General features: G+C 43.0%; 1 protein-coding gene across 1 annotated transcript; it reads left to right on the top strand.

Annotated features, from left to right (window-relative positions):
- The first annotated feature begins 52,311 nt into the window (after positions 1–52,311).
- LOC126353427 (glutamate receptor ionotropic, NMDA 3B-like) lies at positions 52,312–99,315 on the top strand. The gene is made up of 6 exons (XM_050002763.1): positions 52,312–52,578; positions 55,924–56,015; positions 78,613–78,783; positions 85,065–85,294; positions 91,292–91,512; positions 98,879–99,315. The coding sequence occupies exons 2-6, from the start codon at positions 55,996–55,998 to the stop codon at positions 99,227–99,229; spliced, it is 993 nt and encodes a 330-aa protein (XP_049858720.1). The 5' UTR covers positions 52,312–52,578; positions 55,924–55,995; the 3' UTR covers positions 99,230–99,315.
- Positions 99,316–144,179: the final 44,864 nt, after the last annotated feature.

A 144,179-nucleotide genomic window follows, 5' to 3' on the forward strand; every position in this document is an offset into this window, starting at 1 on the left:
CATTATTTAACTTTCCGTTGCCATATACGCTGGAAGTCGTGTAGGTGCCTAATAATGTATTGAGGTACATTTGCTGGTTGTCGCTCACTTCCACGGTTAGCCTCCCCCCGCGCTGTGCACAGGGAGCGTGCCATGCGGGTGACGGCGGTTGCTGCGGTGGCGGCGGCGGCGGCGGCGGCGGCGGCGCTGGTGTGCGTGGCCGGCCTGCAGCCCTCCGAGATGGCCGACCAGCTGCTGCTGCGCCGCGTTGTTCGCCTCATAATCAGCATCAGGGACCACTACCACACCGCCTGCGTCTTCCTTGCCTACGGACGAGCAGGTACTGCTGCAGCCGGAAACCTCATCCAATACTGATCATGTCACCACATTTATCCCTTGTCAGGCCTTCTACAATATTTTGCAGAACATGGACGATGGGTCCAATATCTTTAGTCTGTTGGCTCTCAGAAGAGCCTTTCTCGATGATAGCATTCTTCTTTTTCTTGTTTTGTCGCTGTGTGTGGCCGTAAGAGATCAATGATCTAGTTCGGCCGCCATTTGTGTAGACTTCCTGCCGTCCTGCTATCGCAGTCGGCATACGACACTGTGTGGCTCCAGGGTCTTATGCTTAAGTTCAAGAGACACATACATAGTTTAAAACTGGCAACCTTAATGAACAACATGCTGACGAACAGGTCTTTCAAAGTGAGCATCGGCCACAACACCAGCAGATCGTATAAAATAAAAACTGGCCTTCCTCAAGGATCTGTGTTGGCTCCAACCCTTTTTAATTTGTATATTGGCGACTTGCCAAATACAGCCAGCAGGAAATTTTACTACGCCGATGATTTGGCACTAGTTGTACAAACTAAAACACTTGGGGAAGGAGCGAACGTACTCACAGAAGATCTGGAGTCCTTGAATTCCTACTATAAAAAATGGCGACTCTGCCCTAAACCAACCAAGACTGAGGTGTGTGCTTTCCACTTTAACAATAAAATGGCCCACCAGGAACTGAATGTGAACTTCTGTGAACAAAGAGTCTAACACAACTTCAACCCCAAATACCTTGGCATAACACTGGACAGCTCCCTGACTTACAAAAAACATCTAGAGAATGTAAGCCAAAAGCTAAAGAGTCGCAACAACATCCTGAGAAAATTGGCTGGCTCGACTTGGGGAGCTCAAGCATCCACCTTACGTACTGCCGCAATAGCCCTGGTATATCCTGTTGCGGAATATTGCTCTGCTGTCTGGCATTCGAGCACTCATACTAAGAAAATCGACCTACAATTGAACGAGTGTATGAGGATTATAATGGGTACTATGAAATCCACCCCAGTCCCTTGGCTGCATACTCTAAGCAATATCCCACCTCCACAATTGAGAAGGCAAGAAGCAGCAGCAAGAAAGTGGTCAAAAATTCATGACTCAGATTACCCACAGAATCTACTAATCCATGATGATTTGAACGAAATACCATCGACTCGCTTGAAGTCACGGAAGCCTATATGGGTCAATACACAAGAACATCAACCTGACATCAAAGAGCAATGGCTGCACTTTTGGAATGATTCTGGAATTAATAAACAAAGTATCCAAGATCCTACTCTGGAATTACCGGGCTTTGACCTAAAGAGATGTACCTGGACTAAATTAAACCGTATCAGAACGGGCCATGCGGGATGCAATGCATATAAGTACAAGTGAGGTGTATGCGACTCACCAGCCTGTGACTGTGGAGCACCAGAACAGAACGTCCGCCATATTATTGAGGAATGCCCCTTAAGAAGTTACGCCGGAGCTGTCTTTGAAGTTATGTATGTGAAACCCTCTGATTTGGATTGACTGTGCAATCTAGATATTGAGCTTTAAATATATGAATGAGTTTCTAGTTAGGCTTGCCAAGCTTTTAATGTGAGGTTATTTTGTCTTGAATGTATGTATTTTATCCTTTTGTACTATTGCTTTTTTTTACACATGTACTATTTACACATTGTTTTGTTTTATACATTTCGTTTACATATTATTGTAATTATATAAAATATTGTCGCTGTATTGCCATACGCAAAATAAATAAATAAATAAATGTTGCCACTATGTCTACCATAGACCAGCAGCTGGGTTATCATGTCACGAACAACGTGAGTAGTCTAAAATAAAGAAAAATGTTGAAGAAAACATATAACACAATAATTTCTGGGACCACAAAACAACAAGAAACTGTTAATTGTATGCACGGACGGGAAAAAAATCGCAACACCAAGAAAGGGTTATGCAACATAAACGAAACTTGGTAGGAGCGTTTCTTCATCTGAAAGATGATGACTATTCAGATTTCACGTCAGTCACGAAAGGGAGGCGCTAAATAGCACCACTATGGGGACACAAATCGGGTTTAAATTAAATATGCGCTATAACGGTCGTATACTTAATTACCTTTGAGATTGGACGTGGTGAGTTGATGTCAGTCAAGAATCTTAAAAGACGCCATTATCAACACCTCGCTGAGTTTGAACGAGGTCGTGTAACGAGGCTACGAGCACCTGGGTGTTCCTTGTGCGACGTTGCAGAAGGACCTGGCACGCGTGTAGCCACAGCATAAGACTGCTGGCACCTCTTGTCACGACAATGTATGGTCGCAAGAAGACCGGGCTCCGGACGGCCACGTGGCACTGCCGAGGGGGCACACAATTGTGTCCGGTGTATGCCTCTGGAGCATCATTCTGCATTTGAAGCAGGAACCTGAGCAACAGTGCACACCACAAGGATACAACGAACTGTTACAAATCCGTTACCTGAAGGACAGCTCAGAGCCAGACGTCCTGCAGCGTGCATTCCACTGACCCCAAACCACTGTCATTTGCGACGTCAGTGGGTGTCAAACGAGAGCTCATTTGAGGGCAAGGTAGTGGTCTGTTGTGTTTTCTGATGAAAGCTATTTCTGCCTCGGTCTCAGTGACGACCTTGTGTTGGTTAGGATTCCAGCTGAGGCCCTGTAACCAACCTGTCTGCGTGCTAGGCACACTGGACTTGCGCCTAGGGCTATCGTCTGGGTGCGATTTCGTATGACAGCAGGGTCCTCTCGTGGTTATCCCACATAACTGGCCTGCAAATCTGTACGTCAGTCTGGTGTTTCGACCTGTTGTGCAGCCATTGGTTACAATCGGCTCTAAGCACTATAGGACATCTGAGGTCATCTGTCTCCTGCCGGCCGGCGTGGCCGAGCGGATCTGGGCGCTACAGTCTGGAACCGTCCGACCGCTACGGTCACAGGTTCGGATCCTGCCTCGGGCATGGATCTGTGTGATGTCCTTAGGTTAGTTAGGTTTAAGTAGTTCTAAGTTCTAGGGTATTGATGGCCTCAGACGTTAAATCCCATAGTGCTCAGAGCCATTTGAACCATTTGAACCGATCTGTCCCCTTGGCTTAGAACTGCTTAAACCTAACTAACCTAAGGACATCACACACATCCATGCCCGAAGCAGGATTCGAACCTGCGACCGCAGCAGTAGTGCGGTTCCGGACTGAAGTGGGTGCTGTGCTCCCATTCATGAACAGCATTCCAGGTTTCTTTCCAACAGGATAGCGCTGGGCCACAAGCCACTGTTGTAACGCAAAATGCTCTACAGAGCGCCGACATGTTCTCTTGGACTGCTGAAAGACCAGATTTGTCTCTAGTCGTGTACATATGGGTCATCATGGGACGACAACTCCAGCGTCATCCACAAACAGCATTAATCATCCTTCTACTGACCGACCAAGTGCAACAAACATAGAACTCCATTCCACAAAATGACATCCGCCGCCTGTGAAACACAATGCATGCACGTTTGCATGCTTGCATTCAACATTTCTGCTGTTTCATCGGCGATTAACGTACCAGAATTTCATATTTGCAATGCTTTAACTCACACTTACATTAACTGGTGAGCTTGCAAAGTCAATCACTTAAATATATTACCTAGACAAAAGTATTCCCGAAATTTCATTGCTCTACATTAGTTATTTTTTGGTGTTGCGATTATTTTTCTTTCTGAGTATATATACAAGCTGTCCTAGAAATGTTGCGACAGACTTCGAGAGATTGTCGAGGATATCTTGAGGAAAAAATCGAGGATAGAAGCCCATGTCCGGGAACGTTATTCAACAATGCTACATAGTGTCGAAAATATGGGTGCCAGCACCTGCCACTAGCCCACCCCTTTGGCAGAAAACGTGACTTTGTAAGGTGATGGACTGCAGGTGGAACATCTCGCAATGTTGTTATTCAGTGATTGCGACGGATTGCCACACTCTGTAGCGTCTTTGAATGGCGTTTCCGGTAACGAGTTCCTATACTCGATTTGTTCCTCAAGATAGGCGAGTGCCAGTGAAGAACATGGAGCTAGCCACTGCGTAGAAACGCCTTGTATCCTATGGATGCGATGCTCTATTGACTCAGTGGGTGACGGTATTGGACACGAGTTTCCATCCACGGTTTATTTTTCTCCTGGGACCCTCTAAAATCTCCAATGTTTTTCGGTATCAGGAGGAAAATAAACTTCATATGGAAACGCATGTCAGAAGCGGTCATCCACCAAGCCAATTTTGCATTGCCTTCATAGTCCAGGTCTGTCTACGCAGCAGATACCTCCACGTTCTTCACTGGTGACCGAGGCAATCAGTTGCGACCACTGAATAACAAACAACATAGGAAGACGTTCCGCCTAATCCGTCAGTGTACAACGTTTGCTACAGAAGGGGTGGCCTAGTGGCAGGCGCCAGCGCCTATAAATTCCACGCTCTGTAGGGTCGTTGGATGGCTTTTCCGGACACAGGTCCCTATCCTCGATTTGTTCCTCAAGACACCCTCTTCAACTCCTCGAGGTTTGTCGCATCATTTCTGGTCCACCTGGTATACACAAAACGTGTGATTTCATGCTCTCCCGGTTTGTGATTATTTTGAAATTGTATCGGGTATTCAGCTGGATGGCGTCATCAAAATTGCGTGATATTTCGGCAAACTGATACGTTGCCATCTTCATGCGGTCCTGATCACTGTCCCACCACCGCGGATCTTAAAGGAACTGAGTCTACACTCTGGGGATTCAGGATTTCACAACATATTCATGTTTTGCCTCCCATTCTTCTGCTGATGACTTTGGGCTTCACTTTGTGGGTCTTCAGGTTGATCCTTGCTGTAGTTCAGAAGTGGTGCTATGCAGCAAGTTGATGTGGCCACCTCTTTGTGGTGCTGTGCTGCAGTTTCTAGCCCAGAGTCCGAGTGCTACTGTTTTTGATCTTATCCTCTCGTAGAAGAAGCAAGCTATCTCTCGGAAGTGTCGCCGAAGACGCGGGATTTCCGCAGAGTCGTGTAGTGGAATGGCTGGGAAGTCGCGCAGTAGGTGCAGAACCTTGCGTAGTGCGCGATTATGCAGAGTTGAAGGGTCTGTATGTGCATGTCGGCGGCCTGGTCCCAGACGATGGTGACGTATTCCAGGACAGGATGGAGCAGCGCCTTGCACAGTATTATGCCTAGTAGAGGCGGAGGGTTTGAGTCAGCATTTAGTGAGGGATACAGCTTGCTTCTTGCTTTCTTATTCACTTCTCAGACATGCGCGCACCACGTGAGTCGGCGATTTGAGGTGGCGCCGCGATACCGCGCCGTAGGTTTCCAGGGAACAAGGTTGTGTTTGATGTAGAAAGGCAGAGCCGGTTTAAATCCCAAGCGACAGAAGCTGAGACGGGTGCCAGAGGTGACCCTACTGCAAAATTTGTGCACTGGTTTAAACACTCATTTTCTAAGCTCACTAGATGTGGATTAATTTCTAAAGATGTGACCAAGAACCAAAGAAACAACAACTACTGTATAAAAATGAGGGAAGGAGGGGGAGGGGCACCAAACGACTTGTCGCTTATGTGGAAAAATGTTCTCTAACGGGCCCCGTTGATGGCCGGCAGGTCTTCGGAGACGTTGCGCCGGGTGATCAGTAGAAACTGGTCAATATAGAGATGGGGCCCCTCCACGCCCGCACCAACGTGGTGACCAAACCAAAAGATCTACTGTCACCTCCGTCAACATGTTAGTTATCTAGTAAGTGGATAACAGGATGCTGGGCTGTGATGTTATCCGTGCGTGTGGATAAGACTACGCATTAACACGGTCCATCAGGTGATAGATAGTGGACGAAACGCGAGTGAGAGTAGCCATATGAAGAGCACAGAGAAAAAAGTGCCAAGGCTCATGCCATGGGAAAAAAACCTCTGCGACAGTGGGATGGGTAGTAAGTGCAGTAGTGGCTTACTAGGTGCGATAGTTCATGCAAGGTTGGATTTATTAGCATGAGTGTCATGCATCATTATCGTGGCAAGCGATGGCGATGTATCCCAGATGCTGCATCCGCTACATTCCTGGAACAATCAAGATCGTTATATAGTAGTGGGAGATCGGCCATAGATCATCTCACTGTGTGGAACTTGTCTGCATGCAGTGTACGGTACGGCTTCCCTGCGTGGTGCCAGTATTTCGGCAGTGTATTCCAGCTGTATATCCAGTAATGGCGTCTGATTAACAGGGGCTCACCTGTACCGTTGTGTTTGCGTGTGCTAGGCCATAGATATTAGGTCCTTACAAGTATGTCATTTGGTCTTTTATGTTTCCATCTATGGTTGTGGTCGTAGTTCCCCAGATTCAGGATAAACGGGTTCTGCGAATGTCTTGAGTTTCTGTACAGTCTTGTGGTGAGTTTGTGGATTACCTCCGTGAGAGTCTCAAGTCGGTATTCCCGGTGAAGGTCTGCGATGCGTGTGTATGGTGGAGCATTGCTTATGTTTTTGAGTACTTTGTTTTGTATGAGCTGTAGACGGCGCAGGCGCAACTGGTCTTAGCGCCGTTGAACTGCAGACGCCATTTGAGGGCCCAGATCTTGAGGGCTATTTGCAGTCGATGGTGAAGGCTAAAGGCATTCATATTTCGGCTGTAGATCGACCTATCGTGAATAAATAGCGCTAGATATACGCTATCTGCTTACGTGTGTCGGTGCTGTAATGCATGTCCAGGATGGGTCCTAAAACTCAGCCCTGTAGCTCCTCAGCTCGGATGCGACAATCGATGGAATGCCAGATTCTGTCCTCAAGTGGAAGATCCTATTTTCTAGGTGTGATCTGCTGAGGTATGCATGTGGCACTGGTAACCACTGTTCAAGAAGCTTGAACAGGGGCTGTCGTATCACATATAAGTGTGACACAAAAGCGTGTAGTATGTCTAGAAACACTGCACCAACGAATTCACGGGCTCCTTGGCATCGAAGGTCTCTTCAACCATTTGCAATAGTTGGTCTTAGGAAGAAATACCTTTAGGAACAAGGAACATAATGTGGTTCAACACGATGGGTGTCCGGCACATCTTTGAGTGTGCCTGGTGAAAGCCGATCTGCTCCTCAGGTAATGAGGCGTCTGTGACGACGTAAAGTTATAGCATCGTGAGTTAGTATTGGTTAAAAACAGTCTTGGTTGCAATTTTTTTTATTTTTCAGCGACGGGTTTCGCCTTATTTAGGCATCTTTAGGTTATCTAAATAGAAAACAGAGAACAAATACATCTATTTAAGAATTGCGATCGCGTTTTACAGACTTGGTTAACCTATAAGTATGTATAAACAGATCACCTATTGAAATTAAACAGATCATTTGCTCTTTCCTATGTGCATTCACCGCGATGTCACCAAACACGGAAGTGACCATCATGATGCCCGACCAGAGTGGCCGAGCGGTTCTAGGCGCTACAGCCTGGGAGCAATTTGAACCATTTTGAACCATCATTATGCTGTAAACAGAACCTGGATTCATCCGAAAACATGATGTTTTGCCATTCGTGCATCCAGGTTCGTCGTTGAGTACACCATCGCAAGTGCTCCTGTCTGCGATGCAGCGTTAAGGGTAACTGCAGCCATGGTCTCCGAGCTGATAGTCCATGCTGCTGCGAACGTCGTCGAACTGTTCCTGCAGATGGTTGTTGTCTTGCAAACGTCCCCATCTGCTGACTCAGGGATCGAGACGTGGGTGCACGATCCGTTACAGCCATGCTGTTGGGATCCAGCACGGTGTTCCGTATTGCCCTCCTGAACCCACCGATTCCATATTCTGCTAACACTCATTGGATCTCGACCAACGCGAGCAGCAATGTCGCGATACGATAAACCGCAATCGCGATAGGCTACAATCCGACCTCTATCAAAGTCGGAAACGTGATGGTACGCATTTCTCCACCTTAGACGAGGCATTACAACAACGTTTCATCAGGCAACGCCGGTCAACTGCTGTTTGTGTATGATAAATCGGTTGGAAACTTTCCTCGTGTCAGCACGTTGTAGGTGTCGCCACCGGCGCCAACCTTGTGTGAATCCTCTGAAAAGCAAATCATTTGCATATCAGAGCATCTTCTTCCTGTCGGTTAAATTTCGCGTCAGTAGCGCGTCATCTTCGTGGTGTAGAAATTTTAATGGCCAGTAGTGTACATTAAGAGGTCACGTCATTACTGGTGTGAAGGTAGTTCTTCGTGGTATGGACGCAGCTCTTCTATTGGTGTGGCGTGAACAGGCCTTCCTACAAACTTCTGTTATGCGGGAGAAAGAAAAGAAACCTGCTGCGAGGGTGTCAGTGCGGGAAAATGTATATAGGTCTTTGCTGTGGAGGGAAGATGTGCAGAGCACTCATCACATGGATAAAGAACAACCAACAAACTCAGCTGTCGCTACGAGCTGCGTCTCCATGGGTCATAGCATGAATTATGACAGCACCAAGTTGTGAAAACAAACTGGGACTGCGTTTTAAAAGAATCTGTAAAGATCTGATTACTTAATGAGCTTACAAATAAAGACATAAATTTTCAGCTTACAAGGGGAAGGCCTCAGACACGATCAACCGATTCGTCACGTATGTGGCAGGTTACTTATGTACAACGGAAAATGAAATATTCTAATATATTTTGGCTCAACACTGATTTGGAGCAAGTGACGAAAAATGTTAAGTGATATGGTTAAACGTTTGATATTTTCTATACCCTGAGGACCAAACTAATCATTTGTTCGTTATAACCAGCAGAGAACGTAACATTTCCCAGCTGCTGTGATGGAATACTGCGCCGCACACGAATGCATTATATTTGTATGTTACCACCTGTGACAAGGCGTCGGTTTTCTTCCTTATGCGATGAAGTGGGTCGAGTGCTCGTGTTCGAAGCACACTTATTCGGAATTATTAATCCTCCTATTCCTACCATTTCCGAAACTGAAAAAATACAAATGAAAAGAAATGAAAGCACTTGGGAACTGAACACAGGCTATCCTCTTCTGAGTCAAATACCTTGGTCGCTCAGCCAGTGGCGCCTTCATAGCACAGCGTTTACCATATGAGTACACAAGTGCCCGTCAAAAAAGTTTCTTTCTTCAATTTCTAGGAAAATATGCGTTTGTGGACCCAATGTATCACGATGGAAATCTGCTCACTTTTCTATTGTTATCTATAGATCTTGTCAATTTAGAGTCAACTGCGTGTCATGAACTTTAGAGTTGATTTTCTCAACATCGGGGTGGTGTCGGGCAAAAATATTTTTTTAGTTTTTCATTTTAGGTTGTACACCAGCGACCTGCCAAATAGGAGCCAAATTTGATGGTGCTCCGTAAGCAAGGCTTGCGACCAATACTGAGCATGCTGAATGCGCAACTGTAGTCTGTGGGAAGACCCACTCACACCACAGAAACTGAAACGCTGGGCTCACTAATACACAGAACCACTTTCACTCCAGCAGTGACTTGAGTTCATGGGCGTCAGCACATAGTCTGAGGACTGCTGATTAGGTCCCACAAGTGCACTGCCGCCACCACCTCGTCAGTGGAGCTGTGCTTGGGCATCACGGTCTGTGATCAACAATAGGAGGGATGGGAGTGGTGTATGTCAGCCAGCACAAGATAATCAGCCATCAGGAGAGCCTGATAATAGTGATAAGTTAGTCTGCCGAAATTTTGCACCATTTGGTCGAAGCCATGGAGTGATTAACAGAGAACATTTCAAAATGTGTCTGCATAACCAACTCCATTTACTCTAATAAACCAAACGATAAAAATATTATCAAAATGCGTTTCTAGAATCAAGCTAGTTCATTGTTGACTGGAGAATATAAAATAAATAACAATATTAGTAAATAATATACAATAATTTACTTTACAGTACAAATCGGTATTAATTTCTTTACTTGCTGTCTCTCTCGTATTTTCCCATCTGTGACATCAGATGCATTGTGGTTCGCTCACACTGCCACATTACAACTAATTCTCCCTTTTTTCTACTTCGCAAAACTCACTCGTCACTATTTACCACAGGATATTATACGGAAGAAGTAGATGGTGCAGAACAATAGATGAGAAATTGCAGCCGCTTGAGATATGCCTCACTTGCTACTCATGTACAGGCCACAAGGTGACAGACCTTACAGGAAAACTACTTTATTCACTACCAAAATAATTTTTATTACACTCATCTCAACGAACAAGCCATACTGTGAGTCCCATTGCGCAAAATACTCTCCAAAAATGTTGGTAAATTATCCACATTATCTTTCGGTGCAGCCTCCAACAACTGTCTCACAAATATTGGTAAAATCATAGTATTGTTATCCAATTGGCAGTTCAAATGTTTTCCTTTGTTGGTCCACATCTAGCCGAATGATTTTATACTCTGCTTACTACAACCCTTACAGAATGCAATGATATTTACGGTATTAGCAACTGAAGTGGATTATTGTTCTAAAACTATGTTCCTGAGTTGCGGATGCTCAGCTGATCAAACATTTTGTAGCATTCAATGAGTGCAATTTGCGCCTTCCTGTGGGCCAATACGAATGTAATTCGGTAACGCTCCTTCAAGAATATATACGCAAAACATTTTAGTGCCTCTGACGTGCCAGTGGCTTCCATTCCTCGTAATAGAGCATCTCCCTCTAGATGGCTCTGTATGCCGGATCGAGACTCGAACTCGGGACCTTTGCCTTTCGTGGGTAAGTGCTCTACCATCTGAGCTACCCAAGCACGACTCACGCCCCGTCCTCACAGCTTTATTTCTGCCAGTACCTCGTCTCTTTCTTTCAAAATTTCACAGAAGCTCTCCTGCGAACCTTGCACAACTAGCAACACTTGGCCACTAAAGGCAAAGGTCCCGAGTTCGAGTCTCGGTCCGACGTACAGTTTTAATTTGACAGGAAATTTCATATCAGCGCATACTCCTCTGCAGAGTGAAAATCTCATTCTGGAAACATCCCCCAGGCCGTGGCTAAGCCATGTCTCCGCAATATCCTTTCTTTCAGGAGTGCTAGTTCTGCAAGGTTCGCAGGAGTGCTTCTGTAAAGTTTGGAAGAAAGTAGGAGACAAGGTACTGGCAGAAGTAAAGCTGTGAGGACGGGCCGTAAGTTCCATTGCGTTATTATTAAATGTTATGTGTGTACGAAGTTGTGCTATTGTTCATTCACTTTACCTTGCGTCGTTTCTCTTTTTTCTGTGTCAATCACTATATGTTTTGTTAATTATATTTGTCGTCTTCTGAAAGCTTGAGGGGAGGGCGGGGGGGGGGACGATCGTTGCTCTGACTGAGCCGCCCATGGACGCCAGAGGGTATGCGGTGGTCCGGGGTCAGCCAATGCAACAGCCGAGGCTGCCCCTCGCGTGGCAACGAGCGGCGCTTTCCATGAGGGTGCGCGCCACTCGGGTGTGTGTGTGACACCCGTCCCCACAATCACAGCTCTAGATGCACATGCCATAGCAAGCTCTTGTCGTGTCATCTCTGTAACATTGGAATAACATAAAAAAATTAAGCACAACGCTCAAGATTTTTAAAATATATGCTGTAAACAAACAATGATAATTAAGTACATCAGCATTCCAGAATAATAATTATATGCTTTACCGATGATGGTCACCTTTTACACTCTGGGGCCCGGATTGAGTTGTTCGGTCAGTCTTTCTGGTAGTTCTCCCATCCAGTCAAATATCTCCATCTCCTGTCCCAGGAGGGAGATATCACACCGCATTTAGGCAGCCACCATCACACGCTCCCAATCACGCATCTCACCCTCGCCGGAGTTTTTGTTGTTCTGGAGTCATAGCTCCATTTTACGGAAGTCGTCTGCAACAAGATTTGATTATTAGAAACAATAACAAAATATATTTACTGATTTTGTCTACCGCGAGATATAGATTATACATAACTACGAAAAAAATTAATAAATATGTAAAAGTTCATACCAGCTGGAAGTGATCATCATTTGCGACGCATAGCCCTGCCAGAATCTTATTTTCCTCTTGAGCTGTAGCAATATCTACAACAATGAATAATATATACCTCACACAACTGTATACGATGATAAACAAAGTAAGCAGCAATATATTACAACTGTACTTACTTTCTTGCTGCATTTCAGATTCCAGCAGCAGCTCAATGTCCATCAACTGCTGCTCTAATGCTGCAACAGCGAGATCAAAAGTTTTATAAACACTTGTTATGATCTGAATACAAGAGCTGTTTTCTGGACATGAAAATTATCACACAGAATTTGGAGATGTATTTACACGATGGCAGCACAAGCTCTTCCACTTGCTGGGGACGTTCAGCTTCCAGCTGCTGCTGCTCTAATGCTAGAATAACAGTAGAAATGTTATAAGCATTTGTTACGATTTGAATACTTTACGAGATGCTTTCTGAACATATAAACTGTCACACACAGAATTTGGAGATGTACTTACATGATGGTAGCACAACCTCTTCCACTTGCTGGATTCTTTCAGCTCCCAGCTGGCCTTCTAGTTCTATCAACATTTCTGCAATGAATGCTGTAATAGTAAGAAAAAATAACTTTTATAACAACTTAATACAGAAATGTATCATAATCTCGAAAAATCTGAATACTTTGCTGTGGGATGTAACTGTACCAATTTGAAATCATAACTTTTTTTATGAACACTTACATAGCAATTGATCCAAGTTTGGCTGTTGTTTCCCACCACCTCTACCGCTGGTATCACTGCTGGCTGACCGTTTCATGTTGCAGGAATCACACTGACACAACGAAGCAATGTCAAAGACTGATGATGAGTGTGGTGGGGGTTGGGCTTTATATTGCTTCAGATTCCACCCTCTATTTTGTAGAGAACCAATAACAACTTAGACTGCCATACCATAAAATTATAGCTTGCCTTCTTTTTTTCTTCAAGCAGACTTGGCGCAGCTGTTTGAGGAAAATGTTACATCTGTGGGGGAGGAAAGAAAGATCTGAGACAAACATCCTTTGTTTGCCGCCAAGTGGCTGGAATATTGAATGTAGTTGCTAGCCTTAGAAAAACACTCTTTGTTCATTCTGAAGGAAACAGATAGCTTGATGTTTCTGGCATCACCTGCACCCTCCGAAATACAAGTTATTGTTACTCAGGTTATAGCTGTGGTGTGAGGGCGCTAACCTCGCTTTCTTTTTCCTCATCAAGCAGACTTGGTGCAGGCAGTTGCTGCAGGAGACAAAAAATTCTGTGAAACAAGTAGAGGCCCCTAACTGAAATCATCCTTTGTTTGTCAGCAAGTGGATGGAAAAATGTACACATCTGCTATCTTTAAGAAAACACCCTTTTTTCATTCTGAGACAGACTGATAGCCTGGCACGACCAATGCCAGCTGCATCACTCGAAATATATGTTGCTGTTTTCCTTAAGAAAGAGCTGTGGGGGATGACGCTAACCATCGAAGAGAGATCTATTGTTTACGGTAATGACCAACGAAGCACACCTCGAGAGTGACATTGTACATTCTTCTGCCGATTTACAGCTGCTGGCTGCCAGCCCTCCCCTCCCCCCCCCCCCTCCCCCCTCCTCTGTAGCATGGAAGTCGAGGGCTGGGGGACTGTTAGGGAGGTAGACAAGTGGTCATCAGTAGACCCCCAGACTCATAGCCAAGCAGCACATGTGTCGCGGTTGTGCCATTTGGCTCCTGGAGAGTTAAGAGTTCATGTGGTATGGCGCCTTACATGTCAAAAGGCCCGCAGCAGCCAGGAGGTGGGAGTAACCACATCCGGCAGTGTCAGGTGAGGCGCCTCATGAAAGCAGACTGGTTGGGGATGGCCCAGGAAGGTAAGGTTAGGCAACTGTTGCTACTTGATGTGGGGTGGAGCGGTAGGGGTCTCGTGGCGCGGAAGGTACAATGACAAAGTCCCTACATTAGGCAAACAGTTGTAATTCAAAAGCCCGGCAGAGCACCGTAGAGGCTCTTAATGACTTTGCCATGTCACTGTATGAAGTGATGAAGCGATCGGAAGTTAAACAAGAGCATCCCCGTCCTATGAACGGCAAATTATGTCCTTCTCAGGGCACAATTCCCATCATCTGAATTTTTTTGTGAATTTTACCACTCATTCCCGTTTTATACACAATTTACACCAACAATTTCCGTTAATTTTACGTCCTCTGAATTGAAAATTTAATTACACAGCGAAAATTGGGGATTGCCGCGAAAATTCGATATTCACGCCAAAATTCGAAATTGCCGCCAACAGGGTAGGTTGGGACAGGAGGTGGGGAAGGATGGAGAGAGGGGAGGGATGCTGCGGGCCCACATACAGGCCGAGAAAAACACATGATGTCATCTAGGGGGTGGGGGTGGTCGTGGGGGTGGGCATGGTTGGGGATGGGGGGAATTAGTTGATCAATTTAATTAATTTGCATATCAATTTGATGTCAAATTTGGGGTGGTGCCAGCATCTCCCTACTACTGGTAATGTGTTGTTGTCTTTTTTATTGGTGTTTTAATATTTTTGTGCACTCTCTGTATAAGGAGAGTAAATATTGTCAAATGTTGAGAGACCACTGTGAATGGCATGGAGACGCTGCCTACTCGTATAACAGCATTATCAGCATCTGACAAAGTTTGAAATTTACCTCACTCTATGCCTCCTTTTGGTTGGCTGATCGAATCGTGCAATATCCAGATTTACAGTGGCTTTGGCTGAGAATGAAGTGCGAAGCTGAATTGCAATGGGATCGCAAGGGCAGGCGTATCCATCAATGTTCGGCTGGACTATGTCGCACAAAGCACATCGTAACCCATTCACTTCCGTGCCTGTCATTCGAGGACAAGTAATGGACTCTATGCAACATTCTGTGATAACCTGCACCATTGACTGGAGACTAGCAGCAGACAGACTATGCAGTTACTGTCCCTTGTGTAGACAGGTTTCAGCACCACAACTCAAACGGCTGCATTTGGAGTGCTGCTGTGACTCGGAAGCATGGGCTGCTAACAAAAGTTGTTGCATTGTGTCCAGCGATGAATCACGGTTCTGCGCTATCCTGGACGACCATTGTCAGCGAGTATGTCGGCGACCTGGCCAGAACTTCCATTCTACTAATGTTCTGCAGAGGCACAACGGTGTTATACCAGCGTCATGGTGTGGGTAGCAGTCGGGTTGACTCAAGTTCATGGCTGACAATGATTGAGAGAACACTGACGGGACAACTGTGCGTGGCGGAAATCCTGCGTCCTCAAATGTTACCTCTCATGCGACAGTCTAGAGGTGCTATTTTTGAATAGGACAATGCTTGTGCAGACATGGCACGTATCTCTATGAAGTGGTTGCGTGAATTTGAGGTACTTCTGTGGCGAGGTAGATCCTAGGGTATGCCCTGGAGAGAATGCATGTGGAACCGGCTCGGATGTTAACTCTGTCTCAGAGTCAGTATCCGGTATCCAGGATGCCCGTGTCGAGGATATAAAGTACCAATTGTAAGAGTTCTCGGACGCCTTGCATCAGGGGAGCACACGAGTTTGTGACACCCTTGGTGACTGAATAGGTGTGCGCATACAGGCCAAAAAGGCTGCAATGACATAGGGAAAATTGGGCTCATACTGCCAGGTTATTTTTTAAATCTTACTCGATTTTGTCAACACTGAAGTAACTCAACATACTCTTCCAACCTGCGCAGTTTCAAGTTTCGTTTCCTTCTCCCCTTACAGATGCTTCTCTCTTATTTTTAGGCAGTGTAAGATGAACAACAACCAAAGGAAAACAACTGCAATGATATGTAGTCAAATGAAATTAGTGCTGAGACGATTAGATTAGGAAATGAGACACAGGCAGTAACCAATGAGTTTTCTCTTTGGGAAGCAAAATAATCAACTTTCCCGTTGCAGAAAAGAAAAAGCAAATAAATATCGAACATAAATTTAAAGTGTTGGAAAGCCATTTCTGAAGCTGTCCACAGTGTAACCACAGTCTACCATAGGGCGGGCCAAACTCTGCACACTGTGCCAAAGTGCGGTAGTGCGGCACAGGTGCGCATGCGCACATCTCACCCAGCGGGCAAAGCGGAACAGCAACGTCTATGATTAGTTTTTACTGTAAGTCATAATAATAGATACCTCTTGAACTCTTCGTTTCTTGAGTTACATTCGTAACTGTTTTGCTGTACAACGTACTGTTTTCAATTTTCCAGAATGAAAATTGAGATACATATGCACTGATAGCACATTTTAAAATTGCGTTAAGAATAGCAAGATACGGGAAACCGTTTTCCGAAGGGGAGTTTGTAAAAGACTGTCTGATTGATGCTGCGGAACTTTTAGATCCCACGAATGTTTGCAGATTTACAGAAATCGACCTTTCCAAACAAACAATGACACGACTTGTAAGTGTTATGGCCGGTGCTAGATGGAAGCAACAGATCTTACAAATACATACGAGGTGTTGATAACGCTCTGCGTGTAACAAAAGCTGTCCAGCAAGCGATTAATTATGTCGGTCTTTTTTTGTCATCATCTCAGAGCAGCGCTTGTTGCAACCTACGTCCTCAGTTATTTGCAGGATGTATTGCAATATCTGTCTTCCTCCATAGTTTTTGCCCTCTACAGCTCCTTCCAGTAGCATGAAAGTAATTTCCTCATGTCTTAACAGATGTCCTATCGTCCTGTCCCTTCTCCTTATCAGTGTTTTTGAAATATTCCTTTCCTCTCCGATTTTGCGCAGAACCTCCTCCTTCCTTATCGCATCAGTCCATCTAATTTTCAACATTAGTCTGTAGCGCCACATCTCAAATGCTTCGATTCTCTTCTGTTCTGGTTTTCCCACAGTCTATGTTTCATTTACCATACAATGTTGTACTCGAGTCGTACACTCACAGAAATTTCTTCCTCAAATTAAGGCCGATATTTGATATTAGTAGCCTTCCCTTGGCCAGGAATGCCATTGCTAGTCTGCTTTTGATATCCTCCTTTCACCGTCTGTCATTGGTTATTTTACTGCCTAGGTAGCAGAATTTCTTAACTTCATCTACTTCGTGACCATCAATCCTGATGTTAAGTTTCTCGCTATTCTCATTTCCACTACTTCTCATTACCTTAGTCGATTTACTCTCAATCCATACTCTGTACTAATTAGACTGTTCATTACATTTAGCAGATCATGTAACTCTTCTTCACTTTCGTTCAGGATAGCAATGTCATCAGCGAAACGTATCGTTCATATCCTTTCACCTTGAATTTTAATTCCATTCCTGAACCTTTCTTTTATTTCCATCACTGCTTCCTCGATGTGCAGACTGAACAATGTCTTACACTCATTTTAATACGAGCACTTCGTTCTTGGTCATCCACTTTTATTATTCCCTCTTGGCTCATGTACATATTGTGTATTACCCGTCTCTCCCTACAGCTTACTCTTACGTTTTCCAAGTTCCGAACATCTTGCACAATTTTACAATATCGAACGCTTTTACCAGGTCGACAAATCCTATGATCGTGTCTTGATGTTTCTTTAGAATTGTTTTCATTATTAACCCCCATGTCAGAATTGCATCTCTCGTGGGATTACTTTTCCTTAAAGCCAAACTGATCATCTTCTAGCGCATCCTCGATTTTCTTTCCCATTCTTCTGTATATTATTCTTGTAAGCAACTTGGATGCATGAACTGTTAAGCTGACTGTGCGATAATTATCGCACTTGATAGCTCTTGCTGTCTTCGGAATTGTGTGGATGATGCTTTTTCGAAAGTCAGATGGGACGTAGCCAGACTCATACATTCTACATACCAACGTGAATAGTCGTTTTGTTGCCACTTATCTCAATGATTTTAGAAATTCTGATGGAATGTTATCTATCCCTTCTGTCTTATTTTATATTGAGTCCTCCAAAGCTCTTTCAAATTCTGATTCTAATACTGGATCTATAACTCTTCTAAATCGGCTCCTATTTCTTCTTCTATCACATCAGACAAATCTTCCCCCTCATAGAGGCTTTCAATGTGTTCTTTCCATCTAGCCGCTCTCTCCTTAGCATTTAACAGTGGAATTTCCGTTGCAGTCTTAATGTTATAACCCTTGGTTTTAATGCCACCGACGGTTGTTTTGACTTTCCTGTGTGCTGAGGCTGTCCTTCTGACAATAATTTCTTTTTCGATGTCTTCACATTTTTCCTGCAGCCATTTTGCCTTAGCTTCCCTGCCCTTCCTATTTATTTCATTTCTCAGCGGATTGTATTTCTTTGTTCCTGAGTTTCCGGAACATTTTTGTACTTCCTCCTGTGATCGATCAACTGAAGTATTTCTTGTGTTTCTTCGTAGTTACCTTCTTTGTACCTACCTTTTCCCTCCCAGCTACTGTGATGACCCTTTTTAGAAATGTCCATCCCTCTTCAACTGTACTGCCTACTGCGCTATCCCTTATTGCTATATCTATAGCCTTAGAGAACTTCAACCGAATCTCGTCATTACTTAGTACTTCCGGATCCCACTTCTTTGGGTATTGATTTTCCCGACTAATGTCTTAAAATTCAGCCTACTCTTCATCACCACTATATTGTGGTCTGAGTCTTTATCTGCTTCTGGTTACGCCTTACAATCCAGTATCTAATTTCGGAAGCTCTTTCTGACCATGATGTAATATAGCTGAAATGTTCTCGTATCACCCGGCCTGTTCCAAGCATACCTCCTCCTTTCTTGATTCCTGAACAGAGCATTCACTCATTACTAGCTGACACTTGTTACAGAACTCAATTAGTCTTCCTCCCCTCTCATTCCTTGTCCGAAGCACATATTCTCCTGTAACCTTTTCTTCTACTCCTTCCCTGCATCCTAGTCTTCCATGACTATTAGATTTTCATATACCTTTACATACTGTATTGCCCTTTCAATATCCCCATACACATTCTCTCACTCTTCATCTTCAGTCTGCGACGTCGGCATGTAGACATGAACTATCGTTGTCTACATCTACATCTACATCTACATCCATACTCCGCAAGCCACCTGACGGTGTTGGTCTGCTGTCGATTCTGATAAGAACAACCCTATCACTGAACTGTTCACAGTAACACACTCTGTGCCCTACCTTCCTATTCATAACGAATCCTACTTCCGTTATCCCATTTTCTGCTGCTGTTGGTTTTACCCTATACTCATCTGACCAGAAATCCTTGTCTTCTTTCAACTTCACTTCACTGTCCCCTCTTATATCTAGATTGAGCCTTTGCATTTCCCTTTTCAGATTTTCTAGTTTCCCTTCCACGATCAGGCTTCTGATATTCCTCATCTCGACTCGTAGAACGTTACCCTTTGTTACCCTTTCGTTGATTATTCAATCTTTCTATCATGGTAACCGCCCGCTTGGCAGTACCCTCCCGGAGATCCGAATGGGGGACTATTCCGGCATCTTTTGCCAATGGAGAGATCATCATGACACTTCTTCAATTACAGGCCAATTGTCCTGTGGATACACGTTACGTGTCTATATCCTCATGCCGTTGTTCATTGCTGATTTTCCTGCCTTTCGGGGCAGTTTCCCACCCCTAGGATAATAGAGCGCCCTGAACCTCTGTTCGCTCCTCCGCCCTCTTTGACAACGCCGTTGGCAGAATGATGGGTGACTACTTATGCCGGAAGTCTTCGTCTTGCAATTCTGATAAGTAATCAAAATTTAAGGAGCTGCGGGATTCGAAACCGGGACCGTTTTGATTATGTACCGAAGACTCTGCCCCTAGGCCGCGATCGGTGTAGATCGGAATTGGTTAATCTCAGTGACCACGGATAATGCACCGCCAATGAGAGGCCGTCAAAGAGGCAGCATAGTACCGATGCGTAAAAAGCTAGGACCCATCGAAGATACTTTATGCAGAATCAGTAGCATTAGAAAACATTATATACTCTTTGTGCGTACTGTAAACTATCTGAAAATGCATGGGTTTATGCATCGCCAGTTTTAGCAGTTCTTGAAGGAATTAGGAGAGGAACACGGTGACATACCTTACTATATCGAAGTACTCGGGCTCACTCGAGGTAGAACGCTGAAAAGAGTTTTTGATTTATGTTTGGCCGTAGTACATTTCTTACATGAGAAGGGAAAGAGTGAACTGTAATTAGAAGACGATGGCTCGATATCAGTCCTTGTATTTCTCGTGGACATTACGTCTACATGAACAGCCTCAACTACAGTTTGCAAGGTGAAAATAATTGAATTTCTGACATGGTGAAAAAAAAATGCTTTTGAAAGGAAGCTTGCTTTTTGAGAGAGGCAGTTACTGTATGAAAAGAAAGCACATTTCCGTATCCTTGGTTTCGTCCACGAAAATGCTAGATTTCAAGAATACATGTCAACAAATGTAAAAGTTAAGAAGCAATTTCGAGCACGATTTGTAGATGTTATTAGTGTATCTCCTGTCATTATTGCTTTGCACGGCCGTTTTCAGCATCAGATGAAGATGCTCCGAATCATAACAGATGGAACTGATCGACCTGCAGTGCAATAAACGGCTGAAGGACAAGCTGTTTGCAGTAAGAAGTGCAAAAGAACACGAAGTAAACTTCCCACAACAAGAATTTCCACGCCTGCATCAAGAAGGTGCGAGAGTTACGTCCATATCTCCTTATGTGAAAGATTTTCCTTAATGATGAAAATGAATAAATCAAGGTTTCGATCTAGTATTTGTGATGAAAATCTTCGCAACTGCTTGCGTTTATCATTGTGCTGTGGTTTTTTGCCCGACATTAATTTTATCGTTTCTCATCGCCAATGATAAATAACTTCTGGATTTCTTTCTTTTTCTAATTTAAAATTGTTTTTACTGACTGTGGCTCACCCTGCTACATGTTACATTGTTATCAGAAAAATTTGGTTCTAAACCGGTTGTTCAAGGTATACTTACACTTTAAAAAATTATCCTCTAATTATTGAGTGACATGTCTGATAACCTTGCGATGAAGGATATTTAGGTACCTAACGTGTGCGTAAAACAAGTCCGGCATATTTATGCACCATTTGTTTTTATGTTTTAGAACAGTGATGTTTGTTGATAGGTCAATGGAATAAAGCGATAATGTGTGTGAATTCCTAAGGGACCAAACTGCTTAGGTCATCGGTACCTGGAATTATACACTACTAACTTATACTAAGAACAACACACACACCCATGACCGAGGGAGGACTCGAACCTCCAGTGGGAGGGGCCGCGCAGTCCGTGACGTGACGCCTCAAACCGCGCGGCCACACCGGGTGGCAATAAGGTGATACCTTGCCATGATTTCATTGCATACCGTGGAAAGACAAAGAGAGTGCCCAAGTACAGTTTCTCCCAGCTACTGGGCAAGGGGAAGCGGTGACATCTGTGCTTGGAGACATACACTAAATGAGCGGTGACGGTTCCGCTTCCCTGTTTACGTCTCCGGTAAGTGTGCACACTGTCAACAGGAAGCTGCACATGCGCAGCTGCTCAGCATGCGTGCGGAATTTCTAGTCGACCCTGGTGTAATACATACAGTCACGACGCTCTCTGGTGCTAAAGTTGGCGTTTGTCAGCTGAAGCGGTACTAGCGCTCCAAGCGGTGAGAAAGCAGGCAGTTGCCTGAGTCGTAAGGACATTTGTTTATAATTATTTTCCTACTTAATTAATAGTTGTTATGTTTTGCATTCCATGCATTAGGAAATTACCAAGAGACATAAATTATCGTGAAAGAAATGTAAAAACAGGCAAATCTTACTGATTCGATCACATAAACTACAACTTACTCGTGAACAATACTTTGGAATATCTGTATAATTGCAGCTTATTCCACTGAAAGCAAAAGAATGTAATTACGGATTTCATGCCTAAGAAACATATATTTCTGTTGTTGTCTTTTCATATTATGATAGAGACTTTCCTCGACATGTAAAATTTTTCTAAGGAATCTAGAGATTCGCTTATTCTTACACTTCAATCGACTTTACAATGCAGGATTTTCTTTTGTAAATGTAATTATGTTTGCTTCAGAAACTAATATACTGAAAATTTTTGCCGTTTGTGGTTTAGATGAAGAAAATGTTGTGGAATTGGTGTCTTCTGTGGTGGAAAACATTTTTAGTTCCTTTGACGTTTTATTAAAACATCTGTGTGACCCTCTGTTCAGCTGCAGGTGTGGTGACTTATTTTGTACATTTAATAGTGTACGTATTACTTCCATATAGTCTTCCTACGTTCCACGTTCACTGATTTGGATGAAAGCGTAGCGAATGAAACTTGGCATTGTTAGATAGATATACGATGTCTTCCTGCAAAAGCTCAGGTCTTTCTGGTGTTTACCAGGAAATTTTTGTTATTAACGTAGAACGATATTCTTCAGTAAATATCTGTTTTTTTTTCAATAGAATCGGAAATAAACTGTTCTGTAAGGTGTTGTTTCACACCCCTCAGGTGGCCTTAGGAAACTAATGAATGACAAGAGTGCTGTCATTTTATAGTTGCTGTCGATACTTATTGCACTGCGTACGATTACTATTGTATTAACTGTACTAAAAATTAATGTAAACGATGGTATTTGCAGTCATACGGTATTGCTGCTAGCCGCTTGGCGAGCTGCTATCGCAGTGCCTAACAAAAAAGCACACGGGTTGTCGCAGCTGTTGTCTTAGGTTGTGTTGTAATCTTGTACGAAAGTGGAAGGTGGATGTTAAATAGTTGAGACCGGAAGAGAACAGAAGCTTTGAAAATGTGCTGCTGGCTAAAAAGTTGAGTACTACACTACTGGCCATTAAAATTGCTACACCAATGAGAAATGAAGATGATAAACGGGTATTCATTAGACAAATATATTATACTAGAACTGACGTGTGATCACATTTTCACGCAATTTGTGTGCACAGATCCTGAGAAATCAGTACCCGGAACAGCCACCTCTACACAGCTTGGATGGCGTGTACAGGTACAGCTGCCCATGCAGCTTCTACACGATACCACAGTTCATCAAGAGTAGTGAATGGCGTATTGTGACGAGCCAGTTGCTCGGCCACCATTGACCAGACGTTTTCAGTTGGTGAGAGATCTGCAGAACGTGCTGGATAGGGCAGCAGTCGAACATTTTCTGTATCGAGAAAGACCCATACAGGACCTGCAACATGCGGTTGTGCATTATCCTGCTGAAATGTAGGTTTTCGCAGGAATCAAATGAAGGGTAGAGTCACGGGTCGTAACACATCTGAAATGTAACGTCCACTGTTCAAAGTGCCGTCAGTGCGAACAAGAGGTGAACAAGACGTGTAACCACTGACACCCCATATCATCACGCCAGGTAATACGCCAGTATGGCGATAACGAATACATGCTCCCAATATGCGTTCACCGCGATGTCGCCAAACACGGATGTGACCATCATGATGCTGTAAACAGAACATGGATTCATCAGAAAAAATGACGTTTTTCCATTCGTGCACCCAGGTTTGTCGTTGAATACACCATCGCAAGCGCTCCTGTCTGTGATGCAGCGTCAAGGGTAACCGCATACATGGTCTCCGAGCTGATAGTCCATGCTGCTGCAAACGTCGTCGTCGAACTGTTCGTGCAGATGGTTGTCTTTCAAACATCTCCATTTGTTGTCTCAGGGATCGAGACGTGGCTGCACGATCCGTTTACAACCAAGCGGATAAGGCGGCTGTCATTTCGACTGCTAGTGATACGAGGCCGTTGGGATCCAGCACAGTGTTCCGTATTACCCTCCTGAACCCACCGATTCCATATTCTGCTAACATTCATTGGATATCGACCAACGTGAGCAGCAATGTCACGATACGATAAACTGCAATCGCGATAGACTACAATCCGACCTTTATCAAAGTCGGAAACGTGATGGTACGCATTTCTCCTCCTTACACGAGGCATCACAACAATGTTTCAACAGGCAACTCCGATCAACTGCTGTTTGTGTATGAGAAATCGGTTGGAAGCTTTCCTCACGTCAGCACGTTGTATGTGTCGCCACCGGCGCCAACCTCGTTGAATACTGAAAAGCTAATCATTTACATATCACACCATCTTCTTCCTGTCTGTCAGATTTCGCGTCTGTACCACGTTGTAGGTGTCGCCACCGGCGCCAACCTCGTTGAATGCTGAAAAGCTAATCATTTACATATCACACCATCTTCTTCCTGTCGGTCAGATTTCGCGTCTGTACCATGTCATCTTCGTGGTGTAGCAATTTTAATGGCCAGTAGTGAAGATAAGCAGATCGGATAACTAATGAAGAGATACTGAGTCAGACTGGGAAGAAAAGGTATTTGTCGCAGAATGCTACTAAAAGAAGGAATCAGTTGATAGCACACATCCTGTGGCAATAAAGAACCGTAAATTTGGTAATGAATGGAAGTTTTGTGAGTAAAAAAATATAGATGGAGACTGTAACTTGACTACAGTAAGCAGGTTCAAATGTGTGTAGATAGCAATAGTTAGGCAGAGGTGAAGATGCTTGTACGGGATATACTTGACTGGAGAGCTCCATCAAACCAGCCTTCGGACTGAAAACAACAACAACAACGTTTTATAGCTGCGTGAATGACCGGAACTGATGAAAATGTGTGATATGTGAATTTTTGGCAGGCATGAAGAAGGAGCCGCGCATGTGGCGGCTGCAGAGACTGCTGACGGACGAGGGCCGGCTGCCCGCGGCTGCGGTGCCGCTGGGCGAGTACGCGGCGGGCAACGCGCGGCTGGGCGTCTGCACCAACAACGTGCCGCTCAGCGTGCTCGCGGACACAGGCCGGAGGGCGCGGCGCGCGCTCTGCCAGGTGAGCGGGCGGCGCCCACGAGTCACACAGGCCGTCAACAGTGCGCGCAAAGCGGTGCGTCGTGTACCTTTGTCATGGCCCCCCTGTCCCACAGGGAACACTCTGCTAGTTCTTGACATGATTGTCGCATTGACGTGATGTTAATAGTCAAATCGGTTTTGGACTAAAAATGATTCAAATGGCTCTGAGCACTATGGGACTTAACTTCTGAGGTCATCAGTCCCCTAGAATGTAGAACTACTTAAGCCTAACTAACCTAAGGACATAGCACACACCCATGCCCGAGGCAGGATTCGAACCTGCGACCGTAGCAGGCTCGCGGTTCCAGACTGTAGCGCCTAGAACCGTTCGGCCACCTCAGCTGGCTTTGGGACTGTTGTTGTTGTGGTGGTCTTCAGCCCTGAGACTGGTTTGATGCAGCTCTCCATGCAACTCTATCCTGTGCAAGCTTCTTCATCTCCCAGTACCTACTGCAACCTACATCCTTCTGAATCTGCTTAGTGTATTCATCTCTTGGCCTCCCTCTACGATTTTTACCCTCCACGCTGCCCTCCAATATAAAATTGGTGATCCCTTGATGCCTCAGAACATGTCCTACCAACCGATCCCTTCTTCTGCTCAAGTTGTGCCACAAACTTCTCTTCTCCCCAATCCTATTCAATACTTCCTCATTAGTTATGTGATCCACCCATCTAATCTTCAGCATTCTTCTGTAGCACCACATTTCGAAAGCTTCTATTCTCTTCTTGTCCAAACTATTTATCGTCCATGTTTCACTTCCATACATAGCTACACTCCATACAAATACTTTCACAAAAGACTTCCTGACAATTAAATCTATGCTCGATGTTAACAAATTTCTCTTCTTCAGAAACGCTTTCCTTGCCATTGCCAGTCTATATTTTATATCCTCTCTACTTCGACCATCATCAGTTGTTTTGCTCCCCAAATAGCAAAATTCCTTTACTACTTTAAGTGTCTCATTCCCTAATTTAATTCCCTCGGCATCTCTCGACTTAATTCGACTACATTCCATTATCCTCGTTTTGCTTTTGTTGATGTTCATCTTATACCCTCCTTTCAAGACACTGTCCATTCCGTTCAACTGCTCTTCCAAGTCCTTTGCTGGCTCTGACAGAATTACGATGTCATCGGCAAACCTCAAAGTTTTTATTTCTTCTCCATGGATTTTAATACCTACTCCGAATTTCTCTTTTGTTTCCTTTACTGCTTGCTCAATATACAGACTAAACAGCATCGGGGAGAGACTACAACCCTGTCTCACTCCCTTCCCAACCACTGCTTCCCTTTCATGTCCCTCAACTCTTATAACTGCCATCTGGTTTCTGTACAAATTGTAAATAGCCTTTCGCTCTCTGTATTTTACCCCTGCCATGTTTAGAATTTGAAAGAGACTATTCCAGTCAACGTTGTCAAAAGCTTTCTTTAAGTCTACAAATGCTAGAAACGTAGGTTTGCCCTTCCTTAATCTAGCTTCTAAGATAAGTCGTAGGGTCAGTATTGCCTCACGTGTTCCAACATTTCTATGGAATCCAAACTGATCTTCCCCGAGGTCGGCTTCTACTAGTTTTTCCATTCGTCTGTAGAGAATTAGCGTTACTATTTTGCAGCTGTGGCTTATTAAAATGATAGTTCGGTAATTTTCACATCTGTCTACACCTGTTTTCTTTGGAATTGGAATTATTATATTCTTCTTGAAGTCTGAGGGACTGGCTCTCCCAAGGCCGTCAGTAGTTCCAATGGAATGTTGTCTACTCCCGGGGCCTTGTTTCGACTCAGGTCTTTCAGTGCTCTGTCAAACTTTCAAGCAGTATCGTATCTCCCATTTCATCTTCACCTACATCCTCTTCCATTTCCATAATATTGTCCTCAAGTACATCGCCCTTGTATAGACCCTCTATATACTCCTTCCACCTTTCTGCTTTCCCTTCTTTGCTTAGAACTGGGTTTCCATCTGAGCTCTTGATGTTCGTACAAGTGGTTCTCTTATCTTCAAAGGTCTCTTTAATTTTCCTGCATGCAGTATCTATCTTACCCCTAGTGAGATAAGCCTCTACATCCTTACATTTGTCCTCTAGCCATCCCTGCTTAGCCATTTTGCACTTCCGGTCGATATCATTTTTGAGACGTTTGTATTCCTTTTTGTCTGCTTCATTTACTGCATTTTTATATTTTCTCCTTTCATCAATTAAATTCAATATTTCTTCTGTTACCCAAGGATTTCTACTAGCCCTCGTCTTTTTACCTACTTGATCCTCTGCTGCCATCACTACTTCATCCCTCAAAGCTACCCATTCTTCTTCTACTGTATTTCTCTCCCCCATTCCTGTCAATTATTCCCTTATGCTCTCCCTGAAACTCTGTTCAACCTCTGGTTCCTTCAGTTTATCCAGGTCCCATCTCCATAAATTCGCACCTTTTTGCAGTTTCTTCAGTTTTAATCTACAGGTCATAACCAATAGATTGTGGTCAGAGTCCACATCTGCCCCTGGAAATGTCATACAATTTAAAACCTGGTTCCTAAATCTCTGTCTTACCATTATATAATCTATCTGAAACCTGTCAGTATCTCCAGGCTTCTTCCATGTATACAGCCTTCTTTTATGATTCTTGAACCAAGTGTTAGCTATGATTAAGTTGTGCTCTGTGCAAAATTCTACCAGGCGGCTTCCTATTTCATTTCTTTTCCCCAATCCATATTCACCTACTACGTTTCCTTCTGTGCCTTTTCCTACTACCGAATTCCAGTCACCCATGACTATTAAATTATCATCACCCTTCACTATCTGAATTATTTCTTTTATTTCATCATACATTTCTTCAATTTGGGACTAAGTTATCAAATTAAACTTCATCGTCTTCATCATCCTTTCAGGTATTATGCCCTTCAGCCTGTTCTGGTCTCAATCCACCTTTGCCTCGGTGTTCCTGAGTTTGTCCCTTTCGGAGCAGTAGCTTCGGTCTGTGTGTGAAGTGCTTCGCACTTGTCGACGTTTACTTTAATATGCCACCGTTCCAACCAAGGCTCGGCAGTACTAGCGCCGTCTGTATTCGTGAATTTATGTTAGACTGATCTCCAGTCTTGCGCAAGGATGGCTGTGTCATCCGTGTAGATGCCTAACGTCGTGTTTTGTGTCGCTGGAAAGTCATTAACGTAGAGGTTGAACAAGATGGGTCCCTGAATGTTTCCCTGGGATACTCCAGCTGGGATACCGTTCCGTGTCGATTGTTTGCCCCACAGTGTTGAAACATCTGTTCGTGAGATATGAGTGTATGAGACGTACAAGTCCGTCGGGGAAACCAGCATCGCTTAGTTTGCAAAGAAAAAAAAAAAAAAAAAAAAGCCGGTGTGCCAGAGGCGGTCGAAAGCTTTTTCGATATCCAGGAACACGGCCGCTGTGGCTTTGTTCGTAATGTAGCTGTGTGTTACATGTTCGACTACGCGGAGGAGTTGATGTGTTGTTGACTGGTGGCTCCTAAGGGCGAATTGCTCCGGTTTTAGGGTGTCTTAGGCGATGCTGTGCCTAGAGACGCGTTTTAGTATTACCTTCTAAACAATCTTGCTGAGCGAGCACAGCAGACTGACGGGTCTGTATTTTTGAGGAAGGGAGTGGTCTTTTCCTGCCTTCCTGAACATTAGGACCTTGGCCGCCTTCCAAAAGTCAGGGAAATGTTGGTGTTTTAAGATTGGCATTCGTTACATGTACAAGGTGTTCTACGGCTCTATCCGTGAACTCCTAGTGGACACGGTTTTGAATGCTATCGGGCCCAGGGGCTTTCCTAGCGTTGGTATGCTTGATAGGCCGAGTAATTTCGTTTGTACTAGTACATCTGATTTCGAAGCGCGTGGGCTGGGTTACAAGAAGTGTAACCTCCTGGTCCGTTTCAAGTGTGAATACTGGATCTGAAGGAGCCAGATTCTGCGTGAAGGACGTTGCAAGTGTTGTGGCCATAAGAGCTGTCTTCTCCATTGCGGAGTAAGCTGGGCCATCTGGTCCTTGCAGAGTATGAATGTAATGTTTCTCCCTGGTGAAGTGTCTGGCTACCTTCAACACGCCAGGACGTGTGGTATCTGGCCCTGCGAGTTTCTGCCCCCATTGCTTGTTTCTAAATGTTTTTATTTTCTCTCTTATTAGACCCTGGAGTCTGTTGACGTGCAGTCTTAATGCATGAGCCGTGGTAAAAATTGCTGTTTTGAAGAGCGCCGCAGGGAGTAGGTGTGAAGTAGTCGCCCTCCGTTTCTGGCGGTGGCGCCGCTGTAGCTTTGGTGTCTCCTTCTGGTGGGAAAGGGGAAAGGTTGCCTGTTCTCGTACATTTAAGGGGCGCTATGAGCTCGCCAGTCGGTCAGTCTGGGTCAGTCTCTCCTCCCCAACTTGCTAGTCTGTCTCTCGTCCGCATTTATTAGGCAGTTAGTGTCTGTCTGTCGTTCGGAGTGCTAGTATGTCTGTCGTTCAGATCAACCTTTAAAGCCGGCAAAATGAGAGACTTTTCACTTCGCCAGTAAGAGAACTCAGCGAGTGGTCGCCCGGTCGGGGCTTAGCTCCTGCATCTGAGTCTGCGCGTTAGGCCGCCAGTCTGCTCTAGTTTGCTCAGGCAATGGTCATTGGCGGTTGGATCGATCGGTTGGTCGGTCGCGCACTGAGACACAAGATGACTTGTCCGTTTTGAGCATCGGCGCATGTGAGGTCGCCACGTGAGTTCAGTGCGCCACGACCTATAGCGGGGGTTAGTAACTTCGCGGCCGACACGAGAGTAACAGGCGTCAACCCACGACATGAGTCTGGCCGGTGCGAGCTGCGACGCCGTGAGACGGGAGATCGGCGCGCCTTCCTGCGGCGCGCCTTCCTGCGTCCGTTGAAGCGGCTGGCAGCGGACGGTTCGTGAGAGCGATTTGGGAGTGCTGCGCCAGGTCTTCTCGAGAAGTCGCAGTTTATTAGAAGTTAAGTGATTGTTGATATGTTGTGTGATTTACTCTTGTTAAATTCTACTTGTTTTCTTGTCCAGTCTCTCGTCCCCAGCTTGCTCGTCTGTCTCTCGTCCGCATTTGTCAGGCAGTTAGTGTCTGTCGTTTGGAGCTGCCTCTGTCATTTTTGTCGGATTTGGTGTGTTAACGAATTCATTGCTTGGAATGTAACGGCCTAATTCCTGAAATATGTTTTGATCTTGCCTATCAACTTGAGAGGCGGTGTCTGTGTGCTGTAGAGCATCTTAACTTGTTTGGCCAACGTTGTAGAATTTTATATAAGATTGCATTTTATGGGCTTTTATTTAAATGATCATTTTAGTATATAAAGTTGCCACCATTTCACCGCAAGACTTTTCTTAGAAGTTAAAATCAAGTTGCAACTTCGGTGGCAAAGTTAATATTTTAATTTTTAGTGTTTTGTACCACTTCCATCCCTCCTACGGGGGTGCATAGTTTGTGTGCTTGTGTAGATTGTTACAACTTTTAGTTTAAATAAATCTGATGTGTTGCAGATTTGCACCAGTGTAGTTTTTCAGAGGCTGTTATGTGCGGTCGTAACTATGGCCGTGTCAAAAAGGAGCGGCAAGGTTCTCTGCACGAAAGCTCAAACAGTCAAAACTGGTTTCTTTCTGCCTCTGAATAAATTGTATCTTGATATTTAGAGGGTGCTTTCTGATTATAATTTTAAATCTGTTTCTTTTAAAAAATACTTTAAGGCCCTATTGAAGTGAATAAAATTCCCATTTGTTAAAATGAATTTGGTTATGATTTCATCAGTTACTCCCTGGCAACAGGTTCCACGCTTACATAGTGTGATTAAATGTGTCAATGTTCTGGATGAATCGCTAGTAAATAAAATAAATTCTTAAGAATATTCTTTGAAAATCCCGGTTCAATGATACCCTTGTCTCTGACGAACGCTCTCCAACGAGGATGACGTACTGGGATCTATTACTTAAGAAGTCTTAGAGCTACTCACGTATCTGTGCACCTATTCCGTATGCTCGTATATTCTTTAACAGCGGACAGTGGAGCACCGTGTCAAATGATTTTTTGAAATCTAGAAATATGGTATCTGCCCGTTGTCTTTCATCTATATTTCACAGTATGCCACGTGAGAAAAGGGCAAGCTGAGTTTCGCACGAGCGATGAGTTCTAAAATCATGCTGATCCTAGCACAGGAGCTTTTTGGTCTGAAGGAAATTTATTATGTTCGAACTTTATGTTATCTTGACTTTGAAATGGAAGGTACTCTTCTACCATCGAGCACCTGACACGTGCAAGGGAACTGAGATTCTTTAATGTCCTAACAATTGTCTCCGTCTTGAAACCGGAAATTTGTGTATGTTGGCAACATCTTCTGTTTCAAACTGTTATAAACTTTTAACTGGTTTTCCATACTACTTCTTCTTAATTTGACTTACTTATTGTTAGTGTGCAGTAAAGTCGTAACATAACACAAAGCGTACTGATGCAGTATTGACAAGACTTTTCCAACTGCAACACCTTCGCATTTCGATAGAATATTTTTTCTAGCTACCTGGCGGTGTTGTGCCTTGGAACAGTTTTTCACATTTGGGAAAATAATACTTTTCTGGAGTAATTTTTATAATTTCACAAAAAGACTGCAGGACACACAAAGCGAGTACTATCAGTTGAAATAGAAACATATATTAAACAGGGCTGTCTAGAAGAGAGAATTTGTAAAGTGTTCGAACGTAGAACACTATCCCACACCTTTCTTTCTTTCTGTAGTAGTGAGCACTGGTGTGCCGTAGCCGCTAGACGGGAAACCTTACATTTTATGGCTGATATATAAAGTAAAAATAAGTCTCCTTTTGAGGCCGAATCGCTCTGATCTCCCTTTCATGGTCTTTCCGCAAGATAAAATTAGCAGGAAGCAATATGTTGCTTGACTCTTCTTGAAATGTACGATCACTGAAATGTAATAGTAAACCACAGCATGACACACAGCGTCAAAGTTGCAGGGTCCGCCTCTAGAGTTGCAGCAACAATTTGGTGACGGTTTCGTGTATACTTGAGAAAAGCGCTGCTCATCTTTGGATCTTAGCTGTATCCCCTATCGATCCAACAGGTAGGGTACCGAACTGATTGGGGATAGCCAAGTATCAGTGGAGAGAGTGTTTTGTAAGGTACCTTCTTCGCGGAAAGACTACACATCCTATGAGTTCGTTCCATGAATCTTGTTGTGCTTCCAGTTTTAGTGCGGCAACTGTGTGATCAAATAACATATTTAGTATATTAAGGGAAACAGAAATGTATAGAAACGTGGCCCCCAGTAGCTTATTCTTTCTACAGATATTAGCCAGTAAGATAAAGAATGTAATATATTGAAAGGAAGGCATCAAGAATGTCAAAGATGCAGTTAATTAATCCCAACTCTTCCATTGGTAAACTGAAGAGGAAGCAAAATTATGGAAAGCAGAAAAAGAAAACAATAAGAGGAAGGCCACAACAAAAAAATTTTTCCTTTTGCTTTAAACTAAGACGCTTCAAAAGGTAAAAAGAAAAACCGTTAGAGACAGATGTACATTAAAATTACACTAATGCAACCGCAAAGTCACTAAATTTTTGTTGCGTAGCATGCCATATCATACAAAACAGAAACATGGAATTTATTTGTGCTGGATATTTTGATAAGTACGAAAACTTCCTATTTAGCAATAGGAAAAGTTTACCCGGATGTGGAGAACGTCGCACGTCAACAGTGTGCATAAACAATTAAGATTTCAAACAAATATAAACTTTGAAGACAGATAAATAAAAATTAGCGTGATTAAAGGCTTTACATCTTCTAGCAGCTAGCTTTCACCCAATTTACCCATACCTGGATTTGTGCAATAGTGGGAGCCTGTCTCATCAGGGACAGATTGTCTTAATTGAGCTCTTCACTCTCATCTCGACCATCTTATAAGCAACTACACTATTGGCCATTAAAATTGCAGCACTACGAAGATGAAGTGCTACAAACGTGAAATTTAACCGACAGGAAGAAGATGCTGTGATATGCAAATGATTATCTTTTCAGAGAATTCACACAAGGTTGGCAGCGGTGGCGACACTTACAACGTGCTGACATGAGGAAAGTTTCCAACCGATATCTCATACACAAACGGCAGTTGACCAGCGTTGCCTGATGAAACGTTGTGATGCCTCGTGTAAGGAGGAGAAATGCATACCATCACGTTTCCGACTTTGATAAAGGTCGGATTGTAGCCTATCGCGATTGCGGTTTATCGTATCGCGACATTGCTGCTCGCGTTGGTCGAGATCCAATGACTGTTAGCAAAATATGGAATCGACTGGTTCAGGAGGGTAATACGGAACGCCGTGCTGGATCCCAACTAACAGTCGAGATGACAGGCATCGTATCCGCATACCTGTAACGGATCGTGCAGCCACGTCTCTATCCCTGAGTCAACAGATGGGGACATTTGCAAGACAACAACCATCTGCACGAACAGTTCGACGACGTTTGCAGCAGCATGGACAATCAGCTCGGAGACCATGGCTGCGGTTACTCTTGACGCTGCATCAAAGACAGGAGCGCCTGCGATGGTGTACTCAACAACGAACCTGGGTGCACGAATGGCAAAACGTCATTTTTTCGGATGAATCCAGGTTCTGTTTACAGCTTCATGATGATCGCATCCGTGTTTGGCGACATCGCGGTGAACGCACATTAGAAGCGTGTATTCGTCATCGCCATACTGGCGTATCACCTGGCGTGATGGCATGGGGTGCCATTGGTTACACGTCTCGGTCACCTCTTGTTCGCACTGACGGCACTTTGAACAGCGGACGTTACATTTCAGATGTGTTACTGCCCGTGACTCTACCCTTCACTCGGTCCCTGCGAAACTCTACATTTCAGCAGGATAATGCACGACCGCATGTTGAAGGTCCTGTACGGGCCCTTCTGGATAGAGAAAATGTTCGACTGCGCCCTGGCCAGCACATTCTCCAGATCTCTCACCAATCGAAAACGTCTGGTCAATGGTGGCCGAGCAACTGACTCGTCACAAATACGCCAGTCACTACTCTTGATGAACTGTGGTATCGTGTAGAAGCTGCATGGGCAGCTGTACATGTACATGCCATCCAAAGTCTGTTTGACTCAATGCCCATGCGTATCAAGGCCGTTATTACGGCCAGAGGCGGTTTTTCTGGGTCCTGGTTTCTCAGGATCTATGCACCGAAACTGCGCGAAAATTTAATCATATGTCAGCTTTAGTATAATATATTTGTCCAATGAATACACGTTTATCATCTGCATTTCTTCTTGGTGTAGCAGTTTTAATGGCCAGTAGTGTATTTTGCAGCAGATAATACAAAATTCTGAGGATGTAATAAAGATACACACACTGCTTTTGACGGAGAAGTTCATGGGTGTATTGCCGATTAATGGTGTCCAACGGGCGCAATATTTCGGCGGTCAGACATGTAGCCATCGTCAGGTACGCGGACGAACTGATCTTCTGAGGGCGCGCAGCCGACTAATATCACACACGCCGACTTTAGCGTCTCCGCGACCGCCGACGTGCGGCCGCGCGCGCGGGTCGCCGATGGCGCGGCTCTCTGGGCCAGGTAATATTAGTCGGCCGCGCGCCCTCAAAAGCTCAGTTCGTCCGCGTACCTGACGATGGCTACATGTCTGACCACCGAAATATTGTGCCCGTTTGTACACTATGAACTGGTAGTAGACCTGTGGACTGTTCAATCATGAAATATGCCGGGAGAAACTGAAGAATCAATCACATTGCTCTTATTTATTAAAAAAAAAGCTTTTGCCAATGTCAGTAGACATAAACTTTGGAAAATAATGACGAATCACGGTTATTCAAAACATCAGATAAATGCGATAAAAATTAGTGTCAGAACACATTACTCTAGATGTCAATGGAAAAACAACTGATGAGATACCAACAAACAAAGGAGTATGACAGCACTGCTGTATCTTCCCAACTTCGTTCAAAATTTACGAACATGAACTATTGCATATATGGAAAACAGAATTTAAAAAATATGCATATTTGGACAGGACAACTATTTTAAATAACTTGCTATGTGCCGACGATACAATGATCCTATCTGAGAAAGAAGGGGACTTTCAGAAAAATGTTTGCTTATTGAAACAAATATGTGAAAAATTTCACATGGAGATCTGAACAGAGAAACTAAGACAATGGTCTTCACGGGGAAAGAACATATTAGAACCAAAACAGTGATAGATCAAAAGGCTTTGGAAGAAGTAAGCCACTACAGTTACCTAGGATGTGAGGAGACACATGGCTACAGCAAAGAGTAAGAAGTTCAAATGGCTCTAAGCACTATGGGAGGTCATCAGTCCGCTAGACTTAGAATGACTTAAACCTAACTAACCTAAGGACATCACACACATCCTTGCACGAGGCAGGATTAGAACCTACGACCGTAGCAGCAGCGCGGTTCCAGACTGAAGCGCCTAGCGAAGCTTGGTCGCAGCGGCCGACTGACAAAGACGTGAAACTTAGTATATCCAGCTGGGTATATGGAACAGCCTAGACGAAACTTAAAAATAAAACTAGGAAAGACACTAAAATAAAATTCTATAAAACTGTTGCAGTCCCCTCGCTGTTCTATTGAAGCGAGACCTGAATTATTACCAAAAAGCAAGAAAGCCATATTCAGGCACAGCAAATGAAATTCCCGAGAAGGTTGCGCAGTAGAAAACAGACTAATGAATCAAGGTATTAGAGAGGAACTACAAAATTCTAGTCTGATGATAAAATTCTGGGTTATAGCAGAAAACGGAACGGACAACTTGAAAGAAAGGAGAGTGAGAGACTCCCTTAAAGGCTAGAAATTATAAGCACCAAGACAGAAGAGACAGACGAAGACTCCATCAAGGATAAGTACCGTAAGAGGCAATTATGCGGAATATTGGAAGAGAGGAAGAAGAAGAAAAGATTTTCTCGATTACGGCGCAATCGAATATTTGTTCATGAGTGCGCGACCTTGGTGTACCTTGGAGCATGTTTTCACATTTGGGAAAACCGTAATTCTCCGCAGTAATTTTGGTAAGAAAATACTAGAGGGCTAGCCAGAGGCGAACGTCTGATAAGCGATACAACACGGTGCTCTACACAATACAAACACCTCTGGTTTGCACAGCCTCTGTGGCAGTTTTAATGGCCAGCAATGTAAAATTTACCTACCAAGGCCGTATAGTCCAAGGCCGGTATACCAGTCAGGCCAAACTCCGCGAGCACTGGGGCAATCATTTCCCCGACGCACCAGACTGAAGATACCCGTTTGGTAGAACCCCGTGACTTGCAGCGTAACTGCCTGCTCCACATCCTCGCCCCCAGGTATCGTCAGTTCTTCAGGGCCTTTTGTAAGGGACTGAAGGCGCTATAACCACATGGGGAGGGATCTGGGCTATCGTCAACCGCTCTCTTATTGGTGTCAGTAATGCGTATTGTGTCGAATCACGACCTCACGGAACATAGCTCACCATTCCACAATGATGGTTTTCAATAGATATACTACCAGATATACACATACTTTATTCATTTACTGATGGATGTCTACCGGTGTTTGTCCTTCGGCAGGCAATACAAGAATAACAGGTCGTTGGTGTCATTTGGTCTCATTTTGTGATTGCGTCGCCATAGTTTACGTTTACGCATTTACCGCAACTACATCGGAAAGACACGAATGTCACATTAATCCGTTGCCTATATGTCGGTGCTTATATATCCGTATCGCAGTCGCGCTACACTGCATAGAGGAGAGTGGGGGAATCTGGCGCAGCGAGTAAAATGACGCACGTCAGTGTGTCTAACTATGAGAGCTAGTCTTATGTGATCGGTGCTGCGATCTGACGCACAGTTATACAATTAAGCAAACAGAACGCGAGAACCGTTACTTGTCAGTTGTCAGCGCAAGAAGCAAGAGTGTGTTTTGGCTCTGTTTCTTCTAATATTTGGTCTCTAGTTTCTAAGATATAAGCCATTTCCTATTATTTTAAAACACAAGTTCCTGTTGTTATGCCTATCTCTGCACATTAACAGTCGGCCGGCCGCGGTGGTCTCGCGGTTCTAGGCGCGCAGTCCGGAACCGTGCGACTGCTACGGTCGCAGGTTCGAATCCTGCCTCGGGCATGGATGTGTGGGATGTCCTTAGGTTAGTTAGGTTTAAGTAGTTCTAAGTTCCAGGGGACTAATGACCGAAGCAGTTGAGTCCCATAGTGCTCAGAGCAATTTGAACCATTTTTGAACATAAACAGTCACGATTATATAAGTGTTATTTGTTTTAAGCAAAGCGCGAGTGTGTAACTACAATTGTATATAAGCCATTCATGTTGGGGTAATTTGACGCACAGAGTCCGAGTGCGTCATCTTACCCCACTTCATTTTCACTCTAATGAAAAAATACGATAATGTATAGTAAACGAAAGCAAAAATAACACAGTGCATCATTTTGATATGAAAAGGTCAGTTCGGATGACGAGACGCACACCTGTAAAACAGAGAGCTTTATGGACGGCGGGTGCATTTAGAAACGCTGTCAGTGCGGTTCATAACGTAACTTCTATTAGACACAGAGCCATCCAGCACAACATACCAGAGGCAAAGATCTATGCTTAGTGTGTGGTGAATTCAGCAAAGATGGCGAGAAATGGTACTGGTGTATTTCTTGTGCTTTTTCCTGTCATTCTGAGTGCATTGGGGAACAGGCCTGAAAACTATATCTGTGATTCCCGTCTGAAGGAGCGTTAGTTGCTTAACAGGTATGCAAGCGACTAATTATTGAATAAGATGTCAAATTAAACACCTTTCAGCCGTCTAGATTCCAAACTTATTTTATTCGGCCACCTGTTTCGGCGATTTACTACGACATTTTCAGGCCCCTGACCGACGTCTAGGAAGATTCCACCTCGGTTCTGATCAGAACAGGGTACCAGTAGATTTCTGCTTGCTGTAGCGATACCTTCAACCACCATCTGCCGACTCGTAGCCAAACAAAATACGTTTGGATACTAGACGGCTCAAAGGTGTTTAATTTGACATCCTGCATCGAACAGCTGAGTCCAGCAAACATCTTTGAAAATCTCGACAAACAGAGAATTACTGAATACGCTATACTCGAGTCTTCTTAATTTTTGTCACTATTTTGTACGAAAACTATTATTATTGTTTCGTATCTATTCCATAGTTAATTAAACTTCTGTTTTGGATATTTTCCTTTTTTAAACTACGCTGTTCAGCGTTTCATTTGTAAAAATAATATTCATTTCATATATTTTGTAATCTAAGGCGCGGAATTAAATACCTTATACGATTCCTTGCGCCAATGTATCCCACTACTTTCACCCGCTATGTCGAGTAAAATGACGCAATGCAGTGATGTGCCCCATACCTGCTGCAACGCCCTCTGACGGAAACTTTTTCTCCGCCCTTTATAGATATTTATCCACTAAGCTACTGCTTTTGGAGTTATCATGTTGACAGCAGGGACAGTTGAGCACAAATACAGACAGAGGTGGTGCAGGTGAGCGCCGAGCAGCTGCTGGCGGCGCGCATGTGGCTGATGGTGCTGGGAGCGGGCCAGTCGGCCGAGGAGTTCCTGGAGTGTGCCCGGCTGTCGTTCTCGCTGGAGTTCCTGGTAGCGCGCCCCGACGCCGCCAACAGGACGTGGCGCGTCACCGACTTCTACCGCGTGGCGGAAGGCGGCCGGCTGCTGGAGGGCTCCTACGGCGACCTGCCGTGGGATGGCGACCTGGAGCAGCTGGAGCGCCGGCCCGTTTGGCCCAGCCCGGAGCTCTACCTGCGCCGCAGCAGCCTGCACGGCTACCAGGTCAACGCCGCCGTTCAGCAGGTAAGAGCGCACCTGTTTCGTTCTCTTTTTTTTTTTTGGTCATCAGTCTACTGACTGGGATGCGGCCCGCCACGGATTCCTTTCCTGTGCCAACCTCTTCATCTCAGAGTAGCACTTGCAACCTACGTCCTCAATTATTTGCTTGACGTATTCCAATCTCTGTCTTCCTCTATAGTTTTTGCCCTCTACAGCTCCCTCTAGTACCATGGAAGTCATTCCCTTATGTCTTAGCAGATGTCCTATCATTCTGTCCCTTCTCCTTATCAGTGTTTTCCACATATTCCTTTCCTCTCCGATTCTGCGAAGAACCTCCTCATTCCTTACCTTATCAGTCCACCTAATTTTCAACATTCGTCTATAGCACCATATGTCAAATGCTTCTATTCTCTTCTGTTCCGGTTTTCCCACAGTCCATGTTTCACTACCATACAATGCTGTACTCCAGACGTAAATCCTCAGAAATTTCTTCCTCAAATTAAGGCCGGTATTTGATGTTAGTAGAGTTCTCTTGGCCAGAAATGCCTTTTTGCCATAGCGAGTCTGCTTTTGATGTCTTCCTTGCTCCGTCCGTCATTGGTTATTTTACTGCCTAGGTAGCAGAATTCCTTAACTTCACTGACTTCGTGACCATCAATCCTGATGTTAAGTTTCTCGCTGTTCTCATTTCTACTACTTCTCATTACCTTCGTCTTTCTCCGATTTACTCTCAAACCATACTGTGTACTCATTAGACTGTTCATTCCGTTCAGCAGATCATTTAATCTTCTTCACTTTCACTCAGGATAACAATGTCATCAGCGAATCGTATCATTGATATCCTTTCACCTTGTATTTTAATTTCACTGCTGAACTTTTCTTTTATTTCCATCATTGCTTCCTCGATGTACAGATTGAAGAGTAGGGGCGAAAGGCTACAGCCTTGTCTTACACCCTACTTAATACGAGCACTTCGTTCTTGATCGTCCACTCTTATAATTCCCTCTTGGTTGTTGTACATATTCTATATGACCCGTCTCTCCCTATAGCTTACCCCTACTTTTTTCAGTATCTCGAACAGCTTGCACCATTTCATATTGTTGAACGCTTTTTCCAGGTCGACAAATCCTATGAACGTGTCTTGTTTTTTCTTTAGCCTTGTTTCCATTATTAGCCGTAACGTCAGAATTGCCTCTCTCGTGCCTTTACTTTTCCTAAAGCCAAACTGATCGTCACCTAGCGCATTCTCAATTTTCTTTTCCATTCTTCTGTATATTATTCTTGTAAGCAACTTCGATGCATGAGCTGTTAAGCTGATTGGGCGATAATTATCGCACTTGTCAGCTCTTGCCGTCTTCGGAATTGTGTGGATGATGCTTTTCCGAAAGTCAGATGGTATGTCGCCAGACTCATATATTCTACACACCAACTTGAATAGTCGTTTTGCTGCCACTTCCCCTAATGATTTTAGAAATTCTGATGGAATGTTATCTATCCCTTCTGCCTTATTTGACCGTAAGTCATCCAAAGCTCTTTTAAATTCCGATTCTAATACTGGATCCCCTATCTCTTCTAAATCGACTCCTGTTTTTTCTTCTATCACATCAGACAAATCTTCACCCTCATAGAGGCTTTCAATGTATTCTTTCCACCTATCTGCTCTCTCCTCTGCATTTAACAGCGGAATTCCCGTTGCACTCTTAATGTTACCACCGTTGCTTTTTTTAATGTCACCAAAGGTTGTTTTGACTTTCCTGTATGCTGAGTCTGTCCTTCCGACAGTCATATCTTTTTCGATGTCTTCACATTTTTCCTACAGCCATTTCGTCTTAGCTTCCCTGCACTTCCTATTTATTTCATTCCTCAGCGACTTGTATTTCTGTATTCCTGATTTTCCCGGAACATGTTTGTACTTCCTCCTTTCATCAATCAACTGAAGTATTTCTTCTGTTACCCATGGTTTCTTCGCAGCTACCTTCTTTCTACCTATGTTTTCTTTCCCAACTTCTGTGATAGTCCTTTTTAGAGCTGTCCTTTCCTCTTCAACTGTACTGCCTACTGCGCTATTCCTTATTGCTGTATCTATAGAGTTAGAGAACTTCAAACGTATCTCGTCATTCCTTAGAACTTCCGTATCCCACTTCTTTGTGTATTGATTCTTTCTGAGTAATGTCTTGAACTTCAGCCTACTCTTCATCACTACTATATTGTGATCTGAGTTTATATCTGCTCCTGGGTACGCCTTACAATCCATTATCTGATTTCGGAATCTCTGTCTGATCATGATGTAATCTAATTGAAATCTTCCCGTATCTCCCGGCCTTTTCCAAGTATACCTCCTCCTCTTGTGATTCTTGAACAGGGTATTCGCTATTACTAGCTGAAACTTGTTACAGAACTCAATTAGTCTTTCTCCTCTTTCATTCCTTGTCCCAAACCCATATTCTCCTGTAACCTTTTCTTCTACTCCTTCCCCTACAACTGCATTCCAGTCGCCCATGACTATTAGATTTTCGTCCCCCTTTACATACTGCATTACCCTTTCAATATCCTCATACACTTTCTCCAACTGTTCATCTTCAGCTTGCGACGTCGGCATGTATACCTGAACTATCGTTGTCGGTGTTGGTCTGCTGTCGATTCTGATTAGAACAACCGGGTCACTGAACTGTTCACAGTAACACACCCTCTGCCCTACCTTCCTATTCATAACGAATCCTACACCTGTTATACCATTTTCTGCTGCTGTTGATATTACCCGATACTCATGTGACCGGAAATCCTTGTCTTCCTTCCACTTCACTTCACTGACCCCTACTATATCTAGATTGAGCCTTTGCATTTCCCTTTTCAGATTTTCTAGTTTCCCTACCACGTTCAAGCTTCTGACATTCCACGCCCCGACTCGTAGAACGTTATCCTTTCGTTGATTATTCAATCTTTTTCTCATGGTAACCTCCCCCTTGGCAGTCCCCTCCCGGAGATCCGGGGGACTATTCCGGAATCTTTTGCCAATGGAGAGATCATCATGACACTTCTTCAACTACAGGCCACATGTCCTGTGGATACACGTTACGTGTCTTTAATGCAGTGGTTTCCATTGCCTTCTGAATCAAAGACGCTACCCCTAGACCACGGGTACACACTAAACACGCTCTAACACACATTATTAGATACAGAAACAAATTAAATAAACATATATCAAAGGAGTAGAACAAAAGGTAGGTCAGTAGCCTAATGACTCTGTGCTTTCTAAATGACACTAAATATTTAACCAATTTCTTCATTAATAGTATATATCGGATATAAACAAAGACACTGAGGAATCAATATATTTATAAGCATGCTGCTACCGTTTTTTCGTGTGTCACTCTGGAGTACTTATGCCTGACGCGAATAGTAATCGGCCACTTTGACCACCAATAACTCATGTACTATTCAAGTTACATGTCTGTAATTCATACGAGTTTTGGTTCACACTAATAGCTTTCTAAATACACGTAGATCGGCGAAATCGGATGAACCGTTTAGATTTTGGAAATTCGTTGCTGGGTGTTACTTGAATAATTTACTGTCAGATACTAAATTTTAAACTAAGAAAGATATTGAAAATCTGATTACACCATCAGAATCGTCGTGCAAATAATAACAATTTACATATATCTTTTTGAGGTATCATGATTCATGTGACTACTATTAATTTCTATACAGACTGTGGAATGTCTGCCATCAAGGTTTCACAAAGTCCGCCATCTTCGGCATCCTTCATCGACACAGCGTCACCAAGGAATTTCCAGCCACGTGCTCGGCCTGGACCATGCACTGGGGCTACCCCTCTTGTCCGGCTAACGTTCGGCTCACGTGTTTGTTGCCGGGCCCCGCCTTTCCGAGCGGCCCGTGCGACCGCGCCAACTCCGAACTTAGAATATTGTCAGGGCGCCACAATTCGCCCGTTACCTCACACAGTGAAATGAAATGACTACAGCATACTACAAATTGCTGAGATACAACGCATAGCGCCAAACTCGAGTCTAAATGTTCTCATTCCACCATAGTGCCAATTTTGACAAAACTTACCCTCTCCTGTACGGTAAGTAACGCATTAACTACCTCAAAAAAGTGCCATGATTCGATATCCTGTCCAAAGGACGCCAACTGAAAGCCGTCGCTTGCTTGCTGTAACTACAACTGGCTGATAAATCGTAAAAAAAAAAAATGACAAACACAAATCAGAAAACGAATAGTGTTTGATTGACAAAGCTTACATTGGGGTGGAAGAAATTCAGATCCTCTATTGAATTAATCCCTTTTTCAACGCAATCTGACTTTGTTTACATGAATCCATTGCAAGGCCCAACTCTATTCAAATGAAACCAAGAATACCACAAACTATGGAGCATCTGAGAACAGGGAGCTGTGAATGTCATTTATAACCGTACGCTGGTCAGCAGTATTTTACTCTTTCGCCTTGATTCAAGCAGCAGCAGAAAACAGGGCGCTGTGGGCGGGGAGTGGTGTGCTGCGGCAGCCGTTATATTCTGTCGCGTCCACGAAAATTTGCAAACTACGCGGTTTTTGCGTTCTGATTATGAGAACGAGGGAAACTTCTCTATCAGAGCCCTGAAATCCCGGCAAATTTCAGTGTGAGGTGCACCCGTTCGCTGGTCTACCCATAACGATTTGATTCACAGACATAGCGTGCTGTAATTGCCAAACGTCAGATGGCCAACTCAGGACGAATAAGTTCACCCTCATGACACACGATATGTCCGAGATGATACGTAGTTCCAATGTCAGTACAGTTGAAACTGCCATCGGCTCTTAGTCCACCACAAGATACAGAACACAAGTCTCACCCACTAGGGAAAGACCTGAAGTCACCACCATGGGAGGACCAGAAGACAAAAGAGGCATAGGATCGCAACCACTTTCCACCAAGCCTCGGGACCTGAGCCGAATTAGGAAAAACGAAAAACGAAATCGCCCCCACGTTACATAAACCAATCGAACTATCCTCTACAGACTGAATATCCCGTTTTGACGATTCTGTTGGCCTGTAACCAATCCAGAAATAGCACCGGGGTTCCCATGCTGGGGAAGCAAGCCTCTACTTTCCATATCCTGAGAGGAGACAGTCGGCGACTCCAACTCTCTCCTGTCTGAAAAAAAAAAGATTTTAAATAGGGAGGCATCATTCTCACGGTAAGCTGTACTGACACGGTTTGGCAAAAAGCAGCTACCTAGACAGGACCACAGCCCCTCATTTATGAAGAGATCTAATCTTTCTGGCCTGACCATTTCCAATTTCTGAAAGAAGGCACACAATTGTGCCCATGAAATATATATGTTTTTACAGCTTACCAAAAGAACCTGGCGACTTCCTGGCGTCAGGGGAGCTACAGTTCTCTCTCCACTAAACACGTACACCAGCCGCTCAGATCGTATCGTCCCAGCTTCTAACATGAGAATGCACGAAGTTTGTAATTTTCTCACTGTTTGCACAAAGGCTCAGTCGACTGCAGTCTCTCTTAAATGGCTTCGTCCACCCACTTTCTGTCAGCTGGTTGCCTTCACGACAGACAGCCACCTATCCCATGTAAAATGTTCTGTGAACCGGCGTCCTTCTCCCCGACCCTAAGAAGGTCGAGAGGGCTTTGGCCAGAAGTCTCTCTTCCAGGTACAGTCCACTGTGCACTGTTTCCCAGAATCACTTGTACAGCTAATTGGCTGCACTCACCATTTATGTTCCTCAGTTCATCTCACTTCCTCTTCTTCGTCGCCTCCACTATGGCCCCTCAGGTATAAGGTTAAAAATCCGGTTATATGAACATTCTGCCCACAACTGCCTCATGAAAAATGTCGTTAACTACACTTAGCAAATGTAGTACTGGGGGACACCGAGATCATGACCTAAAATGTGAACATTAATCTGTCTCACTATGATGTTGAAGTGAGAGAGTGGCGTGCCAACCTTCCAACATGAAGGAACTTGTGTAGCTCTCAATCACCGATTTATGGTCATTACCAAGACTAGAGGCAGAGGTAAACGGAATTTCTTATTTTTTTATTTTCATTTATTTATACGTCAAGTTCCGTAGGACCAAATTGAGGAGCAAATATCCAAGGTCATGGAACGTGTCAGTACATGAAATTACAACATAAGAGTAATAACAGATGTAAATAAAATGTTTATGAACCCGAAAAAAGTGAAGCCATAAGTTAAAATCCCAGTCACCAATCTAACATAAGAATCAGCTCAATTTTTGAAGGAAATCCTCAATAGAATAGAGGGGGTGACCCATGAGGAAACTCTGCAGTTTCGAATTGAAAGCTCGTGGATTACTGCTAAGATTTATGTATTTTTATGGTAGCTTACTGAAAATGGATGCAGCAGTGTACTGCACGATTTTCTGCACAAGAGTTAAGAAGTCCGATCCAAATGCAGGTTGGATTTCTGCCGAGCATTAACAGAGTGAAAGCTGCTTATTCTTGGGAATAAGCTGATATTGTTAACAAGAAACGACAGTAAAGAATATATATATACAGGGTGAGTCACCTAACGTTACCGCTGGATATATTTCGTAAACCACATCAAATACTGACGAACCGATTCCACAGACCGAACGTGAGGAGAGGGGCTAGTGTAATTGGTTAATGCAAACCATAAAAAAATGCACGAAAGTATGTTTTTTAACACAAACCTACGTTTTTTTAATGGAACCACGTTAGTTTTGTTACTACATCTGAACATATAAACAAATACGTAATCAGTGCCGTTTGATGCATTGTCAAATGTTAATTACATCCGGAGATTTTGTAACCTAAAGTTGACGCTTGAAACCTCCGACGTTCAGTTGCGTGTTGTAACAAACACGGGCCAGGGTCGGCGAGCAGCATCTACAGGGACATGTTTACGATGACGACCGTGTTTGCGAGTGTGGCTGTAGTGAACTGTTGTGGTTTGGTCTAGCTGTCGCAGTGTCCGCATGTAGCGCTTGCTGCTACTGTTATTCTGCATTCGTCTCCGCACGCAGACCAACTGTAGTACACCGTGTTACCAGACGTCTGTGATAGTGTAGTGTTGTAGGAACTGTGACCATGTATTCGAACTCTGAAGAGGCGGAGATGATACTCATCTATGGCGAGTGTCGACGAATTGCAGCTGAAGCCTGCAGGGTGTATGCACAACGGTACATGGACAGAGAGCATCCAACATGCCGCACATTGCAAAACATCTACTGCCAACTGTATGCAACAGGTATGGTCTTAGCACGCAAACGCGTCCGTAACGGGCCCGTCACAGGAGAAGCGGGTGCAGTTGGTGTGTTAGCTGCTGTTGCCATGAACCCACAAATGCATACTGCATCGTCACCGCTTTCACCCGTTTCATGTGTCGCTACATCAGCAATTACATGGTGATGACTTTAATCATCGAGTGCAATTCTGTCAATAGGCATTAACAGAGAATGCGTTGCAGTTCTACCTGTTTACCGATGAAGCGGGTTTCACAAACCACGGGGCAGTGAATCTACGGAACATGCATTACTGGTCCGTGGACAATCCTCGCTGGCTCAGAGAGGTAGAGCGACAGCGGCCGTGGACTGTAAATGTATGGTGCAGAATCATTGGCGACCACCTCATTGGTCCTCACTTCAATGCAGGGGCCCAAACAGCTGCAACATAATTCGCGTTTCTACAGAATGATCTGCCAACGTTGCTCAAAAATGTCCCACTGGAAAGGCGTCGACGTATGTGGTATCAGCATGATGATGCACGTGCACATTCCGCAATTAACATTAGGCTGACCCTTGACAGGATGTTCGAGGGGCGTTTCATAGGACGTGGAGGACGCATAAATTGGCCAGCCCGTTCTTCTGATCTTACACCTCTGGACTTCTTTCTGTGGGGTACGTTAAAGGAGAATGTGTACCGTGATGTGCCTACAAACTCAGAGGATATGAAACAACGTATTGTGGCAGCCTGCGGCGACATTACACCAGATGTACTGCGGCGTGTACGACATTAACATTTTACAATGCAACAAACGGCACTGGTTACGTATTTGTTTATATGTTCAAATGTGCTGACAAAACTAGGTTTGTGTTAAAAAACATACTTCCTTGCATTTTTTATGGTTTGTATTAAGCAATTACACTAGCCCCTCTCCTCACGTTCGGTCTGTGGAATCGATTCGTCAGTATTTGATGTGGTTTACGAAATATATCCAGCGGTAATGTTAGGTGACTCACCCTATATATTGAGAGCCCATTGACAAAATACCTAGAGCCGGCCGGAGTGGCCGAGCGGTTCTAGGCGCTTCAGTGTGGAACCATGCGGCTGCTACGGTCGCAGGTTCGAATCCTGCCTCGGGCATGGATGTGCGCGATGTTCTTAGGTTAGTTAGGTTTAAGTAGTTCTAGGTGCTAGGGGTCTGATGACCTTAGATGTTAAGTCCTATAGCGCTCAGCGCCATTTGAACCAAAATACCTAGAATAGTAAACAGGGGTCGACAAGAGTTTCCTGAACTTACACCACTTATTGCCTGAACTGCCCGTTTCTGAGCCAAAAATATCCTTTTAGAATGGATAAAGCTACCCTAAAATGTAATTCCATACGACATAAGCGAAAGAAAATAAACAAAGTAGACTAATTTTCGTGTCGAACGATCACTCACTCCAGATACCGTTCGAATAGTAAAAATGGCAGCATTAAGTCTTTGAATGAGAACCTGAATGTGGGCTTTCCACTACAGTTTACTGTCTATCTGAGCACCAAGAAATTTGAACTGTTCGGTTTCGCTACTCCTATTCCCATTCTGTGAAGTTAAAATGTCTGATTTTGTTGAATTGTTGTTACAGACTGTAAAAACTGAGTCTTACTGTGATTTAGCGTTAATTTATTTTCTACAAGCCATGAACGAAATTGAGACAATGTTGTACACAACATCCTTTACTACCAGGCTAGTGTCGTCAGCAAAGAGAAATATTTTAGAGTTACTGATAATGCTAAAGGGCATATCATGTATATACATAGCGAATAGGAGTGGACCAAACACTGATCCCTGGGGCACCCCCCGTTTGACCATACCCCACTCAGACCCCACATCACAGCCATTCTCAACACTGTGAATAATGGCCTTTTCCTGACTGTTATTAAAGTAAGACGTGAACCAATTGTGAGCTACTCCCCATATTCCATAATGGTCCAACTTCTGGAGCAATATTTTGTGACCAACACAATCAAACGCCTTAGTTAAATCAAAAATATGCCTAGCGTTCGAAACCTTTTGTTTAACCCATCCAGTACGTCACAGAGAAAAGATAATATAGCATTTTCAGTTGTTAAACGACTTGTAAAGCCGAACTGTACATTTGACAGCATATGATGTGATATAAAATAATCAATTATCCCTACATACCCAGCATTTTCAATAACTTTAGCAAACACTGACGGCACATAAATTGGTCTGAAATTGTCTACATTGTCCGTTTCTCCCTTTTTTTATTAAGCTGCTTTACTAATGTGTACTTTAATCGTTCATGAAACTGACCATTCTAATATATATATATATATATATATATATATATATATATATATATATATATATATATATATATATATATATATATATATATATATATAAGTGGCTAGGTACAGGGCAGCAGAGCACTTTAATATTCTGCTAGACACTCCATAATATTCATGGGAGTCCTTGGTCTTCAGTGATTTAATAACTGACTCAATCTCCCCCTTGTCTGTATCACAGAGGAGTATTTCAGGCATCAATCTCGAAAAGGCATTTGCCAAGAGAGTTATATGACTCCCTGTAGAAACTAAATTTTTATTTACTTCACCAGCAACGCTCACAAAATGGTTGTTAAATACTGTACATATATCTGATTTATCAGTAACAGAAATATTTTTACTGTGAACTGACTTTATATCGTCGAGCTTGTGCTGCTGACCAGACACTTCCTTCACAACTGACCATATGGTTTTAATTTTATCCTGTGAATTAGCTGTTCTATTTGCGTATCACATACTCTTTGCCTTCCTAATAACATTTTTAAGCGTCTTAAAATATTGTTTGATGTGGGCTACTGTAGCTTAATTGTGACTGCTTCTAACATTCTGTCAGCCACACAGGCTGCCTTTTACTGCTAGTACTCCGTTTAGAATGTTCTAATAGAAAACAACTCTCAAAGAGCATGAGAAATGTGTTAAGGAAAGGACTGTATTTGTCATCTATGTTATCAGTGCTATAAACATCCTGCCACTCTTGTTCTTTGACGAGGTTTAAAAAACTCTCAATTGCTGTTGGATTAACTTTCCTACATAGTTTGTAATTATATGTGATATTTGTTTGAGTACAAAAGTCATTTAGTGTTAAAATTTGTGCATCATGTTCTGAAAGGCCATTCGCCCTTTTACTGACAATTCCCAACAAGTAATGAAGGATGGATAAAAATATTGTCTATGGCTGTGCTACTGTTCCCCTGCACCGTAGTTGGAAAAAACACAATCTGCATCAGATCATATGAATTTAGGAGATCTCCCAAAATCCTTTTTCTTGCACAATCATATTTAAAATTAATGTTGAAGTCACTACATATAACTAATTGCTGGTACTTCCTATAAAGTGAATCAAGAACCCTGTCTAGCTGGAGCAGAAATGCTCTGAAGTCAGAGTTAGGGGGTATATAAACAACAACAATTAGAAGTTTAGTTTCAATAAATTTAACTGCCCCTGCATAACATTCAAATACCTGTTCAGTGCAGTGCCGTGATACGTCTATGGACTAGCTAGTAACTAGCTTTTTGCCCGGTGAACGTACTACAGCAATTACGATGAGACCTTTGCTAATCATAATTTCAAGTTGTACTGTGATTTAGAGTTCACTTTAATGTATAGCATTTTATTGCTGGGAGTAAGCAGTTCAAAGGTCAGAGGATAGGAAGAGAATACAATCTTCTTGAGAAGTGTGTCTGTAAAACACTTCAGATCAATCTTTGGGTAGAGGACAGCTTTAGTTTTTACCGTGGAGCTTCCATTCGTTTGGATGATATGAATTATATGAGTGTGTGGTGTCTGGTCGATCTCTGGGGTATCATTAAAGACTGTGTATATTTTCCTCCCCTGCCAAACAATTTGGCTGACCTAGAAAATCGAATGTGTGCTGCTGCTCCACGAGTTATGCCCGGTTTGGTGCAACAAGTGTGGGAAGTATTTGATTACCGGTCGGACGTTTGCCGCATCACAAATGGTAATCACATCGAAACCCGCCAGGTTAGCCAAGCGCGCTAACGCGCTGCTTCCTGGGCTCGAGTAGGCGCGCCGGCCCCGGATCGCATCCGCCTGGCGGCTTAACGACGAGGTGACGAGGGCCGGTGTGCAGGCCAGCCTGGATGTGGTTTTAGGCGGTTTTCCACATCCCGCTAGGTGAATACCGGGCTGGTCCCCACGTCCCGCCTCAGTTACACGGCTGGCAGACATCTGAATACTTTCGCACTATTCCATGTATTAGACTAGTCACACACAGTTGGGGTACGCTAATTCCTTCCCGGGGGCTACGGGGTGGTGGCAGGGGGGGCATCCGCCCACCCGTTCAACTAACACTACCACATCCGATTAACCATGCTGGCCCTGCGTATCTGCAGGAAAAACGGCACCATCAAAAGAAACCAAGAAATGGTAGTCACAATGAACCAAAATGACACCTGACACTTTCATGTGAAACTTCAGGTTGTTTGCTACAAAATGACACTTTTACCAATTCTGTAATAATATATTAATGTGTAGTGTCTGTTCTTTCAGATGTGTCCAAAAGCACAAACACCACAAATTCATATAAATGGACGCACCTAGATGCGCAGTGGATCTACCTTCCCTTGTGTGGATATGAAAGTACATCCAACCACGTTCGGGAATCTAAAGAGTAGCGAGCATGGAGGAAATGGACAGGGACTGTGGATAGGTGGCACTTGGTGGGAGTGTGGATCAGTCGTGGGTAATGCCGAGATAGTCCGCATCCGCACAGCTGCGGTAACACTGCCTCCCAGGCGGCACAATGGTTAACACGACTGTCGAGTAAGCAGCAGATCCTGGGTTCGAATGGCGGTCTGGTACAGATATCCAGTCGTCGCTGATGACTCCACGTACTGTCCCGATGAAGCTGACATCAGTAACCCCTTCCTTTTCATTTCATTTCTCCCCACCCCCTCTCTTCCTTCAATTTAGGTATATTTTTTAGATAATCCAACCTATAAGAACGTGAGTCTTCTTTTGGCTGTAATGTCTCGACAATTTTCTTTATACTAAATATAAACAATAACAGCATACACCGCAGGCATTGCCTTATAACTCGAAGTAATTCTTTCAGTCACTAACAGAAATGGATCTTCTTAGCAGATTATTTTTGAAATTTATTTTTGTGACAGAACATTTGACTGCCTGTTTCACATGACACGATAAAATATGCTCGCAGCTACAGTATTGCAAGCAAGGCAACCAAGTAGTATGCGTGCCATTAACGATCTCAGAAATATCAGCTATGTCTATGGGACTGCCTTGAGCTGCTTGAGTGGCCCATTTTGCTATAAGTGGAGACTGAATGGGCAAAGCGTACAATAAACCATGAAATCTGTTTCAAAAATATTGAAAATTTCATTGTATGGTCCTCTGAGCACCAAGAGAACCAAGAACGCAAAGGCACTCGCCAAATTGGGACAAAGGGGTCTTGTTCGCTCGACTGCATTCTGCCGTGCACAGAGGACAGAACCAAGGTGGCTCGTTGCTCCGTCTACTGATGAGCAAAGTTAAAGCTTGCACTGCTCCTTAACCAGTTACCCCCACTCTTCCCCCTACTAACAGCCGCTGTGAGAAGACGTAAAAGCGACATTTCATTCAATGCGACTGAGGCTATACTGGTTTCCTCACGTTTTTTTGTCTTTGTAGTACAACTTGCAGTATACCGTATCAAGGGATTTGCCTACTTAAGACTGGTACAATTTGTTAAAATCAAATATCAGTTAATGTGGCATCGGAGATAAAAGCACTCATTCGAAGAAGAATCATGTTAAAATATCGCACGTCATGCCTTGACCAGAGTGTAGTGGACTTGGGAGCCGAAAGAGGGGGCAGAGTCACGTCCTGCCATAAACTAATTTTTTTCGTGCCAGCATTTTAACACATTCTGGGACTTCCTTATGAACTTAACACAACTATTCGACGCTATTTACATATAACAGAGTACTCTCTCAGGAATGGGTATGTCGTGCGTAAACGCAATTTATTTATACGCACAACATAATAGTTAATCACAGCGAGTAACCATAATCGTAAGACTGCTAAGAGAGTTTATATCTGTATTTTGTTTTGAGTTCAGAGTCAATGCGGAGAAGAAAGGAGTTTACACTGTTACCGTTTTGTGGTTTTCCCAGCACACATGGAATCTTTAGCAGTCGATTCACTGTCCACGTTACAAGTGTCTTCGATTATGAGACATCTATCCGATTAGAAAATGAAGAATGAAATTGCTGCGAGTGAAGCGACTAGCAATGACATTTTGTATTCTTGCTTGTCACAAATATTTGGCCGTGTTTTTGGAATATGTCGCAACTTCCGAGGATGTGGTGAGACAGGAGTCTAAGAATACAGCTTAAACTGCTGTGAGTGAAATGGTCGGCAATGAAATTTGTATTCCTTGTCTGTCACGAATATTTTGCAGTTTATTTACGTTTGTGTAGCGATATCTGAGTGTGTAGTTACATGAGACTACTGCTTAAACCGCTGCGAGTGATATATTTAGCTGTTGTTTCTGCGATTTCCGAGGTCCACTCGTCCACGGAAGGAGGTGGTGCCAGTATCAAGCTCAACTCACGCGAAATGTGCTGCTGGACGCGTAGACTTCATTTTAACGTCAGTTCAGAGTCTTCCCTCCAGAGACGCGCAGGTTTTGAAGCTCATGTCTGCCAACGTCATAATCGTCATGTGCCTCTCCAAAGTGACTGCTAACAGACTTGCCAGTTAAAGTAACAGATGAGGAGGTAGTAGAGTTCCAGTGAGACCGCTCAGTGCGGCTCCTTTGTGTGCCTGGCGACATGTGGCAGCCTAATAGAAAATTTAAAACCACTGTCACAACAGAAAGGGCATGATGCACTGTAGCTATATAAGTGTTAAGCATCTCAAATTAATGACCTTCGCAAGGCAAAACAGATGGGCCCACAGCGAAGCCCATATCATAATTAATGTAGCAGCCACATCCTGTAAAGGTGTACAAGTTATTGCGAGCTAACAACTCAAATTGTATTAACTGAGCAGAACTGAACGATGACTCAAAACAAGCGTAATTCATTGTAGAAGTATGATCTAGCATCAAAAGTTGGAAATTTATTTTGGTATTATTAGACTTTTTCATATTTTGTAAATAATTTTAGTAAAATTTATCGAAAATGCCAATTAAAATAATTAAAAGTAAGAAACTCATGCACCATGAGAAAGTAGATCTAAAGACGAGTCGACTGAGGTGCCACAGCCTTGGTGCTCCTTAATCTGATGCGAGACAATCAACTGAGCCAGGTGGCGCAGTGGACCCGCATTTGGGAGATAGAGGGTTCAAATCCGCATCCAGCCACCTGGAAACAAGTTTTCGTGATTTCCGTAAAGCATATGCCAGGATGGTTCCTTTGAAAGGGCACAGCTGATTTACTTCCCCGTCGTTGAAACATCCTGAGCTTGTTGTTTGTTGTTGTGGTCTTCAGTCGTGAGACTGGTTTGATGCAGCTCTCCATGCTACTCTATCCTATGCAAGCTTCTTCTTCTCCCAGTACCTACTGCAACCTACATCCTTCTGAATCTGCTTAGTGTAGTCATCTCTTGGTCTCCCTCTACGATTTTTACCCTCCAAGCTGCCCTCCAATACTAAATTGGTGATCCCTTGATGCCTCTTGGTGATCCTGAGCATATACTATTTTTAAGCAATCTGTCTTCCTGTGAACATGTATACTGTAAAGGACGATTTCAATATTTTAATGATAATGGGAGAAATGATAGTTAAGGATGTTTTATATCCACTAGTGAGATGCAGGCTGGATAGATGCATCATCTGACAAGTATAATAAATATGTAAACCGAAAAATTTTTACGTGGCGAACCAAAGTGAAATTTCGATGACACTGAAAAACGATCAACGCGACTATACACATGGCCGAAAGCGCGCTTTTACTATCCAAGTCACGGGCAGTCACGCTAGAGAGTGTCATGATACGATTTATGCAGATAAGAAATGCTAGGAGATGAGCGATGAAACTGCCACATTGCTAAACTTACAGAAATTCTGCTAGTTTGCTATGTTGTGAGAATTTCCGGATAACACTCCTAGAAGAAAAGTGGCACATTGGTGCTGGATTTTGGAATATCTTCGACAGTCGTTGGATTTCGACATACTGTCGACAGTCGCTGGACTTAGTCAGTCGAAGTCGTGGGGACTTTGATTTTATAGATGCAGCTTGAGACTTTGAAAAAATTTGACGAAGTTGGGGTTTGGAATATTTTTTGCGTAATGGGGATGTGACAGAAAACTGAACATTTGTTCACAGATCAGTATTCGTCTAAATTACGTGCGAAATGTGAGATTTTACTGTTTTTGGGATCCCATAACGTGAATAAATTTTGATAAACTGTATAATTCAGTGAATATCCGTGTCTTAGGAAAAAAGATTACCGTTCTGCGACTTGATGACTTAATTAGATTATAGCGGGCATAAAAGTAAAAGCAATCACCTACTTTGTGGACCTCCTAAACACCAACGCACATTAGAGCAATAAATAGTTTTTTTAAAGTCCTTTAAGAGGAGCAGTATTACGTCGTGATTGAAATTTGTATCGATAATTTGAAAATTTGGGTTCCCTTGCGTTTATGTTCTATTTTATGACAGGAACAGGAAAATATCAGTAAATTAAGAGTTTTGTATTAGATGTAAAAACGAAATAAATAATTAATATGCATCTTTGTGGTAGTGTAAGGTTAATGTTTAACTGTATATATTTTAGTACTGGTCAGTGTGAACTGTGGATTGAATCACTCGGAAATTTCGAGGGCAATGTTTTAAGATTGTTAAAGCATAATTAGTTACTAACAAACAATTAAATTTTTGGATATCCGCTTTTGCCGATGACAGTGTTACCCTTTTGATATCCATTTTGTCACTATAACAACAGAATATTTCACAAAATATTAGTTTTCTGGCTAACTCACCTAGAAGAAAATTGTCACATACAGTGCATACTGTGGATTGTACACTCTTATGGACTAAGCATTACGCGTTGTTTAATATACTCTTGTTCAGAAAATGGAGGGATTTTATCTTTGATAGTGATCTGAGAAGAAAGTTTTCATTTGATCTTGCTTAGCGTATGACAATGTCTTATTGCAATATTTAACCACTTTGTAGAGTAGCTTAAGGCCTAGCACTGCGGACCCTTGTGTTCACCGACATTAGTGTCGTATGCATTTTTGTATCTACTTTTAAAATAACTTTAATTCATGGATGCAAAGAACCAGTGAGATGTCAGTTACATGTGACTTCTTAGTATCGATGTTTTTTGTTTGAAGCTAAGCAATTCGTCGTTTTATTAACTGCCAATATAAAGACTTTATTAGAGGCTTTATCTTGTTATTGCTTAAGGAAATCGTCATACATCAACAGAATACGATCTTTGATAGCTCCGACATCTGACAGTGTTTTTCGTAGTGCTTTAAATGTTTAATATCTGCTTTATGCTGTGGAACATATAGGATTAGTTACGCCATCGCTGCTAGTAGTGAGTCCTATTTTTATAAATTTTTCTAATACTATGCAATGAAAAAACTACACTTGCATTTTTGTCAACTTTTACACTTTGTTATGAATCTCCTATTCTTAAAAATTGAGAAATAAGCAGCTTATTACTCAATGGCTGTCAATTATTGTTTGTTTAAACTGTGTTCCTTAGTTATGTTCTCTGTGTTACAGGTATATTTCAGTTCGTTTTCCAGTATCACAGAGGACATCAATATTTACTTTGCATCAATATGGACAACGCTGATGCAACAGAAAAATTTTACGTAAGTATCCTCTGAAGAAAACTTTCTTGCGAACTAATGCTCGTGAAAAACCATAGAAAAATTTTGTGAACCTTTGTGCCCGTCTCCCGTCTTACATTGTGCTTAGAAAATAGCGACCTTCTTGTTGTATTTGAACAGTAACATTTTGACATTGCCTATTATGCGTAAGTAGTGCAATACGTTCCCTAGATACTGCATCAAGGGTACGCTGGGTTGCAGAAACACGAGAAAGACGTACTTTTTATTTAAGTGCAATTCAATGAAATTACTTAGCGTTATGAAATATTACAGTACAACAGGGCTAATGTTAATTATAAAATAACCTAAAATATTAATTTTTAGAGTTTCTTTGAAGATTCTTCTCAATGGATTAGAAGCAATTTTCCAATAGAGAGATCTCGACTTCACTCTTAATTTCCATAAAATTACCTGCAGGATATTTGATATGATCAGACAGTTTACTGAAAACATGTGTACCAACATATCTGATTACTAATCATGACCCCTTGAAGCCATTGTAGAGGATGTTTTTAGTCTTAATGTACTTTCGTCCCTTCTCACTAGTTTTTTTTAAAAAAGATAAAAATTGATAACAGTAAGACACACACACACACACACTATATATATATATATATATATATATATATATATATATATATATATATATATATATATATATATATATATTACGGGTATAAGTGCAGGTACGAACACGACTAGGAAGATGCCGGGACAAAATAGAAATATAAAACCTAGCTTTCGCAGACGACCTGGCCATAGTATCAGACAACAAAGCAGCAGCAGCCAAACAAATAGAGGTACTAAAAGAATGCGTGGAAAAAGTTGGGCTACAGATCTCTTTCGAGGGGTCTGAATTTTTCTGCTCAAAATTAAACATAACAAAATTAGATACAAAATACGACAATATAAACAGAGTTGCACACTTCAAGTATCTAGGTGAATTCCTTGAACATACAGAAGGAGAAAATATCGCACAGAAGACTCGACTACAAACAAATGAAGAGAGCATTTGGCAAGAACACATGTATAAAAATAATTGCATGGCCATTTACACAAAATTCAGACACTACAACATAGTAATCAAGCCTAAAATACTGTATCCAAGTGAGACGCTAACACTACATACGAAAAGCGACATGGAAAGCATACTGAAGGAAGAAAGGAAAATCATGAAGAAAATTCTCAGCCCAAAGCTGACGGAAGAGGGATACAGATCACACCCTAGGATAACTATGGAGAAGATGTCAAACATAGCAGCAAATGTCAGAAAAAGAAGGTTGAAGTTCTATGGGCACATCATCAGGCTATCACCGAAACGACTCACCGAGAGAATTGTTACAGACAAGGGGTCAAATCAACAATACCATGGATCACACAAGTCAAACTGTCAGCAGCAAAAATCGATCCAATAGAAATTGAAGACATTAATGTACCTAGAGACAAGATACACAGGTGGAATGTGAGGGCAGAGAATGAAGTCCCAAAGAAACCAGGGACAAAGTGGACTGAAAATAGAAAGAGACTCCATGGAGAAAAAAATGAGATAATCGTGGAAGATCAGAAAAATGCTCAAATTAGGCAGAATGTTTTGCGTGATCCTACAGGATCTCGACGCAGATATCTAAATTGATGACTGAGAACACGTTATTGAACAACGTTACATCACTGTTTGCTTCATTTACAGACTATTAATTATAGTCACCATGAGTCATATGTTTTTAGGTTGGTGAGTACTTCCAAGTACACGTTGCACAAGCAAGGCATTAACGTTTATTTTCCCCCGGATACAAAGTGGTTCAAATGTCTCTGAGCACTATGGGACTTAACTTCTGAGGTCATCAGTCCCCTACAACGTAGAACTACTTAAACCTAACTATCCCAAGGACATCACACACATCCATGCCCGAGGCAGGATTCGAACCTGCGATCGTAGCGGTCGCGCGGTTCCAGACTGTAGCGCCTAGAACCCTACGGCCACCCCGGCCGGCCCCTGGATAATAGGTCAGGTTTTGGAGTGTGGGGGCGTGGATTCAAAATAGCTGACAGGCATAATCCTCTTCGTGGTGCGGTTATGACTGTGCAGAAAACATCTGGTAGCAAGTTATGTGATGTGTTTGCAGGAAGACTGTTAGACACAGAGACAAGAACAACTACTACACTGAAGCGGGTACATATTAAGGTACCAATTGTCACAATATCTGTACCTATACTTTTAACACTCTGTACAGGTGTGTATATACAGTAGTTGTGCAAATAAAAAGTTTCTTGAAAACGTCTCTGACAGTATAATTTCTGTAATATACTGTTCCTCCATAACCTGAAAACAGAAGTTTTTTATCCCTGTAAGTTTGGATTCTCCCAAAACTAATGCCATAGGTCATTAGTGAATAAAAATATAAGCAATAAACTAGTCTCATGTTTTCAGTTGATACAGAGTAGTAAGTGAATTTTACGTTGTTTGTGGCCTTGTGGAATAGTTTTTCCTTTAGTGTGTGAGGTTAGACCCCTTTTTGTGGGGACACTTTCGTAGCATACTTCTCAATATGCAGAATGTGTATCATAGAGACTGGTGAAAAGAGAAATATGAAATAAGTATCCTTCTGATCATACAAGTGCTCCAGTAGTGTACTGAATGTTTGCGTCTGTACTTGCATTTGGATTTATCACATTTCAGGTATGCAGTTTAAAGAAATCTGCTTCACTAACAGAAGAAGCAGATTGGCGCAACGCCTTGAAACTAGTAATGGAAAGACATTGGCATATTTACCGTACGATCTTCTGCATTTAAAATACTGAATTATTGTATGGCATATGAAAGTGACTGATGTATGTTTTTATAAGGACAAAAAACCTACTTTATACGAACTTCAGTAGTCTCGTGAATTGCATTGTGTAGTAATAATAACAGCAAATTATAGAATGATATATTTGACAAGTGGATACAAAGGAAAAATGTAATAACAAGTTAACTGAGTCATATATCTAAATGTATTTTAAATTAAAGTCACCCATCTCATTTTTATGTCTGTATGTGAATACTAATCTCAGGAATTACTGTAGGGATTGTGACATGGTTTTCACCAATAGATAGACTGATTTAGAAAGAAAGATTATGTATATAACGTATAACTATTTCGTGCAAATTTGCTGAATTATGATAATATAAAGTTCCAAGCCGCGTTTTTCTATTTGTATGCGAAGGCTATTGTCAAGAACTACTGTGGAAATGTTCATATGATTTTCAGTAATAAATATAATGATTCATGAGGATAGCTTGTGCATATAATTTATTACTGCCACTTCATACAAGTCTTTGCCTGTCGATATGTAGTGCTATTTAGTGCTACCGATACGAAGCCAGGGCAGGTTGCTAGTATAATTCCGGTTTGACAATAATTTATACATTATCTACATTATTCTCTAGTATATAAGCAGTTGCAAACAAGTTAGTTCATATTTCCAAAACGTATGATGCGCTCTTCATTCGTATTTCATCACTAATCACTGTACTGCACACATGGCCCACAGTGCACACGTGACGCATTAGCACATACACAAGGGGATGCACCTGTAGACTTCAGAACCATGAGACTGCTGCTGTATTTCTGTCATGTGCCTCATGCTTTCTCATTTGTCCGTCTGCAAATACAATCAGCATCCCTCCTTAAGGAATGAGATGTTAAGCTCAAGAATCTGTAAGTGATTAACACTATCAATCAAAGATCTTCGATATAAAATTTTCCAGTAAGATATAAAATTTAACTAGGAAATTTTATTATATAAATATCGTGATGTTTTGTTATCAATTTACACTGTTTTGTGCCATCCTCTTCACTGTGTTATCTAAATAATCCTTTATCATCAGTCATTTGACATCCACTGATATACACTTGTCCTGCGTGTCTTGTGCTATGATCGATGCATCTTCCATCTGGCTATCGTATCGGTCTTTTCTTCTCTCTTGAAATCAAACAGAAAATTTCTTTGCTTACCTACCATCCATTAGCGTGGTAGCATGTCCCACCCACCGCCATTTCATTTTCGTTATGCTCCAGTATTTTTCCCGAATCGTTTGTTTGGTTTCTTGTTTCTTCTGCTAATTCCCAACAAACACTCTCCATTGCATACTGAGCAACTCTTTTAAGCTGTCGAATACTTTCATATTTAAAGTCTTTGTGCGACATTCGTAGTACAAGATTGGTAACTGACAAAGATTGTAAATTTTCCGAATCAGACATGGGAATCTTAGTTTTGAAACCTCTGTTTGGTTTATCAAAAGTGCTACTTGAAATTATTTCCCTTCGCTGTATTCCGTTTGTTGTCCATACAGTCTTTGCCGTACATACCCTAAATTTAAAAAAATCATAAATTGAGTCTATGATTTCATTGTTAATTTGTTTTAATTTCTTTTTCATGTATTCATTGAACATACTATTAGTCTCACAGTAGTTAAGATTCAGGTCAGGTTTCAAATTTGCTCAATTGAATGCTTCCACTCACTGTTGAAGTATTTTTGAACTGTAAGTAACTAGCACAATATCGACTTCAAAACAAAGGAAGTTTAGATGTTTTCCATTAAGTTAGTTAGTTGTTTATTCAAGCACAGATTATTTACAGACTGAAGGCAGACATTTCATAATCATTATGTAGTGTGGTCCTCCTTGGTGCAGACAACGGAAAGAGGGAATAAATGGTCGTCGGAGAAGTACTGAGGGTCAGTATTCCCTGGCAGATCACTCAGCTGCCGACCTTCCGTCCCTGGATCGTTTGGGAGTCAACTTCCTCTTGTACCACAGGTGTTTCGTTGTCTAATAATGAATCGATTAAACTAACGAGAGACACCAGGAAATTTAAAGCTAAGCTCTGGTAATCAAATCGTACGTTCAGAAATTAACACAAGAAAGCGACTCAACCCTCTCGTGAAGCCTTCCTTGGCCATCGCTCACATATAATATCCTCTTGATGACTGAATGACTTGCTGTGGGACAAATTAGAAGTTATAAATAGTTACAGAATGAGAATAAAGGGCGGAGAGTAAACCAAACTTAAACACGACAGTCAAAGAAGCCAGCCATGAGTAACGTATTATCTGGAAGACAGGGGTCAGATGATAGCGATTACATACTCTGACGTGTGGATTTGCAGTGCAGGTACGTCACGGTGCAGATGTCGTTATAGCACAGTCGCAACCACCGTAGTTGCGGCGGGCTTCCCAACGCAAATCATGACGAAGGGATCGCAGATGGCTGAAATCATTGTTGTTCCGCAAGGGCAAAGAAGCAACACTCGTAACAAACTGCCGCGCGCGATGACTTTCTTGTCGAGCACTCGTTGACAAGGCCGGCCGGTGTGGCCCAGCGGTTCTAGGCGCTTCAGTCTGGCACCGCGCGACCGCTACGGTCGCAGGTTCGAATCCTGCCTCGGGCATGGATGTGTGTGATGTCCGTAGATTAGTTAGGTTTAAATAGTTCTAGGCTTTAGGGGACTGATGACCTCAGACGTTAAGTCCCATAGTGCTCAGAGCCACTTGAATTCGCTGAGAAACTGCAACTGGACGGGACTGGAGTGTGGCTCTTGGTGTGCCTCTGCGGTTAGCAACTAGAGTCCTGCAGCCGACATGTGGCCGGAGGGAGGCGGGGAGGGGGGGGGGCGAAGGAGCCGTTGGAGCAGTCTCGCTTCCTCCTACAGCGGCACGGTCTCTTTGCCCCTTTAGTTGGCACACATACTTGGGCACCAGCTCTTCGAACTTAGGAAGAACTGGTATACCGCTGTCACGACATGGCCTCAACGTACATTTGAAAAAAAAAAATCCATAAAAACGTCTGGGGAACTGTGATAAACTTCGCGATCTTGGGCGTTTTGTGTATTAATTAAACTGGGGATGTCAAAACATTACCCCGCCCCCTGCAACCGATGGACCTCTATTGTGTCTGCTGACCAGGGAAAATTAATTTAATAGTATAAGAAGGGTAAATAAATTTGGTGACTTGTCAATTAATCCACTAACTGGTCTGAGTTTAGTATCAAATTGCTCTGAATTTTATGATGAATCTGTGATTGAAATAAGTTAAGAATAAAATTTATTCCTATCTCCTCCATTGTGGTAGGGACTGGTCTGGATAGTGTCTGTGGCGCTGCCACGTGCGATATCTGTGCTAACATACACCACTTCGTTACAATTGAAAAAGGAAACAATTCTTTAAAAAATTAACTAATACATGCACATACGAGGGGCGTTCAGTAAGTAATGTAACACATTCTTTTTTCGGCTAATCTCGGTTGAAAAAAATGGTGGGATTTGTTGCGAGACGCCGTGGAATATTCTCGCTTCAGCACGTATAGCTTCATGAAGAACTTATAGGAGGCGGCGCAGCCTTCAAAGCTGTGTCTCTAGAGGAGGTGTAAGCCAGCTACAAAGCTGTCATTGAGTTTCGTTTGGGAGAAAATCATAGCAATGCAGATATTCGGAGTCTCTTTCAGAATGTCTACGGAGACCTGGCAGTGAACAAAGCAAAGTGAATCGTGGGCGAGACGTCTGCCATCAGCGCAACAAGGTCGCACAAACCTCTCCGATCTGCCACGTGCCGACCGGCCGCACACAGCTGTGAGACCTGCAGTGTTGGAACGTGGGGACACTCTCACTCTAGCTGAACAACGGGACATCTGTGTTGTTAGAGCTGATACACTCGTCCACCAGCAAGTGCCAGTTGGTTTCTTGCCGCCTAACAGGAGACCATAAAGACCAGCTACTTGTGCGTTACAAGGCTGATCGTGACAATTACTTTGTCGAAAATCGTCACAAGCGATGAAACACGGTTTCATCATTTCGAACGGGAAACAAAACAACAGTCCATGGAGTGGCATCATACCACCTCTCCTCCGAAAAGAAGTTCAAAGCCGCACCCTCAACCGGTAAAGCCATGGCGACGGTCTTCTGCCGCTCTGAAGGGGCTGTTCTGTTTGATGTCCTCCCTCACAAAACTAACCTGCTTTAAAAAAAAAAAAATGTGTTGCCTTGCTTACTGAACTCCCCTCCTGGTAATATTATCTCATTTCTAAGTTAATATGTTCTGTTCTTAATATTGAAATGTTGTGAACAGAGTTTTTCACACACATTTTCAAACATGTTTTCAGCATCACTGGTAACTACCCACACTACAAAAGCACACATTACAGTTCACTGCAAAGCATAGCACAACACAGCACACACATACACACACACACACACACACACACACACACACACACACACACACACACACACACACACAAGCGCGCGCACGCACACGCACTTACTTTCGACTGGCATCAAGACGTTGACGGCACTTCCATCATTCTAATGAATACTTCGAGTTGTTCCCTTGGTCTGTCTGAAATGGCTGAGTCACCTCCTTTCCACATCAAATGAATGTTGAACTCAAGAAAATGGAAACAGACTACAATTATCGATCGAGGATTCTGGACATAGGATTTTATAGTGAGATTGATTAAACTATGGCAGTTTGCTGTAGAATGACATCTGGTTATTATTAAATAGTGTAAACTTTTACCTTCCCTACTCTGTGTTATGTAAATAACCATCAACTTCATACTACAAATTAGGTGTAATTGTTTTTATCGTTTCGTCGATGACACATTCGTCGTGTAGCCTCATGGACGTGAGAAGTTTGGAGAATTATTGGACCACAGTGATATTAAGCTTACGATGGAGGTAGAGAAGAATGCTGTCTTACCGTTACTTGACGTCCTAGTTAGTCGAAAGCAGTCGGGTGACTCAGCCAGAGTGTTCACCGGAAACCCATTCCCACGAAACGGCATCTGCACGCTACCAGCTACCACCACACATCGCTAAAGCGTTCTGCTCCGAGGACCTTGGTGCATCGAGCGGAAGCCATTTCAGACACTGAAAACTTTCCGAAGGAAATGAGCCACTTACGAAAAGCATGTAATGCAAACGGCTACAGCAACATACACATTTTGCAAGTCATCTCCTCGAAGATTGTTAGCAGAGAGCCCCTGAGAAGAACAAGAAGCAGCTTGCGTTCTTACCTGCCTGTGGCTCAGTAACAGCAAAGACTATCCGGTTTCCAAAGAGACATAAAATAGGTTCGTTCTTGAGGCCTTCAGTAAAAATCAGGCAACTCATGAGGCCTGCGAAAGGCAATGTAGGAGTATGCAAAACACCATTTGACTGTGGACAGTTTTATGTCGTATAGATTGCATCATGGAACAGTGCTATGTAGAACACAAGAGGTGTCTTCGACTACGGTATCCTGAGAGGTCAACAATAGCAGAGCCTGTTCTGCAATACGGACACGAATTGCCTTCGACAAGACCTCTATAATTAAACAGACTAATGGTTTCTGGGGTAGCGTCGTAAATGAAGCGACTGAGATAAGAAACTGTGACAACAGCCTCAATAAAGACGACGGCCTCCTTTAACACTCTGAATAATTTCCTTTATCTCATTACATATTATTTCAATCTCTGTATAGTGTGCGTAGTTAGTAGACACATAAACTTGTATTATTGTAGTGAATTTTGGCTTCGCATCTATCTTGGCTATGGTAATGGTTCACTGAGCTGTTCACAGTAGCTTACCCGCATTCCTATGTTCTTTTCATTATTAGTCCTACTCCTGCTTTATCCCTATTTCATTTTGTGTTGATAACGCTATGCTGACGTGACTTAAAGTCGTGTTCTTCTTTCTGCTGTGATTTATTATTAACTGTTATATCGCACTTCATCCTACCCATTTCCCTTTTTAAATCCTGTAACATATCTGCCCGGCCAACGGATCTAACATTCCACGATCCGACTCGTCGAATGCCCGATTTGTTTTTCCTCATGACGAACCCTCATAAGTACGCCCGGAGAAGTGGAAATCCGAACGCGGGACTATTTTACCTCCGGAATATTTTACCCAAGTAGATAACATTATCATTAACTTGTACAGCAGAGCTGCATGCCCTCAGGAAGAAAATCACTGGTGTTGTCTCACTTTGATTTCAGCCACTTTCAGCACCAGCACAGCAAGGCCATGCTGGCTAATGCTACAAGGCCAGATCAGTCAATCATCCAGACTGTTTCCCCTGCAACTACTGAGAACGCTGGTGCCTCTCTTCAGGAACCACGGATTTGTCTGACCTCTACACAGATACTCTTTCTTTGTGGTTGAACCTGTGGTACAGCTGTCTGTATCGTTGAGGCACGAAAGGCACCCCACCTCGGCAGTGTTTGTGATACCACAGGTGAAAGATTTATTGAACTGCACGAAACGTTTGACATTGAACTCAAATCAGCTTATTTCAATAGACTTTTCCCGAAAAAGAAAACAGGGTGCTCATTGCGGAAATTCTCTGTAAATATCAGCTGATCCACGTTCCCACCTCAGAACGAAACACTAGACAAAGTATGAATGCAGAAGATCGGAAGAAGCTAATTTAGACTTGCATGCATAAAATGTAGGTTTTTTTCAATTAAACTAAATTATTGAAATTCTTGGAAAAACCAATCATGAACATATTATTCCATCTGGTATTTAAGATGTGTTTGACAGATTAAATGCCCATAGAATTAAAAAATACTGTAATAATTATAGTTACAAATAAGGCAGGTGCTGTCCGGTGTGAGTATTAAGGAACTGATTTTTTAAATGAAAATACTGATAGGCTCTGACGTCACAGTAGGTCAGTTTGTGTAGCCAGGCAGGTGTAGGGATACGCAAGCAAATACAGGCCCTACGATTTATCTTAGAAAATGGACTGAAGGTAGACAAACTGAAATATATCTATTGCTGACCGAATAAATATCCTGGCAGGGTGAACTAAATCAAAGATCATAGGGACGTTTAGTAAGTAACTATGCAGTTCATAACTTGCCATATTAAAGTCATAGAAGTTATAAGAGATGCTGAAAAGGATCCCCTTGAACTTGAAGACACAGTTGCACACGTTTCTGCATGTTCTTGAAGAAGCTGTGCAGAACATCGGGAGTGATGTTCCGAATGTGACGGGTCAGTGCAGCTTGGAAGTCTTGTATGGTCTGCGGTTGCCTTCATAGTCCTTACCCTCCATAGAAAGTAATCTGGTGGAGCCAAGTCAGGTGAACGCGGAGGCCAGAGTCTTCGAGAGATGATGCGGTCACCGAAAATGTCCTTTATAAAGTTCATAGCCTTGTGGAAGATATGAGCAGTCGCTCCATCCTGTTGGAACCAGGCGTTCTCAACCTCGTTCTCATTCAGTTCACCCAGGAATGGTCCCAGAATGCAGGCACAGTACCGTGCTTTTATGGCGTCGTGAAAGAAGATCGGCCCAATGATGCATTTACGAGTCACGGCGCACCAGATACTAACTGTTTGATTATGCAGTGGTGTCTCTTTAAATTCATGCAGATTCTCTGTAGTCCTCACACTATTATTCTGGCTATTCACGTAACCGGAGAGGTAATCGGTGAGGTGAAAAATGTTGTATCAAGAATCCCCTCATTATTGTCCCACAGGAAGAACAGAAACCAGTTGCAAAAGTTCACACGCGCCGGGTTATTGGTGTGCCTTAGTTCATGCACTACCGACATTTTGTATGGATACATGGACAGTGACCACTGGAGAATCTTATAAGCGGAACCCATGGATAGGTGGGCCTGCTGAGCTAGAAGTCTAACCCATTTCTTTGGACTTGGCAGCATCATGTCTTGCACCTCCCCCGCCTTCCCTTCTGATGTGAATGGCCTGCATTATTTTGGAGCATTATGAACGCTTCCAGTCTTTCGAAACTTGGTGATGAGACTCCGTACAGCATTGTGGTTAGGCATCTTCACTCTTGGGAACTTGGTTGCAAATGCAGCACCTACTGCAGAGGTGAACATGTCTCCATTCCGGAACACACTCTGTCTAGTTGTCTGACTTGGATGACGTTGGTCTTCAATCAAACTGGACCAGCGAACAAGTAAAAATACCTAGTCAAATATGGTGCAGGTTTGTTCAATAATGGAAAATGTATTAATAATTAACAATCATATCAGTCATTACTTAGCACACCACGACATGACACTGCATAGTTACTTTCTGAACACCCAGTATTACTAGCTGAATAAATATTCTGGTACTGCCTGCTAAATGAAAAGGCATGTATTATGGGGGGTCTGCATAAGATATTGCTTGATTGTACTAACAATTCAACACAAGGGTCGCCAGGTGCGCGAGTATGAGTGAGTATTAAAAAAAATTAGTGAATATGTACTCTAGCCTGCAGGATGATCAGAGGTTAACTGTGATTTAAATGAAGATTTACTCAGTGGAATTGTCATAAGAAACAGTCTCCCATGTGTAAGTAAAGGTGGTGGCCTTAGTCAATATACACTGAAGTGCCAAAGAAACTTGTATGGGCATGTGTATTCAAATACAGAGATATGTAAACAGGCAAGCCAATAAGTGTCTGTCGCAGTCGTTAGATCGGTTACTGCTGCTACGATGGCAGATGATCAAGATTTAACTGAATCTGAACGTGGTGTTATAGTCAGAGCACGAGCGATGGGACACTACATCTCCGAGGTAGCGATGAAGTGGGGATTTTCCCGTACGACCGTTTCACGAGTGTACCGTGAGTACTCGTATCAGGAGTCCGCTAAAACATCAAATCCGTGACAGCGCTGCGGCCGGAAAAAGATCCTGCAATAACGGGACCAACGACTACTGAAGAGAATCGTTCAACGTGACAGAATTGCAACCATTCCGAACATTGCTGCTGATTTCAGTGCTGGGCCATCAACAAGTGTCAGCCTGCGAACCATTCAACGAAACATAATGAATATGGGCTTTCGGAGGCGGAGGTCCGCTAGTGTACCCTTGATGACGGCACAACACAAAGCTTTACGCCTCACCTGAGCCCGTCAACACCGACACTGGACTTTAGATGATTGGAAACATGTTCCCTGGTTAGACGAGTCTCGCTTCAAATTGTATTCAGGGGATGGACGTGTACCGGCATGGAGACAACCATATGAAGCCATGGACCATGCATGTCAGCAGGGGACTGCTCAAACTGATGGAGGCTCAACAATGGTGTGGGACGAGTGCAGTTTGAGTGATATGGGAATCCTTATACGTCTAGATACGACTGTGACAGGTGACACATACGTAAGCATCCTGTCTGATCACCTGCGTCCATTCATGCCCATTGTGCACTCTGACGAACTTGGGTAACTCTATCAGGACAATGCGACACCCCATACGTCCAGAACTGCTACGGTGTGGCTCCAGTAACACTCTGCTGAGTTTAAACACTTATGCTGTTCACCAGACCCCCCCCCCCCCCTTCCCTCAGACATGAACATTGTTGAGAATATCTGGGACGCTTTGCAACGTGCTGTTCAGTAGAGATCTCCACCCCCTCGTACTCTTGTGGATTTATAGACAGTCCTGTAGGATTCATGATGTCAGTTCACTTCAGCACTACTTCATACATTAGTCGAGTTCATGGCACGTCGTGTTGCGGCACTTCTGCGTGCTCGCGGGGCCCTGCAAGACATAAGGCATGTGTACCAGTTTCTTTGGCTATTCAGTGTATATTCAGGTGACGTGGTGTTACCTATCGAAATGATATCAAGAACAATTCGATTACTGCACATTATTTCATAAAGGCTTTACACACACGGGAAAAACTGAAAACGACGAACATCTTCATTCGGAATAACAGAAAACACATGCAGTATTAAATTATCTCAGTTACAATTATTACATGAATTGTGGGTTCTCGAATTTCTGGGAAACACACATATAAAAGATATTTAGTTCCAGAGATCTCGTCTGAGATGAGTTTAAATGATGAGATAGAAATAACTGCTGTACCCGTGGGATTAAGGAGACATTAGACAGGGACCGGAATTAATATATAGACTGGCAAGTTACGAGCAAGTAGTAGTAACTCGAGTTTACATGTAATAATCGATGAATCCCGGATCGTGAAAGAATCGAAATTATAAAATTAGAAACAATGAACATAGCTGTAAAACATTTCTAACTCTAATCTCAGTTAAATGCGAAGACCTCGGCAGAACACTTACGTTATGCAGCAGTCTCGGATCTCGAACGAACGCCAACTGCTCTCTATCGATCTCTCATCAAGAATGCCTTCCGTCCTCCATGAATCTCCAAAACAGGGTGCTCTCTTTACAGATCTTTGGAAAAGAAAGTTCTCTGTACTTTGTCTTTCCCTAACCCAAGTGTCTTAACGAAAAATAATTCCGCCAAAAACCTGCATCAACAAAACGCGCTTCGGAGAGAAAGTTTAACAGTCGACTTCCCGCCTCTCATCTTATGAGTCTCAGAAAGGTCTAGTCCACATTTTAATAGCCAATGAGAGCTCTTGTCTCTGCGGTAGCCGGTAAGACATCAGTAAGTGCTCACTTCTTCCCCTTGTATTCAAACTGTTTTCCAAAACATCTTAACATCATCCAGAAAATTATCACGATTCTCGTGAACACAACTGACGTCGCTAAGTCTTGTGGTGGCGTAACTTCATATTCCATCAATAAACTGTAAACTCTTGGCTGGAGCCAGCAAGTCTGGCGTGGTCGTGTCCCTTCATCAATTTCTGTCTCCTTGTGGCTGTTGCGAGAGCGTCTGGAGGAGGCGTAACTACACCGTTAATCAGAAGGCTGTCCACCACAGCGCGTTCCGCCGAACTCAAACCGTGACGGGCCTACGGCGAATTTGATAAGAACTCGTAAGCCAGAGCCCAAGGCGGAGTGTCGTGCGTACATTGGGTGAGTGTCTCCGTTGACTACTCTGCCCTTGGAGCCACCTGAGTGAAGAGAGAATTCGGTAAAGTGAAAACATTACACTGGTCGAAAATACTGTTCATCATCGTAACGATCATCATCAGGATTTCCTTCCAACGAGCCGGGTGCGAACTTTGTGAATGATATGTCTCCAATGATTTCTGTCCTGGTATAGCTTTTGTCTCTCCCCTGAATCCTAAGTCACTCCCCTGTTCCTGAGATCTTCATTAATCTGGTCTGTCCATTTCTTTCTAGGCCGCCAAGTCGGACTTTTTCCTGGTATCACCATCTCCAAATACTGACGTTGAGTTCAATCTTGCAGCGTTTATTCTTTCCCCTGTAGTCAAGTCATCTGCAAGTCTCATTGTGGTGTCACAAGGTTCGGTGGCCTACACATCTGCATTGCCACTGTCTTGGTTTTACTCACAGTCAACCTGTATTCTTTGAACTTTTTAATTCCAGTAATCCAGTCTCCTCTGAACATCCATTTCCGCCTCTCTCCAAAAGGCGATGTCATTATCAAAAGCCTTGAGATATTGCTTTACGACTTCCTTGATTTCTTTCATGATTGTGTCCATAAGTGTAATGAATAGTAACGGGAAAAGTGAACTGCCTTGCTGAACGTCACTCTTTGTCTTGAACCGTTTTGATCTTCCATGTCCTACTTGTACACTGCTTTCATAATCTTCATATAGCATCCGAATTTGTTTCATTAATGAATGAGAAACGTTATGTTTTCTCAAGGAGTCCCATATTTTATCCCTTGGTACACTGTCGTATGATTTTCCCAAATCTAGGAACACTATTATCAGATCCATTCCATTTTTCCAATACTTCTCTATTAACTGAGGAAGAGAAAAATGAAATCTGTCGTTCGCCTTTCACTTCTGAACCCATAGTGTTCTTCCTCAAACTGATGTTCTGGAATTTTTCTAAGTCTCTTTTGTACGACATTTTCCATTATCTTAACATAATGTGATAGCAGTGTGATTCCTCGGTAGTTGGTGCACTTCTTTTTACTACCTTTCTTAAACAGTGGTATTATAATTTCCTTTTTCAGTCATCTGGCTCTTTTATTCTCTGTCCATAACATTCCCAGCATTCAATGTAATAATTGCCTTCGTTGTATTCTAGTTGCTTTAATCATATCGGCTGTCGGATCATCTACTCCTGTTGCCTTCCCAAGTTTAATCTGTTTCAAGGCATTTTCAGATTCTGCACAATAACTGGATGCTGTTCTTCCTCTTCTTTAGTGAATTCAGTGTCACCTTCTTGTTCATTTTCCACATTCCATAAGATTTCAAAATAATTCTTAGTCACTTCCCTGATGCCGTCCATGTCCCTGAACATATCCCTATCAATCGCTTTTATACGTATCTTCTCTGTGAGATCTTTTATTTTTCAACAACCCATATAACAATTTTTGGTTCTTATTGCTGTCTTCCTCTAGGGTATGGGTGAATATTTCCCAAATATTTTCCTTTTATTCTGTCACTACTCTTGTTGGAGTTTCTCCTGTTAGTATTTCTGCTCCACTTTTATCACCTTGTGTTCATATTTCGGCAGCAGTCGTTGGTTCTTTTTTCAATCTCCATGTTTTACTTTGCTATATTGCGTTCGTATATTATATCTTCTACTCTGTTGCGGAGTCTGTCTGTTGTACTATCGAGCGCGTCCCATGTGGCTGATATCGTGGCGGAGGGGAGGGGCGTGGGGGGGGCTCGCCGAACTTGTCTGGAGAGTTTTGGAAAATAAAAGACCTGTTGCGGGACCACAACCAAGTCCCTTACCTGGGTTGTGGTGAAGTCCTTAACGGCAACTTGGGTGGAGAAGAGTACCTCTGGTATGGCGCAGTTGGTGGAGAAGACAGCCACTCCTTTCTCAGGGCTAGTGAAGAGAGGAACCACTGCGCTTAGCAAGCCAGCAGCCAGCAAGAATGCAAAAGTATGTTACTGCATTCAGTGAAAGAACGGACCTCGGATTGAAAATACCTAATGACAGAACTACCCATGGAATGAATGACAATTGCTTACAGCCCGAAGAAAATCCAGAGAATGCGGAAAAAACCACATATAAAGGGCGAAAAACTATAACGCAACATAAAAATAAAAGCAAGTTGAGAGGGAGAACATTAAAAGCCATAGTCTTGTAGGAAAGTGTGAAGAGGTTGAAGACATGATGCAGAGGAGAAAGATTCGTATCTCTGGAATAAGTATGGCAGGGAAAGAGAGGGGGTTAGAAATTATACTAGCCTGGGCACAATAACAGGGCAATGAATGGAGTGGGCCTTGTGTTTCACAAAAACACTGACCCCGATACAAATGTGAGCTCTATAAGTGAAACGAAAATTAAATCCAATGTGGACATGGTAAAGAACAGTTTCATTATACTCCAAGTGTACGCACTCAGCAAGAGTGCAGTGACGATGAAAATGTGGAATTCCTTGAAGAACTGGAAGACTAAGTAAGACAGAGTAATATATTGGCAATTGGAAATTTGAATGCTCATATCAGCACTGATAGGGATTGCTACGAGGAAGTGATGGGATCTTTCGGATATAGAAAAAGAAATGTATTGGGTGAATAAATTCAAAATCTGTGTACAAGGAACAGGCTTTTAGTAGAGAATATATTCTTCAAAACACAAGATAGCCACAAGATTACTAGATTTAATTGGAACGGCAAATCTAAGACCGTTATCAAGTGGTTCAAATGGCTTTGAGCACTATGAGACTTAACATATGAGGTCATCATGAGGCGTAGCGCCTGCGCATCGCTCCTGTTACTTGTTAGGACGATATCGTTATACGCATGAGTCATCGACAGATATCACTATTTGACATGGACCTGAGTTACAGAGCAGCACGTAGTTGTACTAGTAGGCGGCAGAGGTCAGCAGTTGACGGACAGTGCTAGCAGTCATAGTCAAAACAATGTTGTAAAGTTACGTTTGATTAATATTTAATGTATTTGCATAATTATAATTGTTTTATATGTATAGTAATTAACAGTGTGAGTATTGTATGAGTGAAGAGCAGAAGTAAATGAAAATTGTTTCGTTTATTCACGAAGTTCAACTATACAGGGGATGTACTACAATTAAATGTGCAGTCAGTTTATGGTACTAGTAAATCGTGAGTAGTACACAAATTAATCGGTAATTTCAGAAGATTTAATTTTATATTTGATACTCTTCTAAATTTATTTATTTAGCAATTGCCGTAGAAAGAAATGTTTTACTATGATTGGTCATTGAAGTAAAGCGCGGGTTAGCGCGGGATAATACTGTAACCTGATTTGCTGTTTGTTATATCAGCCAATCAGAAAAATGCAGTCTCGCGCCAATCTATGCTGGGAATAAATCCTTTGGTGTGATCTAGAGAGGTGGGGCTGAGGGTTCGAACTAGTTACATCTCATTGAAAGCAGCTCCGACGAAAGTAATGTAAAATCACGGGAAAATGTTAATTATGAGTTCACGAAGTAGTACAAAGTGTATTTAAGTGAACGGTATAGTGAAGGTCGTGTGGAATTTCGGACGGAATATCAAAATTATTGCTTTTGACTGTTAGTTAAAACCGCGAGGCGTGTTGTGCGATCTAAGACTGGAACAGGTATTACGTGTAGAGCAGAGTGCACAACATTTGAGCGAGCATTTTCATAACTAAACGATCCGGTGAACTTTATTAACTTTGGTAACGGGTGTAAATACCATGAACTGGCTACGTGTGTGATTGTGGTGTGCGTGGGAACTTTACATTGTGTTGCCAATTACTACGGACTTGGAAGTATTAGCTGTGATCTTTATCGTAAAAATACACCTGAAAATTTACATTGCCCAGTTAAAACTTTTATTTCAGTAGCTGGCCACATCCCGTTTACCGGACAATTCTATGTATGTTACGACCTGCAATAGACAGTGGTGGTCTAGTATTTTCTACTACAGCTTTTAGCTAGACAAATGAACATTGCTGGACACTGGCAGGGCGGTAAAAAGTAACGTGCCGCGCCGCAATCATTCCGCTAGAATTTAGAACAACTTAAACCTAACTAACCTATGGACATCACACACATCCACGCCCGAGGCTGGATTCGAACCTGCGATCGTAGCAGTCGCACAAGACCGTTATCGACTATGTCTTAACAACCAGTTTTTAGCAGAGAAAGTGGGGCTCACAAGAGTAATACCAAGTAAATGTCTGGATAATGTTCACGGGTTACTAGTAACCGATCTAACTTATAAGATTAAAAGAGTGACTACTGTACAAAGAATGTCTAAAATTATCTAATAGAAATTGAAAGGCGAAGAAAATAAGAAACGTTTCCAAAAGTTAGTACCACAAATTTGCCAAGAACAGGTACTGGTTCTATGGACGAAGAATGTAAGCTGTTTAGAACATCAATACTCAGTACTATCGTACAAATATACTACAAAACAAAGAGCGAAGTAGAAAGACGAAAATACTGTTATTTCAGTAAAACCTGACATGGTTATTCCTTCCCGTGTTAAGACGGGTATGAATTTATCTGTCTAGAGGCTACTGAAAAGAGTTCACTACCAGTGATTCTGACTGCAATTACTTCTGCTCTGGTCGTGCTCACACTGAAATTGATAGTCGAAACCAATCTTTAAAGACTTTTAATCAGAGCTGCGGTTGTCTCTCTCAAAGTGTAAGTAGTATATGCCAGTAACTTCCTATATCCCTTTCATTAACTAGGCTGTTTGTCATGTGTTGTCGGATTTTAAAATAGTATTAGTTGGATTAGGAAGGGAGTCAGGAGTGCGGAATAATATTACGTTTTATCAAGTATACAGGCCTAAGGAACACAATGGTACACTTCTTTCTGAGAGGCTAGTTCTACTCGCAAACATTTAGCTCGTGGCGAAAGCCAATGAACAGTTTATAAAAGAAAAAAGACATGATAAGTATGTGACAGATATGTCTTAAAACTACGTTTCTAGATTTAGAGAGAGCTTTTAATGATGTGGATTGGAAATCTGACTTGATTAGGGAATGGGAGCATATCTACAACTTGTATAGAAACCAGAATGTAGATATAAGTCTCGAACAGGAGTAGCATTTGAAAAGAGAGTGGGACATATCCCACATTATGTAATCTGTACACTGAGAAAACAGTACAAGAAACCAAAGAGAAATTCGGAAAGGGAACGAAATTGCACGGAGAAGAAGTAAAAACTTATACATTTTCCGATAAAACCGTAATACTGTCCGAAATGGCAAAAGAGTTGGAGTTTCAGTTGAACGCAATGTATAGTGACTTGAATAAGAGATCATAAAGTGAACGACAACATAAGTAAAGGAATGATAGTAGAGTGTAGTGAAATCAAATAAGACGCTGCTGAAGGATTTAGATAAGGAAATAGTACACTAAAAGAAGTACAGGCAATTTTTGTATTTGTGCAGCAAAATAAATGACGATTTTTGAAATAGAGAGGATATGGAATATAGATGGACACTAACGAGAAACATATTTCTGAAAATGGGGAACTTTTAATATATATTATAAAATTTAAGTGATGCGAAGTGTGTTTTGAAAGTATTTGTCTGGAGTGTACCCATGTACAAGCAGTACAAGCAAGAAGAAAACAGGACTTTCGAAATGTGGTTTTACAGAACAATTCTGAATTGGATAGGTAAGATAACTAATAAAGAGATACAACATGGAACATGCAAGAAAAAAAGTTATGGTGGAACTCTACTAAAAGAATGGATCGGTTGACAGGACATATCAAGGAATCATCAGTTTCGTCGTGGAGGAAAGTGTGGGAAGTACGAGCTGTGCAGGGAGACCACGACGCGACTACAGTAAGCAAGTTGGAGTGGATGTACGTTGCTGCAGATATGTGGAGGTAAAACGGCTCGCACAGAACAGGCTATAGAGGCGAGCTGGTGTGCAAATATATACATAAAAAATAATACAAATTAATTACAATCGTACCAAATTTGATTGTTACAAATTTTGAAGTGAATGAATTGAATCGAATGGATTATCTTTCGGCCTTAATTTACAACTCTTTTAAATTGTAAGTCAGTAGTAGAGTGAACTTATGTCAATTTTTGTGTTCTATACGCCGCTGAGATTTCCGAAAATTAGTTATATACATTTTTCTTCTTCCGCTATAAGTAATTCTCAGTTTTGACCGTGAATACAATGATGCATTTTATCGGACTTCCTCTTCAGATGCAGGCATCTACAGTGACATGACGTTAGCATAATGCGCGAAAGAAAATGAAAACTTTCGTGGTTTTGCACGAATAAGAACCCTCACATTTCACATTTCATTAAAAATTATTATTCAGATAGTAAAAAGTCTACTACACACTTCTCACAAGAACAGGTCTTCTCTCTACGAGAAATAAAGACAGAGTCTATTAAATAACTGACAAAAAAACTTGAATGAAATTTCCACCATTTGTCATTGGCTTTCCGGCGTAGCAAAATACAACTTTCCCGACGCTTAAAGCGGTCGCGCTAATGTTTATTATCATTGGTTTTTAACTTTTGTCTTAGAATGTTGGGACTTATCCTTATGTATCTATACACTGCGTCAAACCAATCTTCAAGCTGAAGCCCACAACAACAACAACTGTAGAAAATTTGCTCGTCTTAAAACAATAGAAAATCTACTGGTGTTGAACACAAAATTTACTGGCGTTGAGAGGTGACGAACTTTTTTGGAGGAAGTCTGAGTAACAATATTTTTGAGGCCAAGATATGTTCGAAAATGAGCTGTTGACATTGGATCGGGGTTGTTAGAATTTACAGTTGCAGGAAAAAGAAGAGACCATGTGCAAAAAAATTAATTAATAAAAAACAAGGATGATAATTCTGTTTGCTGAATGAATTTTTCCCTCTGCAACGGAGTGCGCGTACTTGGGTAGCTCAGCCGGTACAGCAGTTCGCCACTAAATGCCTAAGTCCTGTGTTCGACTCGTAGCCTGGTACACAGTTTTAGCTTGCAACACAGTTTAAAATTCTAGTTCTGTTTGATGTTTGGGCCATTACAAAATCGTCATATTTGTTAATATCCTCATTAAGAAATAGTAGGTTTTAAATGCTCGTTTTGCTGTCTAGCTTGAAGTTTCCATTGCTTCCCTGACGCACACCATGGGGATAATAGTACGATTTATTTACACTACTGGTAATTAAAATTGAGACACCACGAAGATGACGTGCTATGGACGCGAAATTTAACCGTCAGGAAGAAGATGATTAGTTTTTCAGAGGATTCACTCAAGGTTGGCGCCTGGGGCGACACCTACCAACGTGCTGACGTGAGGAAAGTTTCCAACCGATTTCCCATACACAAACAGCAGTTGACCGGCGTTGCCTGGTGAAACATTGTTGTGAAGCCTCGTGTAAGGAGGAGAAATGCGTACCATCACGTTTCAGACTTTGATGAAGGTCGGATTGTAGCCTATCGCGATTGCGGTTTATCGTATCGCGACATTGCTGCTCGAGGTGATCGAGATCCAATGGCTATTAGCAGAATATGGAATCAGTGGGTTCAGGAGGGTAATACGGAACGCCGTGCTGGATCCCAACGGCCTCGTATCACTAGCAGTCGAGATGACAGGCATCTTATCCGCAAGGCTGTAACGGATCGTGCACCAACGTCTCGATCCCTGAGTCAGAAAGACAACAACCATCTGCACGTACAGTTCGACGACGTTAGCAGCAGCATGGACAATCAGCTCGGAGACCATGTATACGGTTACCCTTGAGGCTACCTCACATACAGGAGCGCTTGCGATGTTGTATGCAACGATGAACCTGGGTGCACGAATGGTAAAACGTCATTTTTTCAGATGAATCCAGGGTCTGTTTACAACATCATGATGGTCGCATCCGTGTTTGGCGAGATCGGGATGAACACACATTTGAAGCGTGTATTCGTCATCGCCGTACTTTTGTATCACCCGGCGTGATGGTATGGGGTGCCATTGGTTACACGTCTCGGTAAACTCTTGTTCGAATTGACAGCACTTTGAACAGTGCACGTTACATTTCAGATGTGTTACGACCCGTAGCTCTACCCTTGATTTGATCCCTGCGAAACCCTACATTTCAGCAGGATAATGTACGACCGCATGTTGAAGGTCTTGTACGGGCCTTTCTGGATACAGAAAGTGCTCGACTGCTGCCCTGGCCAGCACATTCGCCAGGTCTCTCACCAATGGAAACCGTCTGGTCAATTGTGGCCGAGCAACTGCTCGTCACAATACGCCAGTCACTACTCTTGATGAACTGTAGTATCGTGTTGAAGCTCCATGGGCAGATCGCTGTACCTGTACACGCCATCCAAGCTCTGTTTGACTCAATGCCCAGGCGTATCAAGGCCGTTATTACGGCCAGTTGTGGTTGTTCTGGGTACTGATTTCTCAGGATCTATGCACCCAAATTGCGTGGAAATGTAATCACATGTTAGTTCTAGTATAATAAATTTGTCCAATGAATACCCGTTTATCATCTGCATTTCTTCTTGGTGTAGCAATTTTAATGGCCAGTAGTATAGGTTGTCTACAGTATCGCTATCATTCCTTTTCTTATCTCTCTGAGTAGAATTATGTCACCGTTAATGTGATAAATACACTTTTGGACAGAATAAAATGTTCATAATCATGGTTAATAAGGTAGATAAAGCAATAGAAACATTGCTTTCGAAGCTCTTTACAATAATGTAAGTGAGGTAAAGATGTTACAAGAGGCTTTCAAAGTTTAGCTGATCAGAGGCAGGGTGAGGCGCCGCAGAATTCGAGTGCTCTGTGCTGCGCAGGTCCAACTTCATCGACATGGAGAGTAGCGGCCACCAGGCGATCAACGGCTCGTGGACGGGAGTGATGGGGGCGCTCACCACCGGCGCCGCCGACGTCAGCGCGACGCTCTCCTACATGAGCTCGCAGCGCGCGCACTCCGTCCGCTTCATCTACCCCCTGTTCTCCACCAAGTAAGCGCCAGCGAGTCTGCATTCGACCCACACCACATGGCTGTCGTCACCTACACGATTGGAAGTACCACTCCTTCTTTTCTCCTTCCTGCTACGTCTCTGCCTCTGCAGATCATTCACAGAGCCTGTTCCAAGCAGCTCTTTCCTCCCACAACCTGTCATTTACCATCTCTTCCCATTGCAGTCCTCTTCAGCTCATACATCGTTCATCTGGCCTCTCCTGGTTTTTTTTTTTTTGTGGTCTTCCAGTTGGTCTTCGTCCAGATTCTGTCCATTTTAGGGCTTTTCTCGAAAGCTTTGTGGCTCAAATGGCTCTGAGCACTATGGGACTTAACATCTGAGGTTACCAGTCCCCTAGAACTTAGAACTACTTAAACCTAACCAACCTCAAGACTTCACACACGTCCACGCCGGAGGCAGGATTCGAACCTGCGACCGTAGCAGCATCACGGTTCCGGACTGAAGCGCCTAGAACCGCTCGGCGACAACCGCCGGCGTAAGTTTTATGGTCCAGTTCTTTTAATGTGGCAAAACCATTTAAGCTCATTACTCTTCATAGTTTCTTTAGCTGCTCGATCTCCAGGGTGTTTCGTATTATTTCATTCTTTGTTCTGTTCCTTCTGGTTTTACCGAGAATCCTTCGTAGAAAGTGCATCTCTGTTGCTTGTATTCTGAATTTGAAGCCATTTTAACTAGTTTTCGACCGTGACTGTCTCATGAAATATGTAAAGGTTTTTTTTTTTTAATTTACCGCTACCAGTAACAAACTTTGTCAACCATTGTATTACTTATTTATTTAGCGACATGTTTCGGGGGTCAAACCTCATCTTCAAGCTAAATGGCATTACAAAAACAACTTTACAACAAGGGCATACTGATGCTACATAGTCTTCTCGTAAATGCTGTGCTCATCTTTGTTCTTCTGGCGTGGCAGTCTCGTTGTGATGCGTTGCAGTGTTTCCATTTCCGTGGCTCTCTTGGTCACTGTTCACAAATTGTCACTAACATAGCAGTAACGTGGAAACACGATCACGAAAACAAAAACAAAAAAAACCTTTACATATTGCTTTTACTCTGCTCAGATGTAACTTTGTCCGTGTCCAATATTCTGATCAAATGGTTCAAATGGCTCTGAGCACTATGGGACTTAACTTCGGAGGTCATCAGTCCCCTAGAAGCTAGAACTACTTAAACCTAACTAACCTAAGGACATCACACACATCCATGCCCGAGGCAGGATTTTAACCTGCGGCAGTAGCGGTCTCGCGATTCCAGACTATAGCGCGTAGTACCGCTCGGCCACTCCGACAGGTCAACATTCGGATCTATAGACAAAAACTGGCAGATAATATCACTTGCACATCACGCCCTTTGCTTTGACAAGTATTTTCCAGTTACTAGTTATGTACGATACCCAACAATAAAATTTAGAACACTTTTCTTTTCTCTTCGAAATTTCATCTTTGATGTTTCCTTTCCTGAGTAATTTACTTCCGATGTACTTGAAAGCATCTACTTCTTTAATAATTTTTCCGTTGCAAGATACATCCTTCATTTTTTAATTTTTCCTGCCGATTTTCATTACTTCATTTTTTGTTAAGCTTATGTCATTCCTGCTTCTTCTCTTACTCTCTACCTGGTGTTCAGTCGTTCTTCCATTTTCTCCTCATTTTCTTCGTAAATTATCGCATCATCTACACATGGTATGATTTTCACATCATCTGCTGTTGACCCCTGACGAACTATTGCTCTGCGTTCGCAAGTACTAAGCAGACGATGTTAAAATCAGCGTTGAAGAAAACAATCGTCCATACTTACGATAGCACAGTCTGCGTAACTCAGGTAACAAAATAAACCAGCAAATCTCTAGTAATAACGGACATAAGGGGATGCTTCCTTCCTTCACTGAAAATGTCCGCTTATCGATACTGATGTTTTTTATTGTCTTTTAGCTATGGTGTCAACAAGCCCACATTTACGTCGATAGCACATCCACTACTAGTTCGTGCAGCTTATGTCACACACAAGACAGCCAGAAATATTACGAGATTAATAAAGTCAATACTCTGCTATGACATGAGTGTCACACTCGTTCCTTATCAGTGGATTCTTCAAATGAAGATGCTCGCCAAAAATGTTCTGTAAATGCATACTGAACACGCCACGCAGAATTCTTTACAAAGGCCGATAGTTTCACACGCTGTTTTCTCTACAACAAACACTTCCAAACCTCCCAAACTTCACAGAACTGTCCGTAATTGCATCTGTTTGCACGAAAATACAAACCGAAAGCGATATAACAGTCTTTTCTTCACTTTACAAATAATTTTATCGGACGTCCAACATAACCTTCTCGTCCGGCAGCTAGTTCACGAATGCCCGCATGCCGTTGCTTTCAGGGCATACAACTAATTCCAATGCACGGGAAGGATTTTATTCTCATTGGTTGATCAAAACGAACAGCCAATCAGATTAATCTTTCATGATCATATTCGCACTCAAACTGCTTTACTCCAATCAACATTCGCAGAAGCATCTACGTCATTTCATGCTGCAAGTATTAACAAAATGTTCCACCGAACCAAACAAAACGAAAACAAAGAGAAAACTATGCTTGAAATATACTTTAGAACTGATTATCCTCTTCCTAACTTTCTGGCTGCCTTATTACAAAAGAAAACGCTCATAGACATACGTCATCCGCCGATTAGGGGGATACACAGTTTTTTCATGACGTCCTGGTGGTGTAACACTTACTAGTTACGTAAGGTGTAATACAATATAGAACTGAAATTTGACATACGTCCCTCATACACACTCACATTCACTCTCATCTACCCTCACCCTAACACAAAATATAAATATTAACTTTTAAACGTTTATTTCCATTATGAATGAAAAATTATAAAAAGTTTAGAATTGAAATCAATATAAAATGAATCAGTACACTAAGAGTGTATAACAAAAGAAATATAAACTGTTAATATTACTACCTGAATTTATTTTCTTAGGTGTCGGTTAGGTACATTTTTAATAGGTTTTTATATTTCTGAAACTATTATAGGTAGCGGGATCATATTTCGACACAAAGCTCATCTGAATAACAAGAGGTCATGTACCAAATTTGGAATAAAACAGCTAATATTTAACGTAGTTATTTAGTTTCTTAGGTGAGGCGAATAAGTGATTTTAGTACGCACCACAGTGTGAGCACTCCACGGTCCGCCTTAGCGGTGGGGCTATGGTGCATTCGGCAGGCCACGTGACGGCAGCCACCGAACGCTACTACACTGCAGGCTTCCAAAACAGCTTGCCATAACGTAACAAACTTACTGCAAAAATCTGCAGTCGCATAATAGCTACGACGCTACAAGTCTTGTCTGATGCATCGTCCTTGATCTTCGGGCCGGCGCTTGTCGTTACGCCAGAATAGGGATAATTCCCGGAATTATTTCTCAGTTTCATTATCACGCCAGCACAGATGAGTGATTCAGATATTAGTGTCAGCGGTGTTGAGAAATTGTGCAAATCTCTGGGATCCAATGGAATCCCTGTCAGATTCATACATAATTTGGAACTTAGTTAAATCCCCAACGTATCATAACATACTATAGCTGCCTCGAATGTAGAGCTGTACCCAACGGTTGGAAGAAAAAAGTTCACACACATCCGTAATAAAAGCATCAGAAGTGATCGACAAAACTACGGGCCAATGTACTTGACATACATCCGTTGCAAAATCTGAGTACGTACTCAGAGATCCAACGTAACGAGGTACCTCAAACGTAACACAATGATATTCTTTATGTCAAGCAGTGCGGATTTCGTAAACATCGGTAATGCGATACCCAAAATCCTGAAAGCCAGTGATGAAGAAAATTAGCTCGATGCAGTATTTCTTGATTTCTGCATAGCATTTGACACAGTACCACGCCAACGCTTAACAAGGAAAGTATGCTCTTACGGGGTCTCCAACATACTACCTCGTATGGCGAACATCGACGGATATACGAGGTAACACCAGGCATGCCATTAAGAACTACGCTGCGTCTCTTGTTATTCATGCTCAATATCAATGACGCGACAGACAGTATTTATGGTAACCTCATACTTTTGCAGATTAATGAGTTTTACATATATATTAATTACTACTATCTGAAGAAAGGCTGTTTTAATGCTCTTATCATGCCTTGATAAAATTTCAAATCGGTACAAAGATTGGATATTTGCTGTAAATGTTAGAAATGTAAAACTGTGCACCTTACAAAACTACAAATATTATATCGAATGTCTGTAATATCGCTGTGTTACAACTCGACTCAAACTAATATCAATACCCTGTTGTAAGATTTTCTGGGTGTATGAAATAGAACGATTATACATGGTGTTACAAAAATGTACGGCCAAACTTTCAGGAAACATTCCTCACACACAAAGAAAGAAAATATGTTATGTGGGCACGTGTCCGGAAACACTTACTTTCCATGTTAGAGCTCATTTCATTACTTCTCTTCGAATCACATTAATCATGGAATGGAAACACACAGCAACAGAACGTACCAGCGTGACTTCAAACACTTTGTTACAGGAAATGTTCTAAATGTCCTCCGTTAGCGAGGATACATGCATCCACCCTCCGTCGCATGGAATCCCTGATGGGCTGATGCAGTCCTGGAGAATGGTGTATTGTATCACAGCCGTCCACAATACAAGCATGAAGAGTCTCTACATTTGGTACCGGGGTTGCATAGACAAGAGCCTTCAAATGCCCCCATGAATGAAAGTCAAAATGGTTGAGGTCAGGAGAGCGTGGAGGCCATGGAATTGGTCCGTCACTACCAATCCATCGGTCACCGAATCTGTTGTTGTGAAGCGTACGAACACTTCGACTGAAATGTGCAGGAGCTCCATCGTGCATGGACCACATGTTGTGTCGTACTTGTAAAGGCACATGTTCTAGCAGCACAGGTAGAGTATCCCGTATGAAATCATGATAACGTGCTCCATTGAGCGTAGGTGGAACGAAACTAAAAAAATGGTTCAAATGGCTCTGAGCACTATGGGACTCAACTGCTGTGGTCATTAGTCCCCTAGAACTTAGAACTACTTAAACCTAACTAACCTAAGGACATCACACACATCCATGCCCGAGGCAGGATTCGAACCTGCGACCGTAGCAGTCACACGGTTCCGGACTGCGAGCCTAGAACCGCGAGACCACCGCGGCCGGCAGAACGAAACTAAAACGAGCTCTAATATGGAAATTAAGCGTTTCCGTCACATGTCCACATAACATCTTTTCTTTATTTGTGTGTGAGGAATGTTTCCTTTCTGTAACACCCTGTATAGGGTCAGTCGTATATCTGACAAGTGGTAGCCTTCGGAAATTTCACTGACAAAAAACAAAAAAATCCAAACACCGAGGAGGAGTTGTGTTACAAAATTGAAACTTGATAGTCATGTTTCTCCATCTGAAAGATGATATCTGTTCATTTTTCGGGCCAGTCGCATAAGAGAGTCGCTAGGAGCGCCAGTATGAGGACGCAAATCAGGTTTACTTTAAATACAATTTGTAACGGTCGTGAGCGTTAGTTACATTTGAGATTGGACGTGTGAGATGATGTTAGTGAAGAATGCCTTGAAAGCGACAAAGATCCCATTACCAACACGTCACTGAGTTTGAACTACGTCGTGTAATAGGGCTACGAGAAGCTGGATGTTCCTTCCGGAATATTGCAGAAATACTGGCAATGGCGGACACGAGAATATACGGTCCTAAGGACACCGGACTGCGGATAGCCATTTGGATCCACCGAGAGGGAATAGCATCGTGTTCGGCGTACGGCTGTGGTGCTTCGTACTGCGTCTGTATCAGGAATTCTAGCAACAGTTGGCACCATTGTGACACAACGAACTGCTAGGTTACTTCAAGGAGGGCTCCAAGCCAGGCTCCCTGTGGCGGCTAAATATTTTTCACAATTTTTCAGAATTTTCAGAAGTTTATCACAGTTATTTAGACGAATGCTGTGCCTGTGTCACATTTTACACAAACTGACGCTAAACCACCGCCGTTAGAATCTGGCTCCTTTTGTCTTCACAGAGAACGTGAAATACATGCCGATATTTAGTTCACTAACGTGTGTCGTATCAGGGCGACCAGCTTTCTTCATAAATTCTTCTTACCGAGAGTTCTCCTGGCGACTGATTATTGTTTCACGTATCTTGCGACCAATGACCAAGTGCAGGTGAGCTGATGGGCGACTGGTGGCCGGCTGCGGCAGGTTTGTGGCGGTGGTGCAGCAGCCGCGCTCGGCCGCGGGCTGGCGCCTGTACGGGTCGCCGTTCGAGGCGCGCCTCTGGCTGGTGATGGCGGTGATGCTGGCCGCCGCCTCAGCCCTCATGTACTTCACCGTCCGCACTGATGCCCGACTCCAGCCGCACTCTCCTCACCGGCCCAACATCGACGTCGTCGATGCTATGCTGCTGGTACTGGGAATACTTTGTCAACAAGGTAAAAAAATAACGACTAGAGAAGCGCCAGAATCAGGTACAGAAGTCTCGGATCCGACCTCCGATCGGTTCTAAGATATTTGCCTTCATCAGTTCTTCCACCTCTTCCAGTGTTTACTGATGAGCAAAAAGTTGAGTCGCATCTTGGTTTGGGATCCACGCTGAACTGCAGCTACTTGTATCCAGCTCTCGTTGTTCAAAACACTGGATATTTTAACTGAACCATGTGAGCACATTTACCCATCAGTTATACACATAAAAAATTACATTGATACCCCTTATTACTGCACAACTGCTCTGTCCGAGAACACGAACAAGATCTAGACAGAAAGAAAGAACATAAAACCCAAAATGGTATTTTCTGCTAAGGAATAAAACTGCGTAATATAATGTACAAGGAAATTAAAGAGATTATATACTTACTTTACATCGTGCAATCAGACCCAGAGGACCACACGCAGCTGCAAGGATCCACTTGAAATGGATTCTCTTTCCTGATTTCTTTCTTTCTGCCGATCTGCAGTATGTCAAATGGCTCTGAGCACTATGGGACTTAACTTCTGAGGTCATCAGTCCCCTAAAACTTAGATTCACTTAAACCTAACTAAACTAAGGACATCACACACACATCCATGCCCGAGGCAGGGTTAGAACCTGCGACCGTAGCAGCAGCGCGGTTCCGGACTGTAGTGCCTAGAACCGCTCGGTCATCCCGGCCGGCTGCAGTATGTCATTATGGATTCTGTTCCTCCATCTTCTCTTTGGGCTGCCTCATGGTCTTATTCCCAGGGGAGTGCAATTCATGAATTTCAAATCACACCGGTGTTTATCCATCCGAGCTTCTTTACCTGCCCGTAGAAGCCATTTGGCTCTCCATAGCGGTACAAACTTTGGTCCGTTGCGGGCCTCATCCAGCTGACAATTATACCGAATCCTCCATTCACCAATGATCTCATCTTCTGTCGGACCATATTTCTTTCTAAAGCCGCTTGAAAACTGAAAGATTATTTAAGTCTTTTCTTCGGACACTCCAAGCTTCGCAACCTTGTAGCCCTATGGGCTAGCACAATCTTGTTTACAGCTGGAGTCTGAAATTCGTTGAGAGACTGCGCGATTTGAAGAGCTGACTCAGACTGAAGTATGATCGGCTTATAGCTTGAATCGTTTCCTTGATATCTGTCTGACACGATGCGTCCTTTGTAAAGCGTTACCCTTAGATGTTTAAAATTATGAACCCTTTTAAAGTATGGGGTTCTAACCACCAGTGAGTGGAGTGGGTCTTGTGAATAGACATGAGACCTGCTCATCACCAGATACTTTGAGTTCGATTCATTTCCAAGGAGACCAATCTGCCGCCTCCAAGCTGTCACTGATCCGCATAAGCTTGTCCTTAGATATGGACAACAGGACCACGTCATCGGCAAAAGCGAGTTGTATGATTTTCCCACCTTCTACCTTGATCCCTTTTAAGGTCTTATGGAGAGCTTTACTCTTCTATCTTTTCGAACGCCATGTTGAACAATATCCGATACACACCATCTCCTTGTCTCAACCCTGTGTTTTCTTTAGAGCTCTCCATAGCTTGGTTTCTGAGATTCACTTTGCCTTTTGAATCAATGAGACAAACTCGAACTACGTTGACGACTTTCTTGTGCATTCTGAACTCAGTTAGGCAATTCAGCGGGCTCTCCAGGTGACTGCAGTTGTATGCTTTCTTAAAATCTATGAAGACTGCATGAAGTATGTATAAAATTCCCACATCTTCCCGGTGACCTGTCGCAGTACATAGATGACATCCACAATCAAACGGCCGTATTGTAAACCACCCTGATATTTAACAATCAATTTTACAGCAAACGGCTGGATTCTGTCCAATATACTGCTCGACAAGATCTCATGACACACGTTCTGTAGTTGGTGCTGTCCATTTTGTCAACTTTCGTGTGTGTGGGGCACATGACCACTTTCTTCCAGTCTTCTGAGATTCCTCCTCTTGATCGGTTGGTGAATTCTCTTGTGAATTCTTTCCTCTCCAACTTGAATGGTTTATGCCTAGATTCAATCTTCTCCTGGACTTTTGTCCTTTTTCATCTTCTTTATTTTCTTCAGCGTAAGTGGCGGATAGTCTAAATCTGTAATGTCAGGAGATCGGAATTCGAACAGATCTTTAGGTTCGCGACAGTTGAGAAGCTCCCTGAAGTATTGGTTACATCTCTTAACAATGTTGTTCTCTTTGGTGGGTATGGCCCCATTGTTGACTTCGACGAAATTTTTGCGGCTCTGATATCTCTTCTTATGTCAAACTTACGGCACATCTTTTGAGCCTCTTTTTCCAAGAAATCTTGTTGAGTCACCTCTATCAGTCATCTGATACACATTCTTTTTGATCTCCTTGGGGTTGCTTTAGTAGTTTTCCATACTTCTTCGAACGGTGCTCTGCGTCGTGTAAAATCTTGGCTTCTCTTATCTTGACTAATGTTTTAATGCATTAGTCCCCAAACTACACCTTCTTGTCCATGACCTGCTTCTTGACGACTGCATTTGCCACCTCATTTACAGCATCCTTGACATCTTTCCGTGTTTCTCCTGGGTCCTTCTGTGAATCCTGTTCCTGCAGAAGTTACTGAAATGGAACTGAAATTCGTCTTACATTGTAGTGTCTTTGATCGTATCGATGTGGTAGCGAGCTTCTTTGTTAAAATGGGTTCGGACTCTGGCTTTGTGCTGTGAGCCTACTCGTAGTCAGCTTTTTACTATACTAGGACGTGGCCGTTCCCACACTCCCCCGCACTATCTTTGCGTCCATCACCCAATTCATTATTTTGAAATTAATTGCAATATGATCTATCTGATGAACTGTTTTACCTTCTGGTAACACGCAAGTTCCTTGTGTGGAAATCTGTGCTACTGATGAACATCTCTTTCGATGTTGCAAAGGTGATGAACCTGATGCTACTGTCATTACTGAGTTCATGTAAGCTGTGTCTTCCAGTTGTTCAAAGGAATATACCTTCTTTTCTATCAATGCTAATACATATCGCCCAGTGGGACTCGACACTTGGCAATTGCTACTCGGAATGCTACCCACCACTATCTACAATTCTGCATGGAATTCGTCCTTCACTTGGCGTGTACTTTCCTCTGTGAGGGCATGACAGCTGATAAACGACATTCTGCATCTGCTTGTGTCTGTTGTTAACACTGCTATTCTAGAGGTCACTGAATAAGCAGCTAGAGCCTTACTCACACGAAATCCAATACATAAATCGTGTCCTGAATCACAGCTTCCATAAAACACTGCACACTTTTCGACATCACGAATACCAGTATCCTTCAAGCGAACTTTCTGTAAAGCAGCTAAATCGATGCTATATCTTTCGACCTTCTTGACCAGGGGCACCTGTTTCATATAAACAAAGACACCTCGATACCACGTTCTCGGACTTTTCGTCTATTTTCTATCAAAAAATTACGAGGCTTCCTCGTAGTTTGTTTACTGTTACCAAGTTTTCCATGATCGGCTGGCAATCCATCGCCATCCTCCAGCATGGAAGACGAGGGTTTTTAATTTTGGGGTAACCGTCACCCAGATTAACTGCTTTCTCTACAGCTGTCGATATTCATCTCCATTTTCCTTGAAAATGAATAAGGATGAAGGTGAGGGAGTGGCAAGGTAGGATGATGTGAGGTACTCTTCGTTTGGTTCACTGACTAAGGCCTGTTCAGCACGCATTTTGACACAGTCTTTTTATTTATTTTTATTTCTGGAAAGCATTATTCCCGAAGGTACGCAATTTTTAATGGTTCAAAGGGCTCTGAGCACTATGGGACGTAACTTCTGAGGTCATCAGTCCCCTAGAACTTAGAACAACTTAAACCTAACTAACCTAAGGACATCACAGACATCCATGCCCGAGGCAGGATTCAAACCTGGGACCGTAGCGGCCCCTCGGCTCCGCCTAGAACCGCACGGCCACTCCGGCCGGCACGCAATTTTTAATACCAACGCCTTATCCTCCTCCTGAGCACAACGTATCACTCATTATAGAGACATGCTTACTCAATTTTTCTGTCTAGCATGTGGTAACTTGCGGCACACAAAATGGAAACCAAACACCAAAGCTATGGTCCTTATGTCAGCTTACGGTGTACGTAGTGTTACATTATGAGTTAGTGTGAGTATAGCGTGTGAGTGTGAGTCAGTGTGTGTGTGTGTGTGTGTGTGTGTGTGTGTGTGTGTGTGTGTGTAGTGTGTAGTGTGGGCTGTAACTAGGAGTGAGAAATGAATAACAGCGTAGCTCTAACCTTTTACATTAATTAAAACCATATTGTACGCTAAGGATGAGCCACATGAGCCTCATGTTTTGAACAGACTGACCATTATCCGAGGGAGGGGCGGTTGGAGGTTACAGTCTTCATCCGGCCATCCCGATTTACATTTTCTGTGTCTTTTCTAAAATATTTAAAGAGATTGCATGGATAGTTTCTACTATAAGGCCACGGCCAACTACGTGTCCCGTCCCTGTCAAACTAGCTGTGTAGGTATGTAAAAGCCTGTAAATACGAATTGTGTAATTTTTGTTGTTCTTCGTTTGAGTCCAGTGGGATGTACAATGGCCTTATGGGGCGATCTATGGACGAATAAAACTACACTACTGGCCATTAAAATTGCTACACCAGGAAGATGAGATGCTACAGACGCGAAATATAGCCGACAGGAAGAAGATGCTGTGATTTGCAAATGATTAGCTTTTCAGAGCATTCACACAAGGTTGGCGCCGGTAGCGACACCTACAACGTGCTGGCATGAGGAAAGTTTCCAACCGATTTCTCATACACAAACAGCAGTTGACCGGCGTTGTCTGGTGAAACGTTGTGATGCCTCATGTAAGGAGGAGAAATGCGTACCATCACGTTTCCGACTTTGATAAAGGTTGGATTGTAGCCTATCGCGATTGCGGTTTATCGTATCGCGACATTGCTGCTCGCGTTGGTTGAGATCCAATGACTGTTAGCAGAATATGGAATCGGTGGGTTCAGGAGGGTAATAAGGAACACCGTGCTGGATCCCAACGGCCTCGTATCACTAGCAGTTGAGATGACAGGCATATTATCCTCATGGCTGTAATGGATCGTGCAGCCACGTCTCAATCGCTGAGTGAACAGATGGGGACGTTTGCAAGACAACAACCATCTGCACGAACAGTTCTACGACGTTTGCAGCTGCATGGACTATCAGCTCAAAGACCATGGCTGCGGTTACCCTTGACGGTGCCCCACAGACAGGCGCGCCTGCGATGTTGTACTCAACAACGAACCTGGGTGCACGAATGGCAACACGTTATAGGTTCTGTTTAGAGCATCATGATGGTCGCAACCGTGTTTGGCGACATTGCGGTGAACTCACATTGGAAGCGTGTATTCGTCATCTCCATACTGGCGTATCACCTAGCGTGATGGTATGGGGTGCCATTGGTTACACGTCTCGGTCACCTCTTGTTCGCATTGACGGCTCTTTGAACAGTGGGCGTTACATTTCAGATATGTTACGACCGTGGCTCTACCCTTCATTCGATCCCTGCGAAACCCTACATTTCAGCCGGATAATGCAGGACCGCATGTTGGAGGTCCTGTACGGGCTTTCTGGATACAGAAAATGTTCGACTTCTGCCCTGGCCAGCACATTCTGTTTGACTCATTGCCCAGGCGTATTAATGCCGTTATTACGGCAAAAGGTGATTGTTCTGGGTACGGATTTCTCAGGATCTATGCACCCAAATTGCGTGAAAATGTAATCACATGTCAGTTCTAGTATAATATATTTGTCAAATGAATACCCGTTTATCATCTGCATTTCTTCTTGGTGTAGCAATTTTAATGGCCAGTAGTGTATTACTACTACTACGACTAGTGCTACTGTCACTAATACTGCTACTACATAACTGACTGGGATGGAGGGAAGAGATGGTGACTGCCAGACCTTGCTGCTCTCGAGTAGGGCTGAGCGGGCACGAGCTGCGGTCGGCCGCGTCTCGGCTGGCGGCGCTGTCGGTGCTGGTGCCGGCCGTCGTGCTGAGCGCCGCCTTCTCGGCCAAGCTGGTCTCCTCGCTGGCCGTGCGCCGCGTCGAGAGCGCCTTCTCCAACGTCGACGAGATGCAGCGGCTGGGCCGCTTCCGCTTCGCCGTTATCGAGCACTCCGCCGCTCACGTCATATTCCTGGTAGGCGGACGCTATCACAGTGCTAATGTCGACAGGTTGGTTGGGGGTAAGGGACTAAACAGCAAGGTCGTCAGTCCCTCAGTCTACATCTACATCTACATTTATACTCCACAAGCCACCCAACGGTTTGTGGCGGAGGGCACTTTACGTGCCACTGTCATTAACTCTCTTTCCTGTTCCAGTCGTGTATGGTTCGCGGGAAGAACGACTGCCGGAAAGCATCCGTTCGCGCTCGAATCTCTCTAATTTTACATTCGCGATCTCCTCGGGAGGTATGAGTAGGGGGAAGCAATATATTCGATACTTCATCCAGAAACGCACCTTCTCGAAACCTGGACAGTAAGGTACACCGCGATGCAGAGCGCCTCTCTTGCAGAGTCTGCCATTTGAGTTTGCTAAACATCTCCGTAACGCTATCACGCTTACCAAATAACCCTGTGACGAAACGCGCCGCTATTCTTTGGATCTTCTCTATCTCCTCAGTCAACCCGACCAGGTACGGATCCCACACTGATGAGCAATACTTAAGTATAGGTCGAACGGGTGTTTTGTAAGCCACCTCTTCTGTTGATGGACTAAATTTTCTAAGGACTCTCCCAATGAATCTCAACCTGGCACCCGCCTTACCAACAATTAATTTTATATGATCATTCCACTTCAGATCGTTCCGTACGCATACTCCCAGATATTTTACAGAAGTAACTGCTACCAGTGTTTGTTCCGCTATCATATAATAATACAATAAAGGATCCTTCTTTCTATGCATTCACAATACATTTGTCTATGTTAAGGGTAAATTGCCACTCTCTGCACCAAGTGCCTATCCGCTGCAGATCTTCGTGCATTTCGCTGCAATTTTCTAATGCTACAACTTCTCTGTATACTACAGCATCATCCATGAAAAGCTGCATGCAACTTCCGACACTATCTACTAGGTCATTTATATATATTGTGGAAAGCAATGGTCCCATAACACTCCCCTGTGGCACGTCAGAGGTTACTTTAACGTCTGTAGACGTCTCTCCATTGAGAACAACATGCTGTATTCTGTTTGCTAAAAACTCCTCAATCCAGCCACACAGCTGGTCTGATATTCCGTAGGCTCTTTCTTTGTTTATCAGACGACAGTGCGGAACTGTATCGAACGCCTTCCGGAAGTCAAGGGAAATGGCGTCTACCTGGGAGCCTGTATCTAATATTTTCTTGGTCTCATGAACAAATAAAGCGAGTAGGGTCACACACGATCGTTGTTTCCGGAATCCATGTTGATTCCTACAGAGTAGATTCTGGGTTTCCAGAAATGACATCATACGCGAGTAAAAAACATGTTATAAAATTCTACAACAGATCGACGTCAGAGATATAGGCCTATAGTTTTGCGCATCTGCTCCACGACCCTTCTTGAAAACTGGAACTACGAGTGCACTTTTCCAATCATTTGGAACCTTCCGCTCCTGTATAGACTTGCTGTACATGGCTGTTAGATGGGGGGCAAGTTCTTTCGCGTACTCTGTGTAGAATCGAATTGGTATCCCGTCAGTATCCCGTCAGGTCCAGTGGACTTTCCTCTGTTGAGTGATTTCAGTGGCTTTTCTATTCCTTGGACACTTATTTAGATGTCAGCCATTTTTTTTTGTTCGTACGAGGATTTAGAGAAGGAACTGCAGTGCGGTCTTCCTCCGGGGTTAGTTCATCTACAATTAGGGACTATCAATGTCAATGAAGATCGTCGACCAACAGAGACAGAATTAGCGATGGCCACATCTGATGATGATGATGAGAGTACGAGGGAGGGTAAGAGTGAGGCACTGAAAGCAATACTGATACCATAGCTACGCAGGCCAGATTTCAAACGGAAAAAATCGGGACACTTGAGTTTGTACTTTATACCTAACTTCATTACTGCACATACCTTTCTCGTCACTCTTCTCCGTATGTTGAAATCGATATTAGGCTTATGACGATGCTACAACAGAAGAACCCGTAGCAAGGAAGTATCTTCATTTTGTGAAATGGAAAGGAACATGAAGATACATTGCACATAAATATAATTCTTTTCTTAAGAAATAAAAAATATACACACTACTGGCCATTAAAATTGTCACACCAACAAGAAATGCAGATGATAAACGGGTATTCATTGGACAAATATATTATACTAGAACTGACATGTGATTGCATTTTCACGCACACTGGGTGCATAGATCCTGAGAAATCAGTACCCAGAATAACAACCTCTGGCCGTAATGATGGCTTTGATACGCCTGGGCGTTGAGTCAAACAAAGCTTGGATGGCGTGTACAGGTATAGCTGCCCATGCAGCTTCAACACGATACCGACAGTTCATCAAGAGTAGTGACTGGCGTATTGTGGCGAGCCAGTTGCTCGGCCACCATTGACCAGATGTTTTCAGGTGGTGAGGGATCTGGAGAATGTGCTGGCCAGGGCAGCAGTCGAGCATTTCCTGTGTCCAGAAAGGCCCGTACAGGACCTGCAATATGCGGTCCTGCATTATCCTGCTGAAATGTAGGGTTTCGCAGGGATCGAATGAAGGGTAGAGCCTCGGGTCGTAACACATCTGAAATGTAACGTCCACTGTTCAAAGTGCCGTCAATGCGAACAAGAGGTGACCGAGACGTGTAACCAATGATACCCCATATCATCACGCCGGGTGAAATGCCAGTATGGCGATGACGAATACACGCTTCAAATGTGCGTTCACCGCGATGTCGCCAAAGAGGGATGAGACCATCATGATGCGTGTTGCCATTCGTGCACCCAGGTTCGTTGTTGAGTACAACATCGCAGGCGCTCCTGTCTGTGAGGCAGCGTGAAGGGTAACCGCTTTCACGGTCTCCGAGCTGATAGTCCATGCTGCTGCAAACGTCATCGAACTGTTTGTGCAGATGGTTGTTGTCTTGCAAACGTCCCCATCTGCTGACTCAGCAATCGAAACGTGGCTGCACGATCCTTTACATCCATGCGTATAAGACGCCTGTCACCTCCAGTGCTAGTGATACGAGGCCGTTGGAATCCAGCACGGCGTTCCGTATTACCCTCCTGAACCCACCGATTCCATATTCTGCTAACAGTCATTGGATCTCAACCAATGCGAGCAGCAATGTCGCGATACGATAAACCGCAATCGCGATAGGCTACAATCCGACCTTTATCAAAGTCGGAAACGTGATGGTACGCATTTCTCCTTGTTACAAGAGGCATCACAACAACGTTTCACCAGGCAACACCGGTCAACTGCTGTTTGTGTATGAGAAATCGGTTGGAAACTTTCCTCACGTCAGCACGTTGTAGGTGTCTCCACGGGGGTCAACCTTGTGTGAATGCTCTGAAAAGCTAATCATCATCTTCCTATCGGTTAAATTTCACGCCTGTAATACGTCATCTTCGTGGTGTGGAAATTTTAATTGCCAGTAGTGTATGTATATAGGGTGAAGAAAAGTTTACTCGGACTTCGCAGCGGGATTCCTCACATGCTAGCAGTACAAAAATGTCTCACAAAACTTCGTCCTGCTCATATTTCGGACAATAAATGGACGTTAAAGATTGGCAATCTGGCAAAACTGTAATCACACTTACGTTAACTACCTCTGTCAGGAACGAGACTACTGCTGGGCAGTTGGTGTAGTGGTTAGTTTTGGGGATTAGTATGCAGGAGGGGGAGGGTTCAATTCTCAGTCGATGCGTATTTGTTTTTATTTGCTAAATGTAGTCTGGGTCTTAATCGTCATATAGCGATTACAGTGGGTCTTCTACACTACTATTATATTTACATACTACGAACACAGAAATGGAAATACGATCGTTTTCACTGGTCAGCTTTTAAAGAAACCTTTCGCACATCGTGGACATGAACTGTTTCGCACCACTGCATTTACTAGATTCCGAACTTATTTTGTTTGTACCGTCCCGCAGTGGTCCCATCGATTAATTGCCACATTCAGGTGCATTACATTTCGTTAGGGCTTTGCGTCAGCAATTCCGATGGGACCATTGGGGGAGGGTACACACAAAAACAGTTTGGCAATCTAGCAGATGCAGTGGCGCGAAACAATTCGCGTCCACGAGTTGCAATACGCCTCCTTAATAGGTGATCAATGAAAGTAATTGTACTTCTGTTTCAATATTCGCAGTATGTAACTGCTCAAAAATGTTCAAATGTGTGTGAATTCCTAAGGGACCAAACTGCTGACGTCATCGGTCCCTAGACTTACACACTACTTAAACTAACTTATGCTGAGAACAACACACACACCCATTCCCGAGGAAGAACTCGAACCTCCGGCGGGTGGGGCCGCGCAGGTCTGGATAACAGACAGGCCACTCCATTCGCCTGATATCTTCTATTTCAAGGTACTCCTCCACGATGGCAGCTCGGTGGGCCGTGTGTTATCAACCATAAGGAGGAAGGTGGGACCCAAAAAGGCGGACATACTGATGCAAAATGACGTCTCGATACACCTGACCTGTTACAGTTCCTCTGTCAAAGACATGCAGGGGTCTATGTGCACCAATCACAATCCCACCCCACACCATCAAACCACGACCTCCATACAGGTCCCTTTCAAGGACATTAAGGGGTTCGTATCTGGTTCCTGGTTCACGCCAGATGAAAACCCGGCGAGGATCACTGTTCAGACTATATCTGGACTCGTCTGTGAATATAACCTGACCACTGTTCCAATGACCATGTACTGTAATGGTTATAAAGAATCCGCCTCGATTGCAAATAGAAACCGGATGCTACCTAGGTTTTCGGCGCGAATAACCACGCCTTCTTCGGAACGCATTAAAACTACAAACTACCTAAAGACGCATGGTCCAACATTACTACAGAATGCCCAAAAGGGCAAATGACTCGCATGAAAATAAACGGTACATGTGTACCATGTCAATAGCTGTACTTAGCTCAAATGTCAGAAGCGTGCTTCCTCACCCGAGCCAACGTTCGGTGGGCCGCGGGCTCTCAGGTAAACTTAGGTAGCGCCAGCAGCTAGGCTGTGAGAATGTCAGAAAGGTATGCGCATGCGCAGATTGAACATTCGTCTTCTTCCATGTGATTAGCATTAAATGTGTTACGAAAGCGATCCAATAACCCGGTCAAAGGCGCAAGAAGTTAATCTATCATGCGGGTCTTTTGGCCTTTTGGGCGTTCTGTATTAATGTTGGACTATGCCTCTTTAGGCAGTTTGTAGTTTTAGTGTGTTCTGAAGCAGGCGTGGTTATCCGCGCCGAAACCTAGGACAACATCCGGTTTCTATTTGCTATGGAGGCGGATTTTTCATAATCATTAAATTATTCACGATTGCTGTGTTCTTGACACCAGGCTTTATGGGCTCTCCTATGACCAGGGGTCAGTGGAATGCACCTTGCAGGTCTCCGGGAGAATAAACCAACTCTGTACAGTCGTCTGTGGACTGTGTGTCTGGAGACAACTGTTCCAGAGGCTGCGGTAAGGTCCCGAACAAGGCTGCCTGCGGTACTCCGTGGCCGTCTGCGGGCACTGATGATGAGATATTGGTCTCCTTGTGGTGTACACAGTGGATGTCCCGCACTGTAGCGCCTGGACACGTTTCCTGTCTGCTGGAATCGTAGTCATAATCTTGAGATCACACTTTGTGGCACATGGAGGGCCCGTGCTACGACTTTCTGTGGTTGACCAGCCTCCAGTCGCCATAGTATTCGACCCCTCATAACGCCATCAATATGTGTTCTTTGAGCCATTTTCAACACACAGTCACGTTAGCACGTCTGAAGACGTCTGCACACTTACTCGCTGCACCGTACTCTGACATGCACCAACACACCTCTGCATATGTGGACTGCTGCCAGCGCTACCGTGCGACGACCGCAGGTCAAATAAACCGCATGGTCATGCCGCTAGATGATTTAAACCCGCTAACCGCCCACCAGAGCGTTGTTTCACCATGTATCAGCATTATCCTTAATTTATGAGCATACGTGTGTAATGCAATTCCAGCCAACTTGCCATTGGGTTTTAGAATATTTCTTGGATTCTTTTGCGAGAGCATACGTGTGTAATGCAATTCCAGCCAACTTGCCATTGGGTTTTAGAATATTTCTTGGATTCTTTTGCGAAGAGTTTGAACCTCAAAATTAACTGGCATTATATCGCTGTGCTCGTCTTTTCAAGCGATTTCGGATCCCGGTAAGGCCGGTGTTACACTATCAAATTCTTTGTCAAAGATATTTGATGGTGTAATGGTAACTTTGGGAACTTTGTCAAATGTCGTCCAATATTTGATCAAATCCAGGGCCTCGCTGTAGATTTGATCAAAGAAGTCGCTTGTCTTCTGTTCACTGCAATGTGACATGTTACCACATGGAGCGCTAGCATCGCTGCGTTCTGTCGTCTGTAGTGTTTTTATAAACATTGCCGGTAAATACAATTGGTGTGCGCCGACAAATAAAAAATTAATAGAGGTGTATGAAGCTGATGAGGTGCTTTACAACGTGAGGCACGCTGAATACAAAAACATATTACGAAGATTGGAGACCTGATCTAACCTAACCTAACTCGACCCAACCCTCTCCTGTATCAAGGAATCAGAGTGTTACAGTGAGCCTGTTTTCTGCAGATGTAGCAGTTCTTAAGTGAATATTGTGCTTTGTGATATGAGGATACAGTTCATTGAGCACATACAGAAATGTATGCTCATCCATTCTTAAGTAATTGATGTGCGACTTGACGTTCTCTACTATAAGCTCACGTAACAAGTTTTGTTGAATGCTTTTATCGTGTCGTCGTAAAACTCACGGCTTCACCCAGGTGTGTTTCCTTTCTTTCCCCCGCTTCTCTTCCACATGTGCACACAGTGCAATTGTGGTACATGCAACTGCTGCGGTTAATAACAAGTTGTTGTTGTCAGCCATCTTGAACTTTGACGAAAAATATGATGACAGTGTAATACCCCTTCTAGCGCTACGTCAAAGATCTTTGTCAAATATATTTGACGGAATATTTGATCACATCTTTGATCAAATCTTTGACAAAGAAATTTAATAGTGTAATACCGGCCTAAGAAAAGCGTATTACTGTATTTAACAAATCATACTTGCTTCAATATCTCGATGGATACAAAAGACTCTTCATCACGTATCGGCAGTACATGACCCTTGGTGTAGTGTTATTTGCTGTAAACCTCGTTTCGCTATATGGAACCGTTAATATTGAGTCTACATGTGTAAGTGCAACTACGGGTGCTGAATCTCATTTTGTGTTCCCACAATATATTTCTATGACTAATTTTAGGTTGCGTCGGATGTTATTCCGAACCCGCACTTTCCCATAGTGGGCAGACGGAGAGCTGTGGTTTGTGTGCGGCAGACGTCTAGCGACGAGACGCTGCGCGCCATCTACTGGTCGCCGCTGCTGGTGCTGCCGTCGCGCGCCGCTGCCCTGCACTGGGTGTGCTCCGACTCGAGCAACGTGCTCGTCGACGGCGGCTCCTACCTCTCCGGTCACCTCGGCGACATCGCCTGCACGCTGATGGCCGTGCCGCTGGACATGCCCGGCATCACCATCACTGCCGCCGCCGCCCCAAACAGCTCCTACGGCGACTTCTTCAACTACGTGTACGCCATGTCACTTCTCACTCACACCTCACCTTTTGGACAAAAGGCGCTCCGCATTTTAACTGCAGCAATAATGTTCCAGCTCTCTACAGTTCGAAAGTAGCTCCGACTTGTACTTAAGGCAGACAGGATAGAGACAATCCTCTAAGCACTATGTGGTAAAGTTGCAACTAATGTGGCTCTGACAGACTTCTGTTGTTTTAAGATATCTTCCGCAACATAGATCAGTGAATTGCACACTACTGGCCATTAAAATTGCTACACCATGAAGATGACGTGCTACAGACGCGAAATTTAACCGACAGAAAGAAGATGCTGTGATATGCAATGATTAGCTTTTCAGAGCTCTCACACAAGGTTGGCGCCGGTGGCGACACCTACAACGTGCTGACATGAGGAAAGTTCCCAACCGATTTCTCACACACAAACAGCAGTTGACCGGCATTGCCTTCTGAAACGTTGTTGTGATGCCTCTTGTAAGGAGGAGAAATGCTTACCAACACGTTTCCGACTTTGATAAAGGTCGGACTGTAGCCTATCGCAATTGCGGTTTATCGTATCGTGACATTGCTGCTCGCATTGGTCGAGATCCAATGACTGTTAGCAGAATATAGAATCGGTGGGTTCAGGAGGGTAATAACGAACACCGTGCTGGATCCCAATCGCCTCGTATCACTAACAGTCGAGATGACAGTCATCTTATCCACATGGCTGTAACGGATCGTGCACCCACGTCTCGATCCCTGAGTCAGCAGATGGGGACGTTTGCAAGACAACAACCATCTGCACGAACAGTTCGACGACGTTTGCACCAGCATGCAGTGTCAGCTCGGAGACCATGACTGCGGTTACCCTTGACGGTGCATCACAGACAGATCACTGCGATGGTGTACTCAACGACGAACCTGGGTGCACGAATGGCAAAACGTCAGTTTTTCGCATGAATCCATGTTCTGTTTACAGCATCATGATGGTCGCATCCGTGTTTGGCGACATCGCGGTGAACGCACATTGGAAGCGTGTATTCGTCATCGCCATACTGGCGTATCACCCGGCGTGATGGTATAGGCTGTCATTGGTTAGACGTCTCGGTCACCTCTTGTTCGCATTGACAGCACTTTGAACAGTGGACGTTACATTTCAGATGTGTTACGACCCCAGGCTCTACCCTTCATTCGATCCCTGCGAAACCCTACATTTCAGCTGAATAATGCAGGACCGCATGTTGCAGGTCCTGTACGAGCCTTTCTGGATACAGAAAATGCCCTGGTCAGCACATTCTCCAGATCTCTCACCAATTGAAAAAGTCTGGTCAATGGTGGCCGAGCAACTGCTCGTCACAATACGCCAGTCACTACTCTTGATGAACTGTGGTATCGTGTTGAAGCTGCATGGGCAGCTAGCTGTACCTGTACACGCCATCCAAGCTCTGTTTGACTCAATGCCCAGGCGTATCAATGCCGTTATTACGGCCTAAGGTGGTTGTTCTGGATACTGATTTGTCAGGATCTATGCACCCAAATTGCGTGAAAATGTAATCACATGTTAGTTATAGAATAATATATTTGTCCAATGAATACCCGTTTGTCATCTGCATTTCTTCTTGGTGTAGCAATTTTAATGGTCAGTAGTGTATTATATGTGCAATGACGTTTACACTTTCGTATTGCAAAGAGAGCTACTGCTGCACCCTTACGAAAGTGATCACTTAAAAAGTCGATAAACAACGTGTTCTGTAATTGACGCCTGGTGTATTTAGTTCTAGTCAGGTTGGGCCACGTAAGAACAAACTGTATATGACAAGTGCATCGTGAACTATCGTAAGTTCTTTTATCTCACGCGATATTTGAAAAATATAATTTGTGTGGGACTCTAACATGTTATCCTATGCAGAGGTGCCAGCACAGGGGGCATGATAGGGTCATAGCCTACGTAGGTGAACATATTTGTCGCTCTCCTTAATTACTTTTATAGTTCGACATGGCGCAGCAGTAAGGCACTTGACTCGTATTCAGAACGAAGGCTCTTCAAATTCCCGTCCAGACACCCAGCTTTAAGTTTCACAATAATTTCTTAAATAGCATAAGCTGAATTCCCTGGATAGATTACTTTGAAAAGGCATGGCCAATTTCCTTCCTCATCCTTCACCAAACGAAGCTTGTGTTCCGCCTACAGAACGTTAAACCATAATTTTCGTTCCTTCTTCTCTTCCTTATTATAATGAACTCCTTATAGAACGACAATGTGTGGTATTTAAGGGCTGAAGATTTAATTTGAGGAGGGGATGATGGCTCGGTAAATAATCATTTCACACTAAAATAAGACAGTGAAGATGAAAAGTTAGAATTTGAGCTTTTGATATTTGATAACAAAGCTTGTGGCTGACTACTTCCGCTGTTTCACAGTATTTTTATCACTAAGTAGAGCGGGGTTGTAATTCTGAATGCAGTTCTGGTACCGTCTGGAGACAGTTTACGGTTGTCACAGGTAGGAATTTTATTCTGTTGGTATGGGTGTGAGCTAAATCGCTCTTGGGAACGGATAAAGATGGAGGGAAAAGTCAATGGCTGTAGGCCAAGAATGCTAACAGGTTAATTAAATCCTAGAAAGCGGGTACGCCGAATGTTCGACGTTATCGTTCTACGAGTTCATCAACTGTAACTGCTAAGCGAGGAAACGGGTCGGTCATTCATTCATTCACTCATCATATTCTCTAAGTCCCACCATAAAAAAAAGTCTTCAGGGATGCCAAACTAGTGAAGTTATACATTGACAGATAACGCTGGTGTGGACTGTTTAAATGATTGATTGTGTTGGCATAATTGTACTGTTCAAACGACATTTATTTCTACTAAAAAAAAAAACAGACATAAATTATGCTAAACACGTTACTGATAGAACACTGTAAAAAACTACACTCATGGAAATTGAAACAAGAACACCGTGAATTGATTGTCCCAGGAAGGGGAATCTTTATTGACACATTCCTGGGGTCAGATACATCACATGATCACACTGACAGAACCACAGGCACATAGACACAGGCAACAGAGCATGCACAATGTCGGCACTAGTACAGTGCATATCCACCTTTCGCAGCAATGCAGGATGCTATTTTCCCATGGAGACGATCGTAGAGATGCTGGATGTAGTCCTGTGGAACGGCTTGCCATACCATTTCCACCTGGCGCCTCAGTTGGACCAGCGTTCGTGCTGGACGTGCAGACCGCGTGAGACGACGCTTCATCCAGTCCCAAACATGCTCAATGGGGGACAGATCCGGAGATCTTGCTGGCCAGAGTAGTTGACTTACACCTTCTAGAGCACGTTGGGTGGCACGGGATACATGCGGACGTGCATTGTCCTGTTGGAACAGCAAGTTCCCTTGCCGGTCTAGGAATGGTAGAACGATGGGTTCGATGACGGTTTGGATGTACCGTGCACTATTCAGTGTCCCCTCGACGATCACCAGAGGTGTACGGCCAGTGTAGGAGATCGCTCCCCACACCATGATGCCGGGTGTTGGCCGTGTGTGCCTCGGTCGTATGCAGTCCTGATTGTGGCGCTCACCAGCACGGCGCCAAACACGCATACGACCATCATTGGCACCAAGGCAGAAGCGACTCTCATCGCTGAAGACGACACATCTCCATTCGTCCCTCCATTCACGCCTGTCGCGACACCACTGGAGGCGGGCTGCACGATGTTGGGGCGTGAGCGGAAGACGGCCTAACGATGTGCGGGACCGTAGCCCAACTTCATGGAGACGGTTGCGAATGGTCCTCACCGATACCCCAGGAGCAACAGTGTCCCTAATTTGCTGGGAAGTGGCGGTGCGGTCCCCTACGGCACTACGTAGGGTCCTACGGTCTTGGCGTGCATCCGTGCGTCGCTGCGGTCCGGTCCCAGGTCGACGGGCACGTGCACCTTCCGCCGACCACTGGCGACAACATCGATGTACTGTGGAGACCTCACGCCCCACGTGTTGATCAATTTGGCGATACGTCCACCCGGCCTCCCGCATGCCCACTATACGCCCTCGCTCGAAGTCTGTCAACTGCACATACGGTTCACGTCCACGCTGTCGCGGCATGCTACCAGTGTTAAAGACTGCGATGGAGGTCCGTATGCCACGGCAAACTGACTGACACTGACGGCGGCGGTGCACAAATGCTGCGTAGCTAGCGCCATTCGACGGCCAACACCGCGGTTCCTGGTGTGTCCGCTGTGCCGTGCGTGTGATCATTGCTTGTACAGCCCTCTCGCAGTATCCGGAGCAAGTATGGTGGGTCTGACACACCGGTGTCAATCTGTTCTTTTTCCCATTTCCAGGAGTGTAACAGGTGGTTTAAGACTACACTGGACAAGGACCCTGGGTTGGCAAAGACGGTTTAACTGTTTCCGTAAAAATGTGGATAAAGCAATCTGAATGGATCTGATGCTGAGGAGACTTTGATTGATCAATTCTACTGTAGTTTCTCTACATAGGTGCAGCTGAGAGCAAGTGGCGATTGAGAGCTGTACGCCCTGACAATGGCGGAGCGGCAGTACGTTACCCTGTTTGCTTCGTACAGTGCTGTAAATTGCAGCTGGCGAGATGTGTGCGGCGGAGGCGAGACGTGGAGGCGACACGTGTGAATCGATCGCGGCCACGAAACAAATGCAAAAATCTCACCGTCTAGCGATGAGGCAGACGGATCGCAATTTACTCTCTACCAGAGCCCTGAAATCACAGTACATTTCAGTGTGTGACACACCCGTTCGCTGGTCGTACAAAGGAGCAATTTCGCTCACTTATACGACAGAGCGCAACAAGGATACGAAATGTCAAGACTGGTAAACCAAAAATGAATAAGCGTGCCCTCGGCAAAAGAGCAGTTCGAGACGTTTGAAGTCTCACTGTCGGTACAGTAAGAACTTCACCACAGGTTCCCCCGTCCAAACTACTCGCAAGTGAAGTCAGTCTCAAAACAGGTCCGACGTACCAACCACACATGCCAGAGCTTCGACCAGGGGTGCTTCCAGACCAAAGTCCTGCACCCGAGTGCTTCGACTTCTCCAAAAACAAACAAAAAAACCGTTTTCCAGCAAAGTGCAAGAAAGACATCGCCTTCACCCTATCTTGAGCCAATCACAGGGCTCTAGAGGTGCTAAATCTCCGTTACACACGTCAGAACAAACTCATATCGAAGCAGGGCAAGAGTTAAAAACCTGTGTCTTTGGAAAAAAGGAGAAACCGCCAATTACTGGCTTTTTTAAGTTTTCGCTGAGGGGGAAGATGTTTTTCTCCGAAGTCGTGTCGCTTACCACGGCAACAATCTTAGCCCTGCATTGGTCGTACGAGATATTGTTTCTTTGTAGGTCGCGTGGCGTCTCGCAGACGCCATAAGGATTATTGCGCCAACATTGTACATTTAGTTCAATCTGTTCAAGTTTATATTTGTAAAAGCACTAATCAAGTACTATAAAAGGGATGAGTACTTTATGATTTTTCTTATTTTTAATTATAAATGTGCTTCACAAAACTGTTGACTGTCACATTACGTAATTTTTAATGCATTTCATTACAAAGGTGAAAAACTATCATGCAATTTTCAAAAAATTGCTTTACAGTCCTTGTATAGAAATGTTGTTAGGCAATTGCGTTGTACAAATTATAACAGAAGCATCACATTCAGAAAGCACTGCTATCAGCAGTCAGCACATACTTGCTGTGCATGTTGTACACACAAAAATTTCTTACAACTGCGGCGCCTGTACTTGGTGCATAGGTACGTTGGACAGTAGCTGCATCTGAAAAAAAAATTCTGAATATCTTGTCTGAGATTTCTTGGCAAAGATAAGCACTGGGAACGTTGACGCAAGAAATCGTCAGCTAGATTACGTGCCAGAGGTTTCAGAAACTCATTGCGCCTGTTGCGACCACTGCTGCTATTTCCATGGTATATTATTTGCCCATTTATACCGGAAATATTCATCACGGCATAAAAATCACCATTGGCCATGTGATCGTTTCTCTTAATACATTGCAGGTGCTGCATAGCTGATCAACAGAATAAAAAAAATAAAGAAAAAGAATAAAAATGGCTCTTAGCACTATGGGACTTAACTTCTGAGGTCATCAGTCCCCTAGATCTACTTCAACCTAACTAACCTAAGGACATCACACACATCCATGCCCGAGGCAGGATTCGAACCTGCGACCGTAGTGGACACGCGGTTCCAGACTGTAGCGCCTAGACAGTATCAACTCCTGATTCGGTTGCATTATCAATTGTTATCATTTCTGGCTTTTTCTTTTTGCCAGAAGTGGCATCAATTGCGTTATCGTGGTGCATTGTTGATAGTGTCAGAACCGTCTTGTTTTCTTTGGCGAAATATGACATTAGAGGTGAGTTTTTCTGAAATGCAAACAGTGTTGTTCTTTTTTTCTTTTTTCTTATTTGCGTAAACTCTAGCGTAATCTCAGGTTTATTCTTCCTCATAGTTCCAGCCAGAGTAAGATTCTTCTGAAGCAAGTAATCAGCTAATTCTAATGATGTGAACCAATTGGTTACAGTTATATTACGTCCAGTTCCTGGGATCTCATTAGTGAGACGTTTCACAACATCTCTTGGTTTGTTGCTAACTGCAAATGGCCCTGTAGACTGCTTACCACCAAAAATTTCCAGATTGGCTGTGTAATACATCCTAGCATCCAACAAAAAAAAAAAAATGTTTTCAGCCCATACTATTTGGTTTGCCAGGGATGTACTGTCTAAAGAAACACTTGCCCCTGAAAGCTTCCAGCTTTTCATCAAAAGTACAGTACTCCCCAACAGAATAAGCATTTTTACAATTTTCCACAACAGAAGAAAACGCCTCTCGTATGGGTGCTAAATTATTCGCCTTCTTCTTTTCCTCTTGGGTATCCTAGCTATCGAACGTCAAGCAGTACAAAGGAACCTAAATCGTTTTCCAGTCATGATCAGATGACATAACTCAGTTCCCATTTTATTGGCTGCCCATATATCTTGGGTGTTGGTATGGTTATCTTTTCTTGCAGCAAATAAATACAATATTCCTAACAGATATTTTACTTCAGATACGTCTTTCAGTTGAGCATCCTTTTCTCTGAAATAATTTTTCTGTATTTCAGAAATATTTTTATTTGTGTGATCAACAATACTAGAAAGTAATTCACCATCTTAACGGTTCCTCTCACTCCTGGTAAATGAGTAACAATGTTTTGTCGTCGAGTACGAACATTTTTGGGGGACACACTTTTGACCATTTTGTGGATTTGTTTCTTCCTAGGAAACATTCATCAACATGGTCGTCATTGTCGCTCTCACTGGAGTCCTGCCGGCCGCAGTGGCCGAGCGGTTCTAGGCGCTTCAGTCTGGAACCGCGCGACCGCTACGGTTGCAGGTTCGAATCCTGCCTCGGGCATGGATGTTTGTGATGTTCTTAGGTTAGATAGGTTTGAGCCTCACTGGAGTCCGCATCTTGCTCAGTGTTCGAATCTTCTTCTCTTGTTTCCACATTGTCTTCTACCACATCATTATAAATATCATCATTTTCCTCCAAAAACAGAGTACAATTTCCCTATCATGTTCATTTTCAAAATTGTAGGTCTTCTGCGAACTCATGTTGCAGCGGAAGGTGAAAAAAATACCTGTTAGCAACAGCTGTTACTAACAAGTATTAAAAGCTACTACATTAAATAAAAAATTTAATATATACCTTCAGTAACGGCAAAGGTTGCATGGCATCTGGTAGACTCCAGCAATATAGCTCCAGAAACAGTCTCTTCCCTCCAACACTGTATGGCGACTAATATGATGTTGATGTACTGAATACGTCTGCATTTAGTTAACTGAAAGGCAGATGGCACCACACGTCCTCCAGTGTATCGGTTGAACAACAGTGAGTGAATGAAGTGCAGCTGGCGTCTGTCATATGCCGTGCGATCACTTCAGAGTTAAAGACCTTTATCTAAATCGCCTGTGCGTTGGAGCTTGTTAGTCCTAGCTACGAGGTGTAATAAAGATTCTATCTCTAAACATTTCTCACATGCTAGAGTTTCTTAAAGAACTGAGACGGCCAATGGAAGTGATTCAAAGGCCTATTTGCAGTATCGGCAAACATGAAAAAAATGGTTGAAATGGCTCTGAGTACTATGAGACTTAACATCTATGGTCATCAGTACCCTAGAACTTAGAACTACTTAAACCTAACTAACCTAAGGACATCACACAACACCCAGCCATCACGAGGCAGAGAAAATCCCTGACCCCGCTAGGAATCGAACCTGGGAACCCAGGTGTGGGAAGCGAGAACGCTACCGCACGACCACGAGATGCGGACTGGCAAACATGAAAACTTGCGAATTTTTATTACACGTGGCTCTGCACACAATGCCTGATTTATGACTCCACTTTGTAGATGCATTCCTTTAGAATGTCGCCAACAGCCCAGACTTCAGCTTGGGCCATAGCAGGTATCGTGGAATTGTTCTGCTGGACACCTGTCTCGATGAGTGGTTGCTCTGTCTGCCCTGTAAGGCTGTGGGCCTGTCTGGCAAGATTTACTAAGGGGTGGGCACGACGCCAATTACTTTCAACTCCTAACATGCCATTTCTACGAGCTAAGAACCATAAAAATACGTCATGCTTTTAGTGCCCTACCAGGCTCTATCAATGTCTGCTTAGGCTGTTAACTTTCTAGAGTATCTAACAAGGTGCATCAGGTTGTAACAAAATCTTTAATAATTTTTGGTATGCGAAAAATCGGCGAGGGAGTAACTTGTTCTCTCTCAGTACTAACAGACTACTTCTGTAAATATTAAAGACAAATTATGATTAGTGCTTCTCTACTTACGCTGACAATTCCTTCTGAATTGTTGTACATATGCAAGAGGGTTGCAACTTAAATAGTGGAAACTATTTATTCACAACCCATACAAAAGAGTCACATGTTTGCCCCTGTTACTGTCCTTCAAAGTAGCCACCAGCGTTGTGTAGGACCTATTGCCAGCGATGTGGAAGGCGTAGTATTATAGTACCAGAAACTTTTCTGTTGATAGTGCGAACTGCCTGTCGAATCTCTGGAACAGTTCTGAAGCCAATGCCACAAAGTGGTTCCTTCATCTTCGGAATAAAATCAAAGTCACAAGGAATTAAGTACGGGGAATGTGGTGGATGGTACAGTACTTTCCACTCCCATCGACCGATCAGAGCAGCCACAGTTTGCCCTGTATGCGCCCGCACATTGTTGTGCAAAATTATGGGTAGGTTGTGCAGAAAGTGTCGCCGCTTCTTTCACAAAGCTGGTCACAGGTGAGGCCCCAAAAACGAATAGTAATAATGTGCATTGTCGGTCTACTGTGAAGGAACGTAATTGCGTTAGGATAACACCATCACTTATCGTACACGAGAATCACCATAAGTTTAGACCGCTCCATTCGCACCAACAAAAGAACAGGCTCTCCTAACGGTATACTACGTCTCCTACATCGTTGGCAACGGGTTCTACCAACACCGATTCAAAGGAAGGCCTCGGCGCTTGTTGGTGACGTCACGTCAACTAGGCACGGCGAACGTCGGGTCTGTTGCAGGCAGAGAAGCCTGGGCGTGCTTATCACTATAAATCTCTTATTTTTGGACAAAATGTTTGGTATTGTTTTGGGGTCTGCAGTTTTATTTAGATGAAAGATTTTCTTACTGCCGTAAAGCTACAAATGAAGATCATAGTTTCGTATTACTGAATACTGTCGAAACAAACGTAGATCAATATGAGAAGACGCTCTGCCCCATTGCAAGCTTTGGAAATTTTACATCCAAGTAACTATATTTACTTGACCCATTTTGCTATCGAAACTTACCCCAACCCCCTTACAACTAACTCGTTTCTTTTATTTATTTTCGTTTGACATCGTCACTGGAAATGTGAACTAATTTACATGTGTAGATGTCCAACTGTTGCCAGTCATTAGATTACAGTCGTTTTCAAAGAAAGGAATTCTAAACAGGAAACAAAATAGCTTCATACATCGAAAATAATGCTGAGCTTAAACTTTTTTGAACGTGCACATTAGAAAAGATAAATATTCTCCTCTTGCAACTGAAAGGAGAAGCTTTATAAGATAAAAAAATTTTATTTGATAAAACAAGTATCTCTCTTTTGCCTGTTCTTCTGTCCCCCACCCCCTCCCCCAACGTGTACAATCGCAAGATATTTCATTAACATTCAGTGCTCCTCACTCCATAGTCAACCAAGGTACCTAAAGAAGAGCACCAATATGTTCACAGTTTCTTGTAAAAGCAACCCCGTACAAACGTAACTTCCTCAGATTTACAAATAAGGTAAAGAAGCACGAATTCTGTTGCTGCTGGAGCATGAAGTTGTTTTTGCATGTCAATCCTTAAAACAGGTGCAAATTTAAGTTCAGGAGTACACTATTTGTTAAGAAGTGTAATGAATTGCACAATTAATTGATTGCAGAAATCTCTCAGAAAAATGTGTGTTGGTCAACTACAGCCAATAGTTTCTCATTTTCCTGTGTCAGGGAGGGGACACCACCATTATGAGTATGCCTGCAACAGACCTGGCGTCCGCCGTGCCTAGCTGACGTGACGTCACGAACAAGCGCCGAGGCCTTCCTTTGAGTCGGTGTTGGTTCTACATGACGCTGGTGACTACTTTGAAGGACAGTAACAGGTGCAAACATATAACTCTTTTTTATCGGTTGTGAATAAATAGTTGCCACTATTTAAGTTCCAACCCTCGTATATTAGGTAAAATAGCTACTTTCAGGAAAAAAACACTGCTCCTTCTTTTATATTACTCAGCTGCTGTTTACATATAATACTTCCATCAAACCATTTACTTTATGCTGACTACCCACTACAATACAAATAGTACAGTCATGTGGAATTAACAACTCTTACCCAGAATGATCTGATGAATTGTAGAACGACGAGGTCCCTAACAGGGTTCAGCATAATGTTCAGTAACGAAATTTACACAATGTTTTTATTACATATTGCTGTGAAGTAAATAATTTTTCAGTGGAAAAAGGACGTACTTAATAGGTGGACCATGATGGACACGAAGGACAGGGTTCAATGACAGAGTGTAAATGCAGTGTGTTTCAAAATTCCTCTGCTAAACTTCGAGGGGACGTTTAGATGACCTGAGGAACAAAATGAAGATAGGAACCTGTGCCTGGAAACGGTATCGAACGTCGCAAGAGAGCGTAGAAATTATAGGAGCCGGCGCATGTATATATTTACTGCGTGATCCTGTAATGAAGCTAAAAACTTTAAGGGATGATGAAGAAGGATAACTGTATCAGGCGTTTGATGATGACTGGGTCTACAATCTTCGTGAAATTTTTGTATAAAATCATTTCCGATTTTGGCTGTTAAAACATTATTTACTGCTATTACAATTTCGACACTTTGTCATTTTCAAGCATTTTAGGATTTTGTAACCCACTCAAAAATATGTGCCATGCTGTGTACGAGCATTTGCACGATGTGTTGTAAATTTATCAGTCGTTCAATATACTATATACGATATAGAGCTGGTGCAACAACGATGAAAACACGGAAGTTTAAATTTCGTGTAGTAGCCGTGGTAACTGGATCACAGTGCTTAAAAATGTTAACATGTCAAAATTGCAATCGCAAAAAACAATGTTTTAACATTATTTTTAACATTTAACTTCCAGTTATGGCCACCGCCATGACTGCGTACTACTTATTACCTCATGTATCTCATGTAATAATACCCTAACGACCATGGTGGGAAATGCAGGGTGGACATTAATAAAACCGACAAACTTCAGGGACGTATTCCTGACTGGAAACGGAGGGGAAAAGGTCCTACGAACACCTGACAAGACGTGCATCGTTGCCATGGTAGATGGTGCTGAGGAATGAAAATTCCTCTGACCAGCTGCCGTGTACTCCTTGTGTGTTTCAGGCTGTGTGATTGACGCAGCGTACTGTAAGCAACAGTATGATCCGTTACTCATGTCGGGAATAAGCCGAGATGGTGCTTTTGCTCGGCCAACCAGGTCGAAACGGTCAAGAGGCAGCACAGTCATGTCAAAAGAAGTACCCTCATAGACACCAACCACATCACACAATATTTAAAGCCCTTTTTGGGCGTTTGTGTGATCATGGGTCCCTTCAGACAGGCGAACATGCAGGGAGGCGACGGTCTGTGTGTACATCACATCTGGAGGACCAGTTTCTACAAGACACTGAGACGAACGCTAGTGCAAGATCCGGGAAAGTGGCCCGCCAACACTGTGAAAGTCAAAGTACGATTATGTGTATCCTGCATGACAACCACTAACATCTCTATCACCTGTAGCGAGTGCAAGGATAATCAGCAGCGGATTTTCCTCCACGAGAAGGATTTTGTCGATGGTTTTTGCACAAGACTATCACAATTATGGGATTTCTGTCATCGGTCCGTTTCACTGACGAAGCAACCTTTATCAGAACTGGCATCGTCAGTTTGCATACTCGTGATCTGTGGGGTAAAGACACGACACATTGTCAGAGGAACTTTCATTCGTCAGCACCATCTACCTGGCAACCGTGCATTTACGGTCACATGTTCATAGGACCTTTCTTCCTCCATTGCTAGCCAAGCATCTGTACCCGCAGTTTGTCGGTTTCATTAATGTTCGCACTGTATAGAGAGCGTTGGGCTTTCAGAGTGAGGAAAATCGTTGATACTCTCCCAAAATTGCACTGTGGCTTGCATATTACAGAGGTTGTCAGAAAACAGTCAGTGAAGTCGAGCGCAACCGTTAGGTATACACGAATACCTGTTGGGAGTGATTTAAAGCGGAACTGAAGCATCGATTGACAACAAACTTAACACGCCAACAATCGTCGTTATATAAATCGAGCACTGCAATGCTGCTGCGAAGCTACACCTTCCAATTACAGGGCGGTCAAATGTCATTATTCCTAGTGACTGCCTGTTGTCTGTTTGCAACACTGCTTTTAAACTTATATTAGTTCCTCAGGTCGCTTGCTATCATATTGCCCGTTTGCACCGGAACTCTTATAAACGCTCAGGGTTATGACATTATGCACAGTTGAAAACAGCTGAAAAATACGATAACACATGACGGAGTTGCTATGTACAAGATGAGGCGCTTGGATTTGACCACAACTTAGCAGCTGTCAACGACTTTGTGGATGTGTATTTTGTACTGCGTTAGTAAATAGAATCTGCCAGTCTAAAACAATAGAGATGATTACATTCGTTTTTGTATCGGGTCTGCCTTTAGCAAAACAGTTCCGTTTTTTATCCCAAACATATTTCACTGCAGTTGCAGAATCGTCAATGGACTTTAATTTTATGGTTTTTTACCACATGGTTTGGTTTTCCTGATGTGTTATATTTTTACAGTGACTGATTTCTTTCACAGTTTCTCATGCTTTCTGTTTTCCTCATTTTCTTCACTGTGCTGTTGAGTTTTCACGGTAACTGTTTCACCGTTTACCAGTTTCTTCTTTACTGCTGGTAAACAGTGAAACAGTGACAACGCCAGCTCAGTAATACAGTCAAGAAAATGAGGAAAACAGAAAACATGACAAACTGTGAAAGAAATCAGTCATTTTAAAAACATAACAAATCAGGAAAACCACGTCATTTGGTAAAAAGGCACAAAATAAAAGCCCACTGACGATGCTGCAGCTGCAGTGAAACATGTTTGAGATAAAAAAACAAAATTGTGTTTTGCTAAAGGCGGAACCCAACCAAAAACATATGTTTTGTTAAAGCAGACACGGACAAAAGAGCTTCAACACAAAGATGGTTAATAGCGGTGAGACTTCAGGAATTATTTTAAGGTGTGTTACAGCTTCATCAGGGGCAGGGGCAGGTGCATCTCTGGTTAAATGTCAGCAGTGTTGCTCCACATCGCTAACTTTCTTGCCATCTAACAAGCCCACGGAAGATAAGAAAAATTTATTCACGGCCATTTTAACCTCTGTCGGATAATATTTGTTGATCAAGAAAACACGTAAGTATTATTTATAGGTTACATGCAACAATCTTGAATATCGGCGGTCCTGTGTGGACTCCTTTATTCGACATACAGTTAGTTGTTCCCTGCCAGATCTGGAGATGTACTCCGGAGCTGTGAAACAACCATACTCATTGTTGGACAAAGTTCTAGTATTAGTCCCAACATTCGAAATACCTCTGGGTACTGAGCAGAACTTGTAAGAATGAGTAGGGACAGGACCGTCAACTGCTGCCCTGTAACAAGTCTGTCTTGTGCCAGACCATTACTGCCGCAGCAGCCTCAAGTCTTCTAAACCAAAAGCGCTGCTCCGAAACCTCGCAAAAACCATTCCCAGTCAAAAAATATCGATCGACCTTGGCACTGAATTCATCTTACACAGATTACTTTGCTCAGACACAGTTGCTAAGGTCTCCTTGTCTTAAGTTACTGTCTCGTTTCTTTCAGTACTCGTAGTAAATACCAGCTTAATCACTAAGAATGTGCACCTGGCCACAAGATATGTAATTTTAGCAGCGTTTTCTATAACCAAGAAATCCACTGAAGTATGCATCCAGGGCCATCCATAGTATAGGTAATATTTCAATGACGTAGAAGCAGACGACATGCGTAACACTAAATTGTTTACGTAACAAGAAGTTTTCTTTTCCAAGTCGATAAGGTAGCTTCAGTGTGTCTTATTAACATGGAGATATACTTGCGCTTAAATCTACCAGATGTATCAGTTCCACAGTAGGATTTGGATAATAAGAAGTCATCAGATTACCATCAAAAATAAATTTTCTGTGAAGGTGATGTATTTTAGAATCACATATTTATCGTTGATCTCAATACTATCACTTCCAGAACTGGAAATATTCTCAAGCTGGACGAAATAAAAGAAGTGACATCATCTGTATTTATACCTTCCGAAAATTCTGTGTCTATGAACACTCATCAAAAAAAGTTTTGCGTCACCTCGGTTCCGAGAGTTCTGGAACCTGTACAGAAAATTGGAATAGAGATCAACATGAACATCATTCTGCCCTTTTTATTGCTCATGAAAACCACACAATGCATGTTGTACCACCATACAGCGAGACCTTCACAGGTGGTGGTCCAGACTGCTGTACACATCGGTACCTCTAATTCCCAGTAGCATGTCCTCTGACGCTGATCCATACCTGTATTCGTCGTGGCATACTATCCACAAGTTCATAAAGGTACTGTTGATCCACATTGTCCCACTCCTCAACGGCGATCCCTCAGAGTGGTTGGTGGGTCACGTCATCCACAAAAAGCACTTTTTAATCCATCCAAGCCATGTTCGATAAGCTTCATGTCTGGAGAACATGCTGGCCACTCTAGTCGAGCGATGTCGTTATCCTGAAGATGTGCACGATGAGGATGTGAATTGTCGTCCATGAAGGCGAATGCCTCGCTAATACGCTGCCGATATGGTTGTACTATCGGTCGGCAAATGGCATTCATGTATCGAGCATCCGTTACAGCGCCTTCCATGACAACCAGCGGCGTACGTCGGCCCCACATAATGCCACCCCAAAACATCAGGGAACATCCGACTTGCTGCACTCGCTGGACAGTGTGTCTAAGGCGTTCAGCCTGACCCGCTTGTCTCCAAACACGTCTCCGGCGATTGTCTGGTTGAAGGCATATGCAACACTCATCGGCGAAGAGAACTTGATGCCAATCCTGAGCGGTCCATTCGGCATGTTGTTGGGCCCATCTGTACCGCACTGCATGGTGTCGTGTTTGCAAAGATGGACCTCGCCATGGACGTTGGGAGTGAAGTTACGCATCATGCAGCCTATCGCGCACACGACGTCCTGTGTCTGCACGAAAAGCTTTATTCAACATGGCAGCCTTGCTGTCAGGGTTCTTCGGAGCAATAATCCGTACGTAGCGGTCATCCACCGCAGTAGTAGCCCTTGGGCGGGCTGACCGAGGCATGTCATCGACAGTTCCTGTCTCTCTGTGTCTCCTCCGCATCCGAGCAACACCGCTTTCGTTCACTCCGAGACGCCTGGACATATCCTTTGTTGAGCGCCCTTCCTGGCACAAAGTAACAATGTGGACGCAATCGCACTGCAGTATTGACCGGCTAGGCGTGGTTGAACTACAGACAACACGAGCCGTGTACCTCCTCCCTGGTTGAATGACTGTAACTGATCGGTTGTCGGACCCCCTCCGTCTAATAGGCGCAGCTCATGCATGGTGGTTTACATCTTTGGGCGGGTTTAGTGACATCTCTGAACAGTCAAAGGGACTATGTCTGTGATACTATATCCACAGTCAACTTCTGTCTTCAGGATTTCTGCGAACTGGGGTGATGCAACATTTTTTTTTTAATGTCTGTATATGACACGAAATTTCATTGTTCTCTGAACAGTCAAAGGGACTATGTCTGTAATACAATAACTACAGTCAACGTCTACCTTCAGTAGTTCTGGGAACTGGGCTGATGCAAAATATTTTTTTGGTGTGTGTATATGACACCAAAATTTCATTGAGCAAATAGACCATAATCAGTGATAGTGGTTTTTGGTCTCTGTGTCTGGGTTCTGATAAAGGTAGTTCAGTGACTTTAAATGTAAATTGAAGGTGGAGAGGGTAAGAAATCAAAGGAAAGAGAGGGGATCAGTGCTGTCAGCTGCAGCGGGACATTACGTGGAATCAGCGGCGACGAGTGAAAATGTGTACAGGGTCGGGATTCGAATACGGGAGCTCCTGCGTTAACCACTGCACCATCCAGGAGACAGCGTTATCGTCATTGCACGGACTCTCTCAGCAAGCCTCACGGCCGATACACATTCCCTTCGAGCGCCATCTAACATCAGTCCCTGTGCATGTCTCTCATATTTGCTCTCAGATTCCTACAGGAGGCCGGACCTATTTGTGTATCTGCACTGAAGAAGGTGGATCCATTTCCCAGCTAGGCCAATCAGATTAACTGAATGTATGAGGTCCATTCTTTCAGAGATGTTGAAAGAACAGATACCACACAGAATCCGCAGCTGTTACACATTATATGTAAACTGAAAGTGGAGGCGGGATTCCACGTAATATCCCGATACCGCTGACAGTAGTGATCCTCTCACTTTTCTTTCCTTTCTTCCCCTCTCTTCCTTCGATTTACATATAATGTATAACAGCTGTGGATTCTGCTTGGTGTTCTGTTCTTTGGGACATGCTAGCGGTTCTAGGCGCTACAGTCTGGAGCCGCCCAACCGCTACGGTCGCAGGTTCGAATCCTTCCTCGGGCATGAATGTGTGTGCTGTCCTTAGGTTGATTAGGGCTGAGTAGTTCTAAGTTCTAGGGGACTGATGACCACAGCAGTTAAGTCCCATAGTGCTCAGAGCCATTTTTTGGACGTGACTGGTAGAACGGACGCCACGCATTCATATAGTTCGATAACTGTAGGGATGTGCTGTATATTTTTGGGCAGTTGCCATTATGAATTTTTCTTCAGTACAACGATCCAACATGTGAATACATTGTTATCCCTTCTCTACCTAAGAGTCGAGACCCACAGTCATTCACCAAGAAGTGCGGTAGCCCATAACAGATGCCGAGATAACTCGAACTGAAGAGTTTCCTTTATGGCAGCTCTCTCGCACGGGCTGCAGAGCAGGATCTCTTTCTCTGGAGGGTTACGCAATTTTTACGATACGGTTGGCCCACCTAACTACCACTGAGGTCTGATCGGGTCCTCTGTTTTTATTCTTTACTTCGCCATTGGCTAGCGTTAGTTAAAGGACTATTGTATTTCATACCTAACATGCAGAACATTGTTCTGCTCTTACATATCCGAAATCTGGCGTTACTGCGTCACAGCGATTGAGAATGACTCGTATGGAGGGCCTAGCTGAGCAGACTAAAAGGTAGTCTTAAGTCATGACTGCCGACTAGTAATATAAGGATGTGAATTCTGACTATAGACCAGATAACCTTCTTAATTGCGACTAACTGCATGTTCAAAACAGTCAATGAGATCGTTTCTATTATTAACTTTGTATACTGACTGTAACTAAGTTTAAGTTCATCATTGTACTGAATGTTAAGCGACTATCATTAATACCGGCTTCCTGACGCTTTTATAAAACATACGACGTTTTATTTGGAGACTAATTATTACCTTGTGGTCTATTTCTCCATACCGTAAACATGTGCACTTGTCTTTCAATCACACCACGTGGATACTCTAGTCAACAGAGCATACATAGTGAGACGTAATTACTGTGCTCAGTATGAGCTGAGAAATATACTCGTGAGGACTGATTCCTTATAATGAGGAATTAAGTAAAAATGTCATCAGTCCGAAGGTTGGTTTGAACACCACAGTTTTTTTTCTAGGCATGATCCTACCGAAGATGATATGCCATTCCTTAATCGCCATTCCTTAATCAGACCTTTGACCTGAGCTACCCAGCCCGTTATTGTGCATCTACAGTTTAACGTGTATTCCGAACCACGGCGCAGCTCGGCATTTTACATTTTGACAAACATTGCCAAATGTAAAAGAAGTGGACACAGCTAAATGTATGGTTTAACTAGTAGTTTGTTGCACATTCGCAAGTTTCATATGCAGCGAAGCAAGCCCACACTATTACGTCAAGTAAATTATTGATTTTTCTCCCAGTAGCATGGTCAAGGTCTTTCCAACAGAGCGTCTGAGCATATGCTACGAGCCACTTACAAAGAGAACAAAAAGAAACACCATAAATCTTGAACCGCTGCCACACACATGCTGAATGATATCTTTATAACGTTTCTAAACGACACTTAACTCGTCTATGTGGATGGCAAAAGGGCGATGGTTGGTGAAAATTATGTGAAAAATGGAATATGTTCTGAGTGTTTTTTTCTTTTCACAAATCATATTTTCGGCGCTATTGTGCTCGTGGTACTCTGTTGTATGTCCCTACACTTCACGCAGGTGCCAAACTAGGGAGAAAGTCTTTCAAGCACGCATTATTAGATTGTGCATGGTCTACATGACAAGCTGTACTTACCTCTGGAGTTTCAAAATTTAAGAGATATGAGAAATTGTTTTCTTGCTCACAGTTTTAGTAATTACAAACTTAAAACAGTACTTCTGTGCACAAGAACTATCCAGACTATTTGGGACCGGGTGTAACACAGATTACCGAAAATCCGGATAATGCGGAAATATTCTGCTAAATGTAAAAACTCTAATATGTACTACAATATACAAACCTTTTATTTTGGCACCAGCAAGAAACACATTTTTGGCAGTTCAATTCTATAGTAAACCCAGGTTTTAATTGTATAAGTTTCTTCTGTTACAAATTCATGGGGTATTTCAGAGCAGCACGAATGCATAGGCCTTTCACTGTCTTCAGTTTGGCTAGAGTTATTTCCGGTTAATGTTCTAGGTAAATCATTGGTTTTTCCAGTTGTACCATTAGTTCCACATGAAGTATTATTTCTTTCCCTCAAAAGTAAAAGTTCACATGGAATTGATGGCATTTCCAACAGAGTACTAAAAGCTTGTTCCCAACAAATAAGTAGGATCCTCCGCCACATATGTAGTAACTCACGGAAACAGGGCATTTTTCTAGATAGACTGAAGTACGCTATTCTTGAACCATTACATAAGAAAGGGGATAGCTCTGATGCTAACAACTACCTCCCAATCTCACTTCTCACAGCTTTATCCAAAATTCTTGAACAAGTAATGTATTCAAGAGTAGCATCACGTATTTGTAAAAATGAAGTACTAATAAAATGTCAATTTGGTTTTCAGAAAGGTTTTTCGACAGAAGATGCTATGTATGCTTTCAGTGATCAAATATTAAATGCATTGAATAACCAAATATCACCCATTGGGATACTTTGTGATCTCTCAAAGGCTTTTCATTGTGTGAATCATGAAATTCTTCTAGATAAGCTTAGGTATTGTGGTATGAGTGGGGCACTGCACAAATTGCTTAATTCATACTTAAGTCGAAGAATATAGAAGGTTGAAATTAAAAGGACAGATAGTCTCCAAAAACCAGCAGAGTCCTCTAACTGGGGAGGTATCGAGAATGGTGACCCACAGGGTTCAGTCCTGAGTCCTGTATTGTTCTTAATATATATTAACGACTTGCCACTCTATATTCATGAAGCTGCAAATCTAGTTCTTTTTGCTGATGATACGAGTATAGTAATCACACCAAACAAACAACAATCAGCTGAGGAAATTACAAATAATGTCTTTCAGAAAAGTATTAAGTGGTTCTGGGCAAATGGACTCTCACTAAATTTTGAGAAAACACAGTTTATGCAATTCTGTACAGTAAATGGTATAAAACCACTGATAAATACAGACTATAAACGGAAGTCTGTTGCTAAGGCAGAATACTCAAAATTTCTGCGTGTGTGCATTGATGAGAAATTGAACTGGAAGAAACACATGGATGATCTGCTGAAACTCTTTGGTTCTGCTACTTATGCTATTAGGGTTATTGCAAATCTTGGTGATAAATATATCATTAAATTAGCCTACTATGCGTATTTTCATTCACTGCTTTCAAATGGCATCATATTTTGGGGCAATTCGTCATTAAGGGAGCAGTATTCATTGCACAGAAGTGTGTAATCAGATTAATAGCTGGAGCCCACCCAAGATCACCTTGTAGATATATATGCAAGGAACTTGGGATATTCACACTACATTCGCACTACATATACTCACTTATGAAATTTGTCATTAATAATCCATCCCATTTCAAAAATAACAGCGAAGTGCATAGCTACAACACTAGAAGAAATGATTATATTGACTAATCTGGATTAAATCTCACTTTGACACAGAAAGGGGTGAATTATGCTGCCATAAACATCTTTGGTCATTTGCCAAATAGTATTAAAAGTCTGACTGATAGCCAATCAACATTTACCAGCAAATTAAAAGAATTTCTGAATGACAACCCCTTATACTCAATAGATGAATTCTTAGATATGAAGAAGTAACTGTTAAAAAATTATTAATTAATTATTTTGTGTAAAGAAAACGTATGTTAAAGTGACACATTCCACATCATTGCGAAATGTCGTTTTAATGCTCTATGGAACAAGGATTAATGTATGTATGTATGTCAAACGGTGTTGCCCACTTCACCATCACTGTCGTTCTCTGTGCTACAACAAGTCACAGAACATAGTTTGCCATAGGTTATCTTGCTGTGACCAGCATCACTGTCACCCTGCAACTAGGCAGATACGTCACTGATGTGTACACACAGACAACCAGGAATGTTTACTAACATTTCAAGGAATCAAAAAGTTTTAACAACTTCACAAATTTTAGCGATAGGATTACAAATAGCTGGCCGTGCTGTTGTCTAAGAATTCAGAATCGATATTTTAGGAACTTTATCCCAGAAAGATACAACCATAAACCACAGATCTTTAATATTTGCCGATCTGAATACAGAATTCACACGAAGTTATCCCTCTTCTTCAATTAATATATCCAGTAGCTGCCTTCCTGTTATTTTATAAAAATACTAAACTTTTTAGAGCGCAGCTGTATACAAAGTACAAGTTGACTCTTCCAAAGAAGAAAACAACAAATGATCACTGTCAGCACTGATATTTATTTACACTTATAGCCAGTAGCGTGCTAATTATTTCTTTACAAGGGCGCGGAGGGGGGGGGGGGTGGAGGGAGGTGTAAGCAAACCCAGTTACTGAGCAATGGGTTATGGAGGAATTTTCTTGCAATACTACAGCTGGCTCAAGCGTATGCATCCTAATTTTAGTTTTGCTGCAAATTACAAGAATTGGTCCATCTTAGTTCTCAATACGATGTTACATGTACGTAGTTTGCGAGTTTAACTTATACTGTTCCATAGTGATTATCGACACCTTTGTTGATTGAACCTCTGATTGCTTTGTTGCAGTGGTAGGGAAAGCTTATTCGCTGACCATTGTTAATTATTTCCGGAACATTTCTTCGCTTTTTCCTGCTTGTATCCTTGGGGTTGACCTGTTTGCCACTGATACGGATAGTGAAGCGAGTTCTGAGTATTACAGGAGTATTACACTGTAAATCCAGGCACTATTTTGTTGCTTTTACGTTTATATTTGGTGCCCCTTTTAACCCAAAAGCATTTCCACTGTATCAGAAATAACTGGCATCTTTTTGCAAAAGCTCTTGGGTACGACATAGCTCCGGCCCCTCTCCCCTCCCCTCCCATGAAAGTTTCACTGAGATGTGTGGAAATATAATTAATTTACGTTCTTCAACGAACTACTGAGAACAATCAGTATCTAGCTAGGAGATCCATGAAAAATAAATTATATAAAATAATTACATGCTTTTCACCACAAAGGTTCACTCATATCACCTCGAAACTGCAAATCAAATGTGTGTGTCTTTATCTCTGTCTAGAAAACTGGAGGAAAATCACATTTCACGTTCGCAACCAGAGCAAGAATGCATAGCGATGGAGCTATGGCTTGAAGGCATGATGGTCGTAAAGGGTGGGAAGAGGGGGGAATATTAGAATACTGCCTCGCCTCACATTTAGATTATCACGTTGTTTTTATTTTATTAAATGTTGGGTTGTTCGTAGAGTGCGGCGGACACTGCCGTATCGGCGAACCAGGTCAGGCATACCGACTGCTGTTTGGACATTGTTGGACGATGTTTGTCATTTTCGATGCAACCCCACGTGGCTTGTGCCTGCGTGACTGCAAGACTAAAATGATTTTAAAAAAAAGTTTTGAACCACCTGCAAATCTGCGTACATGTGTGGATTTAGACTCAAGGGTAAACGAACAGTAAGTATGAGTGTGGTGGCAAAACTTCCTTTGAACAGTATATTATTACGACGGTGTAGAGGATAACTCAATGTAAAGAGACAGCAAAATCAGTTTTTTAGGGTCAAGATTTCTTCCTAAGTCTGGAGCTCCTCTCCCAAATTTGACTCACTGGCCACTCTGTAATTCACGCATTTCTCATTGAAGGTAAAAGAAATTGTAAGCTAAAACAAACTCTAGAAATTCAATTAGTTCTGTACACTCTGCGGTACTGATCTAGTTATGGGATAGGAGATTACATCTAATAATTTGAATAGTTTCTTTTACTGGGACATTACTGTAGAGGTTTTTTACATCCAAGGTTGCTAATGTTGCATTATTTGACATATGCCCATCCTTGATTGCATTTACTAGCACATAACTGTTTTTGACCCCAAAATAATTATCGAACGTGTAAACTGATTTAAGTCTATAGTTAAGAAACGTATTTAGATTATAGCATGGTGATGACATATTGTTCACAATCGGACGAACGGGATTTTCATCTTTGTTAATCTTGAGATCTAAGCTGGGGAAGTTTGGCATTCATCATTTTAAGCGATTTCTTTTCATATTCGTTAAGGAGAATCTGGGAGTTGCCCATCTTCCTCCAGAAACCAGTCTGAAACTTCTCAGTTGGATCTTTGTGAATTTCTAGAATATCGTTTTCTGTAAAAAAAACTCTTCCATTTTCCTAATGTAGTCATCTTCATGTATAAGAACTACCGTATTCCCCTTGTCAGCTCGGATGACCATCGCTTTCTCCTACTCTGACCTGGTATTGAAATGCGGCTCTCGCGATCCACCACCTTACAAGAACCATTCTCAACAGATAAAGTTTTATTGACCTTCGCAGCTGTTTCCGCAATTTCTAATTTCATCATCCAGCCGCTCCGCATGCCATTTTAGTTTCAAGTATTACTCGCTTAATATTTTCCTTACTAACATGTGGAGTGATGTTATGTTGTAAACCTTTGTTCAGCAAAATATTTCCATCACTACTCGGTACAATACTTATAAAGTTAGCTACCCTGTCATTCAAGCGATGTTTGCGAAAGCTGCCTTACTTTTTACAATATATACATTCTGAGGTCTGACGAATTTAGCCAATTTTTTATGCCTCTTTTCAGTTTTCTCGACATTATTCCTGGCTATGTTAGTAATCTATTGCCACATAAACTGAAATTGGTTACAAGGAAGTTCGTTACTTAGTTGCAAATCTAGTTCGAAAGCTTCTTTATTTAGCAAGTCTTTATGATTATATGACTCACGTAACTGGGCCCTAATCCAGTTGATCTCACTTTTGGATTTAATTGATGAGGCAAGGGCTGATCGCTGCTTAATTTTCACTTTCGCATAGCTCGGTGTGACACGAGCTGCGAAACACTGCTTACTGAACTTTATATTCATTACCTCTGTACTAATCTTCAGTTTACAGAGCCTTCTGACTCTGTCGTAAGCCAGGAATGGCATTAGTTTGACAAGCTGCGACATGGTAGCGAATTGAACAGTGATCCAAAAATAGAATACATTTCCTTTACTTCAGGTCTACGGTCACAAATTTTTGTCATCAGATTACCGGTTTCGGTTTATAATGACCATCTTCAGAACTGCACAAAAATACGGGAAAAACAAATACAACTAGCAGATTGTCTAGAGCTTAAAGAAATAAAATAGACCATTGGGTAGGAGGGGCTCTATGTCGGTCACGTTCCTCTAACCACTTCTCCCTATGCAGGGTTCTGGTGTTAGCGCCAGCAGAGCACGCTGATTACGTGCAGCTGTCTGTTTTTACTCATTGGTCTCCTTTATGTATTTTGTTTGTAATTTTTACATTATTCTGTGAACTTGGAAAGCCGTTTATTATATATGTTATTATCTAAAATAGCGCCACTTGAGCGTATGTCAGTTACTGCCTTTTAAATTTTTCCTTTTAACAGTCTAACTTTTGTCGTGTTTTATTTCATTGCTTTTATTACTCTAATACCTTTTAACCCTTATAAGCCCATTACAGACTTTACTGATTGTATCCCCCCTTTATTTTGCACCATTCAAGAATGTATGTACGCCTACAGTAGTGATATCTTGCGAACTTGCAACACAAACATTTTGTGGCTGCTGTACGGCAGTTTATTTTGAACAGTAGTGATGCTGACAAGATGACTCTTGTGTATACTGTTATTAATATATATCCGACGATGCTGACGCTGATTTTGTGTTTAGCTTTTGGCGATGCCACTATGTCTCCAGTACATACGGACATGTTTTCATAAAACAGATACGCCTCATCTTATTTAAAGCGCACAAATGCACATGTATGCCGGTAACACTTTTCATCATGGTCTATTTTGTTGTTTTAAGCTCTAAGCAATCTGATAGTTGTATTTGTTTTTCCCATATTTTGCTGCAGATCTAAAGATGTTCATTACAGACCGAAACCGGTAGTGTGATGGCATAAAAATTTGTGACCGTAAATGTGAAGTAAAGGAAATTTATTCTATTTTTGGGGTGACTGTTCAGTTCGCGACCATGTCGCAGCTTGTGAAAGGGTATGTAAATGATTATAGGTTCAGTTTTCTGTAACAGGCACAATGGTCAAGAGATCGAATTGGTGTTCGTGTTTAAGGTTGTTAACAGGCAAGGTACGCTGTAGAAGGGGCGTGAGCAGTGTCTGACGAGTGGTTACTATGAAGGACACGGATACGCCACATACTCGTTCGAGATAGCATTATCAGCATCTTACAGAGTCTGAATGGAGGCTTAGTATGGGACTCCATTTCACTGGCTGGTTGAATCATGCAGTAGCCAGATACGTGGGTCATTCGGAAGTGACTGGCTCGATGCTGGACTGCAGGAGAATGTGTCGACCCTATCTGACCATCACAAAGGAGTATCGCCATATTATGCAAGAAGCACATCTTAACCACTTCATACGTGTGCCTGCCACTCGAGAACAAGTAATGGACTCTCTGGAACGTTCTGTATCATCCTGCATAATTGGTCGAAAGTAGCAGCAGTCAGACTAACGAATTACCTTCCCATGCATAGTATTAAAAACTAATGTGCATCATCACCTTAAGGTAATATAAAAAGGTTAGCTAATTACTTTGCCATTAACACAACACAAACTGCTGTGTTCGGAGTTGTGCCGTCACTAGGAAGCAAGGACTGCTGAGGAATAGCGTCGCATTGTGTTCAGTGACGAATCGCAGTTCAGCGCTACACCGGACCACCATACTCGGAGAGACTGGCGGCAACCTGCGGAGAGGTCCCATCCTTGCTGTGTTACTGAGTTGCACAGCGCAGCCGCTTCTAGAATCGTGGTGTGGAGAGCCACCGAGTATGACTTCAGATTAGGGCTGGTGACTGGGGGATCTCTGACGGCACGCTGCACATCCTGCTTTCTCACGTGTTACCTCTCATGAGACAGTATCATGCTAGCACTTTTTAGCAGGACAATGCTCGTCCAGACATGACAGGTGTCTGTCTCTCCTGTCTGCGTTATGCTGAAGTACACTTGTGGCTACCAAGTTCGGCACAACAGTCTGTGATGGAATGTGTGTGGGACTAGCTTGGTCAACTCTGTCTCGGTGTCAGCATGCAGGACATCACTGACCAATTACAACAAACGTGGGACAGCTTGTCTCAAGAGAGGTAACAGTGGCTTTATGATACTATTCAAAATCGTATTAGTACATACATACTAGATAGGGTGCAACGTCATACCGGTAAGTGGGCTTTTAGTGACAAGTTCTTCATAAATTTGACTCGATTTTGTATTCACTGAAATAACACCATATACGTTTCCAGCTCGTGAAATTTTGTTTCATTTCCTCTTTCCCTTCTTTTTTTTGTCAGGTATTATATATGTATCGTATTTCAAAATTACACTGACAAATTTTGGGAGGACGTAGAAGGCGTCTTGAGGAATAAAATGAGGATGGAAACCTGTGTCCGGAAACGTCATCCAACGACATTACAGAGAGACGAATTACAGGAGCCAGCGCCTGCTGCTAGTCCTCCCCTCCGACAGCAGGCGTCACTTTGTAAGCAAACAGGCCGTGCTTTTTCGTATTCGGCGATTACAAGTGACTGCCACGATCGCCAGTGGAGCAGATGGAGCTAGCTGCTGCGTATGGAGTATGGATGCAATGTTGTGGTAGCCTGGTGGCTGACAGTTACAATACGGGCTCCTATCCGCAGTGTATGTTCCCCGGCACCCTCTATGCAATTGCTGAAGTTTTCCAGTATAGTATACAGGATGTAACCGACAGAAAACGACAGCGGCGAAATTACACGGGTGAAAGTCGCCCTACGCCGCAGCCATCGCTGTCTGTCCCACTGGAGTGCACGGCAGTCTGCCGCATCACGTGAATAGCGGCAGACATTCCGGGACGTCGGCGCCTTTATTGAATTTAAAGGGCGGGAGCCATGAATGCGAGGAAACGGGGAGGAACTATATATGTAGACACTGTAGCAGTTATCAGACATCAGGGCGCAAGGAATATACATTACCATTTATTCCGGTGGCACAGGAAAATAAATTAGTTTACCGGATAGTCGGTACATCCTACAACAGTGCTTTCACCACTTACGAATAAATACAATTATAGCAGTTGCCCAAAATACCTGCCTCCATCATTGCAGCGTGCCTGACATCTGCATTTTACTGACTGTCGCATTCACTCGAAGATACTGATCGCGGTGCGAACAAAACTTACACGCTGCGTGGAGGGTCTCCACTAGGTCTTACGCTTACTTCACCGGGGTCTCATGCAACACATTCTTCAGATGGCCCCACAGGAAGCAGTCCAGCGGGTTTAGGTCAGGTGATCCATGCGGCCACGTTAAGGGTCACCTCGACCAATTCAGCGATCGCCAAACTTCCGTCCCATCTGGGTTCTGGCAGTTCGACTGTAGTGTGCAGGTGCCAATTGTGCTGTAACCACATACGTCGATGGACTCAAATGGAACCTCCTTCAGTAATTAAGGCAGAATTTCCCAGATGAACGTTATACGAGTACATCTACCGTCTGTCGGTGGAGGGGAAAGCATGTAGGGCCAATTAAGTACTCGTGGACCATGCCAGCCCATACAATGACGGTGAACTTTTCCTGTGACCTCGTTCGTGTGAGTGGCTTGGAGGTCTGCCTCCGCTCACACATTTGTGGGTGTTGAACACGCCCTTACAGGCGTTGAACGCCTCGTCTGTGGACAACAAATACACAGCTTAACACTGTTGCCTGGGGCAATGCTGCAGGAACCCCTGCCCGAACTCCACATGTGTAGCAAAATCGTGGGCCAATAGAACCTGTGTCTTCTGAAGATGGGATAGATGCCTTCCTTCGTCATGCAGTTCTCGCCAAACAGCTCAGTGGGAGCTTTTCGTTGTGTATGCCACAGACCGGTGCTTAAGGAGTGGGCTGCTTCGAACCTGTCTAGTACGTCCTCCCCAGATAGTGGCGCACGTACGCTTCGTGCGCGACCTCTGTCGTTTCGACACCCCTGTGAAACCACACACTTCTCCCAGATGCCAATGGACGGCCGCAAACGGGGAGCTGTGCGGCTGACGCCTAGTAGGATATCGTTGTCCACAGGAGCGTAACGCTGCGCGCCCGTTGCCTCTCGTCTCACCATACGCGAAATGCATGACGCGGTGCTTGGCCCAGGTGAACGTCTCCATGCTGCAGCACACTAGCGCATGACACATTACGACTGAGCGCTATGTCTCCATGCTGCGGCACACTAGCACATGACACATTACGCCTGAACGCTATGTCTCCATGCTGCAGCACACTAGCACATGACACATTACGACTGAGCGCTATGTCTCCATGCTGCAGCACACTAGTGCATGACACATTACGCCTGAGCGCTATGTCTCCATGCTGCAGCACACTAGCACATGACACATTACGACTGAGCGCTATGTCTCCATGCTGCAGCACACTAGTGCATGACACATTACGCCTGAGCGCTATGTCTCCATGCTGCAGCACACTAGTGCATGACACATTACGCCTGAGCGCTATGTCTCCATGCTGCAGCACACTAGCACATGACACATTACGACTGAGCGCTATGTTTATCGTCCCCTCTGTCACTACCGATGTTAGCGGTCTCTATAGTGTTGGCGTGGCTGCACTCGGCGCCTTACAACTACCAGGCTACTGACAGGTACATTCCGAGACGTACAAGGTCACGCCTGCTGCCGGCGCCTGTAGCTTCGACGCTCTGTACCGTCGTTGGGTGACGTTTCCGGAAACGGCTTCCTACCTCCAGGTTGTTCAACAAGACGCCTTCTACTTCCCTCGAAATTTGTCGGTGTAATTTAGAAACACTCTATATATACGCATTCTTTTATTTCAAATTCACAGGAGCAAGGCGTACTGTTGTAGAAATTCATTCTTTTCAGCCTAACATCATAGTAGACTGGCAGTGGGACATAAGGATTCCCAGATGGGAACAGTTGTGATGGGATTTTCAGTACTCCCCTTGTAGAGAAAGGTGCTCGGGTAATGAACCACGCAGAGTGAGGGACTTGTCAACGAAATACGAGGTGAACTGGTTCGTGAACGAGGGAGCAACATGCTGCAATTGATGTGCACAGGTAGTAAGGGACAACTGTACTAAAAGAGAAAAGCAGTAACACGGTGTCTTGGGACTGCGAAGTTCTTACATAGACGAAGTCCGTGAGGCTGTGGTTGGGATGAGCAGTAGGCTGATCAAGGATGGATTGAAAATAGAGTGCAGCAAGGTGGTGAGCTCAAGGACTGTTGAAGACAAAGTCCAGCGAGGCGGTGAGGTTGAGAACAGATTGAAGATAGAGCCCATAGAGGTGTTGAGCAGAGGATACCCTCAGCGAAGGCTTGGATGCTCGGACACTGCAGTGAGATTATCCTCATTCTGTTCAGCGTCCCAGATGCCCTATCGGCGGAAGGATATCGGCTCGGCGGTCAGTGGGCACACGATTCGTGGAAGCGCGGTAGTGCCCACGATGGCAGCTCTGTTTACGCCGATACTTATGCCGCGTTACTGTGCGGCTGGTGGAGATCCGTTTGAAAAGAATTCAGCATGTTTGTGTTGTTGTCGTTCTGTATTATTTCGATCTCCAGAGTTAGTTGCAACGTTGCAAACGAGTCAACTACTGCTGCTAGCAACCCAGTAGAGGGCGTCTGCACTGGGTTCCGTTGCATACCGTTGCTTTATGCCCTTACATAAGGTATTAACGATTATTAATGTGGCCTATGAGGTCAGTCAGAGAAATACCGGTATATAAGAGTAAAATGAACAGTGAAATCGGGAACTGAGGATATTAATGTACGTTTAGCCTACGCAAGAATTATATCGTTGCTTTATTCACAGAAAATTGCTTGTGTATTAATGATGGTCCTACACATAATGGTCCAATCGAATCTGGAAATAGTTTTACCATAGCAGTTGTAGGCAATATTATAGTATTTCACTATATCACATACACGGTAGATTCCACCCTGTTCACAACTCACAAACTTACAAACCGAAGAAAACACGTGTGGCCCGAGGTCATTCTAGCCTACCTTACTCGCACGGCTTCCAACACACAAAAAAACACGATCTCTGTCTTGCATCTCTATCCTGAGTTTTGTCACGTGACACAGCGCTCTGTTCAAATTAACATCCATGTACCAACCTTTCGTTTATAAACACTTTTCACAATATACAAATACTTAAATCAAATACATTGCACAGTTCTGTATACACTTATTCCATCACGTACTATTATATTTTCTTGTTACAATTATTTTTATTTTAATATATTGCGCGAATCGGAACACAATCGCTCGTCAAAACAGCGACTTTATTTTTTCTTGCCCGTTTTGCATTATGTTATTCAAATCCTTCTACAGTTACTAATGCGTAAATTTATTATTAAATAAACACAGGAAATGAAAGATCGGTACAAATTTCCCACGCAGAAGCTAACAACTTTATGTATTTGTGGATGACTCCGTTTTAGGTGCACTGTTTCACATGTTATGTTACATGCAGTCGTTAGTGGACTATAGTTTCTGCAACCAGCTTTACACAACTGTATGGTTGGTGGCTGTGTCGGAGGCAGTAGCTGGGAGTACCGAACTGGTAGTGAGCCAGTTAGAACTATACAAGCTGATTCGTATAAGCTGTTGACCCAGATATTTCCTGAACCGTTTAAGATAACGTATTTCCATTTTCACCAGAATTAATTGTGAAAAAGTCCGCACTAAAGGACGTATATCTGTTTTAACTACAGACATATCGGTATCAAATTCGCATTTTGACATGGAACTGCAACATTTCTGCAGCTAGCATTTTAATTGTTAAAGAGGCAAATGCAAAGGCGTTACGATGGTTACCGTTCCCCATGCTGTGATGGGAACTGATTAATCGAGCAGTAATGATTCTTGCCGCCTTATTATTTGCAATATGTTACATTAATCTCCGCTGAGCGTTAACTGACAATGTCTGCTCTAAGCATTCATCCTCTGAAGGCGTTGCTACATTTAGATGTGATGATTTGAGACTGAGACTTTTCTCTACGGAACAGCATAATATACGAACAGTTATCGACATTACCCACCACATCAGTTTTATACATCCCGAACATTAACGCCATGGCAAGCTGTGGAGGTTAGGTTTACATGTGACGATTTTGTGGCATTAAATGGTGTTGAATTATATCTCCTAGGAAGTCCTGAATCCGGTCACCAGGTGGTGAAATTTATAGTAAGTTTTTGTATTGTTCACGTGGCGACAGTGAGGAAAGGTTTGAACGCCTTCTGGAAGAGAAGGAACACGCTGCCAGCCTAGGCGTTGCTCTCCGTTATTTTATGGATCCCATGTACTTACGGAGCGAGGTAAGTTCCTCTAGGCCATTGCTTCCCAAATCCATGTCTATTACATAGAGAATTATACACTGACGTCATTGATATAGCCCTCTAATTACGTACTACTATCCAAGATACACCTTCTCGGATACAGACATGACCTTCGCGTCTTCGAAATACTAGAAAGTTTCTGTGTTCCAGTGATCCACAATAAATGGTTCCTTAAAAATTAGAAAGTCGTTGCGTCAGCGATTTTTTGCATTGTCACCAGAATTTTTCGGATCTAGGATTCGATATATTTGTTCAACAAACACGTTGCTGCTCACGACAGCATTCCGATAGCCAGTACTTCTCCGTACATGATTCATATTTACGCACCTAAGATTGTCCAGCTCGTTTGTTTGTGTCGTCAGTCCATCTTCCATTATGTTGCCCTTTAGGACTTTTGTCTCAGAAACAATTCAAAACGGGATATACTTGTGTATCTCTTATCATTCCGCCTCAAAGTACAGCCAGCCCATCTACATTTAAGTTTAATAACATTTACTATCACGGCCTGATCTAGTGTCTTAACGTCTTTTTTCTTCTCCACTGTTCATCTGTGCCTTCTTATTATGCCCTACATGCATGGTTCCATTGGTCGTTGTACAAACTCCATTTCTTATTATTTTAACATTTAACGTCCTTCTTTTGCCTCTAAAATGTGAGTAATGGCAGTATAAGCATTACTCTCATTACAAATTTCTAGAAATTGTAGAGTTGAGTGAGTACCGTTCCCGTGCTAGAGTCGTTTGAAATCATGTTTGCTAGGTAGATTCGCAACAGGATAGTCATGGTGGGGGGTGATTGGTTTGGTTGTTTGGGGAAGGAGACCAGACAGCGTGGTCATCGGTCTCATCGGATTAGGGAAGGATGGGGAAGGAAATCGGCCGTGCCCTTTCATAGGAACCATCCCGGCATTTGCCTGGAGTGATTTAGGGAAATCGCGGTAAACCTAAATCAGGATGGCCGGACGCGGGATTGAACCGTCGTCCTCCCGAATGCGAGTCCAGTATCTAACCACACACATGATGGGGGGGGGGGGGGGGGGCGGGGGGTTTACGTCGGATCTGTTGATGTCATTTGACGTCTATCCTGCCTCTCTGACCTGATTCGAGCCTCATTCACGTGTCTTTGTGTGTCAGAGCATCATATTTGAGTACACGTTTGCAGAATACACCCACACGCCCCAATTGTATGACGAACCTCATGATAATGGAAGAGCTACTGGTCGCATTTATGTTATGCGGAACGTGCGACTCCATCACATACCCTTTTCGCCACAATTACGCAACGGCTTCGCGAAAGCAGTACCTTCACCGTCAGCTGACGTGACACGAATTGGAAGAGGCAGTGCTGCATTTTTTTGAGTACCCTTCAACGAGTATAGGAGCAATTTCATGTGCAATGCATGGTGTTCCCAGCATCGTCTGGTATGTTGTTGATGGACCACCAACCACATCCATCCATACGACTTCCAGCACTTCATACCACCCCTAACATTCACAGACACGTGAATGAGACTCGAACCAGGAGAGACAGGTGGGATGGACGTCAAGCCAATCCGACATATGCAACCCCCCTTCCGCCCGTTCCGTCCCCACCCCCACCAAGACTCCCCTGTTGAAAATCTACCTGGCACACATGTTTTCAAACAGCTGCAGCACGGAAGCGGTACGTTTCCGGACAGGGGTTCCTGTTCAGAAATGTTACATACTCACTCCCCTTTACAAGTCCTAGAAGTTTGTAATGGGAATTTCCGAACATCCTGTAGATATTACACTACTGGCCATTAAAATTGCTACATCACGAAGATGACGTGCTACAGACGCGAAATTTAACCGACAGGAAGAAGATGCTGTGATATGCAAATGATTAGCTTTTCAGAGTATTCACGCAAGGTTGGTGCCGGTGGCGACACCTACAACATTCTGACATGTGAAAAGTTTCCTACCGCTTTCTCAGGCACAAACAGCATTAGACTGGCGTTGCCTGGTGAAACGTTGTGATGCCTCGTGTAAGGAGGAGAAGTGCGTACTATCACGTTTCCGACTTTGATAAAGGTCGAATTGTAGCCTATCTCGATTGCGGTTTATCGTATCGCGATATAGCTGCTCGCGTTAGCATAACATGGAATCGATGGGTTCAGGAGGGTAATACGGAACGCCATGCTCGATTCCAACGTCCTGATATCACAACCAGACGAGGTGTCTTGCATCTTATGCGCATGGCTGTAACGGATCGTACAGCCACTTCTCTATCCATGAGTCAATAGATGGGGACGTTTGCAAGACAACAAACATCTGCACGAACAGTTCGACGACGTTTGCAGCAGCATGGACTATCATGGACCATGGCTGCTGTTACCCTTGACGCTGCATCACAGATAAGAGCGCCTGCGATGGTGTACTCAACGACGAACCTGGGTGCACGAATGGCAAAACGACATTTTTCGGATGAATCCAGGTTCTTTTACAGCATCATGATAGTCGCATCCGTGTTTGGCGACATCGCGGTGAATGCACATTGGAAGCGTGTATTCGTCATCGCCATACTGGCGTTTCACCCGGCGTGATGGTATGGGGTGCCATTGGTTACACGTCTCGGCCACCTCTCGTTCGCATTGACGGCACTTTGAACAGTGGACGTTACATTTCAGATGTGGTACGAGGCTCTACCCTTCATTCGATCCCTGCGAAACCCTATATTTCAGCAGGATAATGCACGATCGCATGTTGCAGTTCCTGTACGAGCCATTCTGGATACAGAAAATGTTCGACTGCTGGCCTGGCCAGCTCATTTTCCAGATGACTGACCAATTGAAAACGTTTGCTCAATGGTGGCCGAGCAACTGGCTCGTCACAATACGGCAGTCACTACTCTTGATGAACTGTGGTATCGTGTTGAAGCTGCATGGGCAGCTGTACCTGTACACGCCATCCAAGCTCTGTTTGACTCAACGCCCAGGCGTGCCAACGCCGTTATTGCGGCCACGGGTGGTTGTTCTGGGTACTGATTTCTCAGGATCTATGCATCCAAATTGCGTGAAAATGTAATCACATGTCAGTTCTCGTCTAATATATTTGTCATATGAATACCAGTTTATCATCTGCATTTCTTCTTGGTGTAGCAATTTTAATGGTCAGCAGTGTACTTTTAAGGCACATTGTGAATTTAAATTTACTTGCAGCATTCAGTCTCTAAAGCTTGTTTTACCGATGTCTTCATTACTTTAAATGCCCATGCGCTATTAGTGCTCAGTTCTGCCGAATTTACAAATTCGTTAATTGTTTCTATAACTTCTTCATTAGGGTTTATTATTCTCCTACAAACATAAAACATCCAAATTAAATACCAGACAGTAGGTGAAACTCGCAAAGAATGGGGGCTGTAGCGATGTGAGTGCGCGGCAGTTTGCAGGTGGTGGGTAGCTCCGGTATCCTGAGCCGAGAGCTGGGTCCGCAGTCGCTGCTGCACAAGCTGTCCTCGGGGAACGCCATCGTGGTGCTGGGCCCGGGAGGCTCCGAGGTGGAGGACGCGTCGGACTCGAGCAAGGTGCAGGTGACGCTGGAGAGCGTCGCGTCGCTGCTGCTGCTGCTGGCCTGCGGCGTCGCGGCGGCCGTAGGCGTCGCGGCCGCGGAGCGCCTTCACGCCCACTTCGCGTCCGGCGTGGGCCGCCAGCCTCGCCAGAGACGCCCAGCGGCGCGCGACAAACGACACCTGCGGCTGCTCGTGCAGCGCCGGAGGACATTCTTGAAACCACGAGAGTATTACCTGTTTTAGGAGATACTAGATTACACTTAGGTCAGCAATAGTTACTGGGTGTGTGACAATGCTAGTAAATACAAGTAACTATTCGAAAATTTCCTTTCGGCACTGAGTACTTTTAGAATCGATTCATTCTTTCGATACCGAGTAATTATTCTAAATCAAATGGTTTTATCGCGCATATCCTAGTGAGGGAGTGACTGTTTACCTTTGTCTACTGTAGAGATAGAAGAACTCGACCAATTTACAGCTTTATTAAAGTCTTTTGGATGCGTCACAAGAGAAGCGTTAGGACAAAAGTATGTCACAATATCCGAAATTGTTTGTCAACAGAACTTATTAGTATCACATCAGTTTCATCAATTGCCTAAAAATGCAAGGACGTTTTACTGAGAGAGCTGGAAAAAAAGTATGTGTTAAGTGAATTAAATGATTATGCAGCCATTGCTACTCTATTGGATCAATTTTATAAACACCTGCGTTCTTAAAATCTAGCAGCATGCAGGCGAGACATATAAAAACTCAAAAGTATAGTTTATGAGCAACAAAGCAGCCCATCTGAATCCTAGGAAGATGCTGCTTCGTATAGTGTAACACAGAATTTTTGGAAAAACCGTAAACTGCTAGCGCCAAAGAAGAAAACAAACGATGGTGACTAGATAGTTATTTATTTGTTAAACTGTGTAGAATATTTAAAAAGCAACCCAGTTATACAGGGTGTTACAAAAAGGTACGGCCAAACATTCAGGAAACATTCCTCACACACAAAGAAAGAAAATTTGTTATGTGCACATGTGTCCGGAAACGCTTACTTTCCGTGTTAGAGCTCATTTTATTACTTCTTCAAATCACATTAATCATGGAAGGGAAACACACAGCTTCAGAACGTACCAGCCTGACTTCAAACACTTTGTTACAGGAAATGTTCAAAATGTCCTCCGTTAGCGAGGATACATGCATCCACCCTCCGTCGCATAGAATCCCTGATGCGCTGATGCAGCCCTGGAGAATGGCGTATTGTATCACAGCCGTCCACAATACGAGCACGAAGAGTCTCTACATTTGGTACCGGGGTTGCGTAGATAAGAGCTTTCAAATGACCCCATAAATGGAAGTCAAGAGGGTTGAGGTCAGGAGAACGTGGAGGCCATGGAATTGGTCGGCCTCTACCAATCCATCGGTCACCGAATCTGTTGTTGAGAAGCGTACGAACACTTCGACTGAAATGTGCATGAACCACATGTTGTGTCGTACTTGTAAAGACATATGTTCTAGCAGCACAGGTAGAGTATCCCGTATGAAATCATGATAACGTGTTCCATTGAGCGTAGGTGGAAGAACGTGGGGCCCAATCAAGACATCACCAACAATGCCTGCCCAAACGTTCACAGAAAATCTGTGTTGATGACGTGATTGCACAATTGCGTGCTGATTCTCGTCAGCCCACACATGTTGATTGTGAAAATTTACAATTTGATCACATTGGAATGAGGAAACTAAAATGAGCTCTAACTTGGAATGAACCGTTTCCGGGCACATGTCCACATAACATCTTTTCTTTATTAGTGTGTGAGGAATGTTTCCTGAAAGTTTGGCCGTACCTTTTTGTAACACCCTGTATACACCTGTGCGTGGCCATTTTTACCACGAAGCGGCGGCAGCCGAGTGGCTAGCGTCCAAGCCCCGCAATCACTGGATCGAGTCTCGTTCGTGTTTTTTTATTTTATATTATTTTACTTTATTTTATTTTCAACACAGTCATTTTCTTTACTATTTATAATACAACTGATATAATGGGGAAAATACGTGTAATCGTATGAACTTTTATTAAATTTACAACGTTATTTGGCCGTCTACTAATTTTTACTATCAGAAATAATATAATATTAATAACTATCGACTAGTAAACGACCAAACGCATAAAGTGATGCTGAAAATGTATGATCCTTGATTTGAGAAATCCCTTATACCCGGAAGGAGTCCTGAACGACTTGTTACCTCCAAGTTTTGACTGGCACAGACGACTTTCGAAATATGTACAATTAATCGTCGCTTTCGACACTACGAGTACAAGTTGCAGGGCGGTATTTTTCGTAAAAAACATGTAAAACAAAGTTAAACGGCACCAGTTGCATTGAATAAATGCTATGTTTCCGCACACGCAAGGTTTTTTGAGGTTTTCCGTGGAAAAACAAACCTCGTTAACATTTTCAAAAACCTCTCTTTAAGACGATAATTTGGAAACTAACCTTACATAACGCAGTATTTCCTTAAAATCGGAGCTGATAATTGGTTATGCAGTATCGAGTATATTTTAATAGCGTCTTCCGAGAAGCAGTTTCTCGTTCTCTTTCGATTAAATACGAACAATTTGGAAGACACGGACAAACATAGATTTTCAGTATCACTTATGCGTTTGATCATTTACTAGTCGATAGTTATGAATATTATATTATTTGTGATGATAAAAATTAGTAGACGGCCAAATAACGTTGTAAATTTAATAAAAGTTCATGCTATTACACGTATTTTTCCCATTATATCAATTGTAATATAAATAGTAAAGAAAATGACTGTGTTGAAAATTAAAAAAAAACTGACGAACGGAACTCGATCCAAAATTTCATTGTGTTCTATATTGTTCGTTGAATTTGTTTGGTGCGGACGCCCGTTGACACCCGTTCAGTTTGTTCGTTGATCCGTTCGCTCAGTTTTTTCATTACAAAGGGTAGCTAACGTTCTGATCGAACACGCTGAACTACCGTGCCGGCTCCAGTCGGCTGTCGCCGCTTCATGATAAAAATGGCCACGCACAAATATATATTTGACGACCGAAATTATTTTGCGATTTTCTCAGTAACGCTTGATAAGTACGCGCTACTGCTTACACGTTTTGTTGTCCTCATGCAGTCCTACGAGTGTACGAAGTTTGAAGTAAATCCGCGTTACAAACGTTGTGGCCTCCCCTTGTGAGTACTTTTACAATCTATTCACTCTTTAGATACCGAGTAATTATTCTAAATCAAATGGTTTTCTCGCGCAACCCTAGTGAGGCAGTGACTGTTTACTTGTGTCTGCTGTAGAGATAGAAGCACTCAGACAATTTACAGCTTTATTAAGGTCTTCTGGATACGTCGCAAGAGAAGCGTTAGGACAAAAGTATGTTACAATATCCGAAACTATACCAATGATTAATTGTTTGTCAACAGAACTTAAGAGTACCACATCAGTTTCATCACTTTCCAAAGAATGCAAGGACGTTTTACTGAGAGAGCTGAAAAAAAAAACATATGGGTAAAGTGAATAAAATGATTATACAGCCATCGCTACTCTATTGGATCCATAGTATAAATACCTGCGTTCTCAAAATCCAGCAGCATGCAGGCGTCACATACTAAAACTCAAAAGTACAGTTTATGAGCAACAAAGCGGCCCATCTGAATCCGAAGAAGACGCTGTCTCGTCTATTGTAACACTGAAATTTTGGAAAAACTGTAAACTGCTAGCGCATAAGAAGAAAACACACATTGGTAACTAAATAGTTCTTTATTTGTCAAGCTGTGTATAATATTTCAAAACCAGCCAATTTATGTAATGGGAAGACACGAAATACTATTTTCCATGTTGGTACAAATATATTCAACAGTATCTTACAGTCGTTGCAACATCTGTGCCTATTTAGTGCTAATTTTCAAAAGCTGGTACAGCTATGATACAAAATAGAAGTAAGCTATGTTCTAAATATTTACAGCAATTGCTATTTTTATTAAACCTTCCAGAACTTGACGTTTTTGTTTAAGTTTGTCATTAATAAAGAAATAAAGGTGTTCAATGTGTTTTATTAGCGTATATGAAATAAGGAATTACACAAAACATCTTATATACTCAGCATTACTTCATTTTCATAAAACGTTGAAAAACTATCGATATGGATAGCTATCGATATTTTTGGAGTAGTCATATGATTAGTATTGTAAGACGATTTGAGAGCTACGCATCCGGTAGATGTTGATACTTTGATGGTAGCAGACCATCCCTAGTAGTTTACTCGGCTAGTTCTGAAAGAGAAAAAATTCTTCACGCTGTAAATGATATCTTCCTGCAAATTCGAGTGCTTGACACGGCAGTCTTCCCTGCAACGAGATTCTACTGTCTCTTGCAAATGCTCTGGCACTCTCATGCTGCAAGCTAGATGTTTCGGAAGCACTTGGCTATCTATAAATACGAGGGATAGTGGTAAAACTTTAATTACCACGAAACAACGAGACGGTGGCTATATAATCTGGTGATGCTCTCAGTCGTTCTCTACATTCCCACCCTTCAATGCGACGAATTTTCCTCAACGACGGATGGTTTGACGGAAAATTGAAAATTTGTGGTAAGGACTATGGGACCAAACTGCTGATGTCATCGGTCCCTAGGCTTACGCACTACTTAATCTAACTTAATCTAACTTACGCTAAAAACAACACATACACCCATGCCCGAGGGGAACTCGAACCTCCGACGAGGGGAGCAGCGCGAACCGTGAGAAGACGCCCAGACCGCACGGCTATCCCACGCGTCATAGCTTGGCGGATACCTCCGTTGTACATGTTTTCATATTGGTTGTTCAGGAAACATTCCACACCCTAAAATTCTATAAATGCCTGCCACAATCAAAGAAACGGCGTTTGTGACTGTATCCTTTGCAGAATGAGCTGGGGCGTCATCGTGAAGCAAACACCCCCTTGGACAGCTTCGTCTTCATAGCCTCAAGTAACCACATCACAATAACCTGTGACGGTTTGCTCGTTTCGAGCATAATCTGATAGTACCACACCATGGTAATCCCAAAAAACACACAGAACCACCTTTTCACGATGAGAGTAGGGTCTTCGCCGTTTTCGGCGATGGTCAATCCACATGATTCCACTTCCTTTGCTTCTTTGTCTCGGGGTCTTAGCGATACGCCCTCCCCAAGTTCAACTTGTTGAGGCAGCTAAAGAAATAAATTGGATTGCCTAGAAACACGTACAATATTTCCGCTTCCACATCGCTACTACCAACGTATATAAAACCTGTCGGCAGTATGGAATGTCGTATTCAAAATGTTGTGTAAGATTTTGGAAACTGATCCAGTACTGATTTTCAATTTCTTGACTATCGCCTCGTCTGTGATACGCAGGCTCCGAGCACCACGGTCTCTAATTTCTTGCGATCCTCAGTTCCTTACAGACAGATGTTTTTCCACTCGAGTATTCGTCATTGAGACATGTCTAACCACACTAGAAGCGTCTGCGCCACCTAATCACGGTGTCATATGATAGTGAATTGTTTCCGTACACTTTCACCACCTCAGCATGATTGTTGCAGCGACGTTCCCCGTAAAATGCAGATCACAAATTATCACATTATACTTCACTTTATTAACTGGCTGCGCCGTTTTACTTTGGTTCCTCTAGTGACGTCCTAAGGTACTACCACTGTACACATGTATTTTAAAACAAATGAAAATACAGGATGTCTCAATCTTTTTGGGTCAAATTGAAACACATGATAGTGGGTGCATAACCGATTATATTGATATAGGGAACCACAGGTCGAAAATACATATTTATTGTGTTGTGGACACACACAGTATACACTGTACAACTGCAGCGTAGGTCAGAGCAATTGTTCAAAACAACGAGTGCAAGTCTCAATGCATGCTTGCCAAAAGCGCATGCAGTTTTGCCACACACTCTCAACGATCTCTGGCAGCTTTGACCAAAGTAAGTAGGTCTTCATCCGTTTATTTTTTTATTTTATTTTTTAGTTCCATAGGACCAAATTGAGGATCAAATCTCCAAGGTCATGGAACGTGGCAGTACATGAAATTACAACATTAAGGTAATAAACGATAATAATAAAATGTTTATGAACCCAAAAAAAGACAAGCCGTAAGTTTAAGTAAACGCAGTCAACAATATAACTTGAGAAACAGTTTAATTTTTCAAGGAACTCCTCAACAGAATTGAAGGAGTGACCCATCAAGAAAATCTTTAGTTTCGATTTGAAAACGCGTGGATTACTGCTAAGATTTTAGAATTTTTGTGGTTGCTTAGGGAGAAAATGGATGCACTAGGGTTAAGGTAGTCCGATCCAAATGCACATTGGATTTCTGCCGAGTATTAACTGAGTGAAAGCTGCTTATTATTGGGAATAAACTGATATTGTTAACAAGAAAAGGTAGTAGAGAACATATATATATTGAGAGGCCAATGCCAAAATACTCAGACTCGTGAATAGGGGTCGACAGGAGATTCGCCGACTTACACCATTTATTGCCTGACAACTTGTTTCTGAGCCAAATATATCCTCTTAGAATGGGAAGAGTTACCACAAAATATCATACCATGCGGCATAAACGAATGAAAATAAGCAAAGTAGACTAATTTTCGTGTAAAGAAATCACTTACTTCAGATACTGTTCGGATAGTAACAATGGTAGCATTAAGTATTTGCACAAGATCCTGAACGTGGGCTTTCCAAGACAGTTAACTGTCTATCTGAACACTTAGAAATTTGAACTGTTCAGTTTCACTAATCATATGCCCATTTTGTGAAATTAAAACGTCCTGTATTTCTTGAACTGTGTGTTGGAAACTGTAAAAACTGAGTCTTACTGTGATTTAGCGTCGGTTTATTTTCTACAAGCCATGAACTTACAGCATGAAGTGCACTATTCGAAACCGAGCCAATGTTGCACACAACATTCTTTGCTACCAAGCTAGTGTTATCAGCAAACAGAAATATTTTAGAGTTACCCATAACACTAGAAAGAATATCATTTATATAAATAAGGAACTGGAGTGGCCCCAACACTGATCCCTGTGACACCCTCCTTTTGACTGTACCCCACTTAGGCCCTACATCACAGCCATTCTCAAACTATGAATAATGACCCTTTTCTGTCTGTTGTTAAATTAAGATGTGAACCAATTGTGAGCTACTCCCCATATTCATTAATGGTCCAACTTCTGGAGCAATATTTTGTGATGAACACAGTCAAACACCGTAGTTAAATCAAAAAATATGCATAGCGATCGAAACCTTTTGTTTAACCCATCCAGTGCCTCACAGAGAAAAGAGAATATAGCATTTTCCGTTGTGAAACGACTTCTAAAGCCGAACTATATATTTCATAGCAAATTATGTGATATAAAACGATCAACTGTCCTTACATACATAGTCTATTCAATAACTCTAGCAAACACAGTTGGCATAGAAATAGGTCTAAAATTGTCTGCATTATCCCTTTCTCCCTTTATATAGATCGGCGGCTTTACTACTAAGTAATTTAATCATTCAGGAAACTGACCATTCCTAAAGGAAAATTACAAATATGGCAAAGTACACGGCTAACATGTGCAGTGCAGCACTTTAATATTCTGCTAGGCACTCCATGAGAGTCTTTAGTCTTCAGTCATTTAATTATTGACTCAATTTCCCCCTTGTCAGTATCACAAAGGAGTATTTCGGATATGATTCTTGGAAACACATTTGCCAAGAGAATTATCTGATTCCCTGTAGAAACTAAATTTTTATTTAATTCAGCAGAAATGTTCAGAAAATGATTGTTAAATACTGTACATATATCTGATTTATCAGTAACAGAAATATTTTTACTGTGAACTGACTTTATATTGTCGACCTTGTGCTGCTGACCAGACACTACCTTCACAACTGAGCATATGGTTTTAATTTTTTTCTGTGAATTAGCTATTCTTTTTGCATACCATATCCTCTTTGCCTTCCTAATAACATTTTTAAGCACCTTACAATACTATTTGTAATTGGCTAATTTAACTTGAGTGTGACTACTTCTAACATTTTAATATAATTCCCACTTTGTTCTACATGATATCCTTATGACACTACACTGTCTTTTACTGCTGGTACATGGTTTAGAACTTTATAATGGAAAGCAGCTCTCAAAGAGCATAAGAAACGTGTGTAGGGAAACATTATATTTGTTGTCTGGATTACCAACACTATAAACATCCTCCCACTATTGTTCCTTGATGGGGTTTAATAAACTCTGTATTTCCATTGTTTAGCTTACCTACATAGTGCGTAATTAGAAGTGATTGTTTGAGTACAAAATCATTTTAGCGTTAAAATTTGTGCATCATGATCTGAAAGGTCATTCATCCTTTTACTAACAGAATGCTCATCTAGTAATGAAGAATGAATAAAAATATTGTGCATGGCTGTGCTACTGTTCCCCTGCACCCTAGTTGGAAAAAACCTAGTCTGCATCAGATCATATGAATTTGGGAGATCTACCAACGTCCTTTTTCTTGTACAATCATATACAAAATTAATTCTGAAGTCACCACATATAACTAATTTGTGCTACTTCCTATGAAGTAGATCAAGAACCCTCTCTAGCTTGAACAGAAACGCTCTGAAGTCAGAGTTAGAGACCCTATAAACAACAAAAATTAGACGTTCACTTTCACTAAATTCAACTGCTCCTGCAGAGCATTCAAACATCTGCTCAGTGCAGTGCTGTGATGTCTATAAAATCAAATGGAATACTGTTTTTTACATACATGGCCACTCCCCCACTCCTCAAGGAAATCTTCGAAAAACAGCCAGCTAACCTGTATCCTGGTAAAGGAAGCCTCTGATCTGTCAAATTATTTAAGTGGTTCTCCGACGTACCAATTGCAGAGTCAACATCTAGAAGCAGTTCACTAACTTTATCTCTAATACCCCATATATTTTGATGAAATATTCTGATTTCTTCTCTACTTCCTTAATTAGAGGGACTTCCTTTAAGCAGGTATACTACCAGCTGACTTCAATCTAAGGGGGTTTCATACGCCAACATCTTAATGTAACCCCAGAGGAAAAAGTCCAGAGGTGTTGGACCTGGTGATCATACTGGCCATGGGACAGGATCTCCCCTTCCAATCCAACAACGGAGGTATGTGTTGTTCAGGTGCCAATGTACGTCAACTTTGAAGTGGGCTGGTAAACTGTAGTGTTGAAACCACATCCTGTCGTGGAAACGATGGGGGCACAGACTCCAATAACTGTGGCAGTATGTCTCACAGGAACATCAGATAATGAGTGTCAGTCAAGTTGGGAGGCAAAACATAAAGTCCTAATAAGTGATCCTGGACAATTCCCATCCATGCATAGACAGAGAATTGTTCCTGGTGGCCACGCATGTGGATTGTCCTCACTCCAGACATGGCTGTTGCAACTGTTGAAAAAACCATCATGGATGAATGAGACCCCATCTGTGAACAATACAAACTTTATACAGTTTGACACTACAGCACTACAGTGGATAACACATTGACACAAGTGAATGCAGGTCTCAAAATGCATTGGTCCCAGTTCTAGCACACATTCTTGATGATAGGCAGGTATACCTGTTCCACCAATACTCTCTACAGTATATCCTTCGAAGTGTACATTCCATGGGTAAGTTGATGGGTGTTTATTTGGGTGATCGGCTACACAATCCAACACTATCACCTCAAAGTCAAATGTTCAAACATGTCTTTGG

This window comes from Schistocerca gregaria, chromosome 1 (genome assembly GCF_023897955.1).
Source record: "Schistocerca gregaria isolate iqSchGreg1 chromosome 1, iqSchGreg1.2, whole genome shotgun sequence".
NCBI classification, from domain to species: Eukaryota; Metazoa; Arthropoda; class Insecta; order Orthoptera; family Acrididae; genus Schistocerca; species Schistocerca gregaria.

Bases quoted from the DNA above. Each gene is read 5' to 3' on its own strand.
- LOC126353427 (XM_050002763.1), top strand. From the start codon at position 55,996: ATGCAACAGAAAAATTTTAC. The intron at 78,784-85,064 runs GTAAGCGCCAGC...CGGCTGCGGCAG, and splicing joins TACCCCCTGTTCTCCACCAA to GTTTGTGGCGGTGGTGCAGC. The intron at 91,513-98,878 runs GTAGGCGGACGC...TGTGTGCGGCAG, and splicing joins CCGCTCACGTCATATTCCTG to ACGTCTAGCGACGAGACGCT.